The following is a 140,526-nucleotide window of genomic DNA, read 5'->3' on the forward strand; positions in this document are numbered from 1 at the left end:
GCGTTCAGACTTCACCAGACATCACCAAACTGTTCCCCGAGCGCCTGAGGGCTAACGCCTCTGGCAACACAGTGAGAAGGTGGGGGTTTCTTGTCCCCCGTCAGCCCTGGTGTTAGTCAGGATCCAGTGGTCCTCAAAACACCTGCCACACTCCCGGCTTCCTCGGAGTCCCGGCGTTGAGCTGTAATTGAGGAGTGTGGTTCTTCCCCACTCCTGGGCCAGATGGAGACGAGGTCCTGGGCAGCACTTGGCAGCCCCCAGCCTGCCGCCTGCCTCCCAGCACGGGGGGCTCCTGGCTGGGGGGCTCCCCTCCCCCGGCTGCCACCCTTGTGAGGTCTTGGCAGGTGCGGTTCCCCATGAGACGCTGAGAGCTCCTCAGCCAGGACTTCATAAAGCAGAAGTAGGAAACAGTTGGGTTTAAAAGTGAAAAAGTCCTAACTTAAAAACAATCTGCTGGAGTAAACGTTTAAGAAATTGAAGTAGGAAATTATGAGTAAGTTCCTTCTAATCTGTGGCAAATACCAGGCTCTCCGCCACCACTGCTGTTCCTGTTGCAGGAGCCAAGGCAGGCGTCCCCGAGCCCCCGTCTCTTCCTGAGGCTGACGGAGGGCCTGTCCCAGCCGTGGACCCTGAGGGAGGCCTGAGTCTGGGACTCCCTCCTTTTTGTCCTTTGTGTGGCCCTGGACGCGTGGCTGAGACCCGAGAGCAGAGCTGGGCGGCAAGGAAGGACAGGATGCATTCTGTCTGTCTGTCTCTTTCCTATTCTGATTTAGTTCAACGATTAAATTCAGGTTTTCAAAGGACCCAGGCCGACTGCTCTGGAGGTTTGGCTGCTACTGCCCGCTCGCTGCCCTTGCCTGGATTGAAATAGTGCTGGAATCTGTGTGGTGTTTGGCGACCAGAACGGCTGTGATGGGGGTGCTAACCCTCTCCCTAAAAGGCCCCCCGTCTGCTTGCTTTACAGACTTGCTGACTCAAGAGAGACCCCAGTGGTTTTGCTCAAGAACATTGATTTTTTTTCATAGAGTTACAGGTTACATTCCTGATCGTTCTTAAAAACAACGTATAATATGAAGTATTTAATTGAGTCTTTTGAAAGTGCAAGTTGGAAAGTGGTGGAAAGGACCCCGGGGTCAGGTCCTCTGACGACCCCTGGCTCAGACCCCAGCGGCCTGGCCGCGGGCCTGCCCCCGAAGCACTGGGGTCTGTTTCCTTATCTGCCAGGCGGGATCGCTGCATTTCACAGGGTTGGTGGAGATTCAGCTCAGCGACACAGGGCACCCCCAACATGTTCACTGCAACGTGTGGCAAGAGCAGATGGAGGAGAGTGAAATTTGGAATGCTCGGATTTATGCTCCCAAGCAGTCCGCGTGTTAGCTCACCACTACTCAACGTGCTGATCTGAGTCTTGGTGGACAGCTTGTGGTCCTCCCGGAACGCAGGCCCATCTCCCACGACCCCGGAGGCTCTCAGGAGACATCTCGTCATATCCGGGTCCCGAGGAGACGGAGGCTCCTGCATCCCCTCCACCCAGTGGGGCTGCTGTCCCCACCCACACACAGGAGGCCTCCACCCCTTTCACTTTGGTGTCAACCTGTTTGGCGTGTGGGACGAGGACCCAGGAACTGGCACCTTGGCTGCCCCGCCCTTCTCCGTCGATGTAAGTCTGCGTCCAGAGGGGCTCCTGCCTCTTGACCACAGACCAGCCGTGGATGTGGCCTCGCCTTTTCTTGGGTGCTTGACACAGACCTGCTGGGGGCGAACTTGCCTTAGTACAGAGATGCTCAGGACAACCGTCCAGGCTCTCACCGGGCCCCCACGTGCCTGGAGGCCGGTCTCGGGGACTGGCGGACAGCCGGGCCAGTTGTCGGCGTATCGCGGGCGGTCATCGCAGGGCAGTGAGCTCCAAGATGGACAGCGGCCTCCGCGGGTGTTCACTTCTTTCCCCTGAATTTTGTCTCTGTCTTGGGGGCCCTTCCCAGGGAAGACTCTGCAGCGCGAGGGTCTGTCCCAGAAGCAGGTCTGGGAACAGGCATTTGAGGGGATGAGGTTTGCCCGGGAGGTGAACCCGGGGGCATCCTCAGGGGTGCAGGGCAGAGAACCGGGGATGGCAAGAGCCAACGCGGGGCGCTGCTAAGCAGATCTCCACAGGGCCATGGGGCCCCGTCCCGGGGAGCTCGAGGAGGTGGTGGGGACCCTGAGCAGAGTGGCCTGCCCCCCAAGGGCTGACCCCAAGGTGCCAGGAGCAGCCACCAAGTCCGGCCCACCAACGCCCAGGGCGTGTCCTGGGGGCCCTGCCCACCCCCCGGGGGCACTGCCCCCTCCCCAGGGGCCCTGCCTCGCCCCCTGGCAGAGGGGGCCCCGGGGAGGGGGAGGAGCTGTGACTGAGGCCAACAGCATCGGTTCCCACCCTCATCTCCTCCTGGAGCCACTCGGAGCAGACCCGGGGGGACACACTTGCCGGGAAGCACCAACTCGGGGGATGCGGGGAGCATCGCGGGCAGAGCAGACACTGTGCTCAGGATCCGCACGGTTTCTCAGAATTACAGCTTGTCCACGGCAACTCAAGGGTGGCCTCTCATTTCAAAGAGGGCCCAGTTTCCTACGAGCGGTTTATTGAAAAAAAAAACGTGTCGGGGGAAAGCGTCTGGGAGCAGCACAGACGTCAGTTCATACGCAGAGGCACCGGCCCCCGTGTTGCAGAGCTCTTTCCGGACGGTGCCTCCAACTGCCGAGCGTTTGTGCTGCTGCCAACCTGCCTGCAGCTGGGAAGGTCCACCAGGCCGTGCTTAAAATAGAATGGCCTGGACCGATTTGTGGGAAGGACGGCGAGGTTGGCTCGGGGGACGACTCCGACACTGGTGCTGTTACAGACTGGTCTGGGCAGAGAGGGGCCGCACCCAGCACCCCTGACACCCCACCCAGCTCTGTGGCCTCGCAGAGAAGACCTGGAATTCCTTCCACGTGAGCCAGATGGTTCCAAGTGGTCCTGACCCCATCCCCACTCAGTGCTCTTAACAAGCAAGGGTGTAAGTTCCTTTACTTCCATTTCACGGAGGAAGTAAGCAGGTCAAGGAGGGACAGGACCTGCCGCTGTCCCAGAAGCCCAAACCATTCTCGTGATGGTAACTTGTGTCCAGTAAGCGTCTGGACGGCGCTGGGCGGGGCTGTGATTCACTCTGGGCCTTTCCAGCACAGGAAGACCGTGGGTTGGTATCAGCAGAGATCCTGACAGGCGGCAGGGTTCCATCTGGTTCGGATCCACCCTCAGCTCTCCCCCCAGATCTGAAACAGCCCCCACGTGGTCAGTTACACAGGCCCATCCTTACAGCCCGTGAGGTGCAGCTCTTTGGGGGAAGGAGACCGACCTGGGCCAGAGGTTCTCAGACTTGAGTAGCATCCGAGTCCCCAGAGGGGCTGTCGGCACACGGTCCCTGGGCGACCCCTCCCCCAGGGAGGTCGGGGGCCATCCAGGGCTGGCGTTTCCCGGAAGTTCCAGGTGACTCTGATCCATCCGTTGTTCCGGCTCCACATCTGAAGCCCACCGGGGCAGCCCCACCGCCCACGACCCCTCGGAGCCTCACCCTCACCTGCCTGACAACGCCAAGGACGTGGTGGAGAGGGGCCGGGTCTGTAGAGTCTCCCAGCTGTGAGAACTGGGGACCCTGCTCTGGGTGGAAGCCTGGGGTTTGCCGAGCACAGCAGCCAACCCTCCCCCCGAGTTGGCAGGGTCAGCGGCGGAGGGAAATCCCGGCCTTCCCCCTGGTGCCCTTCCCCCGGGTGGCCTTCCCCCGGGTGGCCTTCCCCCAGGTGGCCTTCCCCCGGGCGGGCAGGGGGAAGGGAGGCTGGACCGCAGGAGGCAGTGACGGTCGGTGGTGGGACTTCCCTTTCATTCCCCGTTTTGCATTTCTAGAAACATCTGATCAAATAACATCCTTCATAACCAACATGGAACACGAGGAGCCCTGCGCGGCCGAGCCCGGCCAGCGAGGTCCTCAGGCCAAGCCACAGGAGGCCGACGCTGAGCCTTCCAGCTCCGGGCCGGGCCAGAAGTGCTGTGTGGATGAATTTCTCTTTGGGAGCTGGCTAAAACCGACCACGCTTCCTCATAACTCAGGATAAACAGCATAGCCTTGTCGTATAAATCTAGAGTCCTCAAATTAGGTTAAAATAGGCCTTCTGGGGAGATGATTTCTGTTTTTTTGGCAGGTTATTCCTGAAATACGTTCAGACACAAACAGCTCAACTTCTTTTCCTTCCACACTTAATGGCGATCAAACTAAACTTCTACGTGTTTGGAATTGTATTATATTGCATTGTATTCTTCAGTTACACGTAAAATTCAATTGGCATTTCTTTAAGGAAATTTAAAAACTGTATTTAGGTTAAAGAGAAGAATATTTTAAACGACATTATGAAACGTAAGAAGCAACGGAATTTAGCTTTTCAGGCAAGCACAGCTCTGCCGTGGGGGTGAGCCTTCCACGTTTTCCGCAACAGAACGCGCTCCCAGGCAAACGCACGTGAGCCTTGTTCTGTCTGGCAGATCCGCCCCCAAAATTGTGTGTGTAGAATGTCTGTGAGGTGCGTTACCACACACTGAAGCAAGATCTGGGCGAAAAGATCACCTTGGTCGCTGACCCGGACAGAAGAACGCGGGTCCTCGGGGCTCCGGCCTGGAGTCAGGCAGCCGGGAGCCGCCCCTGAGCTCGCACCGGGTGTGAGAAGCCGCCTCGTCACGCGTGCCCGTGAGGAACGCTTCCTTGGCCTGCCGTGAGGGCGTCCGGGTGACACAAATAAGCTGTGAAGATTAGAGATTTCACCGAAACAGCGTTTCGTCGGTTTCCGTCCCTTCTCACCGCCCGTCTTGGAAACGCGCCCCGGGCCGAGCCAGCGCTGAGCAGGCCCGCTGTGCGAGCGCGGGCGTTGCCCTGGGCTGGCCGGCAGCGGCGTCGGGGCTTCCCGCGCTGGCCCACGGCCCTATCCGCCTCGCTGGCCGTTCCCCGCCACCGTGTGTCTACAGTTTGTCTCACTTTTCTCCCCGTGTTCTTTACAGAGTGAGGAGGAAGAGGCAGTGAAAAATACGTCTTGGTGTTTGCTCCCGCACACCACCAGCTGATTTGTGGGAACCACGGTCTGCCCTGCGACAAGCTTTGCTAAGGCGTGTTTCACTGGCATGCCGCCGCCCTGCCAGAAAAGTCTCTGAACCTCAATCTGGGAACTTGATTGTTCTTGAATTAAGTGCAACGTGTCTCATTTCATTCCTCTGCTCCCTGTGGCCACCCTCTCCCTGCTCACACAGCACATGGAGGGCAGGTTTCCTGCCCCCTAGGTGGGTTCCCGTCCCTCCCTCCTGTCTTATCTGCCCTATTCTGAGTGGGCGCAGTGATAACCCGTGGGGACAGGGACGAGGCGGCCCGAGGGTCTGAGCTTTCTATACTGGCCCCGTTTGCGTGTCTTTGGTCTCGTTGTTAAACCACACACTCCCGATTTTGTTTTGTTTTGTTTTGTTTTAGCTGAAGCCAGTCAGTTACGATGTGCCAGTTCTGGTGCACAGCGCCATGTCTCAGCCCCGCGTATACACACATACATTCGTTTCCAGGTTCTTTTCCACTGCAGGCCACTGCAAGACACGGAATGCAGTTCCTTGTGCTACACAGTAAAACCTCGCTGTGTCTGTTTTATACCTGGTAGTGTGTGTCTGCAAATCTCGAACTCCCAGCTTATCCCTTCCCACCCTCTTTCCCCCTGGTAACCGTAAGTTTGTTTTCTGTGTCTGTGAGTCTGTTTTTGTTTTGCAAATAAACTCATTTGTCTTTTTTTTTTAATTCCACATGCAAGTGATACCATATGTTTAGCTTTGTTTTGCCTAGAGACTACATTCATGGCCGTGTCGGGGAAGGACGCTCACCTCGTCTGACAGCTACGCCCGCCGTGCCAGTGGTGTTTCGTACACACGCAGTGTAGGCTGCCTCTTGGGGTCGGGAGGACGGCATTTCCTAAGGCGCAGGGTTGGGGTGGGTGTGTTCTGAGCACACTCCGTCTCCACTCACACCCTCCCCCGGAGGGTGCAGAGATGCCCCTCCCGCCGAGATTCCTGTCCTCACCACCAAAAAACTGTCGACTGGGGATGACCCTCAGCCGCTCCGAGTGGGCCCTGCCTTTGGTCTCAGCTGGTCGGAGCCAGTGCGGGTAAAGGACCCGCGCTCTTTTCCCAGAGCCCGAGTCAGCACGCCACTGCCCCTCACGGAAGGACGGCCCGAGGGCTGGCACAGCCCCACTTGGAGCCAGTGGACGTGAGCGAAGTTTGCTGGGGCTTCTCTGAAGTTGTCCCCCAGTGAGTGGAGAAGCGAAGGCCCGTCCAGGCCACAGGCCATCCGACTGGAGCCCCGCGTTGGCTGTGGGGGAAGAGGGGGAGGACGGGGGGCAGCAAGGAAGGCAGGGCGTGGGCTGGCTTGGTGGGGGCGGCCAGAGAGACGGTCCCTCCAGGGCCGCCCTGGACCTTATCAGCCCATCATTTCACGTCACACCTTTTTGGAAGCTGCGATCTCAGCTGAGTCTCAAGTAGTTTTGTTTGGGGGAAACGGCGCTAGTCTTGGTTTACGATGGAACCGTAGAGCCTGAATTTTCCATGAAGGCCCCGAACCTTCCTTATTGTTTCTCTAACACGTTCACCATCTTCCTTGTTGTGTGAAAACAGAACCAGCCTAACCCTCCCGGAACCAGCTTGACCAGCTTAGAGGCCGTCTGTGTAAGCGGCAGCCCCTCCGCCGGGAAGCTGGGACCGGCGGGCCCTTCCGTGCTGGTTAAATTTAACGGCAGGCTCAGCGAGGTCGTCCGTCTGTCCTGCCCGCTTCCTTGCTGGACCCTGGCTTCCTTTGTGCTGTGGCTGCAACAGTTCTCAGCTCCAGAGGGAGAGGCCTTGCTGGGGGCCCTGCCCTCGCATCCCGCTGCCCAGGCTGGGCTGCGTGTCCATTCCCGGACCAGCACTTACGGGGTCCCCGAGCAGGGGAGGTGAATGGCTGTCCCCACTGGCCGAGATGGCCAGGCCCCACCCCCACCTCTGCCCAGGAAGTGGGATGGGAGCTGAGGCCGAGGGTACTTCCCCAAGGGCTGCATCCAGACCCAGGTCAGGCAGGCAGCGCCTCGCAGCAGAGTTCAACACAACGCCGATTGTCTTTCCAGTTTTTAAGATCTGTCCTGGGCCCACACCCCTTCCCCAGGCCTCTGCTCCACGCCCTGGCGACTCCCAGGCTCAGAGAGTCCATGGGAAACAGTAAAGGAGTGCGGGCAGGACCACACGGAGCCGGGGAGGGCGGAGGCCATCTCTGAGGGCACGGGACCATGAGGACAGCAGTGGGAGAGCTGAGGTGAGGGGTCCACGTTCTCACACATTCTGGGGGCTGGTCTGACCTCAGGTCCCTCCTGGAACACGCGGACTTGCAGTTTACTGTGGCTCCAAGGCCAGCCACCTGCCCTGCGGGCCAGCCACCTGCCCTGCGGGCCAGCCACTGTTCAGCCGTCCTTGAAGAAAAGGCACGACCCGTTCCCCTCCCTGGGATCTCCCCCTGAACGGGACGAGCCCCCCACCTGCAGGCCCGGGGCCCCGAACCGGGTCGGCCGGGAGCCGGCCCAGCTACACGCGGTCTCGGGGATGCAGTACGCACGGCTTCGTCACGGCCATCGAAGCACCTTTCTGTGTGCGTACTCTGCTTGCAAAGTAAGTTTTATTTCCAGTCTTGAATGTGACACATATTCATCGTGAAAAGCATGGAAAGAACAAACAAAACTTTGAAAAACCCAGCCCAAAAAGAAAATTTCTGCCAACAATCTGGTGCACTTCCTTTTGTGTTTTCCCAGTTTGGTGAAAATCCACGCACCGTTCTCCTTGCCCTACCAGCCCTGCACACACCGCGTGTTTCACACAGAGTGTGCATCGAGACAGCCTTGCATCCGTTCCCCGGTCTCCTGTTTCCCACTTTGCCTCTAGTGTGCTCGACACAGAGCTTCCGTAAGCGTTGCTCTGCTGGTGGCACGGGCTCGTGTGGTGTAAACGGATCTGACGGACTCGGCACCCCAGTGACCCGGAGGTACCTGCAGTTGCTTCCGCTTTGAGAACACCGCGCTGACAGCCGCAGTTCATGCACTTCAGACGACTTCCTTAGGTGTGGAATCGCTGACGTGGAGGCGTGATTTAAAGTGACGTGTGCACTGGGTGAGCGAGGGCTGACTTGTCGGGGACCCGAGGGGCGGGAGACGTCCTCAGAGTTGGTCCCCAAGCAGGAGTCACTAGCCCTGATGTTTGCAGAGGTCGATGGTTTTGATCGCAGTCACAAAAGTTCTTGAAATGTACACTTCCAGTTTGTATGAGGCCTTTTGTAAACTATCGCAATGTGCAATTTAGGATTTCTGGTGGGCGCTGCTTCCTCACGGAGGGCGGGGTGAGGGAGGCAGGTGTCAGGTGTCAGCTTCAGGTGCCGGTGGCACTGTCACCGCGTTCTTACGTAGACCTTCCTCCCCGGCCGGCCCTGCCCGCTCGTGCGTGCACACACGCTCACACGTACACACACACACCACACGTACACGTGCGTGCTCACACGTACACACACAGCACACGTACACACGCACCACACGTACACGTGCACCTGCATGCCCACGTGTACACACGCACCACACGTACACACACAGCACACGTACACACACACCACACGTACACGTGCACCTGCATGCCCACGTGTACACACAGCACACGTACACGTGCTCACACTTGGCCACAACACACCTTCTGACCCAGCTCCACACACCCACATGCACCAGGGTCTCCAGATCAAACACAGACAGCTACAGGGCGCCCAGGTCACTCGGAGCTGCAGACAGGCCGTGAGTGACTTCTCAGTGTGAGTTTGCCCGGTGCCGTTCCTGCAACGTGGCCGTGTGGTATTCGGGACAGACTTACCCTAAGTATGTGTTCATTGTTCATTAGAAATTCAAATGTAACCGGGTACCCAGAGTTTTATTTGCTAAACCCGGCCACTCGGGCATTCACACACTCATTCCTGCACGCGTGCACACGCGCACAAGCCACCTCACACACGCTCACCCCACACCCCTGCTCTCTTTCTTTGCATCGAGCAGTCAGTTTACTTATTACAATGTAAACAGTTCCAGAACCCTTCAGATAACAGGCAAACTGCACGGCAGTGGCTTAATACTTTTTAAATAATTGCTTTATTACCAGTGACTCTCAGGCCCCACAGGGGACCGTCTCAGTGTTAGAATCCCGTCCTGCGGTGTGCAGGGTCCTTGCACCCAGGCCAGCTTCCAGCGGCCACTGTGAGACTCTCGCTGAGGAGGCAGATCCCGCTTCCCCACCCCCTGGAGCCCGGGAGGCAGGCTCAGATCCCCCCTGCCCCCCCTCGGCCCCCCGGAGCCCAGGTGCAGGCCTCCCCCACCCCGGCCCCGGTCTCGGTCCATCTGGCATTTGTTTGGAAAGGACTCCTCTTTCCTTTCTTTACGAAAACAACCCCATGTCTTTATGTAGCTGGGCCAGGGCGGGCGGGCCTCACCTTCCCTGGCGTGTTCCAGAAGGGGCGTGTGGAGCTGGTGGGGTCCCCATCGTGTGCACGCCCGGCTTGGCCTCCATTCACACGTGCCTCCAGGGCGCTGGCGGCCCGTCCTCCGTCCCTGCGGTTTCACAGTCTCACCGGGGAGCCTCCGAGCTCCCGTGGGCGGCGACTAACCCAGCCGGAGCGGTGCCCCTGTAAGGAGAGGAATCTGGCTGTACAGAGACACCAGGCACAGAGGGAAGGCCACGCGAGGACACGCCAGGGCGCCGGCCACCGCCAAGCCCAGGAGACGGGCCTCAGGAGACACCAACCCTGCTGCCACCTTGGTCCTGGACTTGGGACCTCCAGAGCTCTGAAAAACAAATGTTTGTGGTTTAAGCCACACAGCTGTGTTACGGCAGGCCGAGGACTCTCACTCACGGGCATCTGGGTGTCCTCCAGTGAAAGGCCGAGTGCGGTCCCACGAGCACCTGTGCACAGGTCTTGCCCAGGGCGTGCAGCTTCTGTACGGATCCGGGCTTGGCAAGAAAAGCCGCGGGCTCTCCCAGGGGGAGGTGGGGGAGAGTGTGCAGCAGGGCTGTCTGCAGGGCTGTTCACAGGGCTGAGGGGGGAAGGCCTGGGGAGGGGGCAGCTGCCATCAGCCCTGAGTCTGAAGGTCCGGGTGGGAGTGTGTACAAGGAGGGCTGTGACGTCAGGGAGGGGCCCAAGACAGGACGTGCCCATCACCATCGGGAGAGGAACACAGCCACTGCCCAGGCACGGCGCAGCCGGAGGGGCCGGAGACATCGATTCCGGGGCATCCTCTCCTCCTGAGGTCTGACCCCATCCAGTGTCTCCGTGGCCAAATCCCACCAGATTCCGGAGGACAAAGGAGCCCGGGTAACGCAGCCCCCACTGGGCAGCCTCCGGGCACAGCGCAGGGGAGGCGGGCAGAACGCACAGCTCGCCTTCTAACCTGCTTTCAGCTCCTCTCGGTCACGCACAGACAGGCTCCAAGGGTCACAGGACAAGTGAAGCCCCTCGACTTGAGAGCGCCCCAGACAAACACGCAAACCTACCAACAAGCCAAAGAAAACCAGGGGAAGTGGACAATGCAGTGAACAGAATACACTTTTTTAAAAGGAACCCACAGGAAATAATGTAGCAAAGAGAAAACATACATATTTCGAGAATCCAGAGACAAGTCACTCCATTATCAAAAACGTGGAGTTACGAACAACGGGAAAGTCTGACAGTGTGCAGGGTCTTAGGAACTGAAAATGTGAGAGCCTAAAACAGTAAAGAAAGATGAGGAGACTGAAGAACTCTCTCAGAAAGCGGAACGAGTAAGAAGATAAAAATGGGTGAGAAAAGAAACTTCGACAAGCCACCGGAAGACGGAACGTCTGACTCTTCAGAAACTCAGCAACGGTGAGCAGGAGAGACGCCGGCGGCACGGGAGGGTGACAGCGCGTGCAGCACAGCCTCCCCGCGCGGAGGAGCGCCTCGTGCTTCTGCGCCATCCAGACACGTGACTACGCGTGAAGGGCTTCGAAAGTGTCAAGACTCTGCTCGACATTCTAGGAAACTGGAAAAGGTGCCTCCCTTTCCCGTTCCTCCTGCTCAGGACAGCTAAACCCAGGACAGTCCACGTTAACACAACACGAGCAGCCTCTGGAAGGTGGAGGGGAGATGGCTGCTTGGGGAGGGACGTCGGGACCCGAGGGAAAGCATCGTGCTGGGCTCCAGGGTCCTCTTGTCTTAAACAGCCTGGAATCGGAGCTGAAGAGGCAGCAACCCAGAAATGCCAAAGGCACAGCCCTGCGCCCCCCACGAATCCCCGCTCCCTCCAGCCAGGAGACGAGGGCAGGCGCCACCTGGGAAGACAGGCTTCCCCTCCGGAGAGGAACCCTAGATTATTGTGCCATAGCCACGTGCGACTATTTACATTTAAAAATGTGTCACTGAATAGCAGTTAAAAGAAACTGAAGCGCAGTCCGTTACAGCATGTCAGTTCCAGGGGTGCAGCTCAGTGCCCCCGTCACACACATACACGTGTATATTCGTTTTCATGTTCTTTTTCATTAAAGGTTATTACAAGATATTGAACACGGTTCCCTGTGCTCTACAGGAGAAATTTGTTTTTTTAATATATAGTGGTTAACATTTGTAAATCTCAAACTGCCAAATGTATCCCTTCTCACCTCCCCCTGCCCTGCAACCATGAGATTGTTTACTGTGTCTGCGAATCCGTTTCTCTTGTAGATGAGTTCATAGTGTCCTTTTTTTTCTGACTCCACGTATGAGTGGATTACCGTAGCATACGGTATTTGTCTTTCTCTGTGTCTGACTGCACTTAGAATGATGCTCTCCAGGGCCACCCACGTTGCGGCAGACGGCATTGAACCCCAGTTTCCCAGCTGCATCTGTCAGGTGCTTGTCAGCCCTGCAGAGCCAGAGTGAGCGCCGTGTCGGTGTGTCCCTACGGAGGTTTCCCACCATGGCAGACAGTTCTCTGCGCAGCCCTGGGAGCTCAGCCTTGCCAGTGCTTTGCCCTCACAGACTTGGATTTACCTGTCTGTTTTATTAAGCGGAATGTTTCGTGCATCTGTGATTTTTTAACCCATCTTCCTCCCATACGTACGACATTCACCATTGGATTGTTCTTGGGTTTTTGACTCGCCCTTTTCAGCTTTAGGGCAGAATTGCTGAATTTAATCCATTGAATAGAGCACAAAGGAGATGGGCTGCACTCACATTCTTTTTCGGCTGAGAGGACACTGTCCCTGCACCAGGGAAGGGGACGGCAGGTGCTGAGGCTGCCGGATCCCCCCACACCGCCACCCCTCAGGGGGGTCCCACGCGGCCCAGCACGGGCCCTGCCATGTGCTATTTGAAAGCCCTTGTGGGCGTGGCTGAGAGAGGCTTTCTTGAGCGTGTCTACCACACTGAGAGCCTCAGTGCCTTCCTCGTTGCAAAAATTAAACAAAGGAAATCCTGTCTCCTGGGTTCAAGACAGTGCTGACAGGTTAGTTCAGCACCCGTGTTTCTGATGTGAAAGCTTGTCTTCCCCGGATGCCAGACCAGTCCCTACCTCGGGACACCAGACCATCGTCGGAGGTCACATCCTCGGCTCTCCGGCTCTTCGAGGTGACAGGGAAGCGTGACTGCTCTGTAACACAACCACCTGAGGCCCGGCTTGGAGCCGAGCCTGACCTCGCAGGCACCTCGCAGCCTCCCCTGGTCCTTGCTCGGAGACCCCGAGTGAGAGTAGAGGGAAATCACTGGAGCCTCGTTCCAGGTCGGAGCGCGTCACCGGGACCCAGGCCGGCGGCGCTGTCCGTGTTTTAACGGCAAGGCTTGTGTGTCCTCCACCGAAGGAAGGGTACAGGACGCCAGAAACACCCGTCTCGTTGTCAGAGTCGGCGCATTAGCGAAGCGCAGGCTGGGACTGGAAAGACGCCTGCTCTGGAAAACGCTTCCTTTAGCCGCACGCGCGCACGCGCAGGCAGGACCCGCCGAGGCTCGCCCTCGGCTGCTTTTCTAGCGCGGTCTGAATGGAAGCACACTGCTAGGTCTCCGTCCTCTGCTCAAACCCACAAAACACGCCGCCCCCCTCAGAGCGTCCGCGCGGGCGTTCCAGCAAGAGACCCAAGCAGGCGCGGCGTGACCCGCCTTCTCTGCTCGGAGTGGAGGCGGCCAGGGAGCGCCAGCAGCCGCGGAGGGCCGGCCCCTCCCCGACGTGCGGAGTGCTGCGTCTCTTCACACGCTCTACACAGAAGCGGCTCCTTGAAAATCAGTCCGCAGCCCCCTCCGCGCCGCGCGGGCCCCCACAGAGCACGGCCGGGGCGGGGTCCTAATCCGGGGGCCGCGGCCTGGGGCGGGCGGTGAAATCTGCGCCTTCTTTCACTTCCCCTGGAGACTCGGCACGCGCCCTGACGACGGTGCAGACGGCAGCCCACGGCCGTGTCCGCACAGCGCGCTTCCGGTGCTTCCGGTGCCCCGGGAGGCTCACAGGTGCGCTCGTGTCACAGCAGAGGGGTCGCAGGTATCTGGACTCCTCCGCCCCCCCTCGCCCCCACCTGAACGGAGGCACCGGGGGTGGGACCCAGGACCTCCTGCACCCCAAGCGCGCGCCCTACCTCTGAGCTACACCCCCCACCCCCTGGGCCCACCCGTTACCCTCATCAGTGCTTTGAGATCATGGTCGGGGTGAGACCCACGCCTAGATCTTTGCTTTTTCAGTTTGATAAAGAAGAACGTTTTTACTATATAACACCTTTTTGTGGTTTTTGAGAGGTGTGTTTGCTTGTAGTCCGTGTGTCTCACACTCTGAACAGCATCGTTCTGAGGAGGGGTCTGTAGGCTGAGCTACAGACCAAAGGGTCCTTGGCCCAAAGGAGGCCTGGGGTCGAGCCGGAGGTCAGCGCGGGCTCTGGGACGTCCCGGGCGCCGGGCAGGTCCTCCCAGAGGAGAGAAGCGCTTCACGGAGACGGATGTGAGCCCAGAGCGTCCACACTCGGTGCCTGCTGGTGAACGAACAGGGCCACGTCCCCTGCTTTCCTGAACTCACTCCTTGCTCAGCTGCCCCCAGTTTCCCAGAGGCGAGGTCGTGTCCATCAGGCAGGTTTTTCTGAAGAGCAGGGTGGTTGAGAGAGTGCGGTTTGTCCTCAGACAGACCTGGTTTGGGATCTGGACACCACTGCCGACCAGCTGCATAGCGGGGACGAGGCAGCTCCTCTGTCGGTGACCCGCTCTCCTCTCCAGGGGCAGTGCCGTCGCCCCTCGTGGTGGGAGAGGGAGGGTGTGAGGAACAGTCTGGCGCACGGCAGCAGGTACCAACATACTGGCCACGGGTGGGGGCCTCGTGCGGGGGCCTCACGCGGGGCTCTCGGGGCTGGGGGAGCGCGGACCCACCTGGGTGGCCGCCTCCTCCGGGGGCCGCTCTCTTGTCCATGAAACCGTTTTCTTCACCTCATCTTCACTCGTTCCCACCTTTGCGTCTGGTCCCTCCATCCAGTGGGTCGAGCCGAGAGAATTTCTAGGGCTCGAGTGCATAGTAGGCATCATTGCTGGGGGCTTCCCCAGCACCCAGCCTCTTGTCTCCCACCAGCTGGGCCCCTCTGCCAACCTCAGAAATAAACGATTGTTCACCTCGGGATTGGATGGGTTTGGCCAATGACTGGTTTGGGGATGGACATGGGGGCTTGTCTGGACCAATGAGAGTGACTCCATGACTCTTCTGGATCTACTAGAAGAAAGATTTTTATCCCCTCTGGGCAGGGTGGGATGAAGAGATTAAGGCTGGGGTAGCTGCAGCCATTTTATTACCCTGAGGCAAGAGCCTTACTCAAACCAAGAATAGAGCCAAGAGCAAAGAAAACCAGTCTGCTGGTGACAAGCTGCCGCTCAAACTCCTTCTGGAGCTGCAGACACCGGGCGTCCCCGCAGTGGCATCTAACTGTTAGTCAGCCAGCCGCTCCCTCTTTTGTTCAAGCCATCAGCACGACAATTTATTATGAAATGTAACGTAGACACAGCACTTGCCTTAATCAGTTGCTACAAGGAAAACACATGTGACCACCAGGCCAGGAGGCGGAAATCTGCCAGTCACCTCAGAAGCCCCTGGAATCTGCACACACTCTCTTCCCCTAAATGTACCCCCCGACTTTCATAGTGACCATTTCCTTGTGTTTCTTCATAGTTTTAAACCAAAATGGGCACCCCTGGATATCATCGATTCACTGGTTCCCGGTTCTAAGTTTGCCTCGCTGTTTTTGCCTTGTTCCGTGTGCCAGCTGCCACCTCGTCCCTTCCCTTCTCTGACAATTTGCTTTCCAGCACGCAGAGCCTTGCGTCTGACCCAGAGCCTGGACCCTCCGCACTGCTGCCCCGGCCCTCTGACCTGGGCGCTCCTGCAAGCGGGCAGCTGGATGCAGAGCTGGGTGGCGCCTGGGCCCCGTGCCTGGTTACCGTCTACCTGGAGGCCCGGGAGGTCCCTTTTTGTGACGCTGGTGACCCTCGCCGTGAGGCCGGTGCAGGGGCTGCATGGCCTACAGGGAGCGGGGAAACAAGCGTACCAGCGACTAGGAGTCGGCCGGCTCTAAGGTCCCTGCGCACAGCACGCCCGCGCGGGGCCAGCGACCCTCCTGCCGGGGTGGGGGCCTCTCCACAGCGCCCCTGCCGGTGACCCCGGGCTCTGCTCTCAGATCCCCCTTGCTTCCTTTCTCCTTCCCGCCCCCATTCCGTGCTGACAGCATCCAGGACAGGTTCCTCCTGGCCATTTGTCTGCATCTGCTTACGTTTGGGGCTCAGGGGGGTCTTCCTTGCCTGTTTCCACCGGGGGGTGGGGAGAGATTCAAGGACCGTGGGCCACCACAGCCGTTTCCCCAGAACCCCCCGCCCCGGTTCCAGTCCGTCGAGCTGGTCCCCAGTGCGAGGAATGGGAAGGCGCCTGAAGTGGGTTAGAGCGTCCAGTCTGATTGGGAGGCCACGCCGACGAGCAGTGACGCCAAGGACACCGGGGCTGGAGCGGGGGTCCTCGGGGTGCTCTTCCCAAGCTGGGACATCTGAATTCCCATCTCTGTGTCTCCCGCCACAACTCCCGGAACTCAGAGGCGATGAACGACTGAGCTCCGGGGCACCCACCGCATGTCCAGGCTCGGATAAGCCGTCTCCTGCCCTTTACATTTCACAGTTGGCTGACCTCTCCCTGGAGTGGCTGACACATCTTTTTATGGTTTCCGCATGGTTGGAATGTGAGTTTTCTTGTGCGTGTGCGTCTTTTCAAGGAGCTCCTCTTGAACAACGGTTGAGCATCAAAACCAAAGAGCGGTCCAGGGGTCGCAGGGCGGCCGGGAGTCCTGGCTCCCGACAATTCTACCGCCAAAGGAAGAGTGTGGTTAAGGAGCCCGATTTGAGCAACATCAAGGTATGACGTGCATGTGGCCTTAGAAGTTGCAGAGACCAGGAACAGCCCCTTCCCAGAAGCATTTCCATCTGGATTTTCTGGCGGAAAGCTGCTCGCACTGGCCTCCCAGGACCACGGGGAGCCCAGAGGCTCCCTTGAGTAGAAGAGGAGGGGTCTGGTACCTGTGGGGCGTCAGGCCTGGGTAACTTTCTCTGCAGACAAGACGCATAAAATGCCACCTGCAGGCAACGTCCTTCGCCCGCAGCCCGAACGGGGCAGAAAGAGCCCACTGCCTGACGACCGTGGCAAGAAAGAAGAGACCAGAAATTCTGGGGAGACGTATATTAAGTGATGGCTCGCCCCTTCTGGCTCTTTTATTTCTGGGACTTAAATGTGTCTTTAATACGACATCTACTGGCATTTGTCATAAGCTGGGATTAATTAGAGAAATGAAGAGCTCTGGAAATTCCCAAAATTTCTGGAAAGGGTTCTTATGAATAATATTAAAAAAAAGCTTTTACAATTGGAAATAATTTTAGACTTATGGAAATGTGCAGGATGACGCGAAGCCCTCCTGTGCGCGTCTCACCCAGACTCCCCCACAGTCAGCTTTTTCCCACATTTTCATTCTCGTTCTCTCTGTGTGTTTGAGCATCTGCTCTGGTGGTTTGGGAGTGAGTTACAGAAGTGACATCTAATTCTCCTTCTTTCTGCTCTTAAATACCTCAGAACGTGTTTCCCAAAAACAAGTACGTTCTCTTCCTTAACCCAGGACTGTTACAAAAATCAGGAAATTCACACTGGTGTAATGCCATTTCTAATCTAAAGAGCTAGTTTAGATTTTGTCAATGGACCCAATAATGCCCTTTATGGCAAAAGAGAAAGAGAGTGGCTCATGATCTTACCAACGAGTTTCAGTCCTTCAAAGTCAGAAGCAGCTCCCGGGTTGCGGTGCTAACTTTGCCTCTCCTTTCCGAGCACAGGCCAGGTATTCCGCAGAAGGCCTTGAACGTGGGTCTGCCGGACGTTGCCTCGCTGTGGGTGAGGCCCAGCACAGTGCCGGCGCGTCCTCCTCGGTGCTTCAACCACCACAGCACCCGCCGTCCGTCCGTCTCGTTGCCGGTGACGCTGGCGCGGGCCCCTTGGAGAATGTGGTGTCTGCCGGGTTTCCCCTGTTTTTGCAGTTAAGAAACATCCCATCAGAAGATACCTGAGGACTCTGTAATGTCCTGTTTCTCGCCACATTTCACCGCTGGCTTCAGACTCCATGGATGAGCCTCGTCTGAATCAGTGGCCGCTGGGAGAGGAAATATTTTGGCTTTTCCCCTATTGGCTCTGTCTTCAGAATGTGCATGTCGCCCGTCCACTTCCCACCACCTCAGCCAGCACACTGGCCCCCGTCACCCCACGTCTCTTGTGCAACGTCTCCTGAGAGCCCCCCCACTCTCCCCCTGCCCCTGCAGACTCCCGGCTCAGACGGAGTGAGCCTGTGAGCCCCCACGTTGCTCCTTGGTTCAGACCATCGGGGCCCCGTCTTGACACAGCAGCCTTAGAGCGAGAGGTGAGCCTTGTACTTTTTTTGTGTCTCCCGCACGTGCTGGGCGCCCAGGGTGGATGGAAAGACACCAGCTGCCTGTCGAACATGCTCCGCGTTTCTCAACAGAAACGACAGCTTGGCCCTTCCCCCAACAAGCACACAGCACCCCACAGAGAAAGGGAATGAATAAAATGAAAATAATGGAATGAAAATGAAATCCAGCTGAAGTCAGGGAAGGGGAAATGATGAAATAGTTAAAAAAAAATTAGACAGAACAGAAAACGTAAAAAAAAAAAAAAAGACAGAGGTATAAACCCTCCAATATTGATGGTGGAAATCCAATTTGGATGGATTTTAACTCACCCTATTAAAATAGTCTTCAGATTGGATTAAAAAAATTCTAAATTCTAATGCTTCACTGTGTATAAGATGGATGCTTGGCTGTTTATGATATACAATAAAGTGACAGTAATAACAAAGCAGACATGTGTGGGGTTCTTACTGCATGCCAGGCATTTTCAGAGCCTTTAACACGTGCTGTATCTCAGCAGGGGACAGAGAGACAGTCGGACAGGAACCGGCGGGGGCGGAGGCAGGGAACGGAGCGATTGGACTCAGGGGCCACGCTCGTCACCACTGAGCTAACCTTAAAAGAAAAAGATTAGGAATTTAATAAAGGAAAGAAAAGGATGGACAGAGAACACACCAGAACAAGAAAGAAGCAACACCAATACTGAGATCTCACCGCCGGAAGCTGAAGGTGAAACCTGCCAAGGAAGCCGATGCTTGTGAGCATTTCTGTGCCCGCGCGTGCGTGCGTGTCAGCGAGCACCTGCGGCCGTGACCTCGAGAAGTACCAGGAGAGCCGTGACGTGCTGTCAGACTCAGACGAACTCCCTCCGATGGACTCAGGCTGGAGTGAAGCCTCCGGCGCCCCTCACCTGCAGGTCATGGGCTCCCGGTCTCCGGGGAGCCAGCGCCTCCCTGCAAGTCGTCTCTGTCTGCATCACATGCATACGTGTGTCTCTCCACGGAAATCACACCCACGTCTGTCTCCTTTTGGTTACTGGAGACCAGCCAGTGGAGCAGAAAAGCAGAGAAACAAAACCAGTAAACAGAAATAGATGAACAGCAAGTTTCTCCTGTGCAGCACGGGAACTCTATTCAATACCAACCTCTAATGGAAAAGAAGATGAACACAAACAGGCAAAAGGGAAGTCAGAGAGACGGAACCCCCACACAACTAGAAACGGGAAGTAACGCCGCCCCCATCCCCGTTCGCTGGTATCAATCTGACAACTGAAATGAAAAATAGTAACAACTCAGAAACAGCCCTTATGTCGAACTGGAAAACGCCAACTACAATTACGGGGGTTTTAGGGGTTAAAGACAAGGAGAACCCTCTGCCTTGGTCCAAAATTAAAGGGAAAGAAAACCCGTAGACTCACAGTATAAATGTTTTAATTAACAAGTGAAAACGTTTGGACGTGCATTCACCGAGAGTTACTCAAGAAGCAGAGAACGTGCAACCAAAGGAAGTCAGAGGAAAGGCTTTATAAACGCCAAAACGGTCAGTGACTAGCTTAAAATCAAACCAAAAATGCCCAGATAAGCAACCTGTAGGACTGATGAACAGAACCAAGGGCTGCTTCCAGGAGGAGGCCTGTGAGGGGGTCCTGGAGACACACGGAGGGCCCCGCCCTGCAGGGCCGCGGCGGGAGACGTGCGGACGGAGCAGAGGGACGTGCGGACGGAGATCAGGCTGTTTCTTTGAGAGCAGATCTGCACACATTTCATCCAAAACATTTTAAAATCTAGACGCGTGGGACGATTTTTCCATAAATTAACAAAATTTGCCAAGAAGAGGTTAAACAGTGAACAGGCCAACCACCATAACAGAAACCAAAAAGTCTGTCAAGTCTAACTTTTCAAAAGGCCTCGTGCCCAGGTGGTTTTACACAAAAGTTTTGCCTAAATTTTAAGGAATAGGTCCTTCTTTAGATAATAAACTGCCCCAGAACAATACATTTCAACAGAACACAAATGAGTTGGGAGTGAAACTCCAAGAAGCTAATTTAAAAAAAGGAAACCAGAAGGCAATTTCACGCCCGAACCCAAGAAGCTAATTTAAAAAAAGGAAACCAGAAGGCAATTTCACACCCGAACCCAAAGGCCAAGATGCTACGTCGGACACGGGCACGTGTGGAAACCAAAAGAGTCGTTCTCCTACCAGAGTTTCTTTCAGGAAAGAGAGGCCAGGTCAACATTTTTGCGCCCATCCCTGTCTCAGAAACCAGAGAGGGCGTGATCCTGGCAGAAAGCACAGCCGTGGTCACCAGGGAGGTGGGGGGATGGTCCCAGCACAGCCAGGGCGGGGCCGGGTCCTCACGAGCCCATGCGTGTTCAACAGGGCACGCCCTCCTTCACGTGCACGTGGTCCGTATTGCACACACTTACGGACAAGAAACACGCCTTTTCAGGAAATAAATCTGGGGGAAAATGCAACCAGTACCTGTATACTTTAGAGGCTTGAGCTATTGTTTTGTAAATAGTAACTTTCAGACTGCGGTTACATAAGCTTTTATGCTTCCGTTGTTCAGTCCCGGCAGCGGCCTCCGCCGGGGGTGGCCCCCTTAGCGCCCGGAACGCCCCGCCGCACGAAGCCTCTGGGTGTGCGTTGCTGGGCACTTATCTGCAGGTCTCAGACTAGAAGAGTGAGTATGCTCCCTGTTAATGACTGGGAGACCAGTTTTGAAAGAACAGAACATTTGAAAGTTTCGTGACTTCAGGGAGCAAAGCCTCTTCGTGCCCCGGATTCCATCCGAGTTCAGACAAAGTCGACATTTCTTAGTTTGTAAACATGCACGTTCTTTCGCGGTCAGTTTTCCAGCTTGATTTTGACATCAATATGTGTAAAGCAAAACTGTCGTCACTTTGAGCCCCCGGGAGTTCCTTCCGCCCTCGGCCTCTCCTGGAGGCTCCTTGGCGCTGCGTCCGGAGCTGACATCACCCGGAACAGAGGCAGAGGCCCTGGGCGAGGAGGCGGGGAGCGCGTGAGACTCACCATGCGACGCCTCGGAGGGTTGGGGCTGAACAGTGACCACCGAGTTGAAGATCGAAGTGTTCCAGAAATTTGACGAGCCACGTTTCCCTAAATAAACACGGATTCCAGAAACACATCTCGTCCCCACTGCCCTGGTGACTGCCCTTTCCACAGAATCGGTGCAGGAAGCACCAAAAAACCACTGCTGATGGGAACGCCACGTCCTGTCAGACAGGTCCCTGAGCGCCCTGTCTCCGCTCACCACTTCCCTGCGTAACTCCTGCCTGCAAAACACAGCACGAAGGATGACGGCTGTGCGCGAGAGAGGGTCTTGACCGTGGCATCGGCACCTCTGGAGTCGGGGTGGGGCACTCGGCGTCCTGCTTCTTCTGCCTGGATGGTGCCATCCTTCCGTGTGTCACGTGCACAGCCAGCTGGTACCTGCCAGCGGCCGCTCCAAGGCTGCTTCTCCCGAGAAACATCGATGTAACTGAACCCGGGGTCTCATGCTGGCTGTGAGGGGTCTGGCGGGAGGAAATCAGGGTGGAAGTAAGGGGGCGAACACCTCTGACCAGAGTGCCCCGGCTCTTAGAGCAGGACTGCTCAAGTCAGTGGGGACCCGTTTATTTCCACCCACGGGACCCTCCCCTCCCAGTATTTCATTTTTTTCTGAACGAAGCCAAGAAAATCAAGGACCATCTTGGTCTTCTGGGGGGACAATTCCTATGTTTGAATGCTTGCTTTCAGTTTTCTGTTGAAAAGCTTTTGTTTTTAAAAAATGCCCAAGAATTTTTTTGGTTTGTTTTTAATTGAAGTCTAGTCAGTTTACAATGTTGTCTTAATTTCTGATGCACAGCAGAGTGATTCAGTTACACTATATATATTCATTTCCATATTCTTTTTCAATATAGGCTATTACAAGGCACTGTGCTACACAGTAGGACCTTGTTTATCTATTTTATATATAGCAGTGTGTGTCTGTAAATCCCAAACTCCTAATTTATCCCTTCCTACCCCCTTTCTCCTTTGATAACCATAGTTTGTTTTCTGTGTCTGTGAGTCTGTTTCTATTTGGTAAATATGTTCATTTGTATTATTTTTTTAAGATTCCACATATAAGTGATATTATATGATGTTTATTTTTCTCTGTCTGACTTACTTCACTTAGAATGATGATCTCCAGGTCCATCCATGTTGCTGCAAATGGCATTATTTTATTCTTTTTCATGGCTGAGTAGTATTCCATTGTATAAATATACCACATCTTCTTTATCCAGTCATCTGTCGATGGACATTCAGGTTGCTTCCATGTCTTGGCTGTTGTAAATAGTGCTGCTGTGAACACTGGGGTCCATGTATCTTTTTGAATTTGAGTTCCCTCTGGATATATGCCTAGGAGTAGGATTGCTGGATCATGTGGTAAGTCTATTCTAAGTTTTTAAAGAAATCTCCATATTGTTCTCCACAGTGGCTGCACCAATTTCCATCCCCACCAGCAGTGCAGGAGGGTCCCTTTTCCCCACCCGCTCTCCAGCATCTCTCATTTGCTTGCTGAGGGTTTTGATGATACTTTTTTTTTTTGCTCATCGTTCATCGATTCATGGATTCATTCATGGATCTGACTGACATATTGAACATCAAGGTGATAAGTATTATGGAAACCCAGTGTGTGACATGCAGTCTTCCTCCTCAGTGGTACTGTGACAGACAAGTGGTCAGACGTCTGTGGGGAGTGGCAGTGTCATAGGAGCCCAGAAGAGAAATAGTTATATTATTTGGAGTGGGAGTCACGGATGGCCTCACAAAACCTCAGACAAACCCAAACTGTGGGACTTTCTGCAAAACTGCTGCTGAGAACTTATCACAGAGTGGGATCCTGGGTTGGATTCCAGGACGGGGAGAAAGGCACACTTGTGAAAAGACTAGTGAAATTCAAATAAGGTCTTGTTTATTTAATAGTATTGAACTGTTCTGAGTTTCTCAGCTTTGACACTTACACTCTGGCTGTGTAAGGCTGCCGGCAGTAGGGAGGCTGGGGAAATAGCTCAGGGACTCTCTGTACTATTTTTGCATCTTTTCTATAAATCTAAAAAAACTTTTAAACTACACATTAAAAATAAAAAACCTATAAGTTAAACCTGGATAGAGGAGGCATGATTTAAATGGACCTTTAAAGAGTAGAATTTTAAACAGAGCAGTGAGGGAGGAACAGACCCAGAAGAGGAACAAAAGGCCAGGATGGCTGTGGCCAGTCTGTCACTGCGGGGCGGGCAGAGGTGTCCACACAGGAGTGCAAAGTAACTCGGAGTCTGTGAGGCTTGCAGGTGAGAGTGAAGCTGAAAGCAGCTCCTGAACAGAGAAGAGCTATGAGTAACAACATCATTCAGAAACAGGACAGCGGGGAGGGGTAGGTTAGGGAGGCAAAAGTAGACTCAGTGGAGCCAGCTGGTTGGCTGCTCAGATAACCTGAGGAGAAGAATGAGTGTGCCTCACCCAGGACGGCGGGTGGAGGGAAGGCAAGGAAGGTTCGAGAGCCTTCTGTAAGGTGTGGTGCACGGGCAAGGGGCCTTTCTTGACCTAACGCCCATCCCGCTCATGGGCAGGACAGTGTCTCCTGGTCATTACCTCTGCTTTATTGGTAATAAAAAGGGGCAAGAGCCTTGCTGAGGGAAGGTGTTGTGTCAGAGTCTAGCGCTGACCTTCCTCTTTCCCCTTCTTTGCAGGGACAGCCTGGAGTGAGGGGACAAGTCCTTAGGCTACCGAAAGGGGCCTCCTGACCGTCAGCCTGCTCGTCACCCAGCTTTCTGTTAGTTAAGTGTGAACGGATCAGATTCACACAGAGATGGTTCCTCTTAGTTTGACCTGTGGATGTAACATTTTCAGAGGGAAATGAGGTTTTCAACATGTGTTTGGGGTTTTGCTCAACTGAAAGCATGTTGGAAACAGCTGGCAATGAAGGGAGTGCCCTCAGGCTCTCCAGTCCTGTTTGTTTTGTGATCCCATTTTTGGAACATGACCATCTCCTTAAAGTCTAGAGTCTTCCGGACTTCAGGGTGGAATCCAGCATCACATTCCCAGAGGGCAGTGGTGAACAATGAGAAGTCCAGCGAGGGAGGGCTCGTGGAGACCATCTGGCTGGCCAGCTCCAAGGGGGCTGAAATCAGGGTCTGATCGGATTTCTCAGTCTGATACCCTGCCCCGGGCAGTCGCGTCCTGATCCAGACAAAGACGAGAGCAAGGCGTCTCTGACACTGCAGTCATCAAATCAGCACGAGAAGTTCAAAGGCACCTGCGAGGCAACTGACTTCTAAGTTACGGAATCAGGAAGGCCGAGTGAGCCTTGCCTCTGGCCAAGGATGCTGCCATTTTTGGAGACTTTCAAAACTAAGAATTGGGCCCCAGGAGCATGACAGGCCACATGAGGATAGACCGGCCTGTGGGACATCGGGGCTACTGGCAGCAGGCTGTTCTCTGGTGACAGCCCTCACTTTCCGTCCAGACCAAAACGTCAAGAGGAAGGAGCGGGTTCAGCAGAGGGTGCGATGTGACCACAGGAGGCTGCTTTGACTGAGACTTGTGTCAACTTGACTCCTTCCTGGGAAAGAACCAGGAGAAAAAGAAAAAGAAAAAAAAAAAAAGGAAAGAAAGAGACACTAACAGCACCCAGTCCTTCCTCGCCGGGAGAAAAAGGCAAATGGGAAAAAAGGGGGGGGGGTCGGGCCCCTCTGCACGCCCGGTGCCCCGTAGGTGACCTCGCCAGCCTCCGATCCCTGACCCCCAACGTGGGGGTAACAGGAGACGTGCCTCCCAGCACTACCCAGTAAAGGAGTGTGTGTAAAGGACTTGGAACATGGCTGAACTCAGAGAATATTTTTAAATGGGGGCAGAAGTAGAAGGCGGGTTTTGAGGAAAATTTCAACACCTCCGAAGCCGAGGAGAAGTCAGACCAGGACGGACAGACCCAGAGAGGAGGAGGAACACTCCTCTCCCGGGGGTAACGAGAGGTGCCTGTGTTTTGGAAACAGAGACTTGGGGGGCGGTAACCTTCACCCTCGGTCCCCATTTGCAGACTTCAGGGAACTGTGTCTCTTCTCTGAGCCCCTCTGCTCACGGCTGTCATGCTGGGGCTGCCAACGACTCAGGGCTCTGCCGCGATTCCCTCGGGCTCTCTTTCAAGATCCTGGGTTGGTTGGAACCAACACCTTGCTCCTTCCCGGAGATTTCTGCTGCCCGTCCTTGGCTGAGTCCTTCTCATCTCTGTGTTTCCACGCCTTTCAGTCACACCATTCCTGGTTTCCCAAACTTCCACCTGGACGGGCTACAAGAGCCCAGCCAGACCGACTGAGCAGAAGGTCCGGGGTGGAGCCCGAGGACTCGTGTTTGAGCAGACTCACCAGGGTATTCCGAGGCTAACTTGATCCATCATGATATGATCGTACTTCTGGGTTTGTTGATTTATTCTAGAAGCCCCTGGAGTGATGCCTTATGGTTTGTTTCCTTTGCTATTTGGCGCACAAAGTGCGGTTGTGTTCTCGCTGTGCCTGACACCATGCACTGATGTTCATTATCCCTTTGGCAGTAGTTTATCACTTCTTGCTTTAACGTTATTCTTGCCCAGTTTTATCGCTGCGACTTCTAGCTTTCTCTTGGTTAGCGACTGCCTGCTCAGTCTTTGCCCAATCTGATTTTCCCAGTCCCTTTTACATGTGCTTCATTCTACACGTGTTTCTCCCAGCAGGGAAGTTGGTTCTGTCTACATTTATTAGTGTTCTTTCGTCCAAGTGTACTGGTCAGACTGGACATTCTATGTCTGACAGGTTACTAGCTTTGCTTCTGAGATTTTTATTTGTTTTCAATGTGCTCATTGCTTCCCTCCTCTGCTCTAGAAACGGCCTTCCCTTTCTTTGCCCTTCTCTCTCTCTCTCTCTCTCTTCTTTTGGTATTTGTGGTAAACATGTCTTTGCCTTCTGGCAACGTGAGGGTGCACAGCACACTGAGCTGGCCTAGCCGGTGCCGTCACCATTCAGATGGCGCGCGTGCGTGATGAGCGCACCTGCGTCTCAGGTTAGGAAGCGCAGGCACTGGCTGCCGAGTCGGCCTCCCCAGTTTCGCTGCCTGTAGTATTGTTTTATTGTTTGCACATGCGTGGGTCCCGTTACTACAGCAATTACTTCGAACTTTTTCAAAGACAGGGAACACTTTGCGGATTTGTGCGGCATCGCTGTGCAGGGGCCGCGCTGATCTCTGTATCTTTCCAGGACAGACACGGCACAAACGCTAAAACGAACTCACTCATCCCGTTTTCAGTATGTGTGCTTTTGAATGGAGCGCACTTAAAGCTTTCTTTAACTTAGCGCGTGTGAGGGAAGACCCTTGCTTATCTTCCTCCCTCGGCAGTGGACGAGGAGCTGGGAGAGACGCCCCGGTTCACGGCGGGGAGCAGGCTCCCCTTCCCCAGCTCGGTCTCCGTAGCAGAGTATCGACAGACAGCTTCCCTCCCGAGAGAGCAACTTGGTGAAATGGTAAAATATCTCCATCTGACGAGTGAATTGCACTTGTTAATCTTAGACTTTCCTTTATCAGTTTAATCTGTTCTTTGGCATCCACAGTAAGTAAGCAGGTTTTATTTCCAGATGATAAATACCGGGGGAACTTAGAGGCTCTCGCGTTGATGCTAATTAAGTCCTTAGAGAAAGTCGTGGATCGTGATCGCTCCGACTGGAAAGACACTATCACAGCTGGACTCGTTTTACTGGTTTAGGCCAAGAAATGCCGTTGTGCTTTTTTTTCAAGCTTTATTACGAGGTCCTGGAAGAAGAATGCATGTCTAAACAGCCCAGAGCTGAATACTTCCTTATGGAGTCGTCTGCCATTTACAGGTTTTCCCCCTCTTAAAAGTTTGAATTTAATTTGACTTAACTTCTCAAGTTCAAAACCACCATTTCCCCCAGTTTTCTCATCACCCCTCCCCCGCCCCCCGTGGCCCCTACCTGGGCGTTTTAGGGGCCAGCAGCCGCCTGCCTAAGCGGGGCGGCCAGGTGGGCTCCACCCAACAGCTCAGACCCACAGCCGACGGGGAACCCTCCCTGCTCGGCCAGCGCCCGGGGCGCAGGGGCCCTGCAGCCGCTGCCCTCAGGGCCCTGCGCCCCTGACAGTTGCTGCAGTTCCTGAGCGGGAAGAGCAGGCTTTTCTCTCATGTTCTGGGCTCCGTGTCTGCGTTGCCTTTGTCTTCAAGGCAGCGCCTTCAGAGAAAGCGAGGGCCCCTCAGGTGCAGGTAGCTCTCCAGGTCCTGGGGCCACGGGCCGGCGCAGGCGGGCCTTGACCGAGGGGCTCCGTGTCATCCCCGGCTGCCGCCGTCCTCTGTGATCAGACAACTGGGGGACCGGGAGGCTGGGAGGCGGCGGCGGCGTGGACGGAGGCGGTCTTCTCACTCTGGATTGTCTGGCGATCTGCTTGGGTGGCCTTGGCTGGGTGGAGCCGTTCCCAAAGAGCATCCACAGCAAAAGCCGGCTTGGCAACAGCTGGTGGGAAACATCTGCTCCCCACATCCGCGTTTGTGAGTTGCAGAATATTCACTGCCTTTCCCTAAAGGAAATACGTAAAATCCACTTTGTGTGTGTGTGTCTGCTTTTCAGTGCAAGCTCACCTGAACACAGGCTCTTCCCCAATACGTCCCCACCCCACAGCAGGCGCTGCTGGGGTCCTGCTCACACACCCCCGTGCTCACGGCTAAACGCGAAGGCCGTCTACACTGCGCTTGTTCTGGCTTTGGAACACACTCCCTGGGCCTGCATGACTAGCCGCCAGCACCAGAGACTCAACGTGCCCCCCGAGGACGGCCTTTGACCAATGACTCTTCAAAGCCAGCATCCCCCTCCGTTACCCTGTCTCTCTGGGTCTTCACAGTCAGACGTCTAGAGAGACGTGTCTGCACCTGCCTCACTCCCTTTGCACTCACTTCTCAGCCACTTGGCAACCCGCCCGTGTCACCACCGCCCCACGTCACGCGAGGCCTACTGGCTGTGAGACCCGGCACCGAGGCTTCAGTGTTGGTCCAGCGTCATCTCAGTGGACCCGCCTTCACTCGCATAATTGCTTCTTCCCTTGTCCTTTGCTGCTTTCGGCTCTCCTGGTTTTCCTCCCAGCCCTCTGGCCGGTCCCGCTTGCCCTCTGGCCGGTCCCGCTTGCCCTCCATCACTGATTTCCACTCACTCCATGAATGTTGTTACTTGATTTGCTCTTGTGGGTGGAGAGACGGCCTCAGGCTGAGTCATCGGGGCTCACGGTGGAAACCGCCAGCTCGTGGGAGTGAGGAGGGCACGAGCTGGGCACCTCCGGGTCTGCTGTCACAACATCGACACACCCATTAGGGTGGCCTGTGAGCTGTCCACCTCAGGACGCAGGACAGCCTCTGTACAAAAGAAGAGTGAGCAGGGATGTGTGGGGGTCCAGTCTGGAAGCAGAGGGCGGGGCAGGTGGGCCCGGGGGAGGGGGCCGCCAGGAGTGGGGCTGGGTGATGGCTGAAGTGGAGACGCAGAGTGGGTGAGGACAGGGACTGGACGAGACTGGACGGGACAGAATTCATAAAAGACTGACGGCAGGACGTGGCCGGTGTGTTCAGGGCAGGAAAGGGAAGAAACGCCAAAGATGAGCCGAGGTGCTGAGGTCGGATGGACGGACGCCCGTGGGAAACGGGAGAGGGCTGTGGTTCCGCCCGCCAGCCTCCTGCTCCTGGGCGTCCCCGGCGCCGAGGACCTCAGCTGCTCGCCGTGCTCGCGACAAGATGGAGTACATGCCGTCCGGCCTCCGTGCGCCCTTCACCTGCCGTGGTCCTGGGCCTCCAGGGTGCCTGGAAATCACGCGGCTGAGAGGCGCTGACCCCGGCTCGGGCACAGCCTGCCCCTGGCGCGGGGCCTGGGCCGGCTCCACACCTGCGCTTCCCAGTCAGATGGGCCACGTGTCAGAAGCCACTGTGACTAACACAGAAGTGCCAGAGCTTGGACCTACTTCCCTCATTGAAGTCAGAGCTAATTTTAGTCACCGTTACAACAACGTTACTCTTTGCCCAGCTGCCGTGCCGACAAGAGCCGAGAAGAGGCCCCGGGGTGCGATTGGCACCGTACGTCCCTCGGGCAGAAGGGGCCGACTGTCGTGAGGCCCAGCGGGGGTGACCCCCGGTGACAGTGACAGCTGGACGAGGGAGATTGCTGAATCTCAGCTGCCCCCCAGGCCCGGCCTCCCACCCACGAGGCCGAAGCAGCTCGGAGGCCGTCTTGCCGGGGCCCGTGCTGGGCCCCCCGCCCCCGGGCCGGGTGCCGCTCAGCAGCGGCACAGCCGAGGGGAGCGACAAGGCCCCGGGCTCAGACCAGGCGCCCGCAGCGCGAGTCCAGGCACCGCTGAGCGCGGGGCCCGCTGTTCCCCAAGTCCCGAGGACGGGCACTCGGAGACGCCGCGGGGTCTGCCTCAGGCTCGCTTGAGTCGGGGCGGTGAGGGGGGATGCTGAGAATTCCTTTCCCGTGGAGACACGTCTTGAGACGTTCGTGCCCTCTCACCGTGAAGAAAGCAGTGATTGCAGATAATTACAAAGCCTTCTCCATTCACAACACCTGAGAGATTTTAGACAAAGCTGGGCACACCCAGAGGAGGGTGTCACCCGTGGGACCATAGCCCCTGCCCCAGGCGTCTGCAGGAGCAGATGAGACCCACTGCGTCCACCACGATCTCCAAGAGCTCGACGGTTTTCTCCCCTACAAATGGAGACGACGGCGGGCGGCTGACCGCGGGCTGAGAAACCGCGTTCTCCGAGAGCGGGGAGAAGGGAGACGCGGCCTCCGCCCACTGCCCTCGGTGCCCTCACCCCGCTCCTCCTTCATCCGACCCCCGAACACAGACTCTGAAGGTGTCACCCGCCAGTGCGGCGTGCAGACTCCCCGCCTTTACCTGCCCAGCTGAAAACCACCTGGCATTGCGTGAGAAAGGCCAGCCTTTGACCCGCCCCCGGCCTGCTGGGCCAGACCCTCTGAGGCCACGCCCTGCGGGCTGCATGCTGACGTGCCTTCCAGATGCTTCCAGGGCCCTCACCTCCCCAGGCGTGCTTGCTGCTTCCGGCTGCAGGTACCTGGGACTCGCCCGAGGGCTCGTTCAGGTGCACAGACCACCGACCATACGTGGGGCAGGTTGGAAGCGCCGAGGAGCCAGTGCCCTGGGACCAGCTCCCAGCCAGCAGCAGACGGGCCTTGGACAGAGACGCAGCTTCCTCGAGGTCAGAGGGGGCGTCTCTGAGTCACGTGCTCCCTCCTCCCCCACGTCCCCATCGGGACCGCGCCCCCGAAGCCCACAGCCGTGCCAGCTCATCGGTGCACCTGGGCCACCCTGCATCCTTGGGTCCTGTGCGGCTTCCTCAGTCCCCACTCGGCTTCCTGGGCCCTCCCCGTGACAGGCCACTCGCTCTCCCATCCTTGTCCCAGGATACCCGCCTGGGGAGGGCCGTGCAAGACCCGTTACTGTGGACGGAAGATAACACTGTGCTCTAGGGGCCGCTCGGGGGTGTCACCCCTAACCCCACAGCAGCCCTTGAAGGCAGGCACGCCCGGCCAGCAGGGGTGGGCCCCAGCCCGGGGCTCTCAGTGGGGGCCGCACTCTCCACACCTCCTGAGCTGACAGGAAACACGTACAACATGCTTCCACTGTGGAACGTGGGCTGAGGGGACGAGGAGGAGATGGGGGGCTTCAGCCAGGGAACAAGAAGCCGGGGGGGCCTGACTTAGGAGCCCTTGCTGATCTGGACAGGGGGTGGGTCAGTGGGTCCAAGCAGGGTCAAAGAAGCCGACTATTGATGAGAAAAAGGTGAATATGTGCAACTCCCGGAAGGCATGGAGCCGATTCCACGATCCCTCCTTGGGCTGGATGTCCTGTCATTTCCGTGAAAACCATTCGTGACTAAACATAAATGTTTCCAGTTACCCACGGGCAAGTACTCTTTGATTTTTGCAGTGGCTGAGAAATCAGGAATGTTCGTAGCTTATGCTTCTGAAATATCTGAAAGGGAAAAACAGGTTGTTGAGGGGACGTTTACCTCCTTCCAGTGTGAGGACCAGTGAGCCCAGCATCAGACAGAGCAGGTTAGAGGGGGCGGGGCCGCTTTAACCGAGTAACTGCAGACCGTCCCGCTGAAGGGCTGCGCTGTGCCTTTGGCGCTGACCACGGGCGTTCAGGCTTTGGAACTGGGCTTTTTTAAATTGAAGTCCAGTCAGTTTACGGCGTTGTGTCAGTTCTGGGGCGCAGCGTCATGTCTCGGTCATACACGCACATGCGTATGTTCCTGTCCATGTTCTTTTTCACTGGAGGTCACTGCAGGGTATTGAATGTAGCTCCTTGTGTGGGATTTTGTTTTCGAGTGAAGAAATTCAGTGTCGTACGGAATCCTGAACTGTCTTGTTTCCTCACATTTCTTTTAGTTCATCTTCAACTTGTCTAAGACGATCCATCCTCCTCACTCCCGAGGGGGAGAGACCTAGAAACGTCCAGACTCAGATGAAGGCAGAAATGTGCGCAGCGGGCGAACCAGCAGAGCGAGTCTGAGCATGGTTTCTACGTCGTAAACCTCAGCTCGGCCGCTTGTCACGCTGGTGTTTCGAGGGAACACCGGCGGTTCGGTGGTGCCTGGGGCGGGCGCAGGGGTGGGGACGAGGTGAGCACAGGAGGCTCACCCAGATGGAAGTGGGTCCTGAGCTAGTCCATTCTGGGCTTGGGTAGAGGAACGGTCTATTTTTCAGAAGTGATTTTAAAAAAGAAATGGGAATCCTTGCTTATTACTGAAATCTCAGGGAGTTTCCAGATGATGAATTGCAAAGCGTCAGTGACCCCTGTTTCCAGAAATCACCACAGGCGCTGTTTACTGTCCATCCCCCACTAAGTGCGCCTTCCCTTCCCCGTGGCTGAGACGCTGCCATCTGTGCAACTGGCTGTCACTCAGGGTTGGTGTCTGGGTACTACCCCTGCTGGGGAAGATTCCTACAGATGTCATTTGAAACATCTTTGGAGAGGTAGCGCAGGGAAGAGAAAATGGGTGAGCCCAGCCTTCAGGGAGTTTGCAGGGCAGCTGGGGAGGGAGACGTGAACTCCTCCAGGGCAGAGAGGTGGGGGGAATGGCCGTGTGCAGGATGGAGGGGGAGCTCTGGGGAGGAGCCCCTGGAGGCTGGAGAGGAAGTCTGCGGAAGCTGCCTCCATACAAACTGCTGTGTAGAAGGGCAGCAGGGTCCCCCTGTTCTCCTGCGGCGCACAGGGGTACATTCAGGGCTTTGGAATAACCTATAATGAAAAAGAACACGAAAAAGAATATACATATGTACGACTGAATCACTGAGCCAGACACCAGAAACTAACACATTGTTAACCAACCATACCTCACTTATTTTAAATGTCAGAAGAAAAAGCAAGCAAGCTGCCTCACAAGATGGGGCATCCAGGCAGTGGGGTCTCAGGGATGAGGAGGAGGAGGAGACGGGGTGGGTGTTACCAGCCGGGGAGCGGCCCTCAGGGACCACAGCAACATCTCCCACCACCCAGGCCCACCTCCAAGGAGACTCTGACACATCCCATCAGGAGGTGGCGTTATGTCCCACCCCTAGAACTGGGAGGGCTTTGGCAACTAATGTGGCCATAAGGGTGCACACAGGTGACGTGCTGTGACTTCCGAGGTGGGGTCTTGGAAAGGCAATCAGCCTCCTCCTTGCGACTGGAGCCCCGAGATGCCCCACGAGCAGGATGACTGTCCGGGGGCCACCATGTGGAAGGGCCGCCGTGCTGGAAGGGCCCCTGTGCTGGAAGGGCCACGTTACCCCACGTGGAGGGGCCACAAGCAGCAGCCCCCAGAGGCGGGGGTGTCCAGCCAGCCCTCCGCTGCTCCGGGCGCCAGCGTCCCTCAGTCTGTTCCCTGACTGTATGCAGAGGAGGTCCTGGGTCAGAACCACGCACAGAAGCTCTGTGAGAATAAAACCGCCATTGTTTTTGGAGCCGCCATATTTAGGGCTGGTAAGTCAGCAGCAGTCGGACCTGGTGGGACCTTGAGAGATGGGGGGGTCTCCCGGTGCCACCCCCTCCCCATCAGCGCGTCCCCGAGACCAGCCCACTACCTTCTCAGACACGTGGCCTGCACACGGCTGGGCTGCTGACGGGCGGACTGCAGGCGTGTGGCCTTGCTGATGCACCTTCTAGCAACCCCAGCACTGCTCAAACGTGGAAAGAGGTTTGAGCCAAGTGCAGGGTAGGTGTTTGCATGTCTTGGTGTAAGGACCCAGCACGCGGGAACTTCCGCACCCGGGGAAGGCTCGTCGGTGCAACAGTGGGTCTGGGGCATCGCGGGAGGGGTGCTGTGGCCGGTGCTGCCGGGACCGTCCAAGCACGGCTGGACACCGTTTCCTTCTCGAAGACCAAACCTCCCTGTCATGTGAGTCTGGCTCCTCACCCACTTGGGGACGTCTATGAAGATTTGTGCTGCAGAGAAGATTTGAAATGACACACTGAGGTTCGGTAAATCACAGAACGATTCTTGTAGCTTTGGGAGCGTCCTGAAAATACCCAAAATGTGAATAAGAAACAAAACATGGTTAATAACCCTGTGACCCACTGTTAGCATTTCGTGTGTCTTCTTCTGGCTGCTTCCGTGTTTATCCGGCCAGCCACACACATCTCTCCAGAGCAACGAACGCTCTCTAAATATTTACAAAGAAATAAATCCTTGTATCACATCAAACCTGGAGCCTGCAACGCAGCGCTCAACAAATGCATAAATAGTCACGTAAATATGATGCTTATCCTCACTGCGAAGAGCTTCACAGGATGAGGGTCACGTAATTACGACTTTTTCTTTTCCCTTTACGTTGTGTGGGGAGCGTTTGTGATGAGTTCACGGAGGAACAGAGAGTGGAGACCCAGCCCCTCGTCCCTGACCTGCGTCCTTACTTTTTATATGAATCGTGGACGGGGCGTGTTTCTAACGAGCCCCCTCACCCACGGTGTCCCGTGTCTGTCATCTGCCGTGGAGGGAACTGCCCTGATGCCATCAACCGTAGCCTCCAAGTACCTCTCGGGCAGCTCTCCGAGGGGTCGTGGGCAGAATGGATTCTAGAAAGCACAGCGAGAAGCAAGAGGAAGGAGCTGGGGTCAGTGACGCGCTTCAGCCGGGTGCCCGCGGGCTGGGAGGACCCCACTCCCTGAATCCTCCATTGGCACCGTCTTCAGAGACTTCCCTTTCGTGTAGACCAGGTGCTGATGAGGGTGAGAGCCGGGCTCCGAAGATGGGCTCAGTGCCCGGTGACGCCAGCTAGGAGACACCGGGGCCAGTGTGCCCAGCTGGTGGCTGACCTGTGTCTCGGGCGAGGGGCGCCCTGGACTGTCGTCAAATCCCACGCAGGTGATGCTCCTGGTCCTCCCGCCCCCCAACCCAGGTCAACAACAGCAATGCCCTTGTCAGTTCATCGGGGTCTTCCTGACCCATAGACCACCCGCCTCTGCGCTTACCTGCTTCTCGCCTCCTTTCTGGCCGGCTTCTCTTATTCCTGGGCAGAGCCGAGCATTCCTGGGTGACACAGCGGGACGCTGGACGACTCCTGAAGCTCATGCACGAAGTCCGAGCCGAGGGGACGAGGTGGCTGCCCTGCCCCTTCCACCCGCTCGGGACCGCCCCACAGGAAAGCGACCGTGTGGGGGCCTCCCCTGTGAACTTGTGGGGCTGAAGCCAGAAAAGGGGAGGTCATTTGGGGATTATTCGGTTTGTTTTAAAGCTGGGCAATGGTGATGTTTATTATTTTAACAGTATGGTTGACATTTAGTTGTAAAAAGTTCATTAAGCTCCTCTCATGAAGGACAAGCAGGCCAATGGCCCAGCAGACCCCCTTACGGGGGGGGGGTCTGCTCCCAGCTCCCCGAGCCCCCAGACTGGGCTCGTCCGGCCTTTGGGCCGCCTTTGTCCAGCGTGTCTTCAGAGATGAGCCGTTCCCGATGGAACTGCGCTTGGCCTCACCCTCCCACGGCCAGAACGGCTGAGCGCAGGGAGTACCCAGCAGCCCCTCCTCTGTGACTTTCCACCTTCCTCCTCCCTGGGGGGCCCTGGGGTCAGTCAGAACAGAAACCAAAGGGCCAAGGGACCGTAAGTTACCCTCGAGGAGAGGTCCAGATGCAGGTTTAACTCACTGCTCGAGAGGCCAGAGTAACAGCACGTCGCAGCGCAGGCGTCTCCCTCCACGGGAAAAGCAGACCGCTCAAGGGAGGGGCCGGGCTGGGGCCGTAGGACTGCGGGACGTGGAACCTGTGCCTAGAGCCCCGCTCGGAGCTGGCTGGCGGGAGACCCACGGCGATGGGCGTGGGGACCTGGGGGTCGCGGCTCTGCCACGAGGACTTTCGCCGCCAGGGCAGCCTCGGTTCCTGCGGTGGTGGTGGGGACACCGCCGTGTGGGCCGGCCCAGCCCCGGCACGAGCCCTGCAGCCTCGGGGCCCCTGGTCATCAGCAGGAGGCGGCAGGTGCAGCCCTAACGCACATGGTGGAACCTGACGCGGTTTAACGTCGTCTTGGAGGCCCTGGCCTAACACCAGCAGCCAGAACCCCCACGAGCCAGACCCACAAGTGCGTCTTTGGTGTTTTAAAATAGCACTGGCTTGGGTTTATCCTCTGAGGAAGCTGGCCGACTACTTCAAGGGGCCGGCGTTAGTGACATGGGGGGACAACCACCTCTCGCACCCTGGAGACGCGCGGCTGAGGGACAGCTGGCCGCGCACAGGCGGTCCTCGCTCTCGGCTGCCGGTCAGGGAGGGGCCTGGTCACTGACCCATGAGCGGTGACCCTCGGCCTCTGCGGTAAGCTCCGTCCTCAGACTTCCCTCTGTGTGAAACCAGGTGCAGAGGCTTCTCAGATGTGGAAAATAACAGACTGACAAACAGACAAAAGCCAAGGCACATGAACACGTCAGGCCAGAGAGCAGAGTCGCGGTTTCCAGAGGGGAGGGCCTGGGGGGGGGGCGTGGGCAAGGGAGTCGGCCATCTGCCGACGGATGGAAACCAAACGCGGGTGCTGGGTGCCCTGCAGGGCACCCGGGACAGGAGTGCGACGCTGTGCACGTAAAACTTCTACAATGTTATAACTCAGTGTTATCTTGGTAAATAAATATTTTTTCAAGTAGAAGCTTCTCTGCTCTGGACCTGCAGTGCAGTTGTAGATACTAGAATTCAGGAACTGGTCTCTCCGGAGTGTCCAGACATTCAGTGCCGTCGTGCCCTTTACCCTTACGCCCGCCTAGGACGCTAGACCTTAATTTAGAAGATGCTCACCATAGACGAGTTCCCCAGAAGCAGAGCCCGAGACAAGGACATGGCTGCGCGCGGTTTACGCGGGGGCTTCCCGGGAAGGCTGGGGGGCGGGACAGGGAAGGGCCGGCAGCGACCGGAGAGTCACCGCTGTGGGCACGCGGCCCAGCCCCAACAGGGGAGAAGGTGAAGGACACGGCTGTCTGACCAGAGGCGAGGAGGTGGCGGTCCTCCCGTCAGTTCCAGCCTCGACGCCTGGGGCCGCCTCCCTGCCGCCTGCCTAGCACAGGTGTCCCGCGTCCGCCCTGGGCAGGGTTTTCTTCAGTGGAACAAGAGGGGAGGACGCAGTGGCCTTTGCTATTCCCCCGCCTCCGCGTCCCCGGCTGTGTGGGGACACCTAGATGCGGGGCTGCTTTGGGGCTGCGCCACGGCCCTCGGCGTTTCAAGATGCTCTTTTCCCAAAAGCTTCCTCAGTGTGGGAAGGACAGCAGACGCCCCCAAAGACTGATTCAAAGGTTTTAATGATTTCCCTGCAGCAGAAAAAATAAGTTCAGACCAAAAAGATGAGGCCCAGCAGGGGTGAGAACCACGTCCTTGAAGTCTGCAGTCACGGGCCCGAGGGGAGGGTGGGCAGGCGGGTGTCGTGTCACCTTCGGATCCGAGCGACCGTGAGCTGGACGCCGGCTGCTCCGCGGCGCCTGGAGGGGCAGCGCGTCGTCGGAGGGAAGGGCCCTCCCCAGGAAGCGCTTCCTCTTGCTCGGGCGGCGCGGAGAGCCCGGGCGGGTGGCTGCCCGGACGCGCTGGCGGGTAAGCCAAGGAGCAGCTCGCACCAGCGGGACCGAAGAAACAGAAGATGTTTTTCTCAAAAAGATTCAGGGCCGCTAAGAAACTCCAGGAACAGAAGGGCTGCCCGGGGCAGAGGGGCCGAGGGGTCTGTGTCGCGTCAGAAGGCAGAATGGGGACACCCGGGTCACAGCCAGGCGGGCAGGTGTGGATTTCCTGGGAGAGGCGCGCTGACCCCGGCCCTGCCTGACCAGTGGCCTCCTGGAGTGTCTGAAGCCCCTGGTTCCTTCCCTGCTGCAAACCAAGGCGGAAGTTTTAAAGAAAAATCAGTTCTTTGCCGTGTTTTTTGTTGTTGCTTTTGTTGTAGTTCTGTTTCGAGGAGGCAGGAGGGGAACCAGTGACGATCGCGGGACAGAAAGGGCAGTTTTGGCGAGATGGGCCCCCGCCCTCGGCGTCAGCGTTCGCGCCCAGCGTCAGTCTCCCCGGAGGCGGGCGTTCTGCTCCGCGGTCCGTCCGGTGCCCCGTGAACGAGGGAGACCGCAGGGTGCGGGGACCGTCCCTCAGCGCCCCACCTGGGCCGGGCTGGGGAGCCTCGGGGTCCCCTTCCGGATGCTCCTTGTGAAGCACTGCCCCCTCCCTGCGCCCCTCCGCCCCAGGGAGCGCTGGCAAGTGGCCCCGCACGGAAGCAACTGGGAAATCGTGTCTCAGTTCCTCGTCTGGCAAAGGGACAGGCTGTCGCGCCGCCAGTTCTCTGCCTCGGCAGCCCTGGGATCCCACAGCCGCAGCCCGTCCCGGAGTCACTCGGGGTAACAGGCGCGCGAGGCTGGGAGCCCAGGGCGCACAGATGCGTTCACACAAGTAACGGTCAGCGCCTCGGATTCCGCAGGCTCCGGCCAATGGCTCTCTAACCCTCAGGGAGAGGTGAAGCCCAAGGGGAGACAAAGCTGCGGGGCGCTGGGTCGCGGGGCGGAGGAGGGGCGGGTTGAAAGGGCTGGAGGTGGAGCGGAATGTTCTGGGCCCCTCCTTGGGGATCTGTGTCGTGAGGGACTCCAGGACGAGAGGAAACAGGAAGGAAAAGTAAACGGTTCTGCAGAAGCGTGGAGTGGGGCGCGGGGAGGAGCCGGGAGGCAGCCTCCGAGGGCCCCCAACCCTTCAAGGGGCAGAGGGCGTGGACACCTGGACGCGGGGTCCTCCCGCCCTCAGGGTTAAAGAGTCGGCCTGGTCCCCCTCCCGGGCCTAGGGTGAGAGTTTTAACTGGAGTCAAGGATTCTTTGTGTGTTTTGTTTTTTTCTTTCTAGGTGACAAATTTGCATCTATCACAGAGGCGAGACCCTTGAGGTAGAAGTAAAATACACCAGGAGTCAGGAAAGGACGCACACTGTCAGCCCACAGCATTGTTCTCCCTGGTAAATCTCATCTCTCTGCAACCTCAGAGGGCCCCACCGTGCAGATGGGGGGCCCGGCCCCACGGTTCTCCCGAGGACTGCGGGGCCGGAGAAGCAGCAGGCGGAGCGAGCGCCATCCCGGCTCCTGGGCGGCGGGGCCGCTCTCCTCCTCGCTGGGCCTGGGGTGCCCCGAGCTCACGGAGGTGCCCCCGCGAGGGCCTGGAGGGATGGAGGCTGGCTCCGCTGTCCTGTCGCCCAGCCTTCCTTCCGAGCAGGGAGCCTCTCAGAGAAAAGACCCTGGTGGGGGGTCTGCACGGGTGTGAGAGGGAACAGACCTGGCTTTCTGAGTCCTACGCCTCCCACAGGTGCCCTGCGAGGGTCACCTGTCCTCGGACCCCAGGTCGAGTGGCGTTGGAGACAGTGTGACGTCAACCAACAGCACAAGGATTCACCAGGTTCCTGAGCCCTCTGGCCCTTTGTTCCCCTGCCCGCACCCCAGGGTAAGCCTGGACTGGGTCTCTGCAAGGATGTTTTAAACTGTGAAATGGTCGATGCATCCAACGACATTCTGCACGTCTGTGTTGTAAAGCTTGGAAATAAAATAAAAACCACACGCCCACCAGCCGGTTTAAGCAACACATGAACAGCCCGTGGTGCTCCCTGGGCCCGGTCCCCCAGCCCCCCAGAGGGAGCCGCGGCCCCTGGGCTCAGCTGTTCCCTCCCCTGCGGACGGACACGCTGCTGGTCCCAGGTGCTGCTGCTGGGGAGAGGCTGCCGGGAGCGCTCGCGAACACGTGGGCCAGAGCTCTGCCCACGGCGCTGGCCGGGGCTGGACCTGCCCGGGCAGTGCCAGGTTGTCGTAACTTCTGCTCTGACAGCCATTTCCAGCAGTCCCCTGCTGCTCCACGGCCCTGCCAGACGCTGGGTGTGATCAGGAGTCTTAACCATGCCAACTGGAGGGGAGGCAGTAAAACGCATTCCTGTGTTTCTCTGCCGACTGACGAGCTCGAGCCTTTCCAGTTTCTTGGCCATTTGTGTCTCCGCGTCGTGCGATGCCAACCTGCGATCTGCCTCTCATCCCCGGGGGGCCGTTCTCTCATTTTATCATTGGCCTGGGGACCGTGTCTCTCCCTCTCTCCCCCCAGTCCGCTTCCATGGTCTCGGGGACGCTGTGGTCCGTGCTCTTGACTTCCATCGAGGAAATTCTTCCTGGCCCCGAAGTCCCAAGGACATGCTCTGCAGCGCACTTCTAAAAGGGTGGCGCTTGCCCTTGGATTCCGGCCTTCACTCCACGAGGCGCGGAGGCGGCAGCGCCTTGCCGTCCTCCTGCACAGCCCCTGGCCCTGTCCGTGACGCTACAGGCAGGCCCAGGGCTGGCGTCTCCTTTCTGCCCCGATGGCTGCTGCCTCTCCCCCCCACCCCCGGCTGAAACCTCACCCTAGGTACCAGGACTTTATGGCATCTTGGTATCTGGAAAGGCGACTCTCCCCACTTCGGTGCCCGCCTTCCGGGAGTGGTGCCCACACTTGCAGCCGTTGGAACAGAAAGTCCAGGACGCCCGTGAGGCGTGGACTCCCAACAGCCGAGGCCTTCAGTGTTTGTTCACCTCTTGGGACTCCTGATCCCACTTTGTTTCTGGCATCAGAGTATTTCTTACAAGAGCTGTTTTGCATTTAAAAGTGTGTTAAAAATATTTTTCCCAGCACGTTTGCACATTTCCCTGAGGACGGTTTCAGTCCACCGTCGGCAGAAACCTCAGTTGATTCCAGATCCCACCCCCAGCAGGTAACAGACGTCTTTGGAGAAGGACCCCCTGGGAGTGACACAGTGGACGCCGCTGCTCCTGCCCCGGCCCTCGGCACGGACGCGGTACGACGCACGTTTAATGAGGTCTGATTGGCTCTGATTGACCAAGTAGACCAGTTGGAGATCATCCCGGAGCTTTCAGCCTAGAGCCCTTGGCCTTTCCTTTTTGTCGCCTCCCCTAACTCGGGGACAGCCAAAGCTCTCCCAGCACAGGTGAGAGCCTCCTGGGGCGCAGACTTGGGGGAGGAAGGGCTGGGCTCCCCGTGACGCTCGGTCACATCTTCTGCAGAAGCACAGCCGCTCGAGTCCTAGAGCCCGTTTTCGGGTGTAGACCCAACCGCCTGCACACGGATCTGTCCAAAGGCAGGTGACCCACACTGTTGTTCCTGAGAGCTGACCTCCCACGACTGAGCTCAGATCAGCCCCACCAGGGACCCAGGCAGTGCACCAGCCCCAGGGACGTGGAGTGAGGTCAGTCTGCAGCCCGAGAGGCCCCTCCAACACCTGTCCCTCAGGACAAGTCAGCGACACCCGAACTCCCAAGGTTTGCAAATAACACTGAGCTCACGCTCAGACCAGCCTTGCCTGACAACTGCTTCGACCCCATTGTCTCCTTCTCACCCCTCGGAGCCGGTTTCCACACAGGCGATGACACCTCGGCGGGGCGATCCCGCGTCCAGAGACGCCTGCCCCAGACAGTCTGTCGGGGCCCCTAACACCTGCTCATCGGCCTCACCCCAGCCTCCCCGAGGCCCTGGGGACCTGCTGTCTGTGGGCCGCCTCCACCTTGTGGAAAACTTTCGTAAGGAAACTCACTTTAAATAGTAGGTGGTTTACCAACCTGTAAGTTTACTCTGCAAAACTATAAAATTCCCCAAATAGTTTAAAATTCCTGCGAATTGATGGATTGAGGCCCGTCGGTGACAACGCGCGTCCCGCGTCCGTGGTCCTTCTCCCCCTCAGTGGAAGCCCTCAGGCCTCCAAATGAAGCCCTGCTGTGTGGTGTCGGAGGTTAGGGATCTAAGAATGCGCCTCCGACAATCTCTAGAAACCCGATGGTGTTTTTGAATTTCCCACCGTTGGTGGCTTTGGGCCCTTGTTGACAGTGGATGTAATTCAGGGCCAACCCTCTCTCCGGGCTGGGACCCTGGGCGTCCACCGTATGAGCAGGGGCTCAGGAGAACCGACACGGGTCCAAGGACAGCCTTAGACTCTCACCCCGGAGGACCAGACACCCAGGGGGCCGTGCTGCCCCGGCCCTGGGTCCCCTGAAGAACCGTTACCTCCAAGCGAACCTGTGCTGCTGCGCGCGGCACGCCCCATCGCCCTCCTTCTGCCGAAGGCCTCTTTGTAAGTTGCTGAAGCCCAGCAGGGAAGTGAAGGCCGTTAGTGTTTTGTTCTCTCAGCCAAGGGCACCCTTCAGACACTCCTGGCTCATCAGTAACTGTCGGAGGTCCCTGAGTTCAGGCTGGAGTCCAGTAGCCTATGCGGAGCGTTCAGTGGGTTTGCTTGGAGCAGGAGTCTGTGCTGGCCAGACGCCTCCGGGACCGCGGCATGGAGGTCGGCCGTCACTAAGTCCCGTGGGATTCAGACGTTATGGTCTCACTGAGCGCCTGGGTGACAGGTGGGAGGGCTCGGGGAGAGCTCAGCTCCCCTGAAACTCCCCGCTTCCTCCTGGTGAGGCCGCCTTTGCGGTTACCTACATCCTCTTCCTCGTGGCGATGGACCGCGGTACACCCCTGCTTGGAGGTTACGGCGATCCCTTTGGGCCAACTCTTCTTAAAGGGCTTTGTGGCAGGTGGAGTGATGGCCCCTCCGAAGGTGCCCGTGCTCATCTGCACATCCTGTAAACGTGTGCCTGACGCGACAGAGGGGAATTAAGATGACGGGTCTGACGGCCTCAGAACGTGGGGGTTCGCCCAGCTCAGCCAGGTGAGCCCAGCGTGGTCGCGGGTCAGCCCTTCAGGGCAGAAAAGCAAGCTGCCCGCGGCAAGAGATGCAGCTGGAGGGTTCGGTTCTCCTTAAGGAAGAGGCAGCGCTTCAGAGCTGGGCTTGTGGGAGAACGGCGGCGCGGACTTTGTGACGAAAACTCTCGTGCTTTTAAAGCCGGCTTCAGGTACGGAGCGCGCCCTCGGAGCGACAGGCGCAGACCTTCCAGGGAGGACGGGAGGTCTGGCCAGATTCCGTTGTTAATGTGATGCGTGTTGATGCTCACAGGCTCCTCGTGACAAAGGAACCGAAGACCAGAGCCGTGTCAGCCCTCGTTTACCTGTGAATCTGCGTCCCTCCGGCCGGGCCCTCATGCTCGCCCAGACAGGCCAGCCTGCGCCCCCGCCACTTTCCTGCCAAGACTTTTCTGTGGTAAGTTTGCCCCCGTGGGCGGGAAACCTGAGGCAATTTTCTAAAATCTGTCCATGAAGAGCTTCACAGTGAGCCCCTTCCCCCCTGCCTGGCTTGTGCTACGACGAGGTGACACCTGGGGGCCCCTGGGGGGGGGCGGCTGTTGGAGGAGCCAGCCAGGGACGGGCCGGAACTCTCAGCCCCGTGCTGACAGCCGGGGGCGGAGTCGATCACCGTGGCCGGTGGTTCAGTCAGCCGTGTCCGTGTGAAAACCCTACGGGACAGGGCTCCGAGGGCCTCTGGGCTGGCGAAGGCACCAGCGTGCCGGGAGGGGTGCGTCTGAAGTGCACAGGGACAGAGGCGCCTGTGCTTGGGGCCCTCTGGCCCTCGCTCTGTGCCCCTTGTCCGGCTGTCTGTGTGCTTTATGTAGCCTTTACGGTGACCCGGTGATGGTAAGCGCCTGGTCAGCCTGGGCTCCGTGAGCCGTTCCAGCAGATCACCAGCCGAGGAGGGGGTCACGGGGGCCCCTGATTTGTAGCCAAGTTGGACAGGAGCGCTGGTAACCCGGGGACCCAGCACTTGTAACTGGCGCCCAGAGTCGGTGAGCTGTCTCGGGGGACTGAGTCCTTTACCTGGGGACTCTGTGCACGCCAGGCCGTTAGCGTCAGGGCTGAGCTACGCTGCAGGGCACCCAGCTGGTGCCTCCAGGGAGCCGGAAGGCTGTTCGGCGTGGAAAACGCCCCCGTCTGGTGTCAGAAGTGCTGTGAGTGGAGAGACTGTCTCCTTCGCACGTCCGCTCCCGGCGGCAGCGCCTGTGGGGCAGGGGGGTTTGCTGCTCGGCCCCAGGGCCAGCAGCACCTCCGGCAGGTCTCAGCCGCAGGGCTGCCCCTAGGGCCCTCGGGACGGCCTGGCCTCCCGTTACGGGTGTATTCCAGGAGCAGGCCAGGAAGGCAGTTTGCACACGCTGCCAGTCGCACAGGCACTGACAAAAGCCTGAACCCTCGGGGCCAAGCCAGGGTCCTTGGCGTCTGACACTACCAGGTCCACACTCACAGCTCTGACATCATTGCTCAAGATTTTCTTTCTGAAAATTTTCCGTGCGGATCCCAAACAGCCTTGCTGGAGTCTCCTCAGGCCAATGTGTCTTAACCAAAGAGCACTTTGCTTTTTAAAGCAGAGTTACGGGGAGTCTGTTGTACGAAGGACTTGGTCGTTCCTGGAACACAGGGCACCTCCCTGCCTTCTGGGAGGTAATTCAGAAGCATGGACAGTTCCAGGAGGACACACAGCAGACAAGGTGCCCTGAGTTCACAGTACAGATCGCAAAAGTGTTATCAGCTCTCTAGGGGTGAGGACCCAGGACAGATGAGCACTGATGGCCGTGTGCTGGGGGCTGGGGAACCACCCCACGAAAGGGGGCAGTACTTGAACGTTCGGCAAAGCCTTCTGCTGCCATTCCCAGGGTCTCTGTGTGTGCTGTGACCATCCAAGGCCACGTACAATTTCAATTACATCATTTCCCAAAAGCTGTAGGCATCTTGTTTGTAGCTTGCGCAAACGCCAAGCCTTTGTCTAACTTTCATTTAATTGAATCTTTCTGTCCGTTGGACAGTGGTATTCAGCCTTAGGTAATGAGATATAACGAGTTTTGAGTGGTATGTACCGCTGAGGGCGGTCATCCTGTTTAATGAGCATTTGAGAGTAGAGCACATGGCTTCATCATTCAGAGCCGCGAGCCAAGGTTCCCCCGGGAGCACCCCCCCCTCCGGTGGGCGCGGGACAGAGACAGCGCTTTGGAAGCCACAGGCTGTGAAGCCTCGTTAAGATTGCTGAGCAGACTCTGCGGCCGCCCCCACCCCTCCGGGGCCGGGGGCCGGGGGCGGGGGGCTCGGGCCCGGTGGCAGCTGACCCTGGTCCGTGGGGCGGCTTGGAGTCTGTCACTCATCTCAGGAAACCCTCGGCTGTGACGGCTTCAGATGCCGCTTCTAGTCTGTCCCCTCCTCCCCCCGGGCTTCCGACCACACGTGGCACAGTGCAGCGTGGGAACTCCCGGGGACAGAGCTTCAGGTTCCCTGGTCCTGTCCTTAGAGCAGCCCATCGAAAGCGGTCTTCACTCTGGTACAGGGCGTGGGGCTTCCAGCATTCTCACCGGATTCTTTCTTCATGTTTTCATCGCTCTGTTTGCTTCACCCGTCTGTCCCTGTAAGCTGTTCGCTTTTCCTTTAGAGCCCCTAACACATCACTCATGGTTACTCTAAATGCCCTGTTTGGGTCCTTTCAAATTCTGCACCGTATCCAAGTTTGGTCTGATGCTTGCTTTGTCTCTTCACACTGTGTTTTTTCTTGCTTTTAACAAGCCTTGCAATTTTCTGCTGCACAGAAGACACAAGGTACTGGGGTAGGAACTGAGCTGAAGAGGCCTTCAGTGTGAGATCTCGTGTGCACCTGGCTGGGAGCTGGGCTGCGTCTGATCTGTGATGTGGCTGCGGGTGTCTTTGGCCTCAGATCACTCTCACGCCCCTGCTCTTGTCTCTCTGTTGTGTCTGGGGCACCTTTGCCCCTAGAGGCTGCACCGGTGCCGGCCATCGTCCCAGACCCGCCAGCGTGGAGCTCACTGGGGTGGGCCGGGAACCCAGTGGGACCCGCCTGGGCTAGTTTCTACAGTTGCTGTAACAAGAGCCACTCCCGGGTGGCTTAAAACACAGAAGTGTATTCTCTCGCGCTTCTGGGGCCAGAAGTGGAGGTCGAGCTGTGGGCAGGGCCCCAGGGGAGGGTCCTTCTTGGCCTCTTCCACTTCTGTGGTGATGGCCAGCGGGGTGTCCCTGCCTTGTCCGTGCGTCTTCCCCTTCCTGTGCCCTCACCAGCCCGCCCTCTGTGCCTGTCTGTCTGTCCAGACTTCCCCTTTTGATCTGGGCTCCAGTCACAGCCGCTCTGATGACTGCCTTTGAGCCCGAGGATCCCTGTGAAGACTCTATTTCCAAGTACGGCCACGTCGCGGATATGGGGGTTGGGACCCCAACTTATCTTGTTGAGGGGATATAATTCAGCTCATGCCACTGTCCCTTCCAGGCCCACGGGCCCCAGGGATGTCGCTGGGCAGAGCTCCACGGTGTGCATTTCCGGCACCGTGGTGGCCTGAGCCCGAGGAAGGCAGGCCGGGCGGAGTGGACGGTCCCATCCACGCCGGTCTATTTTTTCAAGTTCACACTACTGAGCATCAGAAATGCCAGCGGAAGGTGAGGGAGTGGGTCCTGACTCATGAAGCACAAAGAGGGTGGAGTCTGCAGTCGCCACGGAGTCAGATCGGGCTCCACGTCCCCACGGTGCCACCTGCCAGCTGTGACGGTGGTCCCCGTGTGATCCCACAGTTCACCAAGGATTAGAAGAGAAACTGTGCCGCTCACATGCAGGCTCCTCCTTGGTAAAATTCAGGGAGAGACTGGTTGATTCTGATGAATCGCTGTGAAAATTTTGCCCCAGCTCACTGCCCAGGCTCCTGAGGAGAGCCACCTCCAGACCCTACGTCCACCTCCAGACCCTACGTCCACCTCCAGGCCTTTCCCTACACTCCCCTCCTACTACTTCGCCAAGGGTGTGTGCCCCCCAGGGAGGCCCGAGGAAGTCCCTGGCAGTCACACGAGCAGGACACACGTGCCTCGGTGTGCCCGTGTGCGTGTGAGCCCGTGTACGTGTGAGCCCGTGTGCGTGTGAGCCCGTGTACGTGTGAGCCCGTGTGCGTGTGAGCCCGTGTGTGCACGTGCAGCCCTTTCCGTTTGCATCTGAGAGATACTGAGCCACGAGGTGCAGAGGCCTCAGCTCCACCAGGAGCCATGGTGCAGGTGGACAGCCCCCTCTGCTCACTGTGAACGCCGACGTGGATGGGGAAGAATTTCAGCGAGAGGTACCGTCATAAAAGCAACCACATCTCGTATTAAGAAGGTGATGTTGTCCATTTCTGGGTAACTCCTAGCAAGACGTGGCTCTTCGTCCAGAAGTCCCTCGGAAGGTCTGCTGGTGGCATGGTGAATAGACAACGCTCTGGGGTTTACTTTAGAAAAGCCACTCCCCGTCACGTCACGAAGGTCTGGAAATGGGCAGTCATGCTGCCGTGGAAGCAAGACATCATCATTCCGGGAACCGGGCGACGTGAGGGCTCCCACGCCGGCCCCGGGGACTCTCCACTGAAAGCAGAGGGCTGGCCCTTCTGGGCGCGGCTTCCGAAGTCAGTGAATTGCTTACTTGAGGTTTAAAGGTGATTCCTATCGGGAGACCTGGTACTTTGGTGAGCGTTCTCAGAGAAATTAACGCCCCGTTGGTGGTGTGTCCCCTGCTCACGGGTTAGCGTGCGTGTGGCTTCTCAGAGGCAAGCCCCGCAGAGCCCCAGAGAGGAACTCCCCGTCCTGGACGGAGAGGCAGGAAGAACCGCCCCAGCCTGCATTCTCGGGGGGCGGGGGGGGGGGTAGTGTGGAGTTTAAACGAAGTCCTGCCCCCTCTCAGAGCGCAGCCCCCAGGGCCGGCCAAGTCAACATACACGCCAACTTTCGTCCGCACGGGAAGCAGCTGCGTGGGGACCTCAAGAATCACACCGATGGAGATGCGAGTCGCTCGGTCAGGGAGAGTTTTGAGCTGCTTCCTCTTGGTCTTCAAACTCGTAAAAGGACAGTTTGCATTGCTAGTTCCTTGAACTCTGAGGGTCTGCAGTGATCGAGAAGTGGATTTTTATGTTTTAGGGAAGACAAGTTGGATAGAGGAGAACAAATCTGACCGCACTGCAGATCTGGTCTTTGGCTCTAACCCTGTGCGCTGTTTCCTGGGCTCAGTCACGCTGGCTCTGCACCTTTGGTAAAACAGTGTTGCCGAGAGCCTGAAGTTCACAGGAGAGCCTGTCCCGGGGCTCCCACCTTTCAGGATATGAACACATTTCCACTCATACAAAGACGAGTTGCAGAGTAGAAACGACGTTTGTTTTGTTGGAGGTTGACGGGGACACCCACGTGACCTGACCCACCTGGACCTGACCCACTGACCTGACCCATGTGGGCCCGACCCATGTGACCTGACCCACGTGGACGGCTGCAAGAACAAAGGATTCCAATATCAAGAAGTTTGGAACAACCAACTCCACCTTTTAGTAGAAAAGGAGCCTGAATTCTGACTTGGGGAAGACGGTTCTCCAGGACATTAGCCCCTCATCTTCCCTGTCTGCCGGCTTTCCAAATAAAGTCGTCATTCCTTGTCCCAGCGCCTCGTCTCCCGATTTATTGGCCTATCGTGCCGCGAGGAGAGTTTGGACTCGGTAACAAAGTTGCAGGTCCACGAGCGTTCTTTCTTTTCAAACTGATGATAGCTTTTTGGCACTGGGGGCTGGAGAACAGCCTCAGGCTTATGTGCGCTAAAGCCGGAGATGGTGGGCCGAGGACGCGGGGAGGGCTCGGCACACGGGGGAAGACGGTGTGGCTCTTCTCTGAAGCTGCCCGGGACGGCCGGACTAGGGGGGGCTCTCACCATGACACCCGGCTCCAGGCTGCCTGCAGGATGAGACTGGCGCTGGCTTCCCTGTGCTAACAGATGCCGGCAAACAAGGAGCCCGAGGCGAGTCGTATATGAACGTAGTTTGCGAAGTATTTGTTGGCACTTGTGCTATTTTTGTTTTCAAGGAGATTGCGTCGCCTGCTTGTGGCGATTCTGTGGGATACACACTTGCAAAATGTGAGGCTTGGAAAAGACACGCGGTAGCGCGGCAGGTTTGTCTCAGTTCTCCTTCTGCTGCAGATTGCTTCCAAATCCCCATCGCTGGGACGAGACACAGCACAGGGAGCCTTTCTAAGACACACACGCGTAGTCGTAGGGTTGTGGGAAATTTCCTTGTCAGTTTCCTTTGTCATAGGTTTAAGGAGAGACTTTTTAAAGTTTAAACCATAGGTTTTCTTTGAATTCTTGGATACTATTAAAAAAAAAAAGAGAGAAAGAAAAAAGAAAAATGTCCTTATTAGAAGGAAAAATAACGCTAAGTTCAACAAGAGAGAATCCGCGTGATCGAATGGAGCCCGTGGTTTTAAGATGTAAACTATAAAGTGATGCATTGGGAACATGTGTATATACGTGCGTGGCCGGGACATGGTGCTGTGCCCCAGAAACTGACACATTGTAACTGACTATACTTCAATCAAAAAAAAGTAAAAAAAAAAAAAAAAAAAAAGAATTTCATAAAATCTGCCAAAACAAAACTTTTTAAAAGTTTTTAAAAATTAAAAAAAAAATTATATTTCGATCCTTTAAAATTGCGGACTTCTCGTCTTCACAGCAAACCCGACGCCCCTCCTCTGCCCCTGCTGGCTCCGCCTCCCACCTTGTCACTTGCTCGCTTAAAGTCTCCCCAGCACCCACTGAAACTTCACTCAAACGTCCCTTTTGTTTTCTCACTCTTTCCTTTTAACACCAGTTTATACTTTTGTGGTTTTTTGGTAAAAAAAAAAAATCCTATTCTTTAGCTTTTCTTTATTTTCTTTCTATTTTGTTGAAAATTAACATGACGGTGGCTCCATGTCTCCAGTGGAGAAAAACTGTTGATAAACTGTAATGAAAAAATGAAACAGACAGCACCAGTCTGCTCGCAGTCAAGCACGGCTGTGACCGCAGCAGACAGAGCAGGGACAGCCGGCCAGACATCGTGTCCAAACGCACCAGTCCCTGTAGTCCTGCGTGTTCTCTGGGATCAACTTGATTTTATAAAAGGCATCCCATTTTAACATCTTCCATTAGGGTAAAATTAAGAAGGCCCCTACTGCTTACCAGACAGAGGGTTTTAAGTTCGTGATCTCATTTGTTTCTCATAATGTGACAGGACAGGCATTATCCCCCAGGTCAGGTGTTTAGTGACAGCTCAGAGATCAGTGTGTCTAACGTCCAACCCGAAGTGGCACTTGCTTGTGGTGTGCAGCGTTAAGTTTGAAAGCGGATGCGATTCGCACGTTGCCAGGGTGCTTTGGTTACAGCTGTGGCCCGCTGTCTCCCAGAGGCTGTTGTGAAGCGGAAGTCGTTAATAAGCACGAGCAGCTGTGAGCGTTTATCCCCCTGCGTGGGAGCCCGGCGTCCCCACGGGCAGGGCGGACTCTGGCTGTTTTTTAAAGTCTTAAGGACGAAAGAGGGACTCATCAAGATAGTGAGACACACAGAGGTCGTGAGTGTGAAGGGGGTTCCTGGGCCTGGAAATGAGGTGCGATTCAGAGAGAGAAGAGGAGGAGGCCTTGGATTCTTCACTTAGCGCGTCACGCACGTCCACAACCTTGTAAGTTTCTAATTGAACACACACGTATACACCCTAAAATCCTCTATTTAATAAGTATTTCCCAACACACAGCACCAAGCGTCCATAAAATGCCAAGGTCTACTTTGGGGAAGAGCCTATTAACAAAGGCTAAAACCAGACAGTAAGGGCCGTGTTACTCAGCTCACATCTCTCGGGGGAGCCACCGCAGGCCCCTGGGCCCCCCCTCCAGCACAGCTCCCCACCTCAACAGTCTCTGTGTGAACCTAGTCCCCGTGTCCACCCCGCCTCCGAGATAGGAACAGCTGGCCACCATCTGTCCAGTAAGACCTTCCTGCTGGAAGACGCTGTTCCTTTCTCAAGGCTAGATCACCCCGGCGCCATTGCCCACTGTCTAAGGACCTACATTCAACTCGCAGAGCAGGGAAGTCCTGATGCCACAGCAGATGCCAGGAGCGGACCCTCAACCCTGGTCCTGCTTGCGTGGACAGGGCCGGCAGTGTGACCCACAAAAATGGGGACAGTGAGACCCCGGTCCCTCCTGTCCATCCCAAGCAGAGCCACCGTTCAGACAGCCCCGGAGTTTACAGGGTGCTCTGTGGGGCAGGCCCTGGGACGAAGCTCTGGACTCCACATCGGTTTGTTCTGAACACTTTCCCCTGTGAAGCCCCCAAGTGTGAGCAGCTTACACAGGTGTTCTTGCGAAAAAAAAAATCCCATTTATTTGGGAGTCCGTCAGAAAGCAGGAGACAGGGGTGGGGATGTTACGGAAATGACAGGCCAGCCAAGAAACAAGCACCACTCGGAGGGTTGGAGTACTCAGATGTATTACGCCGGCGGGCTCAGAGGGGCTTCTGCTCCTAAGCCCTGAGCACCTCCCAGATGTGCGCATGAGGCTTTATAGGGTTAAGTACAAGCTCGGGGTATTCGGCCAATAGGCATGGAACAGCTTTAGCAACATCATTATCACAAAGCAGAGGCAGGGAGGCAGCAAACCAACATTTCAAGGCCAGATATGTGTCTTTGAAAATCCAGCTGGCTAGCAAAGCATGAACAGGGAATCAGCAAACCGACACTTACTAATTTAGGTTTACGAGTTAGCCGAGCAGAACTCAGATCAGAAATCCGACACTTGTTACGCTTAGATTTGTGACTTAGCTTGTTAGCCCAGCTGGGCTTTTCCTTCACAGGGACATGAGGCAGGGAAGGCAGTAGAGGGTGGGGGGGCCAGCGAGTTTCCATTCTGGGCGACCCGACCTTAATCCCGCCGGGGGCCTGAGTGGGGAAGCGTTCAAAACGAGCCAGAGTTGTCCCACTCAGGGGGCAGGGAACCTGGGTATTTAACCATGATTCCCACCCAGAATGAATTGAGGACTGTCCCGGGGCCCTCCGGCCTGCCCCTCTCACGGGGGCTCAGCCCACCTGCCGCCAGAGGAAGCCGGCAGGTAGCCAGGTCCTGCAGTAGGAAGCTGTGCACGTGCGTGCAAACACGATGGCCATGGGCAGAAACCGGCCACCCGCGGGGCAGACTCCCGCCCAGACACCTTCACAAACCCCCGCACTTCCTCAGAACTCGCACCTGCTAGCACGCTGAGCCCCAGCCGCGCTGGCGGGCCCCGCCCCTCCGGGAGCCTCTCTGGGCCGTGCTGCGCTGAGGACTAGTTTGCTGGCCTTGTGCTGGGTCCCAGAGCAGGTCCAGGGGAAGAAAAGCTCTCAGCCCAGGAGACAAAGGTAGCGCAAATATGACGGTGTGGGGATGCGCTATTGTCAAGGCGCGTGCCGAGAATGACAGACCCCCGGGGAGTGAACACTGAAGCAAACGTGGAGGGACAGTGGTCTCTATCAGCTCCTTGAAGGGAGCTGTTTCCCGGAAGGGGCCGCCCTCGGTCAGCTGGCCGGCCGGCACCAGGGTGCTCTGTGCCCTGCGTCCTGATGGGCCTCTGCGTCTGCTGACTGTAGCGGTAACCCTGAGTGTTCTGTTTTTCTCGCTTTGCCTCACGGCTCTCCAGGCCGCCCAGCCTGGCATCAAGGATGGGGAAGCGGGGGTGTGTCCGACACACCATGGACTTGAGTTGTGCCGTGTGGATTTGAGGTGAGGGGCGACGGGCAGAGGTCACAGGCGCCCCAGAGCTGGTGGGCGCGCACTCGAGGTCCGGCTGGCCCCAGAGCCGAGGCTTGTGCAAGAACGGCGGTGACTCACACTCATATTTTTCCCACTTCCCTCCTCCCCAGCCCTCGGGGGGCAACGCAAACCAGATCTGCGCGGAGTCCCTGGGCTGCTGCGAAGCCCTGCTGTTTCAGCGGCTGGCTCCAAGGGCTCTGCCCAGCCCCAAGCCCCGCTTCCAGAGCTGGGGTCCGGGGGGCTGCCAGACTGTGGTGCTGGAGGCCTGATTTTTTCCACGTGGAGAAATCCACCCTTAATAATCGTTCAGAATGCTCCCTGTTGCGGGGCCGACGCTGGGCTCTGGGATTGCTGTTGATGGCGACTGAATCAGCCTCACCAAGGGGCAGAGGAGAAGGGCTGAGAAGGGCGGGGGCGGGGAGGCCGCTCTGCTTCAAGGAGGTCAAACTAGCAGGACCGAGGGGCTGCCAAGGGGACTGTTCCTGTGCCTCTGTCAAAACAGAACTAGCGTCTTGAGATTCAGATAAGACGCACGCCAAACAGGACAGCTTCTTCAGGCCGAGGGACCCAGGATTTGCCTATGACACAAGTTTAAAAACAGCCTGCCCGGACCGAGGGCCGTGCTGTGAAACGGATGTCAGTTGTGTGAAATGTCCAGGCTGTGGGGTGTACACAAAGGTGGGGAGGTGTCCGGGGCCACCGGGGCCAAGGCGAGCTCCTGTTGCCCTGGGACACCGTTGGGACGATTGGTGAAATATGAAAAAGGACAGCAGATCAGATAATAGGTTTGTGCCGTCGGCCCTTCTATCAGAGGGGGATACGTGCCAGGACCCCGCGTGGATGCCTGAAGCCGCGGCTAGCTCCGAACGCTGTGTGTACGCTGTCTTCCCTAAACACACACGCCGACGAGAAAGTTTAGTTTATAAATTAAGCACAGTAAGAGATGAACAGTGACTAACAATAAGTAAGACGGCCGCAGCCATGTATTGTGATGGAAGTTACTGAGTGCCGCCCCTCTCTCTCAAAGTATCTCCTTGTACAAATTTAATGCCTTGTCTGTGTGAACCCAAAACTTAGTTTGAGGTGCACCAGCAAAGCGAGCGCGGGTTTCCTTTCCCTCCTCCACGTTTTCACAGAGAGAAGCTTTGCTCTCACCGCAGGGCTCAGCCGCCGCGGCACGTGACTTTTTGCTCTTTCCTTGCTAAGTTGAGAACTTTCGCCTCTTCACTTAGAGGAAGCACTTCGTGGCTTCTCTGTGGCGTATCCGAGTCGCCCGCGTCCCTGCTCCTGCGCTTCGGGACCAGAACTAAGAAAACCAAGGGTCACCTGGACACAAGTGTGGAGGCACCTCTATCCGGTCACTGAGCGGCTACTAAGGGACCAACAGCGAGGACACGCTGGACAAAGGGTGGTTCACACCCCGGGCGGGGCGGCTCGAGAGATCATCACGCCGCTCACAACCGCGAGCAATTTACAACTTCCAATTGTTCACTGCTGGAATTTCCTATGTAATGTTTTCAGACTGCGGTTGACCTCGAGTAAGCGAAACTGTGGATAAAGGGGCACAACTGCTTAGGTCTTAATTTACTGATTTTGATCATTTTTGAAGTTTTGTGAGAGAATGTTCTTGCTTTTAGGGGACACATGGGAGTATTTAGGGGTAAAGGGAGTGAAGGAGAGAGAGACACGGAGTTCCCACCTGGGTCGCTGGGTAAAAGATGTCAGCAATTCTGTGTTCTTACCGTAACTTCTCTGCAGGTCTGAAACAACGTCAACATTTTAAAAAAATGTTTCAGTGTCTAGACTGTCACTTTTTACCCAGCTCCCACTTCTAGTTCCACCTTCACGTCTTTCCGGAAGGACCTGAACGCTCGCATCACCGATAGAGCAGTTTACACGGCGGCGCCTCCTGTGGGACCCACGTCCTGCATCCTTCCTGCCACCTCCGCGCTGGTCTCCTCCTCCTCGCCCTCCCGCTGGCATCTCGCCACCACCACAGGAGCCCCTGGTCCTGGGGGGCCTGCTGGGCCGGGGGCCTGTTCCTCCTGAGAGCCTCCCCCAACAGCGTGGTACGTGGTCCACGGGAGGCCGCGGGTGGTGAGGATGAGATCGGGCAGCCTGCCGGCTGATCAATGAAAGGAAGAGCCTGCGGGGCCATAGCTGGGAGGTGGCCACAAGCAGGAGGGGAAAGAAAGTCTCTGTAGGGCGTCTGGTGGCCCTGCCTTGGTCATGGCTTTGGGGACACACTCGTTGGTCCCTGTGGATTTCGTTTTCTCACTTGCGTCGCCACCATCCCTCCTACCCCGTCACTGCCCTTTCTCTGCAGTGAGCGGCTGGGCCTGTGGTCAGTCTGCCGCCCCCCAGACCACCCGGCAGTCCTCCTGGCCCCAGACTTGCAGGCCCGTCCTCTCAGAACACATGGCCCTAGTGTCAGAAAACTCCCGCCGCACGCTGTGTTCCTCCTCTGGGCCCGCGTGCACCGGGATGCCTGCCCCCCAGTTGGGGTGTCCCACAGGGAGCCTTCGGAGCAGCTGCATGAACAGGACGTGGGTGGGTGGCCACCAGGTGACCTGGCCAGGCTGGGCCAGGAGCACTGAGCTGCCGCGGTGGCCTGTGACTCTGACAGCCTAGTGGAACCTCAGGCCCGGAGATTCGGGCAGCATCTCCGTGTACAGGGTCCAGGGCATCTGTACCCAGCAGGCTGCTGGCTCGGGCTAGCAGGAGGGTGAGCGGAAGGATGCGCCCAGGCCGAGGGGCGAGTCCAGCCTCGAGGGGTCAGTAGGGTCGAGCCCACATCGTCTGTAACACTCGGTCTCCTCTGCTCCTTTCCTCCACACAGACGAGGGTCAGTCTGGGGGGAGAAGTGCCGGCACACATGCCGGGCCTGGAATGTCTGCGAATTCTCCCGTCCCCTTCCCGCCTGCGGGCCTCAGCTGCTGGACACTCACGCGGGCACGTGGGCCTCTCCTGGGGGGGGTTGTCCCGGGGGAGGCTGTGTGGGGTCGGGGGCTGCAGGCCGTGCAGGCCGCGGGTTGTACGTGATCTCCCCGTTAAGCTATTCTGAGTCACCACAAAAAACTCATGTGCATTTAGAGTGTTGTTCAAAGTAAACATTCAAAATACGGCACAGCCTTTACAGCCTTGTTCTGGCTTTCGTTCACTTTTAAATGCACTTGGAGCCTCATAGGAGGGAAATACCCAAACCCTGAGCATTCTTTGACATGTGAGTGTGTGCCCACGTGTCTGTGTCTGAGAGTGTGTGTGTCTGTGAGTGTGTGTGTCTGTGAGCGTGTGAGGGTGTGAACACAGGCACCACACACACGGGCCCCCTCGATTCTTGGCAGGCCCTCCTTCCTCCACACTGAGACGTAAAGCGATGGCAACCGTCCCACTACGGCCTCGTTTATTTAGTTAAGACACTCCTGGGAGGAACGTTCCTGCTAGAACTCCCTGCCGGACACACAGCCAAAGGCCAAGGCCCTTTCTAAGAGGGGGAATGTTGCAGCAGCCTCGGGTGACCGCTCGTTTCCGCGCCACAGGGGACACCCCTGGAGCCCACGTGCAGCAGACACGTGCCTGCCGTCCCCCAGGGAGCGGTTTCTCTGTGGTCAAGCCAAGCTCTCGGGCGAGGGACAGAGACTCACAAGACCAGGCCTGTGTGGCACCTTCTGGAATCGTGTCCTGTCTGTCACTCCGGGGCGGGAGGGCAGGAGACGGTTGGGAGCCCTCCATGGCGTTGAGGGGCTGGCGACGGGGGACTGCAGGTCTCAGCTCAGGCGCTGGGACTGACTTGGGGATCGCCATCCAGGAGCGTGGCCAGCAGGGTCCCCTGGGCAGCGGCAGAGAGCCGCCCGTCCGCGGCAGCCCGCAGAGGGTGATAGCCAGGCAGGGACGCAGGTGTCCCCGGGGCCCGGGGCCGGGCTGCTCACTGAGGGCGGGACAGTGAGGATAAGGAGCCTCTCGCAGCCCTGCTCCCAGTGCTAAAAACTGTTGACCGCGGGCGTATCTCCCTCCAGGCTTCTCATGTCCGTATCTGCACAAATGCTTGAAATGGTCTGCACCCCGTCCCACCCCCAGACTCCAATCTTGCTTTCCCTGTCACATTCTAATGAGCATTTTCCAGTGACAATTTGTGGCTTTCTCATCGGAGGTGAATTCAGCCCCAAACAGCAATGGAGAAAAGGTTTGGCTTTTGCACTGTTTCAAGATGAACCCTTACCCCTTCCTGTCAAGGAAGCCCCCAGACTCCATGGCTGTGCGGGAAGGTGCATGTGGAGGGAAAGCGGGGCACTGAGAGAGTGGAGGGGCCTACCGGGGGGGCCCACCCTTTCCTGCCACCCACCCTTTCCTGCCACCCTCTGGCCAAGTGACCACAGCAGCGGGCATTTCTGATCTCAGCAGTGTCCCCGCGGGGGGCAGTCCTACGCCACGTCCCTGCCAGGGCTGGGTCTGCTCTCGGAATCCTCTCCATTCATCCGCTCACTCACTCGCTCACTCACAGGACATCCATCAGGACGGTGGGAAGACGCAGGGATGGCACGGAGGACAGACGTAGTCCTTGCTTCCAAGACACCAACTTCACGGAAAGCGTGACCCTTCCGGTCGCCTCTGTACCCAGTGATGAGAGCAGAGGAGATATGGTCTGGAATCCCTCTGTTAGACGTAATCCGGCCAAATCCTCTCTCATCCCGGGAGTTGCAGGGTGTGCTCAGTCCCCCAGAGAGACAGCCCCCTCAGGTCCCTCAGAACAGGAAGTGGTGTGGGTACCGTGTCTATGGCTTGCTTTATTTTGTTTTTTAACCATATTTCTTCTTTCTTCTTTTTGCTCATTTCTACCACGCTGGCAGGTGCCTCTCAAAATGTGTTCCATGAAGTGCGGCTGCATGGAGGGGTGAAAGGTCATGGTGAGGAGGGGCTCTGGGTCAGGGACGTTGGAAAGGGGGATAACTCCTCTCCCGCAGGACCTGGGGGACCAGTGACAGCACATCCCATGAAACGGGGGCGGGGGCGGGGAACTCGTACATCTGTTTTCCAAAATCGTTTCACGGGACGTTCGTGAGCTGCAGTTTGGGGAGCCGTCCCGGGGCTGCGGTGCCCTTTCACAGTTAAGCTTCTCTATCCCGACTTGGAACGCCAGGTGGAACGTTCATCACTCGATGAACAAAGACCACTGGTCTGCGAGGATCTGGGAGTAATTTGCTCGGGTCTTAAGGAGACTGAACACGCTCTCAGCCATCACACTTGAAGCCCCTTGGATTTGAGATGCAACTCATCACCGACTATTCATTCTCTCCTCCCTCCTGGCGTCCCCAGGGCGCCTAGGGTCCCTGCACCCCAGACACTCCCCAGACTCTCGTGCCTCCAGATGTAGCCACGAGGCTACGTTCTGGCAGACAAAATCGACCAGGAATAGCACGTGCAGCGTCCACGTCGCATCCTTCAGAGGAAGCTGCTAGCCCCATGCATCCTCCTCCCTACCCCACCAGCTGGGACACAGACGAGGCAGGCGGCGCTGCGCAGCTCTTGTAGGCCATGGAGGCGCCACCTCGGGGCTCAGAGAGCAAGACGTCGGGAGGAGCCTGGGTGCCCAGACGGCTTGTTGTCTTTCTCCATTTACATCTCCGTCCTGGTCCTAGCACATGCTTTCTCAGCTCAAGCCCGCCTCTCCTGGACGCTGGTGCCGCAGGAGGCCACGTGACTGAGCTGTGTCCGGTGGGCTGCGGGCAGCAGCAGTGAGGGCAGCTTCGGTGGCACGTGCACTAGGGAGCCGCACCTCCCACCTCTCCTTTCCCTTCCCGGCCTGGAAGTCGGAGATGGGAGGCGGGGGCGTCTCCAGACAGGCCTCACAGTCTGGGTCCTGAGCCATTCGGGGTCCGACGTCACCCCGCTCCACCGGGCCGCCCCCCAAAAGGACTGACGGGTGAGAGAGAATCAGATTCTGTCTTAGTTAAGCTGCTCACATTGGCTCTCTTTCAAAGCAACCAGTTCTGTATCTTGACTAACACACTGTCCCTCATGCTTCACACATTCGGAATCACTTTTAGGCTGTCCTCCTTGTGTCCTTTGAGTCTGGCTTGTGGCTGTTTCTGCACTTCCTTGAAGCCTTGTGGAAACCCCCCTGTCGCCCCTGAAATCTTGGCAGCAGTGCTGTCTCTCTGCACTTGAGCTCCAAGCTTGTATCAAACACATTTTTAAGCTCCTGCCCAGGCCTCCTCTGTGCGAAGTGTGGGCTTCGATCCCCACAAACCGTCTCCGTGAGGGCGGCCTCCAGTGGATCCTGCATTTCCGCTTCCTGTTTGTTTTCTGCATCTTTCCCTCTAGGTCTCAAAAGAGCCTTAAAAGCCGCAGACTTGGGCCAAGCGCTCACGAGGGTCCGTGCGGAGGCCCCGCCCTCTGCTTCCCGGCCAGCCCTTCATCCTGGCCAACGGCGGCCGAGGCAGCGCTTTCCTCGAGTGACCGCTTCGCGTTCCCCGGGTCTGTCTCCTGGCTTGTGAGAGGGCGCCGCCGCCGCCGCCGCCGGGCTGCCCGCAGGCTGCCTGGCCTCCTCTCCCATCCCTCCTCCGGGCACGAAACTTACCCAGGGCCGGTTTCATCCTAATTGCTCCCTTTGCTTTTGTGTCTCTCAAATTAGAGGCATTTCTAGCCCCCTTCTTTCAAGAGTCCACATGGCAAAGTACGATGTAGATGGAGCATTTGGGGTCAGGTCTGCGTTTCCGCAGTTCTCGGCAGGGCCGGGCGGCGTCCGGAGGCGATGGCGCGGTTCCCAGCCCTGGGCAGCCCTGGCGTACCAGTGGGGAGCCAGGAAGCCTAACTCCAGCCAGAGGCTGTCCCGTCCCTCCTCCTCCTCCTCCTCAGCGACGCGGCCGGGGACCGCCGCGCGGGATACCTGCTCCTCGAGCACCGTCGGCGCCCCCACGAGGACCTGAGCTGTGCCCCCGCGCTCGGCTCAGCCCTTTGGCTCGCTGGTGGCTTTGTGGGCAGAATGCACCCTCTGGAGCGTCCGAGTCCCCCTCCAGACAAATCTATCAGTGTTTCCTCCACGTAGAAGAGAAACAGCCTCTGTTCCGTTTTTTCAGGTGCGCTTGCTGCCGCCACATTGTCAAGCGTGGCGGGCGGGGGCTGTGCCTCCCGGGCCTCCTTCAGGACTGAGAGCTCGTGCACCCCCGGGCTGCTGGCCGGGCTGCCGCCCACCCGCCCCCAGCCGCCTGCACGGGGGAAGGAGGCCGACGTCAGTGTCTGCGGTGAGCGCACTGCTCCGTCCTGGCTGCGCTGCGCAGGCCGCGGATGCCAGGCTCAGTCTGAAGCCCCAGGGTCGTGACAGCCGGTGCAGGGCGGGTTCTCCTCCTTTTCGGCTGACCAGGGCCAGCAGCACTGGGAGGGGTCCTTTCCACCTCCGGCTCCAGCAAAGATGGGCAACCTCAAGTCCCCTCCCTGGGCCCCACCACCTGCCTCCCTGTGGCATCCAGCGCGATTCCCAGAATGTTCTGCAGCCGGACGCGGACAGCCTGGAGCTTGCCTTCTCACGAAGGGCTGCCTTGAGGTTTGCCTTGAGGACGTGCCCCTCCTGGAGGATCGTCTCCCAGGAGGCACTTGGTCTGCCCTGTGTTCACAAGCACAGTCATCTGAGGAGGTACTGTCTGTTACTGCGGAGTCGATGTGTGTTTGCCCCGTGTCTCCAGTCCCTCATTCCATCACGTTCCGGGAAGCTTATGATGCTGCAGCCCCGGCCGTTGGCAGGTACACCGGGGTCTGCCTGCCCCCTCCGCCCGCCTTGGCAGCATCCTTGGCTGATCTCCGCGGCGGGACAAAGTCTGCCCCGAGCACTGGGGGCTCCACCCGCTGGACGCGGAGTGCTCCTTATTCACCAGACCTGGATTTATGTTGAAACCGAAATCCACAGTTCAGACTCTTAACCACAAAGCCACCCTTTCCAGGAACCACTCTCTCTGGGCCTCTCATAGCACGGACTCCTCTTACAAGTAACTGCAAGAAAAAGCAACCAGAATGTATTCCATCTCCTTGCTCTTTGGCTGTCTCTCCCAGCTCTGTTGCCCGGAGCACGTCCCTGGTTTCTCCAGAGCCTGGAGAACCCCTCTGGCCCCCGCTCTGCACTCAGCTCGGGAATGTAGCCCTGGGGCTGGGGCCGCAGAGAGGAAGCCACACCAAAGATGGGTGCTCCAGGCCTGGAGGAGCGCCGGGAGACAGGACTGGTGAGCCTGCTGGCCCAGGAGGGGACGCCAGAGGCCGGGTCCAGCTGCGGACTGTCGCCTCGTGTCTGCCTGAGCGTCCCCACCTGTAAAGCAAGAGGTTTGAACACAGTGACCCGGCGTCACTGCCCGGCTGGCGTGCTTTTGCCTTCCAAGCATCGGCTCTCCCATTGCTGAGAGTCCCTGGGTTGTTTAGGGAGACCAGTCAGGTGCTAAGAAGCAGCAAAAAGGGAAACAGCCTGGGACGTGAGGGGCCTGAAACACATGCCTTGTCTGAGGGTGGGGGTTATTGTGTGGGTAGTGGGGGTCTCAACCCACTTTTTAAAATTTGAAAGGAGTCTTAAATATCCAGAGAAGCTGCAGGCACAGAATTAATGTCTGTTACTCCTGGGCTACTTGAGAGTAGGCTTCAGACCTGAAGCCTTGCTACCTCCGCCCCTCGTCACCACGAACGGCCATCGGGCCCAGGAGACGTGAGTGGACGCGTTCACCCGCTGATCCTCGGCGCCCACCCCAGCGTCTCCAGTCAACTTGCATGACCGGAAGTAAGCCGGCGCGCACACGTCGGGTTCTGGGGCGGGGAGGGGGCTCGGCTGCTTTAACGGGGACGGAACACGCCGTCAGGTTGTCAGCATTGGTTCATTCCTACTCATTCTCATTTGTGGCAAAATGCAGATAGCTGTCAGGCTTTTTTCTTTAAGAAAAATTAATCGTGTCCTAGTTTTAAAATTTAGAGTTTTTTTTTTTCTCCAGGAGTGGAAAAGCTGAATCTGACATAAGTCCTGGACTCTGAGATGGAAGGCAACCAGAGAGAGCCCAAACCCATGAATTAACTTTCAAAGGAAAGCATTTCCAGCAGATCCAATGAAATATTCACTTATTGTCAAATGATAGCCTCTCAGAAAAATCTCACCATCTCGTCTTCTGAAATACGATTTCAAGGGCGCCTCAGTTTCTGGCTTTCAGTGATCAAGCCAGCAGTTGTTTCTTTGTTTTTCTTTTTTGAGTATTTGGCTAAACTCCTGGAAAGTTACACAAGTGTACAATTTGAAATGAGACGAGATGGTTGCTCTAACAGCCAGAGTGAAGCACAGGGAATGATCTCTCTCAAGGGCTGGACCGAAGCACGTCCTCCTGTCACTGGCACCGCACGGAAGCAAGAAGCACCCGGTCACTGGGTGAATGGGAGCAGAGGTTGTCCTCAGCCAGCACGTCAGCTGTGCTGCAAGTGGGTCCATCTGCTAAGCAGGACCCCTCTGAGTTACGCCGCAGGCTGTGGGTCAAGGACAGCGTCCGGCGCTCAGTAGGTGTGCAGTGTTCCTGGGAGTTAATGACCACATTGATGGCCATCAGCGACCAGGGCGCTACGTCGCCGGGGGTAGAGCTACTTTTTGTGCACCTGTAGCAGGTGGTGGGGAGGGGGCACCAAGAACATGTTTACCAAATGCCGCCAACTCAGGAGACACAGATGCAATCTCGTTTGGGTTTTCTTTTTTCGGTTTGTCTTGGGTTTTCTTTCTTTTCCACTCATTCTTTTTTCGCTGTCCCAGTGTTTTCCAAGAGATCCCCTCCCCACAAGTCAGGCGGTGTCTCAGGCTCTGCGGCTGAACAGGGACCAAAATAGCGACCTCCCAGAGCCTGGCGCAGGAGGGGAAGGACAGACAGGTGAAGGGGTGCCAAGTGCAGCGAAGGCTGTAGGAAGACCCTGGGGGTGCAGAAGAGAGGGCAGTGGGGAGCTGGGAGGGACCCGGGCAGGATGGACCGGCCTGTCCACGGGTCCCAGGCCTCCGGGCTCCGTAGACGCAGGAACCCAGGCAGCGTGGCTGGGACCGGCCCTCCTCTCAGGGGCCCTCCCCGCTCTGCTGCTCCACCGTGCTGCCCTTGGCCCGCAGGGGCCCCAGCTTCCACAGTCCATGCCGTCCTGGGCCCTGCGCTGTCCCCTGAGCCACACCCCCCTCCCAGCCCCCGTGGGCTTTTCCCAGCCCACCTCCTGGGCTTCTCCGGGCCGCCCCCATTTTCTGCTGGGCCTCTGGCCTTTAAGCTCGAACTCTGCCTGCTTGTTTCTCCTCATGAGCTTTTGAACTCCATGTCCCGGAGAGTAGAACTTGGCCTCTCCTGTCTTCACCCAGCCCTGCCCTGAGTGCTCCTGGGTCCTGTCCCCATGCCGATGGCACAGCCTGCCCCAAGGCCCTTTCCTGACCAAAGGCCCCCGGGGTTCTCTTGCCCACCATACTGGTCACCCCAGCTCCACCCAGTTGGAGTGACCCCGAGGCCAGACTGTTCTCCTTGCTCTGCGGGCTCTGCTGGCTCGGCCCCGCTCCCCGCAGCCGGCAGGATCCTGGCACGCCGCACAGCTGCAGCACCTGAGGCCCCCCTGGACTCTGCTTCACAGGCGCAGCTGGAGAGGTAAAGGGCTGCTTTGGGCTCAGACAGGAGCTGCGGGCCTGTGTGGCCGGAGCAGCACCAGGTGACGTGCGGAGCTCCGTCTGATCCCAGTTTTCCTGTCGCTTGGCTGCCTGGGGTGACCAAGGAAATTGGCTGGGCTTGATGCCAAGGACTGAGAGTCAAGGTGGGGGCAGGGAAGGGAAGGGGCCCCGGGGGGGCTGAAAGGCTCCTCCTCTGATGGCCGGGAGTAGCGGCAGGGCAGGGGAGGGCAGGGGAGGGCAGGGGAGGGCAGGGGAGGGAGAGTCCATGCTCTGCTCATAAACTCTTTCAGAGGCTGAGAAACCATGGGTGTCTCTGAGCCAAGGAACTCAGCATTCCCCACGGGACGGCCCCGAGCGTGCCCGCGGCACGTTCCAGCCGCACAGAAGGCTCCATGCAAAGTGTGTCAGAGTCAGAAAGACTGTCTGCGGTTCAGCAAAATGTGCAGCCTGCACCCACCGCCTGCGCATCAGCGGGGCTGGCGCCCAGGTAGGCCTTCCACGGGGAAAGGAAGCTTCTCAGGTGGCCCAGGGTCTTAGGGGATGACACTTCTGCAGGGTGATCGGCGGGCTGACTGTACCGCCCACCTGGGGTGGGAGGAGGACACAGGGCTTTCCAGAGCTGTAGTCCCGTATCTACAGCTGAGCTCGGGATTGGATTGGGCGGCATGGTTACTCAGGCCCAGGCAACAGCTTCTAATGGCCATTTCCTAGGAAAAGTGGGGTCAAGGCTTCAGCTGGAAGTCCAGCTGTCAGGACCCACCCTGCCCCGGGCAGCACGCTTGGGAGAGCAGGACTGGGCCTTGGAGGGGGGAGGTTGATGGAAAGAATCACTAGTGAGACAGGCTGGGACCCGGGACCCCTGGCTGTGGCGCCCGCACCTGGACAGACTCCCCTGGAGCAACAGAACACAAAGGAACCACAAGGGACTAAAAATAACTGTGTGCATGTGCAGCTGGGGCCCACTGTGAACCAAGTACCCAGCTGCCACTTCTGGGGTGCTGGGCATGATCCCTGCGCACGGCAGCACCAAGCGGGTGGGCCTCCCGCCTGAGCCCTGGGCCTGTCCCCACCCTCCCCCACTTAAGGACCAGCTGCCCCTCCCCCGGGGAGCGAGCAGGGGCGCCTGCCACTTGTTCTCGCCCCCTCAGCTGCAGCACGAGCCCCAGGAAAGCCTCGCCTGAATCCCTCATCCTCAGCCCCCTCCTTTCCCACCCTCTCCTTCTCTCTGCCCCTTCTGCCCACCATAGTGCTCTCCTCTCCCCCCCTCCCTGTGTCTGATGCTATGAAATGAGATCAGATCCCCTGGAGTCTGGGTTCTGTGACCTCTGGAGCAAATCCTACCAGCAGGCGGCTCTCTTCCCGTAGCCATTACCTTCCAGCCACTGCCCTCGCTCCCACGCCGACCTCCCAGCTGGCCCCCGGCTTCGCTCTGCTCTGCACGTGGCATTTCTCTGCCCACGGGAGATGGCTTGACTTACTGAGCCGCAGAGTGGGTTCCTTCCTTGAACCCGCAGAAGCCAAGGGCGACGGTCTCCCCAAGAACAAGCCCAGGCTCGCGCCTGTGCGTGCAGGCTGCCTCCACCTCCTTCCAATTCCACAGTCGCTGAAACTCAGGACCAAAGGGTCAGTCTTACTTCCAGGTTTAACTTATCAACCGGAAAGCCAATAAACCCTTGGATTATGTGCTGCATCGCGCCGGTGAGGAAGAACGGACATTTAAAAATAATGACTGCTAAGAGGTTCTCATAGCTGATGAAATGTCAGAAGCCCTAGGAAGCAGGTCATAAACACGGTGAACAGAAAGGCAGCCTCCCGGGATGGAAGAGAGACGGCCGGAACATGCTCACGGAGCGTGCGGGCGAAGCTCTCAGAAATAGGTGTCGAGGGGGCGACGCGGCAGAGGCGGGGGAGCGCATCCCTGTTAGTCAGGGGACTAACCCCCGTCACGAGTGACAGGCCACCGTCGCTGTTTGGAGTGTCCCTAAGTGCCTCTCCTCGCTTGCAAGGGCAGCTGCTTTGAGCCTCCCCGCTTTGGAAACCTGGCAGTCAGCGCCGCGGAGCTCGGGGCCCGGTTCCGTCGGTCTGCGGTCTCCCGGAGGCTGGGCAGTGGCGGCCACAGCTGCAAGTCGTTAGGCCGCCGGCGAGCGCTGGCCGCGAGGGTGCGGGCCACCCGGGCTGGGCCAGCGCTGACTCCGCCGGTTGCATGAGAAAGAATATTATTCTTTGTGTGTCTTCTCAGGCTCGAGTCCCTGTTTGGAGGAGACTGAATTCCCAAGTAGGCAGAACATGGGCCCTCGGATGAGGCGGAAGCCAGTCCCGTGCTGTGGGACAGCGACTCAGACCTGAGTCCCAGCACCACGGCTCTGGAATCCAAGGCACCCTCCTCGCGGGACCGAGTGTCTTCTTGACAGTCAGGACCACGGGGTCCTCCTACCTCCTTGGGCCCGGGAAACAAGTCAGTGAGAGCACGCAGGGGTGGAGAGGATGCGGGAGGGGCCGGGAAGGAGGCGGCAGCGGGAATGAGGCTGCTGGGGAGAACTGCTGAGGGGTGCAGTCAACACTCTGCTAGGAGTGAGCCCAGATTTGGCTTTGAGCCCCAGCAGCCCGTGCAGAAACACGCAGCATAGGGTGGCCAGCACCCTGAAGTCACCCCGTGGGCCCTTAACAGCTCCGGGCCAGCTCCCCTTCCCGGGGGCCTGTCCACACCGGGCCCGGTGACGCACTTTAGGTGTAGGTGGACAGTGACCGAGAACCACTTTTCTGCCAGGTCCCCGCCAGGCTTCCTGGGCTGGCGCGTGCGCCCTGGAGGGCTGATGTTTTAACTGAGAGTGCTGTGAAAACGGTAGCACGTTCATGCCCGAGAGCCTGGGGCTCTCCCGCCTGGTGTTCCAGGCTGAGCGCGATGGCACAAACCCATCTCGCCTGAGCTCTGCCCTCGGGAGCCCGCAGCTCTGCGTGTGGAGTCGGGACCGGCTGCGCCGGCTCGTGTCGTGCTGAGGCAGCGGCTCAGGCTGGCTTCCACGCGGAGTGTCAGCGGTTTGCTCGGGTGATCCCAGCAGACACAGGAAGGGTCAGGGAAGTGGGTCGGGGAAGGAGGCCAGTACATCCTGCGTTCCGGGATGAAAAGGGGCTCCCTGCGAGGTGTTGTAGCAGGAAAGACAGGATCGTCCCCCAGACACATTGGTACACGATCAGCCATCTGTCCTCGAGACATCCGCGATGGAGAGAGGCGGGGGCCAAGGGCAGGCTGGTGCCGGGGGCCACTGAGCAGGATGCGGGGAGATGTGTGAGCTGGTGATGAGCGTCAGATACAGTACGGAGGCCAGAGGGCGGGACTTCTGCGAGGGACCGCTGGCCGGGACATGGAGCTGGCTGTGCACGTGCGGTCAGGGCCAGGGCCCCACTCCTCGGACCCAACCTAGAGAACCTGCATTTAAATGAAGCATCTGAGATTATGTTCGCCAGGAGCAGCCCTTGCTGTCGTGGGCCCTTGGGCGGGCTAATTCCTTTTCTGTCATATTACTGGGAAACAGGTTTGTCTTTGTTGGCAAGCGGTGAGCACTTCGCAGGTTCTGTGTCAGCTGCTGCCACACACCTCAAGCCTGCAAGCGCTCTGTGTCTCTGTCCCCTTCTCTGCCCACCAGCATCCTCTTAGACTTTTAGTGTGATCGCGGACGCTCTGACCTTGAGGGCATGGCCCCCTGGGGAAGGAACACTGTGCTGCTGGGAAACGTGGAAACAGCAGGGGGACTGGGGTTGGGAGTTTGGGCAAATTCCAGAACCCGGGCAGTTGCCGGACCCCCCAAACCTGAGCTTCTCCCCCTGTAAAGTGGGAGGAGCCTCCGTTGCCTCGGCCGAGGGTGATTCTGACACGGGCGCCAAGAGAGCGCTTGGTTCGGTGTCTGGTTCCCGACAAGGGCTCGGTGGATGCGAGCGGCGTTCTAGAGTCCACAAGAGGGCTTTGTACGTGTGGGCACAGTAAGGCATCACCTCTGACTGTGGCTTATCTTGCACTTTAGTTGAGAGCTAATAACCAAGCCACAAATCAACCGTCACAGTAGGGACAGCAGAAGAGTCAGGGAAAGCCCGAGCAAGCAAGGACCAAACAGGAGCGCTTTGGGTGGGCTTCTCAGGCACAAGACAGGACGCTGGCAGGGACTGTCCTGCTCCCCCATGTCCGCTCAGCGCCCGCTGCCCCCCGCACCCCCCAGCGCCGCTCGGTGTGAGCTTCTTGGCTTCGTCCCTGGTGGTTTCTTCTAGTCCCCAAGGCGTGCCCGGCGTATGGGCTGGGCGGGCGGAAGCTCAGTGGAGTCACGGCCCCAGGAGCAGGCTTCAGCCCGTGGGGTCTGTGGACACCTGTCACCGCGTCTCCCCCCTCGGGTCCACACCCTCTCCCACGGGTGTCCCTTGGGACGGAGCCCCGTGCCCGGCACGGTCTCCTGATTATTGACATGCCTGTTCTGGCTCCCGTCTCCCCCTCCCTCACACTCCCACACCCCCACCACAGTGGGGGCCGCCGGGACCACCTCCCACATTCAGAACTTGCACCCAAATCCTTGACTGAGGGTCTGCTTCGGGGGAGCCCCACTAAGGCAGGTCATTGGTTCAGTGAAAACATTAGGTGACCTCTACACCTCTGGATTAAGACTAAGAAATATTTCTTTCCCGCTCAAAGAGAAAAAAAAACCCCAGCTTCTTAGGTTGTCTGTGATTTAGGCTGTGTTGTGAAGCGTTAAGGTCGCGAGCTGTCTGTGGCAGAGCGCCGGCCAAGCCCCCACCCTGCAGCGTGCTCGTTCTGGGACACTGGGATCACCAACGGAAGACGCTGAGGAACTAGGGCCTTTGAGCAGTTCTTACGGCTTTTTAAAACCATCTCCACTGAGGTGTGAGTTGCATACAGTACATGCTAACACGTTAGACAGTTTGCTGAGTTTTAACAAACGCACACACCTGTATAAACGCCACCCGACAGAGCTAACGTGTCCATACCTCAAAGTCCTGATGCCGTGTGTGGTCGGCCTTCAGCCCACCCGCCCGGGAGACCGCGGGTCTGTCCTCTCTCTCTGTAGTTCCGTGAAGTTTGATTTGGAGACACGAGCAAAGGCTGACTTCAGTCAAATTGATGATAACAGTGTTTAGGGGGAAAATCGCTCATTAGGTGCGACCATTTTGCCTCAAAACGATCTGTGTTCATCACCTGTATGAGTGATGAGAGGAAGGGAAAGCCAGTCTCAGAGCTGACGGGTGTCCTCCTGACCTCAGATCCAACGAGGTGAAAGGGGAGATGGAAAAGCAAATAAAAGGAGGAATCAGTTTGAAATTTGGAATGACCTCTGCTGAGAAATTTCCAGAAAAACAAATCTGAAACCCACTGATTGAATTAAAGAAAACACCTTCAATTGTAACTTGAACTTCATTCCACTTCTTGGAACTTTGAGTCATGCTGAATCAAGGCCAAACCTTCAACACTGTGTCCGAGTTAAGCCCCAGGAACCAGGGTCCTTGAGGGACGTCCGTGAGCTCTTCTCTGGGTCAGCGTCGGCTCCACACGTATCTACAAGGCTCCCTCTTTGCGCTGAGGGCTGTCCTGCGCCCTGAACAGGCAGACGAGGCACCTCGCAAGCTGGCCCGGGGAGAGACACAAATCAAGGCAAAGCCGAACGAGGGGGAAGTCAGGGCTGGACAGAGACTGGACCAGACGGATGGGGGGAGGCCACCCCTAGGTCATCTGTAAGCTGACTCTGAATGACACAGAAGCTAGAACAGCCTGACAAGCAGAGGGAACCACGACGAGAAGACCTTGAGGCTGAAACAAGCAGGGCGCCTTCCAGTGCTCAGCGTGGCCAGAGGAGACGCAGAGGGCGCGTGGCGTGAGACGAGGTGGGGTTGCAGAGGGGACGCAGCCCCGGGGGAGGGCCTGGGGTTTTCTTTGTGTTCAAGGGAAGCCATCGCCAGGTTTTACATAGATTTCCATTTACTCTGAGTGCTACAGGGGAGACAAGATTGTGTGGGGGGGTAAGAATCAGAAGCTAGAATCCGCTCAGTCACCCAAGGGACACGTGAAGACATCCGCTGGGTCAGTGGCCCAGACGGAGCGGCCGGTGCCACCTGTTCGGACATGAAGTAAACAGGACGTTTTGACATCAAGGTTAGCGGTCACACCTCGGGTCTGGGAAGAGGCAGCGTCAGGGAACATGCTGGGGACTGGTCGGCGTGCACATGGTATTTAAATCAATGGGCTGGATGAGGTCGGCCAGCAAGACTGTCTGGAAGCACAAGGACGGGGACACTGTGCTTTCAGAAGATGGAGAGACATGGAGGACAGCAGAGGAGGCGGAAAGGAGTCGCCCGTGGGGTTGGGACAACAGGAGATCACCAGCCTGGGAAGCCCCAAAAGTGAAGGAGCCCAAGCAATACTCACTTGGGAAGGGAAAGTCCGAGAAGAATGTCTGTGCTGACTGACCCTGTTCACCTGGGGAGAGGGTCTGAGCCACGCTGGTGCAACATCGAGCGGCCTTAAGAGGGGCGTTTATCCCGTGAACCCCACCCCTGGGGCCGTCTTGCCTCCTGAGGCTCTGCGGCCCCCAGCACTGCCGGTTTTCTGCCTGGCACCACGGAACGAGTGGTTCTACTTCAACCTTCGTTTATTTCTCGCCTTTCACTCCGCCCTGTGTCTCGGGAGGAAAGAGGAGATGTGGCACAGCTGTACCGCGCAGCCAGCGTCTGGCTGGCCACGCGATCGCGGGTGGTCGCCCTCGGGTTGAGTTAGACGTCCCAGTGTGTGCGCTCGTGGGGACAAATTTCCCGGGTCAGCCAGTAGTCACCCCTATTTCATTTTACACGTTTGCTCTTAAGAAAACATTCTCTTCTGCAGCCCAGAAACAAAGAGAAGCAGGGCGTCCCAGGGGAGTATGCTCTGACACGCGCCCCAGTTCAGGCGCGAGGTGTCGCTCCACGGCCCCGGCAGTGTTTTGCTCTGACATTTGTGCTTCTTTTCTAGAGAATTAAGGCCTTTCAGCATTTCTCAGAATCCACTCAGCCTGAAAGGTAAATGCCGGGGCAGAACACGGTTTCTCCCCTCCCCTTTGTTTTTGAGACACGTCCTAGGCAGACACTAACTAGGCCGTCAAGTGCACCAGAGTCTCCAGGTTAGAACCGAGCTGTTTCCCACGTCTGAGTAGCTTTCGAGGGGAGCTGTGTTTGTGCAACTGGCAGAGCCGAGCGTTTGCTTTATCGATGAGCCTCTGACTGGTGACTCAGGCCACGCGATGTCATCCTGGAAGAATGCGAACCTCTGGCAAAACAGCCAGCTTCCTGATCTGTATTTGAGCAACTTGGAGACGATCTTGCCAGTGTGATTCAACTACCAAAAAATGAACAAAACATTCCCCGCTGTGGCCTCTGCCCTGAGCTTGGCTTTGCCGCGGCTCCGGGACGTGGGAGCCGCTGCGCTCCTCTGGGAAGCCTGGGACAATCGCATTACCTTGAGCCGGACACGAGGCAGGAGACACACTCCGGCTTCTTCTCCCCAGACGGCGGCTGCCCGAGGCTGGGTTTGGCTACTCCGTTCGCTTGGTTCCTATGCCAGGTGGCTACTTGCTGCCCGCGGTCACAGATCAAAGGGCAGATGTCAGGACAAGCCCTCTCTGCCCTGTTTCACAAAGGCCATCACAGCCTCCGTCTCAGGACACCCAGTGCGGGTCTTACTGTCCCGCAGAGACGCCCCGGGGCATCCTCTGAGTCCTGCTTCTCCCCCGTTGCCTCTGGCCCCTCTCGCTCTCTTTATTGGGCCCCTTCTCCTCCGGCCCCTTCCCTGTCGGTCCCCGAGATCACGCCCATGGTGCCTTGCCTTCGCACAGTAACCCCGTGGTGATGTCCACCCCCGCAGCCCCCAGAGTGGGCCTGCCGGTCTCCATCAATCTGTGCCTCCAAGTCGTGGAAAAATGTCAGCTGACTGTGTTCTCCTGGACCCACCGTCTCCCAGGCCCTGTCACTTGCTCATTCATTTAACTGTGGTTGGGATGCCAGCTGGCTGGGGTGGGTGCGGGCGCCGTGGGGGACGAGGCAGCACAGCCCCGTCTCACCCGCTGAGCAGTGTCACTGTGCAAGCAAAGCCAACTCCAGATGACCATGGCCGAACTCAGCATCTTTGGCCTTGAAACCACCCCCTTCCCGCAAAGGGTTCCCAGCACTCAAGGTGTGAATCGCCCCTGCCATCCCAAGCCCTGGCAATTCTATTTGCTGTCTCTCCCGTCGGCCACTTTTCTCCACCCTCCTGTCTGCCAGGTTCGGTCATCCCCAAGCCTCGCCTGACTGCTGGTGGCCACAGCTGGCTTCATTCCTCTCTGGGGCTTGCTGTTCCTGTCTCCCCAAACTGGCTGTAGCCCCCAGGGACTGTCCCCGCCCACCCCCAGCCTCCATGCTCACCGCCCCCGGTCAGACCCCAAGGTGGCCGCAGGGCCAGCCCGTGCTCGGCTCTCCTAGAGCCTTTGCACCGGGCCCCCCTCCCGCGGTGAGCCGCGCACCCATCCCGCCCCTTCCCGGTCCTCACTCCCCTGCTGACGACCACCCGCCTTCAGGTCCCGAGCTCAGCGTTGCTCTCTCCAGGAAGGCTGCAACTCCCCAAGGCTGAGTCTGGGGCCGCCTCTGTTTGCCCCATCCCAAACTGCCCCAGTGCCACACACGGCCCTACCTGCTGCCCCGACCACGGGTATGGGGTCTTTGTTTCATTCTAACCCGGTGCCCAAAGCGCAGGATGTGCTGGGTGACATTTGTCGAGTTCATAAACGAGGTAACAGCTTTAAGCCAACACCTTGCTGAGTATGAAGCAGCAAACAGGGGAGTGACCTTGAAGGAGAGGGGAGATTTGGGACCAGTAACAATGTCCCCAGTGACCTCTCTGAGAAGTGGGTGAGATGTCGCAGAGTCTGCCCTCCTGGCGGGTCTGCCTGCCCGCCTAGTGTAGGTCCGACCTCCCTCAGGGCCACTGGGATGTCCATGAGTTGTAAGTAAAGCCACCTTAGTAAGCGATCAGAGGAAGCTGCAGAAACGCGTCCTGCTTGTTCTAACGATCACGAAGCGGGCACTTAAAAGCTGTCTGAAATGAGTCAGTTGAGCTCTTAAAACATGCCTGCTGGTGGAAACACTCAGCTCTTCCCGGCGTTTGGTGTCAGAGTAGATTGAACCAAAGCTGGCTGCACTTGAACTGGAATAACACTTGGAACAATCTTCATTTACAAATACTGAGAATTTGGGAAGGATTCGTGTGTTATAAACACGCAGCTGTGAAGCAGAGGTAAGATGCCGTTACAATACGCGTAACTGTTTTTCTTTCAGCTGATTTTTGAGTCTTGGACTTTTGTGCTGTAAGCTCTGCACCAGAACCGGCTCCCGGCGTAATGGCCCGTCGGCCCAGCCCCGGAGAAGCTGCTGGTTCTCTGCCTTCGTGAGTCATCGGCCAGGCGGCCAGGGAGCTGGGCCAGAAGCAGGATGGCATCCTCTCAGGAATGTGTCTCCCTCCTCAACGGCACCTGCGGGAGGTGGCCTGGCAGCCTCCGGGAAGTCCAGGCCAGGTCTGCCAATGGTCGTCCAGCGGGGAGCGGGGGGCGGGGGGCTGGGACGGGCGGCCTTCCCTGGGCAGCCTGGAGCCTGACGCCCGGGGGCGCGCGTGGCCCACCCACGCCGGGAAGGCCAGCGCTCACAGGCGGGCTGGCTCTCCTAGTGGACCGGCCGCCTCTGACCAAGACGGCGCTCTAGGTTCAGCCCCCAGGCAGCGCTTCTACGACATTACTTTTGTCCCCAGATCTCAGCCGTGCTTATGGTTAAACTACATCCCAAAGTCTCTGGTTGGTGTTAATAAAACAGCATCTGGAAAGTCAGTTTTAGTTAAAACTCAGAACTAGCCGTTCTATGGCCCTTACGCTTCCCAAAGCAGCTTTTTCTACAAACCATCAAACACTAATCTTCTCTAAATCCTGCGCAGGCTTCACGCTGTGCCCATTTCAGAGATGAGAGAAGTGAGTCTCCAAGAAGTTACGTGAGCTGGTCAAGACCATGCAGCCAGAAGTAACACAGCGGAACAAGAAGTTCATGAGCAGCAAATGGAACGCCAAGTGACCAAGCAGAAGGTGTAATTGGAACGATCCTTCGTCCAGGAGCGGCAGGGGCCCCCTAGCCCCGCCGGGCCCCTCCCCTCCGTCTTGCCCTGCTGGCTGGATGGCCCGTCCGCCGTGAGTCTCCCCTGGGAAAGCCTGACAACGCCAGGGCCGGAGCCCTTCGACCCCCTCCTTCAGCCCACGGTCTGACTTCCAGTTGACCTCCCCCTGCTCTGAATTCTCTCTGGGGTTCAACAGTTGATGGTTGCCTTTGATACGACGTTGATCCCAGATTTTTGTAAACTTTCTCAGGATGTTGAGTAGGACTCCGCTGCTTCCAAGGGCCTGTCTCCCGGCTGAACCCAGAAGGGCCCTGAACTCTCCCACAGGCCCTGCCCTCCTGGCACAGCTGCGGGCGGGCCCTGGGGCCCTGGCTGGACAGGGACAGCGGGGGGGGCGGGGAGCCTGGAGGGGGGCCTCCGGGTGCCCTTACGGGGTGTGTGAGCTGGGGCCGTGCGCACTCCATCCTGCCTCGTGCCGCTAGAGCTACGAGGGCTCGGGGAGCCTGAGGGGCCCACCGGGCGCGGGGTGCCTGGGGTGGGGCCGGGGGCGGGGCTCAGGAGACCCCACTGCCCGCCAGGCTGCGGGCCGGCCCCCGTCTGCTCGCCCTCCGAGCTGGCCGCCTGATTCCATGCTGCTGAGACGCCCCGGCCCCAGCGGCCTGTCGGGCTGGCTTCTGCCGTGCTTGTCGGTGGGGCGGCTTTAGCTTTCCCTCTGCCGTGTCACGCGCCGCCTCACTGTCGTTTCCCGCGTCTCAGCCCTGCGCTCCCCGCCAGGCACCACCTTACGGCCTAGATTTCCTTTAAAGGAGATTTCTACCTTTCCTCTTGAAACCCATCTCACGTGTTTGAGGGAAATTTAAATCCAGGACACGTCCTCAAGGCAGCGCACGTTCAGCCGGTCCCCGTTGCCCTCGGCACCCTTACTCAACACGACACGCCAAGAACCCACGTGTAACGCAGCCGCACGTGAGCGCAGCCCGGTTGTCACAGGCTCCGTTTTCCTCATGGTGGTTCAGGACAAGGGAATGAGCTCAGCCATTCGGGCACAATCCTGACATCTCAAGCGGGAACAAGTGGGATTTTGCGACGTCCCTCACGAGGGAAGCACAGACTCGGAGGAGTGTCCCGGGCCCCATCTGCTGTTTATTGGGCTTAGAGCCAGGGGGGCGGTCACGTGACCCCTCTGCATTTCAGTTGCCTTTGTCTAAATCACCAAGGAATCAACGTTCCCTTTTACCTCTGAGAGGCCACCAGTGCACCAGAAATCTCCACTTTCCAAATCGCTCCATTCTGCTTCTCATAAAGTTACCCATACCCCAAGCCGGCAGTCCCACGGCCAGGCATTTACCCGAGAAAAGTGAAAGCTCACATCTGCAGGCCGTTTCCTACGGGAATGTTAGTCGGAGCCTCACTCATCATGGCCCCAGAGGACACGCCGCGCGCACGCGCATCGGCAGGATGTGCGCGTGGACTTCACCCAGCAGTGAGAAGAAACAGGAGGTGGGGTGGCGGCGGGGGGTGGACTGGGAGCCCTGGCTTAGCAGACGCGCACTTCTGCACATAAAACAGGCGAGCAGCAAGGCCCCGCTGCACGGCACAGGGAACTGCATGTAAAACTTGTAAAGGCCTGTAATGAAAAAGAACATGAAGAGGAACATATATGCACAACTGAATCACTGTGCTGTGCGCCAGCAATTAACACAATGTAACTGACTGCACTTCAACAAAAGTAAATACATAGTTAAACATTTTTTAAAAAAAGGAATGAGCCGCTGGTGCAGGCAGCCGTGGACACGCTGCGTGACGAAGCCTGACAGGCGTCGTGCGTCTCCGCTTCCATGAGGCTGCTGTCAGACTACAGGGCCCTGGGTTGGGCCTGGGGCGCACGGCTGGGAGGGCGCGCAGGACTCCGAGCCCTGAGAGACATGGGTGTCTCGGGCAAACCATGCAATTCCCACCAAATAACCGTGCCACACTGTATGTAAAGTACACCCCCGCCCCGAAATGCTTTTAAAACCTCATCCCATCTCTAAGCAATGAGTCTGAATTTGGGACTGGAGAGCATGTTGGACATTCCCCAGCAATCTGCCCTCCCCTGGGAGCGCACGTCGGTGTGGGCCCACCAGGGGTGAGTGCAGAGCGGTGTGGCCCCAGGCGCTTGGGCCGGGCTCTGCGTCTGGGCCCAGGCCCGGGCCTTCCGACCTGAGTGCTTGGGGCAAGCCTGAGTTCCAGCCTCAGAGCCGTCCCGAACCACCATGAATGTGTGAGTGCAAAGCGTGCACCACTGAGCAGACGGGCTCCCTGAGGTGACACAGAGCCCCCAGGTGAGCACGTGAAGCCTCTTCAGAGAAGAGAGCAAATGCGACTCCCGCGTGGATGAGCTGCTCGGTCCTTCCGAAGTCGGGTCGTAGCCGGCGGCTCTCGGAAGTCCCAGAGCTGTTTTATCTCAGTTTTACAAGTGCTAAGTCCTGGAACTTAACGCCAAGAACAATCCTGTCCGAGCATCAGAAACACATGTTTCCCAGCGCTGGGGCCTGAGCTCACGGCCTTCGGGGAGAAGTCTGCACAGCGCACGGCCGTCCGGGCGCGCCCCCGCTGGGAAGGAGACGCGGAGCCCGGAGGTGTGAGTCCTAAGCAAACAAAGGCCGAGCTGGGTAGTTCAAGCAGCACTGCAAAGGGCCCCTGGTTTGTTTGAATCCCTCCTCCCAGGAAGCGAGAGGCCCACCTGGACGCAGGCTGCGCTGTTTCCGTCAGCTCTTGGTCAGTGAAAACGAACAGCGGCCCCGATGCAGGGGAGGAGGCCTGCAGTCGCCGCGCAAAGGGCAGACACAGAATTAGGGCTGGGGCGCTCCAAGCCGAGCGTGCTCCCAGGGCCATCAGACCCGCGGCTCCCAGCCGCGTCCGGCCCCCGCCGTCAGGAACGTCAGCAGCCGGGAGTTTTCAAACTCACCTCTCCAGCTTTGTTACGTGACACGTGTTTGTTTTACAATTTTTTTTTTCTAATTTTAAGACTGATTTCTGCTCAAAACGTTAAACTAGAGAAACAGAGCAGCTCAAATTCAAAAAACAAAAAAATCCCTCAAAAATCTCACCGCTCAGAGGTGATGTGGGTTAACGTTTCAATGTCTGTCTTTGACACACACGTAAATGTGTAACATTACAGGAATGTCACCATGCTCTCCTACTGTTTCGTAGCTTACTTTTTCTCCGTAAACAAATCACGAACGCTTCCCCACGCCCGTAAACGCTGTCCTGTGAGACAGTGCTTTCCTGGGTAGCGCAGGATGCCTACACAGCGGATCACAAGTTACCTACCCCATCACCTGCTGCTAACCCGCAGACGCAGGAGGAATGAATAGGAAAAACGTGATCTGATAATTTGAAATGAAGAATTTTGAAAAATCAGTGGCTTAAAAGCAGATTAAAGTGATTAATTCTCACATTTTCCCGATCAAAACCAGGCACATCCGAGTAAAGACGGAGGGTCAGACCAGGTTCCAAAATCTTTCTTTCTCTAAAACATACTGTCATCACCATAATCATCCAATGGGCGTAAAGCATCACTGAGCACCCCCCCCCACGAGAGCCCAGGGAAGGAGCCGGCCCTCCCTGGACCCCGGACACCCACCAGCTCCTTGCTCTTGGGTTTCCCGGCTTCCACAACTGTGAGAAATAAACTTCCATCGCTTGTAAGTCCCCCTCCCCACCCCGCCCGCCAGCCTGGGGCTTTTGTTACAGCAACCGGAAGGGACGAAGACACTTGGGAACAGCTAGCGGCCAAGGTTAACGTACCACCTTACAGAGGTTAAACGTGCAGACAGGGCTGCCTCCTCTGATGGTCTCCTGGCCGCTCTTGTCCTCAGGACCCACTCCCAGTTCTCAAGCTCAGTACTTCTGATTTCATCACTTCTGCCTCGAGCATCTCGCTTACGTCCTCTGAGCCCCAATGCTTTGTTTCTCAGCTGGGGTGAGATCGCAGCTCCATTGAAAGGCTGTGAAAGCACCTGCCCTGTAAGTGACGGGTATTTTTGGACTCCCAGTACCCGTAGCGTTGGTACCGGCTGCACTGTTTTATCGGACACTCGGGAACTGGCCATTCCTCCTGGCAAAGCTCACAGGACTCCTAACCACGTCTCATTTCCCTTTCCTCCCAGCGGCACGGTAGCCAGCACCCCCTGGATGTCCACGAGGAACGCCTCCCCCGCCCACTCACCCTGCGGACTCAGCTCGGGGGACACGGACGTCAGCCACGCTCACCACTCGCCAGCGCCGGGTTCAGCTCCTCGGCTTTCCTTTGGGAACTTCATCCCTCCCTCTCTTCTCCCTCCCTCCTCACTCCTGTGTTGCACTGGACACGTGCCTGCACACGCGTGCCCGCTCACGGCAACACACACAGCACCCTTGCGCAGACGCATGTGCACCGTGTCGGCTGCAGGGCAGGGGCCGCGTTCAGACGCTGTGCAGGCTACTCGCAGCTGTGGATTTCCACAGCTCCCCGCCTGCCTGTGGGAGCCAGCGCCCACCTGCAGGGTGACAGGGGTCCGCCCTCTTCCAGCTGGTATTACAGTGAACACCTGCACACTGCGTCCCCCCTTCTGAAGCGTGGGTGCGAGTCACCGCCTCAGATTCGACGGGCCGGTGAGGGAGGTGTGAGAGCTCTGTATTCGCGGATTTAACCAACCACGGATGGAAATTTCCATCCGTGGTTGGTTGAATTGCAGATACGGAAACCCGGGGATACTGAGGGCCCGCGGTACCGCACCTTTTTGTGTAAGGGACGGGAGCATCTGCGGATTTCGGGTCCAGGGATCCCGGCATCAACCTCCCAGGGATGCTGAGGGCTGATGGTACCTCCATTTTGGGGTGAAGAAAAGCAGTTTCAGGGCACGGAGGTCGAGCATCAGAACGTGGCTAATGGCCCTGCTTGTCTTCTGGGCCCTTCAAGGTCAAGGAGGCTGGACTTCTGCATCCGAGGCTGGAACTGCCGTCAACGCCCCCGACCCAGGCCCCTGTCTCCTGTGTTGCTCACTCACCTGAATTCACCGAGATGCTTCCCAGCCCCCCACCCCAAGCCCAGGGACCCTCAGCCTGCCCACGTCTCCGCACCCGGCGCCTCCACCCGAGGGCAACCCCGGGTCACGTCCTGCCGCTGGAGCTGCTTCTAAGTGGCCTCCTGAGGCCGCCCTCCTCCCTCTTCTGTTGGCAGCAACCAAAGCGATCTCTTCAAATGGGGCACAGATGCGCGACCCTCCCACCGGACAACAGCACGCTGCTCCCAGGTTCCCTCTTTCCTGGAGGAGCCTTGCTTGCTGCCGTGGGAACGTTCTCTGCTGTATCATTTTCCCTCTCCCCTCTTACCTTTCAGATTTCTCCATTTCTCAGTAAACCTTACTGGAACGGTTGCCAGGAAGTCCTGGTCAGAGTGTGGCAGCCCCCTGGCCTCAGAGAAATGCGGTCAAGTTTATTCCTCACCTTCCCAGACCTTCCTGTCTTCTCCCCGTGGGAAGGGAGGTCCAGCTCTTTCCTCTGCACCTGCCTCGGTTTGCTCCAAACCTCATAATGCAGCAGGGAGGTTGCAACAATTCTGCAAATATTTCTCAAATGCTGACTTTGTCTCCTCTTGAAGGAGAGGCCCCAGCTTTCTTGGGGCACACGTCTCTTCTTGGAGGAAGAGTCTAGCCTCAAGAGGGTTATAAGGAAAAAGTTTCTCCTCTCTGTTCATTGTGTAATCTTATCTCAAGGTGAACGTGGTTCAAGCAGAACTTGATATTTTATGCCAGGAAATCTCACAGTCCAGTAAGACCTTACAGCTTTCTTTCTGGTCTGCAATGGGACACGTCGCCCCTGGTTCCCCGAAGGTTGTATGGCTTGATGGTGAAAAGAAGAGATTGGGAATCTCAAGGGTGAGACTCATCTGAGCTTGTGACCTAGTAATTCTGTGACCTTAACTGTGATAGTGTTACAGCCGTTAGACAAGGGGCCACTGGGTGCAGCTGGCTCCCACGTGTGGCAGCCCACGTCATGAACCAGAGTCTAAGCCGGAGTCAACGCACGTGAATGCAACCGACCGCCCGCAGCCCCTGTGACAGCTCCATAGGTGCTACAGCAGTGTGACAGCAGCCTGGGTCCGGGCAAGAGACCAAGCCGCACTCGGAGGGCCAGAGAACTCAGGTTTATTACGCTGGCGGGCCCAGAGGAGCTAACGCTCTAAGCTCTGGACCCTGGCTGTGGGTTTACACAGGCTTATGTAGGGTTTTAGGTTTTGATTAGGTTGGTGCCATATGCAAAATGAGGTGTTAGAAACGGACCAATCAGGAGCGAGCTTTTGGGAACCAATGGAATTTTAGGGGTAAGTTTCGTTTACCTAGAAGCAAGCTGTTTTACAGAAACGCAAAAGCGAGATGATGCCGCCAGGCCAGGGAACCAGATGGCGCCGGAGGGGAAGCAGTGCCCTGCCAGGGGTCCTGCTGTTCTGTCCATGGGGCTTCCCGTCTCACCCCGAGGCTTCCCCAAATAAAGGCAACTAACTGCTTGAGCCACAGTTACCTTCAAATGTCACAATCCTTCGTCTTTGATCTTGTCACGCTATCCTCTTACAAACAGAAACAAACAAATATTCAACTGGCTGAAAAGCGGGACTAAGTCTGGCTGTTTACCCAGGGTTACTAAGCTCAGCCCCAGGCTGGAGAGCGGACCCGGTGGGATCGAGGAACCTAAGAGCACATCACCCCATTTCTTCATCCTTCCTCTTCCTTCCCCGTCCTCCTTGCAGGACAAGAGACGGTGACCCTGCTCACCGTTGAGGGGGACATTCCCACACAGGCGACTCCCCGCTTTCTCTTTCCTCTCTCACTGAGCCCTGGGGACCCGACTTGGTTTTTAAAAAGTTTGGATTCTTGCAAAACTTAGAGCCAAGGGACAAAGTTCTACCAAGGTTGCACCTGCTCCGGGGGCCACCACCGTTTCAGCAGCTGGAGGACAGGCAAGTTGTCCTTCAAGACACTGGGACAAAGTTTGGGGAATTACGAGGTTTGGAGAATTCACATGTGATTTTTCAGAATGCAAGTTGTGCTGGGTTTTAAATCAGACTTATGCGAAACTAATGGGGGCTGAGCCACGGCATACTGGAGCGCGTGCCCCAGTCTGCGGACACACACAGGGGCTGCGCAAAAACTCCGGCTTCCCGGAAGCTCGGTCAATTGTGAGATTATTTTCAGAAGAGAGAGACCCATTTCTTCCCCTCAGGGACAATGAGTACCGTGAACCCTGTCCCTGGGGGAACTCAAATCCTGGAACAAGCTGGCCGGTGAAATGAGAAGTGGCTTCGACAAAAACAGCAAAATGTCACCCAGCCATTCATGCTGGGACGCGCGGTGTTTGCTTTTCGGTCCTCTATTTTCTGCTCCTGCGTCCCCGGGGCTTGTCTGTTCCTGAAATCCATCTGGACAGCTTCTGAGCTCATCTCTGCCCCAGATCCTGCCCACCTTCTTTGTTCTCGCCAAGATGAGCCCCCACCTGCCAATTAAAAGTCTGCTCCCAACTCTCTCCTTGGAAGTCTCCTGGTGTGGGGTGGGTTTGCACGCTGGCCTGCGTTGCCAGGAGAAATCCTTGGTCTTCTGGCCAGGGCAAGCAGCCTGGGCCCCTCCGATGCCCGCCCCCGCCCCGCCGCGGCCTGCAGGCAGCTCACCTGGGCGCAGGTGCCGCTGCTATGCACTCAGTTACCCTCAGACTCAGCCACTTGCTCACCGTCGAGGGCCAGGGGAGGGTGAGTCCCCCCGGGAAGGCCTCACTTGGAATCCCGCAGCTGGTTACGATGAGGCCTGCTGGGGCCTCCGTCTCCTCCCAGACTGGAGGGGCCAGGGTGGCCGGCTTGGCAGCAGGCGGTGCTGACTGCTGGCTGGGAGCCCAGCTGAGGCGGCCCCCCCAAGCGTCACACATGCCTGTGCACGTGGCCAGCTTGTCACGTGGGGACATCCCGAGGGGAACATCCAGAAAGCCTGTGTTCCGTGAGACCAAGGCCCCAGTGGAAGCCACACAGCAAACCCTACCCCCCCCCCGCCACGCTTCACCAGGGCACACGGAGGCCCATTTAGGAACCTGCACCATCTTCGACCTGCCACAGGGCCCGACCTTACCCCACCTGCTTTTTTAGTCCTAGCAGGATGGTGGGTTCCGGACGCCCAGAGACGGTCTCGCGTCTCTTCCTGAACATCCCCACGGTAGGACGAGGCCGGGGGCAGCTGTGCTTTCCTAGAGCCGTGAGCCAGGCTATCCTCGGGCCTAACATCCACAGGGGCCCCACCAGCCCCTAAGCGAAGCCCCAAACAGCGCCATCAGCCGTGAGGATCCTGGGCATCTTCACAGGTGAGTGCCTGGGAGGAACCTAGGTGCCCTGGTCCCCAGGGAGGCCTGGGACCTCGGTGAGAACCAGAAGGAGATAAGCCCTGTCCAGGCGCCCCGGCCTCCTGCCCGTCCTGCGGTGGCGTGTCCCTGGCGCACGGGCAACGTGGGGTTGTCGGGGGAGCTGTGAGCCTCTGGAGCCCAGACGTGGCTTGTCAATGGAAGGGTGGTGGCACACGGCCCCCCGACCTCACTGTACAGCGGAGGAAGGAGCCCCCAGGAACAGTGAGTGGACACGAGGACCACAGACAGGGACCCAGGCTCCACCATCCAGGTCTGCAAACAGATGGGGGGACCGTGACCCTGAGACCAGGGTGGTCACCCTGGACGTGTTAGGAAAGCGAGCCCCCTGGGGCGGCCTCATTTGGGAGCTTCTCCCCTGAGCTCAGGGGTGATGGGTGGGCCCCGACCCCCAACCCACCCAGGGCTGATGGGTGGGGCCGGCATCTTCACTCACCCGAGGAGCTAGGGCCTCCTCCCTGCTGAGTTGTTACTCCGGGAATGAAGGCTCAGCCCAGGCTCAGGGGACGGCGAGCCCTTGGACAGTTGTCAAGGGGGTGTCGTGGTCACAGCCCAGCCCCACGATCCGGGCCGCAGCCCAGAAGGCACAGAAGGGCCCCTCCAGCCACCCGACCTTTCTCTTCTGAGCAACTGTCTTGCTTTTACAGAGTGGTTTCCCTCAACACGGCCCCTAAGATAGCAGCGTGGCTGCTCTGAAAGGCACTTAGGCTGGCGGGCCTGGAATTTCCTGGAACCACCCAGCACGGGCACTCAGCGCGCGGCCCCTCCGGGCCTCCCTGTGGGCGCTGCCCGGCCCTGGTCCTTCCTGCTTCCCGCCGCCCCACCCGCGGCCCCGGGCGGAGGGTTTGGTGCTGAGCGTCTCTCCGGTCAGCACCACCCCTGCCCTGGCTGCGGGCGGGACAGAACGGGAAGGTCCCTCGGGGATGCCCTCGCACGTGCGGGGAGGAGCTGGTCCAAAGTCAGCCTGACGGATTCCTGAAGACGCTGAGCCTCGCACGAGGATGGAACTGGCAGAGCTGCCGTCCAGCGGCCCGGGTCCCACCTCACAGAGCCTCCCTGCCCCTGGGCTCTCCGCACGTCCTGCCTGGAGGCTGGTCGGCTCAGGGGCCAGGCGGACGGCTGGGAGCGAAGCAAGCAAGCCCTCGTCTGAAACCGCTTTCCTTCGCGTTTCGCTGTTCATTTTCGGCGACTGGTCCGCCACGGACTAACGGGACTGCGCTAAGACATCAAGACGCGCCTGCCTGGCGCAGGTTGAACCCCAACAGGAGGAGCTAGAGCCTGCCCCAGCGGCTCCGGGCAGCGCTCCTGGGGCAGAGGAGGCGGGCGGCCGGACGCTGGGTTTTGGACAAACTTCCGTCCTCTCCCCTTGTGGCAGACTCTAATGGAAATGGATGATGGCCTCTCTCTGGGACATTTTCACTGTGAGAAAAGGACCCAAGACTGTAAATCAAAGGAAACAAGGTTTAATCAGGGAGTCAAGTCAGCAAGCGATTGGGTAAAATTGCAGGGACTGTCACCGGAGACCTTGACCCTGAGTGGTTTTCCCACACAAGAAGGTCAGATCCACTAGTGAGCAGAGAAGGTGAGACGTGGGAGTCCACCCAGGCCCCTCAGATGCAGGCTGAACTGTCAAATCCGTGAAGCAAAGCGCATCCTCCCGGAAGTCAGGAATCTGACAGCAGTTTCGCTCCGGCCCCTTCTGTGCCTTTGACCAGGTGGGGGGTCCCGTTCTCACCCCTGGTGTCCTCGTTGGCAAAGTGAAAAACACACGGACGCAGCTTGGAAATCAAAGAGCACGGTGATGTGTTTCAGTCTCACCTCATCATTCCTGAAGTCCTCAAAAGTTCAGGGAATTTCAGGGAAAAACGCGGAAACCATTCTTAACTTCACTACCCAGAGCGACTAAAGTTCCCCCCATTTACCCCGTCTCCCATCTGACAAAGGAAAGCTGCTGAGTGTCAGACCCCACCGAGCCCCTTAGGGCTGCAAGCTTTGCTTAATTATCTCCAGAAAGGCGGGTGCACGTGGACATTAGCGCCGCGGGGGAGGGCGTGGAGAACGTGTTCGCTGGGTTTTTTTCCGGTTGACTCCCACTGTTACCCAGTGAGATAGAACTAGGACAAGTCCACTGGCTGATTGCCGCCTGGTAAGAGCTGCACAGCTTATGGCAGGAAGGAGAACCACAGCAAACGCGCCCGGGCAGCCGAGCCTGCCCCCTTGTCCGCAGCAGGCTTCCGTTCACAGGTTCCGTTCCGGTGGTTGGCGAGGCCGTGAAAGCGATCAGGCCACTTGGATCAGCGCCCGCCGCTGGCAGGACGGCGGCGGTCAGGCACCTGTGAGATGCGAGTGGGGCTCTCAGTCCTAAAGACACTTGCATAAGAGCTCCATCTGTGCTCCGTGCTCAGTGCAGTGCCCAGAGCCGGTCACCGATGGCCTCCAGCCAGGGACCGAGCTCGCCCTCCAGTGAGCAGGTGCGCGGGACGGCCAGTGTGCCGGACGCCTCTGCAGGGGGGAGGCGGTGACAGCCTGCAGCCCGAGTGCTGAGGTGACAAGTGTGGCGGCCCCTCCCCACCGCACACGCGCTGCGGCTGTCACCGTGTCTCCGAGTGGCTTACTCGGCCGTCAGTTACTGAAGAGAACAGCGGACTGGCGTTGGTTCTGTTCCGATGGGCACAGAAGGCCCTGTTAGAGCATAAAAACGAGCTTTCTCCTCTGGATGAACAGGCTTGTAACCAAGACACAGGTGATTTCTAAAGCGCAGAAGTCACCTGAACTCTTGGCCTTCTGTTGGTGATGGGGAACTGCTGTGTGTGTCAAACGGGCCAGCGTCGTCCTTGCAACGTAACCTCGTCTCTACTTGACCTGGACTTGTCACTGCGGTTCAGGCGTGGCGTCAACAGTCTCCTGTTCTAGGGAAGGAGTCACGGGGTCCCGACGTTCACCTTGCTCTGTGGCCCCATCAGTGCGTTCATTTATTCATTCGGAAATATTTACAGAGCTCTCGCTGCTGGGCCAGACTGTATTCTCAGCACTGAAGATGAAGCAGTGAACAGGATGGACCAAAAACAAAGGGGGGAAAGTGTGTGCGTGAGAGAAAGAGAATGAGAAGAACTGCCCAGGAACTCTGACCGGAGCCCAGCGGTGGTGCCTGGGCAGAGGCCTCCGCACATCGCCTCTCTGGTGAGTGGAGCCTGCGCTCAGAGCCCCCTGGAGGCGCTTGCTGTGCACAAGCTGGGGCAAGGGCATCACTATACGCGGCCACGCTGTGCCCGAGGCCCCTGAGGCTGAAACGCGTGGGGGGCCACAGGAGACCAGGTCGGGGGTGGGCAGGGCGAGGGAGCCTCCATAAAGGGGCTTGGACTGTATTCTGGCAGGTGTGGGAGTTGTCGGAAGGCCTGGAGTAGGGAAGTAACAGGACCCACGCTTTTAAAAACTCACCTTGGCTCTCTGAGGGGGATGAGTGGCCAGGGCGAGGGACAGGAGGCAGGGGGCCAGTGAGGGGGCACCAGACTCGCCCAGCAGGACATTCCAGCTGTGCCGGGGCTGGGGGGAGGGGAGGAGAGGGGGTCATCGATGAGTGGACTCAGAATTTCAGTTTTGAGAAATGATGGAAGTTCTAAGATGGACGGTGGTGATGGTGGCAGGACAATGTGGGCACCGAGAAGTGGTCAAGACGGTAAGGTTTACATTATGTGTGTTTTATCACAACGAGAAAAGCTCAGGAGTAACTTATTCTGTTGCGGCGCCCTGATCAAGACCAGGGGAGCGGCTGGCATTGGTTCTGGTTTTTACTAGTGGAATCCACCTGCTATCAACACGATTTAGCAGAAACTCAAAAATCCAAAGTTCCCACCCAAGGTTCAGTTGCTGAGAGGTACCAGCTTTAAGGACACAACGAAGCAGCGACTCAAGACGGTAAGTAGCTGAGGTCCTGCTGCCCAGGGTCTTTGCAGACATCTGCTCCGTCCGCTCCTTGGCCGCGGCTAGGAAGTCACCACCGGTCCCGACGCTTGGCTTGCTCAGACGCGGTCGTGCTGTGCACGCCGACAGCAGGGACGGTGCGTCAGAAAGGACCTAGGCGTTTGTGGTTATTTTTCCTTTTTGTCTTCTTTTTCTTTCTCTTTTTTTAACTGTTCCCCCAATTCCCCGAGCACTGGCCGCCCATCGTCAAGATAGCGCGGTCAATGTAAGGGGCACCTGAGCATCTCCCCAGTGTGGCCGCCGCACTCCAGCTCCACCGCGGTGCCGCCCACTCAGTCTCCTGACGGTCGACTTCTCCCTCGTTAAGTCCCTGCCTTGCCGACCGCGGGAGTCTGCGAGGGTCTGCAGCTCCTCCACCGGAGCTCTGTGGCACAAAACGTGGCAAGTACCTGGCAGACCGTACCTCCACGTGAAGCCCAACGCACCGGACCCATGAGATCTGCCAACGGACCACACGTTATACACACTCGGGTCCATGAGCCACGTTACAGAGCAGGATGGAGACACAGAATCTCCAGCCCTGGCTTGGTGGCTGTGGATAAGTGCCTTCCTGTCTCAGGGTGGGTTGCTGACCTGGGACAAGGAGTTAACACCATTTACCAAAATTTCAGAAAAGGAGACATGACTGCAATTTAGAGGCATTCACTTGGGTTTGTGAGGACTGCAGCCCACAGAGTCAAGGAGCACCGGAATTGTGTTCCATCGGACGACAAAATGGGGAAAGCTTCTAAGGGAAAAAACCCACAAGGCCACAGCCAGTTACGTAAGTTGTTTGTCAAGAATTATAATTGGAGTTGGCAGGAAGTGAGGGTGCTTGTTAATCAAAGATCGGTTGGGGTCCAAAGTGCTTGCATAGTTACAGGGGGGACCTTGAAACCGTAAAACTGCATCTGGTGAATATTGCTCCAAAGCTGGCAGCTGGTGGCTTTGGGTCTGATTCACTTAGAGAAATTCAAGTCCTCGTGGGGCAGGGACGTGTCCCGTCCCATTTTCATAGGCCTGACTGTGATCACTCCACTCTGATTTCAGTTTGTCAGTAGTACAATAGTTTTTTTGAGAAGAGACCCCCAAGGAGCCTGGGTGGGAGGTGGGAAGCGATGCCGGGAAGGGTAGCGAGTTGGCAGGGATGCGCCTCGGAGCGGTTACCACCGTGAGCGTCATCCCACAAGGAAGGCAGGCAGAGGGTGTAAAACGGCCTCAGGGGACCCTCTTCCTGGGGGCGAGGAATCAGGTATCCCCCCTCAGGGCCCCCTGCCATTAGTTGGGGCTGTTTTCCTGGGATATTGGGTTTCCGGCACTCCGGGTTCGCCCTGCAACCAGGCACCGCATCTCCTGCAGCCAAAAAAAAAGCCCTCAGGCAGAAATGCTCTCCCAGCAGACTTGACTCGTAGGGGAGAGTGGAAGGAGCAGGGAGGCGGCTGACAGCGCCTCTGACACTCACCCTCCAGGCTCCCTGTGCACACTGCGCAGGGTGAGCACTCCACTGGGTTTGATGCGTGAATCAAATTGCACGATGTACCAAACGTGACCGCAACATGTCCATCAGGACACTGCGCTGCGGACACTGAGACCCACCCTGGCGAGCCACAGGTGGGGACTCAGTGAAGGGTCCGGCAGGGCTCCAGGAAGCCCTGGACGGATGGAGACACAGAGTTGAATGTCCTGCAGGAACAGTCCCCCAGGGCCACCTTCCCACCCCAGATTTTCTGCGTCTCTGTTCCTTCCCAAGGGTGGCAGCCCTGTCGGGAAACCGTCTCCTAGCACGGGTGTCCCTCAGGGTCCCAGGCACCTGCCTCCCCATCCTCCCCGTGACAGTGGGTCCCAGGCCATGGGGACCTCCCCACCCCCGCCCGCAGCTTCTGAACAACTTTTGCATCAGACCTGCCTGATCCCTCAGTTTCCTGCAGCCTCTGCTTGCAGCCCAGAGCTCGGCTAACTCGGTCCCACCAGGTCACGGTCTGTCACTCTGACCCATGCCGAGGCTGCATCCCTCACAGAGGAGAGGGAACGGCCGGCAGGACCGGCTGGATGTGGGTGACGGGGGCGGTGGGGAGAAGAGCCTGGAGCCCCCTCTGCTCCAGGAACCTGAGAACCAAGGAGGCCCCGGCCTGGTGCAGCACTGAGCTGAGAGGCTCCCAGGGCAGGGGAGATCCTGAGAGTAGTGACTGAGCCCCAGGGTGTCCCCAGTGGCCACGGGTCTGGGCCTCAGCCTTTCCTGACCTATGCTGCGGGGGCATTGGAAACAGGGGAGGCTGGGGAGCCTCAGTGTCCCTCCAGGGTCCCCCGTCACCCTCACTGCCCTTCTGCAGGTGACAGACCCGGAAAGGCTTCCAGGCATCTCCTCTCCTGCAGAGTCACACGTCCTGTAAGTCCAGCGCGAGCCAGGGACTGGAGGGCAGCAGGGGTGTGCCAGCTCCGCTGAGAACTGGGGCACTTGTTGGGCTGGTGACTGCGTGAGAGGGGACCAGCGCCCCTTCCTCGTCTGTGTCTCTGGTGGAAGGTCCGGCCCGGTCCTTGGGGGGTTGCGGCGGCGCGGGGCCCAGCTCCCAGGTGCAGTGGGCGCTGTGGGGAGGTGCTCCTGAGGGCCGAGTGTTGGAGGTTTGCGCTGCAGATGGTGAAGGGACCCTGGGCACACCTTGGCCTGCAGTGAGGACCTGTGTGGCCACGGTCCCCTCACAGGACCTCCCAGGACCTGCGTGTCTCGAGTCCACGTGACAAGCACCTGGCCACCGTGCTCAATGGGGTCTGTGAGCCAAAACAAGGAGGAACATGCTCTGGAAACAACAGAGGTTCCAAACACTGTTTCTTGTTGCAGTTTCCCCAGAGAAGGAAAAGAACGGTGAAATCACTCCCACGAGCACAGCGCTAAGAAACCGCAGTCAGGGGCATGCCAGCTGGACTGTCCCATGAATTAAGCGATGGGAGATTTAAAAATCGATCTAGAAGAAGGCGGAGTGCCTCATCGGTTCCAGCCAGAACCGTTCTCCCGGTTTGTTGACGCGAAGCCCCGGACCGGGTGCGTCTCATCCCAGTGCGTTCGACAGGCCGGCACCTGCCTGGCCCTGCCTGGCGGCTCTGACCTCGTGCCCTGGTGCTTGGGGCTGTCGGGAAGCAGATGTGGGTCACGTGGCCCTGTGGTCGATCTGGGGAGCAAGGGAGGGACCTCCCAGGGAAGGCTCTCCTGCTGCTGAGTGATGCCGAGAGTTTCCACCTCTTTGCAAGGCTCAGGTGGCCCAGCAGGGGGTCCTTCTGATCCGATCATGCAAGTCTGGGCGAGGCGGTCCTGGACCCCACACCCCAGCTCCTACGTCACGGCAAGGCCGCTTCCCCGATGGCCCAGGGCCTGGTGCCATGACATCACCGTGGCTCACTGCCTGTCCCGGGGACTCCCCTTCCTGGGCTAAGACCTTTCTTCTTCCTTAACTCACTTCTCTTCCTTCCATGCCCTGCAAGCCTCTCCCCAGCGCCCACCCAGGCAACGGGGGGCCTGGAGCCCATCTGCCAGGCGGGGGCCCCTCCCCAGGCCAGCCCCCAGCAGCCCTGAGCCAGGCCCCTGACACTGCCTCCCGGGGACCACGCTGAGGCTGGCACTGCCCTGGGCCGGCTGTGATCGTGATGCCCAGAGGGCTGGCCCATCAGAGCCTCGGGGAGACACCCCAGAGGGCCCCGCAGGAACGTTTCTGCGAGTGGGCAATGCCAGTGGCTCCAAGTACCTCTCGCCTCGCCTAGGGCTGGCCTCACTTTCCTGCAGGAAAGGCCAGGCCCCAGGACGGGAAGTTCCCCACCCAGCAGGACGGGTCTCAGCTGCGCGGTCCCACAGAGGCGGCAGGGAGGCTGGGAGCAGCCAGTCAGCCTGATGAGACGGTAAAACCAAAGGAAGTGATCACTTGCAATTTACACACCACAAGGCCATCATTAAAGCGAACCGTGAGGGCATCTCTACATGTTTAAAAAGCCCCAGGTGAGCAAGGGCTGTTTCAGGTACGCGTTGGCGTGAACCCGAACACCGCCTAGGAAGAGCAAACCGTGGCGTTTGTCAAGGAGCGGTTTCACACAAAAGCCATGACGTACCTCCCTGAACAGCAGCTCTGTCTATTTCCTGTCCGTGATTCTCCATTGGTACTTTGGTATTTCCGGCACTCATCAGTTTTTCCATCGTTCATGTAAGTCAGTGAGTCTTTTTTTTTTTTTTTTTTAATGCTCACCTTGTTCCCAAGAAACAGATTCCCTTTGGGAAGAAAGAGACCGACAATTTAATCTCCTTCCTACGTCACTCAGGGAACCAACATTCTTAGTATTTTCGCTGTTTTATCTGGATTCTTCCCCCCAAACTGCCTGCTCCTAACCTGCTCAGGTCTTGTTCACCGGGATGGTCTGTGGTCCTCATGACATTTGGGGGAAATAAACCTGTTAAACATATAAAAATAGTGTAGAAAGAACCCAATTTTCAAAAAATGGACAAAACTACCTCAATAGGTGTTTCACAAAATAAGAGCTCCAAACAGCTGGTGGCGGCGCTCGCCGCCCTTGGTCATCAGGGGAACGTCGATGACAGGCCAGCGGAGACGCTGCTGCGCGTCCAAGTGGGTTACGGTGACGCAGACACCGAGTGCATTCCAGGCCGCCGGGCGACGGGAATTCCTGCACTTTGGAAAATTGTCGGAGAGTCTTTCCAAGAGCAAGAGGATGCCTCGTCTGCCATCCAGACGCTTCACAGAGGGGAGCTCGCGCCGCCCAGACGCAGACAGGACACTCACAGCAGCGCGTTAGTGACAGTCACATCAGCAGAGACAAAGCACATGCCAGCGCTCCCCAGCGGAGCGGAGCCGGCAAACCGGCAGCGAGCGCGCCTCTCCAGCCGCGACCCTGAGCCCGGAGGCCGCGCCGGGAGAGCGCGCCCCGCGTGTGTGAACAGGTGTGAAACCCAAGAGCAAACCAAGGGCCCGGGGGGAGCAGCCGGGCTGGCGGGGGGCACGGGGGGGGAAGTGGGGCTGGGGACGCCCTGCGTGTTCATCCGAGCGGCGATCCCGTGGCTCTGGACGTGCATGTGATGGATGTAAATAAACTCGACCGCGTGAACTTGAAGCTCAAGTTTGAAAAAGAGACCTGAGACTTGGCAGCTGAATGTAACATACAGACCTTGCTTGGCTGCTGTTTTGAGCAAAATAGCTGTAAAAAGTCATTATCTGTAAAAAAAAAAAAAATATTAAAAAACTAGTCTTGAGGAAGGTCCAAGGGGGAAAATACAAGTTTTAAAATAAAATTTGATTTTAAAACAAAGACCTGGCTATGTGAAACCATGTGGCTGTGCCCCGCCCTGGCCGGCCTGGCCCGCACCCCAGCGAGCCCCGTCACCCGGGGGGCCGGGCGCAGGCAGAGCCCCGGCCGCGCCCAGCCCCCCAGGCTGGTGGGAAGCATCCGCCCCCAGGGCGGGGGCTCCACCGTCCCCCGAGGCCTCTGGGGACGGTGGTGTCCTCGGCCCCTGGCCTCCGCCCGGCGTCCCTGTCCTTGACAGGGCGCGGCGGGGCATTGTTAGCTCCCAGCCCTGCACCGCCCTGCTCCCCAAGCACGTCTGCACTGTGCTTTTCCAGACGCAGTCGTGTGCGTGGCTCCTGCTCGGAGGCAGGAAGCTGCAGGCCCTCGCAGGGGGCCGCGTCCGCAGACCGCAATTCCCGGCTGGAGGAAAGAGGCTGGGGAGACGGCGGGTGGATGTTAACGTTCAGGAGGCTCCGAGGAGACGGGGGCGGGGGGAGCAAAACGTAGTAAAGCAAGTGAAGTAGCTTCGCCCCCAAACACAGGGGAGGCCAGACTGGTTAGTGAAGGAGGGTCCCCCTCAGGACCCCGCCTTGGGGACACCATCCAGACGCTCCCCTGGAGCAGACGTCCTGAACTGGGGCCCACACTTGGGCTGGGGGGGTTGGAGAGGGACCTGCACTCACACTCGCAGGTGTGGGTGTTGCCCGGACGGAGCCAGGGCCTGGGGCTTCGCCAGTTCGCCAAGGGGTCCCGGGCCCTGGGAGGAGTGGGAAGCAGGCACGCGGGGTGTCTGACGGCGGGTTTGGTGTGTTCGTTGGTGAGGGCTGGGTCTGAAGGTGCCGTATGTAATCTGGACACAAGTCTCTTCCCGGGCTGTCGATCGCTCTGAGGAGCTCGTCCCACAAATTACGAGACAGGTCAGACTCTGTTTTAAAACCAGGAGCAAAGGATTCTTGAAAAGCAAGAGGCCGAGCCCAGAGCACCAGCCCCGGGGGCGGAGGGCTGGGCCCTGCTCCACGTGTACTGCCGACCGGAACAGCTTGGGTTTGCTGAGAACCGCGTCCGGCCAACTTCCCGCTGGGCTCTCTTACCTACTTAGGGTTCTGCTGAAGGCGGCGCACACTGCCCCTGCCCCGCCGCTGCTCCGGTGCAGGTCTGCTAGCAACTCCAGGCTGTGCCGTGTAACACAAGGGACCATGCGATCGTTGCCGCGAAGAGTTAAGACTGAAAGATCACGGCTCATGCCTGGAAGTACGCAAGGGGTCCCACCCGAGGCCAAAGCGTGTGCTCCGTACCCGGTAAAAAGAAACACGGGCTTTCGTTTTCTCTCTTTCTGAGTTTTCGCTTGGTCTCACATTTTTGTGACAGTTTATTTTTATTATTGATGACTCATTTTGTTGGGATTTTCCTTGCTGTTCGGCATACTTTCTAGTTCACCAAACTACAGCATGCAGTGATAAAATGTGTATTTTGATTATTAAGTAGTTAACAGTCCACGCCATCGTGGTAAGCTGGAAACTTCGGATCACCCATAATTCAAACGTCTCCATGGAAACAGGTTTACATCAAGAGGTTAGAAAATGCAGCCCTTTCTGAAAGCCCCTCTGGAGTTCTCAGCCGTGCGTCTCTTCCTTCTCCTGTTACAGGGAAATGAGCTATATACAGTTCAAGGCTCCTGAGATGCCCGGGAGTTTAATGTATAACCGTGGAACACAAGTGGGCTGCTCCTCAGCCCCGGCAAACGCACTCGGAAACAGTGCTTCACGACACATTACCAGGAAGCGTGGCCGTAAGCAGTGCGGAAGGGGTGTGTGCCCGAGCCATTCTGCACTCCTGCTCTGCACCCACCCAGCGTCTGAGTCACGGACTCCGTTCTTATCAGCCTCCCCACCTTCCCCGGACCCTGCCTCTGACCTTGCCCGCGCCCTCCCCTCCTCCCTCCGGCCTCACCGGGTCCTGGAATTCACCAGGCACTGACCAACCTGCATTTCAGGGCCAGCAGAGAGGACAGAGCTGGTCTGAGTTAAACATGATTTTAAATGTATGCAGTGAGGTCTCAGCTGGACCCATCGATCAAGAGGAGGCAACTCTGATTTCCTATAGGAGGAGGGAGAGAGGAAGCCACGCTGTGGGTCCCACGGACACCCGAGGGGTCCTCCGGCAGCCTTATGGGCCAGCTCTGCTGGTGAACTTCACAGCATGGAGGAGACAGACGAATTCCTTGAAAAGTACAACTCAAAAAATGTATAAAAAAGGAAAACAGTTACTTGGGGTATGAATCTTTCCAGTCAAGGTTACAGAGCTTAGACTTAAGTCCAACAGCTTCAGGGGAAAGTCTGAAGGGACCAAAGAGGGACCCGAGCTAGAAAAGAAATCTGTCTTAGAAGTGTGTCTGGTGTGGTTTCCAGAACCTGCAGAGTGTCGGCCGTAGGCTGCGTTCAGTAGTTCAGATCTGGGGAGATTTGTCTTTGATTAGATCAAATTGGGGAATGTTGTATCCGACCTTCATGCTTTGAAGACTAAAAATGGTCCTTTTGGGTGGACGTCAGTGGGAAGGGGGAGTGAGGGGAGACAAGACCAGCAGAGCCGCGGTCCCGAGACAGAGGGGAGCAGAGCAGGCAGGGCGTCCCACCGGCATCTCCGAAGTCCTGCGAGGCCTTCTGGCCTGGACCCCGGCAGACTCCAGGAGTCACCGCCTTCCCTCCACCCCACAAAGAGACAAGACGTATTTATACCTTTTGTGTTCTCTGTGGCTGCCTTCCCAAACCAGTCCCGTTTGTGTGAGTACTGGGTCGTTTGTACAGTACTTTCAAAAGTCAACTGATTTATTCCTTTATCCTCCTCTCATTTTTTGATCTGTTTCCACATCCCTTGGGTGCGGGGTTTCCTGTCCTAGAGGATCTTTCTTTCCAGGTCTCTGACTCTGTAGGGTTCCTTCTCTTTTGCTTGACCCGGGGCCCCGTGATCCCCGGTGGCTGTGGGACGCCTGCTTTTGTCCCCGTGATCTTGACAAACCATGTCAACAGGAGGTTTTGGCTCTGAGAGTCGGCAGATAGCTTGGTGGTATGAACAAAAGCTCTTCTGATCCATTTTATAGACTGAATGTGGAAATACAAAGATGGTGATTTAGTTTTTTATTTGCATTCTTTTTTATTGAAGCAGAGTCACTTTACAAGGTCGCACTAGATTCTAGTGTCCAGCACACTGCATCAAATACCCATTTTCATACAAAGTACTACATATGAAATAGATAAACAACTAGTTTCTACGATAGTCAGTATCTTGCAGTCACCTCTAATGAAAAGGAAAGTGAAACAGAGTGGTGGTGAGTTAGCGTGCGAAGCCCCACAAAGGTTGGGCTCCCCGCTCAGGGGTTTGCCAGGCACGGCCACCTTCTGCACCTTCTCCTGGATGCACTCTCGGCTCCCAAGCCTGGGACTTACTCTTTGCTCCCCTAACTCGCTCGCTTGGGAGACTTCAGCTCTGACACCCCCAAGCTCTGTCCGAGGGATGTGCCCTCCGTGTCGCTCTGCAGAAGGCTTTTCTCCAGAGGAAGAGACTTAACTGTGAGGACGCACCCGAGTCCGGCGCGGGGACGGGCTTGGAGAAGGAGCTTTAGAGGAACTCACCTCCGTAAGTGGGGAAGGCATATAACTTCCCTTCCAAATTGGGGCGTTTAAACGTTATATTTTGAAAAAGTGTTCAAACTTACAGAAAAGAGGCATGTGTTGTGAAAGAACTCTTTCTTCCCTCCCTGAAGTCACTTCTGAGCTATGCTGATGGGACGCCCACGATTCCTGAGTGCGGTGATGTACCTTTCCTACAAGCGAGGCCGTCTTCCTCCCTAAACACAATAGAACCATCAAAACCAGGAAACGGACACTGAGGCTTTACCGCATCCAGTCCTCAGTCTCCATCCAGGCTTCGCCAATTGTCCCGACAACGTCTTTCACAGAAACAGGATCTCGTTCAGCGTCACGTGGTGCGTTCCGTCATCGTGTATTTTTAGTCGCCTGCAGCCTGGAAGAGCTCCTTCGTCTCTCCTGGACCCCCGTGGCCCCGGCGCTGTGCAGAGAACGGGCCGTGGACTCTTCCTCAGCTCGCGTTAGCCTCACGCTCCCTCCTGCTGAGGTGCAGGTGCGTCTCCGGAGGACCGCCCCCGAGCGGCGCTGTGCCCGCTCACCGCGCCCCTTCGGGTGGCTCGGCTTGTCCTGCAGCTGGCAACGCACACTCCGTCCGCCTGGCCGAGTGGCTGTCAGCCGGGCACCTCCACCGAGAGCTGGCTTTCCTCCTCTTTGTAGTAAACACGTGCCACGAGGGGAGACGTTCTGACCGTGTACATAGCCTGTGTCCTACCCGACTCCCGTGGACTCGCTTGGCTCCACCTGAGGGCTTTGGGTTGAGTTGTACAGACACTGGAGGAAGAGGAAGGGCAGAAGGAGGAGCCGGACCAGGACAGATGCCCGAAGACACGGCCGGGACTGCCTTGGGCAAAGGGACACGCGGTCCTCGTGGTCGGCAGCGTCTAAGGGGGTTCTTGTCAGCGCCGTCACCCCTGTGCCGCAGCCTCCGCGCCCTGAACAACCACCCGAAGCACAGTTAGCGCCCAACCGACCACCGACCAGGGTTAAGGGGAATCACACTCGTGTGGCCAAGGTCAGTCCCTCTGCCCCGGGGCAGCCCCGGGGAGCAGCCCCCGGGAGGGCCTGCCTGCACCCGGTCCCCCAGGCCCCTCTGCGGCCCCCAGGCGGCTCCCTATGCCCTCCCGCTGCCCTCCCGCTGCCTTGGCCGACTTCGCCTCAGGCAGCACTGGCTTCCAGTGCCGCGTGGAAGTTGTGGGTCTGACTTAGCAACAAGCAAAAAGCCGAGCAAATTGAAAAGCCCACAGCTCTTCTTAGATCCTTCAGAGAAGTGAGGTCACCGGGGAGGCTGCTCCCCCCAAAACAAGAGAAACAGCCCGGCAGGTGCACGGAATCACGGTGCCCTGAAGGAGGGACTCGCCAGCGGGGACCAGAGCCAGGACAGGAGAGCCTAACACGCGGTGGCCCGTCGCCGGAGGCTCAGTGCGCACAGGTCTCAGAACTCACGTCTGTGAGTTCTGCCTCCCAGAGCCCCACTGTGTCCCCACAGCGACTGGCTCAGAGGCCCCCAGGGCGACTGGCTCAGAGGCCCCCAGGGCCCCCGGCAGGGGAGAGAGGAAGAACCCATCTGAAACACAGCCCAGCGCCCGTTCTCCGTCATGAGACCTGCCCTCGAGGGACAGTGTCTGACCAGAGCCTGGTCTCCTGGAGTCTAACCAGAGCCCAAGGCCTGGGGAAAGGAAATCACCCAACCGCACCCCGCCAAGCGGGGAAGACGCTGAGATGCGCCTGTGAATTTCGCCGCCCAGAGGCGCAGACGCGGGAAGGACTGAATCTGACCAGAGGATGCGTCCTTGGTTCCATCCGGTCAGTCGTGGCGGCAGCGTGACTAGGGAGGGGGAGGGAGCGGGGCTCCTCCGGGTCCTTCCCTCTGGCAGCGCAGCTGCTCTGGGGCTCCGCGGACCCGCTGCGGTGGGTGGGCCGGCGATGGAGGAGAGAGAACGGAGCCTTCCCGGGAGGTTTGGGGACCGAGCTGCCTCGCTGACACCCACATCCCATCAGCCGCTCGCCCCCAGCACATGGGAGGCGGAAATGCCGTCTCTGAACACCTGGGAGAGAAAGGAAGCATTTTTGGTGAAAACATTGCATCGCATTCTCTCTGCCCCGGGACGGACTGGTGGCAGAGCGCAGGGCTCGGGCCCAGCGGGCGCAGAGGCAGCAGGACAGACAGACGCGCTCTGCTCTCATTCCCTCGTATCTGTGCCCCGGGGGGGAGGGCGCGCGCAGCGAACCTGGGCCCGGGGACTCCACCAGTCCCACCGACTCCCTGCGCGGCGGGTCGCTTCCATTTCCCTTTTATTCTGACGAGCGTGTTAATCAGCGGAGGTGAGCGGGGCTGTTAAAAGCAGCTGCTGGTGCCATTGGCGCCCCCCCTCCCCCCGGCCACACTCGTCTCTAGGGACAGTCTCTCCTGAAAAGCGGGGTGGGGGGCCCCGCCCAGCCCCGCCCAGCCCCGCCCCTTAGGTGTGATTACAAATTCCTGAGCACACACGCAGGCACGCGCTCCCACGTACGCACGCACGCACGCACACACGCAAACACACGCACCCCGCGCATGCGCTCAGGTGCCTGTCAGGTGTCTGCAGGGCCCCGCCCCCTCAGCTGGCGCAGGCGGGGTCCGTCACCTCAGCTGCTCCGTCTCCGCTTGTCTGCTCCTCGCTGGGGCCCAGCCTCCCCCACAGGGAGAAAACGCGCAGATCGCCACTGGCCACCAAGGCCCCGGCGGACGGCCTGTCCGTGGACACGTCACGTGGCTGCTGACGTTCGGAAGGGCTCTGGATCCCCTCCGGCCGTGGGGGGCGGGCTGCCCGACGCCTCCTAGGACGGGCAGAGGTGCGCGAGGAGGACGGGAGAGGCCGGGGGGGGGCGGACAGGGCAGCCCCCGCCGGACACTGAGCTCATCACAGTGCGCGACTTACCCGAAGCCTCGACGGCATCGTAGCTGCTAGCGTGGCCGCCACCAGTCCACCGCGAGCTAGGCCCTCACTCGCGCCGGCCCACGCGGGTGCCGCGGCTGAGCGGCGGAAACTTGCCTCGGAGGGGCTTGTCTGAGTGGGTTTGGCTTAAAGATATGAATGGGGGAGGGGGTTGCCATCTGGATGGTGTTTAAATCATCGCGGAGAGGGTTTCGACAGAGAAAAGGATGGAGGACCGAGTCTGAGGGGCTCCGCCCGCCACGGTCGTGGACAGAAGGAGGAACCCGCGAGGTGGCTGGGAGGGAAGGCGGGCACCGTGAGGCGCCCTGGAAGCCACGCGCAGAAAATACTTGGCTTTGACAACAGGGAAGTGACCTTGACAAGAGCAGTCTCGGGCGTGTGCCGGGGGCCGAAGCCTGATCGGAGTGGAACCCGGGGGACGTGGAGGAGACGCACTATGGGTGGTGAGTGTGGTCGTTCAGAGTTTTGCTTCCCACGGGGAGCACGGACTCTGGGGGAAGAAGCAAGGGCAAGAGTTCTTTTAAGGTGAAGGACAGTAACATGCTTCTCGCGTGATGAGCACGAGCCGCTGAAAACCACGCACCGGACGACGTGAGAAAGAGAGCAGGGGAATCGCTGCAGCGACGTCCGAGGGCGGAGACGCCGAGCCCGGTGGCAGCCGAGCACCCGGGCGCCAGACGGCGTGCGGCGCTCGTCTCCGGGGGAGGGGAGGTGGTGGAGGTTCGAGGGCAGCGACGGCGGGCCAGGAAAGGGGGCAGGACCGTCCTGTGAAGTTCTATGGCTGCTCAAAGCTTTCCAGCAGAGCTGGAAGCTAAGAGAAAGGAGAGGGGTGGTGATGTCAGGGGTTCGAGGAGACAGGGGAAGGGTCACGTGGCCATTTAGGAGAGGATGACCGAGGTCGGACTGGAGACAAACAGCAAGATCGTCAGGCAGCGAGAACGACCACTGGGGTTCACGGCCGTGAACTCAAAGTCAGTCCATTTCCAGGCTGCTGCTCTGCAGACGTGCTCAGCGGCACAGAGGCAGGGCGATGGGCTTGCCAAGCCCGGGGGTGGGGGGGTCCTTACAGTGAGGACCACGAGGCTGGAGCCAGGGACGGAGGGCGTGAGGACTTCTGCTTCCAGCCAAGACGGACCTAGGAGGCCAGATTTACCGTCCCACCTTAAACAACTAAAACTGGACCTCCCTCCCCACACACCCCCAATATAGAACTCAAACAATGGTGTTTAGACGTGGGGAGGCAGGCAGCCCTGGCAGGAACCCCTGAGAGAAAGGAAACAGTCTTCCATTGCCCATCTTACCTCCTGGAGAGGGTCCAGGTCACACAGCAGGAAGGGGACACTGGGCAGAAGCCGGGGGCCTCCCGGAGGTGAGATGGAGCCGGGGTCTGGGGAGGCCACAGCTGCTGGAGTCCTTGGGGCAGAGAGGGTCACTGCAGAGAGCAGAGCGCCGCCTTCTGTCTGCAGGTGGAAGGACTGGCTGAGACGCGTCCTCGGAGGGAGCAGAAGGAAGAACCCACGGGCCCCAGCCGCACGACGCACCGGGCGTCGGTCGGGGGCTCCAAGTGTTGCCTCAACAGCTGGGCAAGACGAGCCTGCTCTGACCTCACCCAGCCAAGCGTAAAAGCAAGACCACAGAGAATCACCTCTCTCCCTAACATAAGCATGTCTCATAAAAAGCTCACTAGGAGTGAGATGACACAGAACATTCAGCATCAGCGAGGTGAAACGCGGTGGGGCCGACGGAGTGGAGACCCCCGTGGGCGTGGAGGTTGTTGGGCTGGACATACAGGACGTGCTGGCCAGGAAGCGGGGTGCTTGAAAGTCAGGTGGGGCAGAGCTGTAGTTACTGCTGGCGGCCCCAGTGTCTGGAGTAAAACCACAAACAAGACCTGTGGGGCGCGGGGCTCAGGGACGGAAAGGCCAGTGCCACCAAAAGACGAGGAGTAACAAGCGTAGTCGAGGACGTGGAGGAAGGGCGCCCTTGCGCACTGCTGGTGGGAACGCAGAGGGCGCAGCCCCTGTGGAAAGCAGTGCGCAGGCTCCTCAGACAACTAGAAATAGAACTGCCGTGTGATCCAGCAATCCCACTCTTGGGCATGTGTCCAGAGGAAATTAAATCAGGGTCTCAAAGAGCTATCTGGACCCCATACTCACAGCAGCATTATTTACAATTACCAAGACGTGGGAACTGACTAAGTGTCCGTCAGTTGATGAATGGATAAAGAGATGTGATTTTTATATATATATATATATATATATATATATATATATATATATATATATATATTTATATGTATATATAGACAACAATTTTTTTATTGACTTACAGTCAGTTACAACGTGTCAAGCTCTGGGGTACAGCACCGCGTCCCAGTCATGTACGTACATGCATATATTCGTCTTCTACACAATGGAGTTTTATTCGGCCGCAAGGAGGAAGGAAATCCCGATGTTTGCCCCAGTGTGAGAGCCCTCGAGGGCATGAAGCTGGGTGGGTTAAGTCAGACCAAGACAAATCCTGCACGATCTCACTGATGCGTGAAACCCGAAAAAAGCCAGACTCACGGAAACAGAAGGTAGAAGGATGATTACCAGGGGTTACGGGATGCGAGCCATGGAGAGTTGCTGGTCCGTGATTAGATTTACGGCTTCTGGGGATCTGATGTACAGACCAGTGTTTTGTATTCTTGAACGCTAAGGGGGTGGATCTTAAATGTTGTCACCCCCAAGAGAGATACTTGATGAGATGGAGGTGTTAGCTGGTGCTGTGGCGGTGAGCATTCTGCAATATGTACGTGTATCGTAAATGTGTCACATTAACACCTCGTGCACCTTAAGCTACACGAATGTTACATGTCAAGTACATCTCAATAAAGCTGGAGGGAAAAATAAAGAACCGAGAGGCCAGGTTGTGGAAAAGAGCAGCAGTGAGCATGCTGAAGCCATCAGGAATGGCAGCAGATGCAGCACTGAGAGCACGACGGCGAGATCGCATCTCTGATCCTCGACCACCGTGCCGTCCAGCATGACAGTCACTGGCCACGCCTGGCTGTTTCCATTTTAATCTTAAAACTTAAATTAATTACTATTAAATAAAGCTAAAAACCCCACTTCCTTAGTCACAGCATTTATGTTTCAGGCGCTCAGCAGCCACCACACTGCAAGACGCTGACAGGGAACATCCCCCCGCGGCAGACAGTTCTGCTGAGCGGCACTGGTCCAGGATGCAGGCAGTGACCCCGAGGAGGACAGGAAGGCAGGGGCAGCGAGGGGACTTGCTTTGGGGATAACATGGGCGGAGGCCCTAGGCTTAAAGGCACAGACCACCCCCCCCAGCCCTGAACACACGGCCTACCTGTTCGCAGCCGGAGGCAAAGCTGGAGGTCAGGTGCGGTCCGTCTGGAAACGGCTGTCCTCTGGGCCACGCTGGGGCATTACCCCAGCCTGCACCTTGCGTTTATTTTGAGCTCGAACCGCCCTAGTACGTGCCATTTTTACAGGACTATTTCTTGGGCCGGTGGGGTTCTGCCTGCCCTCCTGTGGGGCGGGCGGGGACCCACAAAACGGCATCCTCTGCCGCCCCCTGCTGCCCACACTGCTTCATTGCAGTTGGTTCAACCCCATTAAATGTGATTTACCTTCCACCTGCGCCCACACGCCTGGAGTCACTACGGCCATCGGCCTAGGGCACCCAAGTGACAGCGCTGTACTTTGATCCTCAGGGACACTTCCTCGGAACCGGGGACTCACAGACAAACAAGGGGCAAAAGGCAGGCTTGTCTTCACCCTGGGGCATGACTGCCCACCTGGTCAGTCAGGTGCAGCTTGTAGTGGAGGTGTCGGGGTCGCAGTGGTGATGTTGGGGTCACAGTGGTGATATTGGGGTCATAGTGGTGATACTGGGGTCACAGTGGCCACCCTGGCCAACTGCACTCTGTGAAGCTTTGCTGACGGGGCAGTCAGTGTTGGGGTGCAGGCAGATCTAGGCTGGAGGCAGCTCAGAGAGAGCGCATGCTGGCCGGTCTGAATGAGGTCCTCCCCTAGGCCAGCCGCTCTGTGCACAGGTCCCTGGGCCATCGTGTGGGACAGGGAGATGGGCCCCCAGCCGACGCCAGTCTGTGTCCCGGTGAGGAGGGCGGGGGTGGGGAGGTACGGCCACCGCCTTCCACAGAAGCGAGTCCTCCTCACGGCAAGGAGGGACGCTGCTGAGGAAGTGGGCTGGGGTCGCTTGGCTTGGAGACAAGGCTTTGGGTGCAGGGAGGTGATCCTTTGGGGGTGGTCCCAGGAAGCATCAGCGAGGGGTGGGGAAGTGAGACAGAGAGAGGGAGGGGGATAACAAATTGTTAGTGAGCAGGTGACCCCGGCAGACGTCCGGGGCTAATCCTGCAGTAGACAGAGAAATGGTGGCCCATGCCTGGAAATGGCCCTGGGAGGCCTGGAGGCCAGGGCGTGCTGTCCCACCATCACCCTGCACCCCAGCCACAGCGCCCCCCATCCTCTTGACGGAGGGCCTGCACACACTCCCCTCCAGGGTGGGCTTGCCCGAAATGATGCCAGCGCCTAGGGCTGGGGAGCCCTCCGGCAGGGAGAAGGGAGGTGGGAAGTCGTGCACTGACGGGGACTGTCCCTCCTGGTTGAAGATGAGGTCAGAGGGACAGAGGGATGCAGGTCGGGGCACCAGCCATCTCTGTGAAGGTTTGATGGACCAACCAGGTGACAGGAACCATGTCTTTGCTTTGCAGTGAGATGCTTGTAAGCAGTGGCGCTTCGGCAGGAGGGCACCCACCACCATCCAGACAGTGACTCCGGTCCAGAGCAAACCGTACACTCAAAGGCAGGGAGACGCCACCTCCCCACCCCACCCCCACGCCCCTGAAGCACAGGCCTGGCCCAGTGCAGGAGAGCTGTCAGCAGGGCCCTTTCCATCCCAAGTAGACAAACACACAAACTCCTGTGTCCAAAAATGAGAAGTACCTTGTTTTTGAAATTTCTTTAATTTTGACTTTGTTATGGGTTCAAGCAATTTAAAGCACTCATGTACTCTTCATTCTGCCGCTTTTACGCAGTGTGCGGGCCTGGGGCTTCCTGCTCTAGCAGAGAGGTGGCTAATGAATGACCATTAATGAACAACCATACAAACCAGTAAATACAGTCATCACAGATGGCAGCACACGATTTGAAAGAAATAAACAATGAGAGAGAAAATGAGTAAGTTGAGGTGGGAGTTGGGTGGGTGGGCGGCTTTAGAAAGGTGGTCAGTCAAGTTCTCTGTGAAGGTAACATTTTATCTGCAATTTGAGGGACGAGAAGGTACCAGCCAGTAGAGGGCAAGGTGGGGTGAGCAGAGCACGTGTTGCAGAGGGAAAGCTGGTGCAAAGGCCCTGGGGTGAGGCAGAAGCAGGCGTCTCAGAACACAAAGGATGCCGGGGGGTCAGAAGCCTGGTGAGAGAGGGGAAATGTGAAATAAACCTGGCAGAGCAGGCAGGAGCCCCAGGGAAGTGGCAGCCATGCTGGGCACTTCCAGCAGAGGGTTAAATGTGGGGCATTTCTCACACAAAGGACGGGGAGCTGAGGATCTGACCAGGAAACAGTGACAATCCAGGTGTTAGCAACGCCAGGAAGCTGGTGCCCCCCACTGGAGAGCCAGGGGACCCGGGGGTTGTCAGAGCCCTGTCCTCTGCCCAGGCCGGGCTGGGCACAGCAGGGACCTCACAGAGAGGATGTCCTCCACTCCCAGCAGCTGAAGCCCAGCAGGAGACGTCCCTGGTGGAGGTGCCCCGGGAAGCATGAAGATGGGGGACACCCCGCCCCGGCCTCTCTCCTCCCCGCCCAGCCAGCCCTCCGTCAGTGCCCCCCGGACCCCGCCCAGTGCAGAGGAGAGGCGGGTGGGGGGTGGGGCAGACGCCTTGGACCCACGTCATCCCTGCTCCATTCGTACACTCGGCCACATTAGGTGCTTAATAAATGCTTTTTGGATTGTAGATTTTTCACAGAATGAGAAAAATCTGAGCAAACGATGTTCTCGCACCCGGTCAGTACCTCCCTGCCTCTGCACCCAGCCTCCCGGCGCCGGCCTGCCTCCCTCAGTGCTCAGAAGTGTGTCTGCCTCACGGATGCCGAGCAACTGTCAGCCTCCCCACAGCACTTTCTTACCCTCTGGTATACAGACGGTGCTCACAGTTGCCCTCGTGGCTGAGAGCTGGAAGGGGTCCCGGCGGCAGCAGTAGGAGGGCAGGCTTGGGCCCCCCGCCCTGACTCCAGGCACCGGCTTCGGCCCCGCGGGGAGGCCGGGGCCCGTCTCAGGCCCGGCTGGAGTCACGGTCTGGGGCCATTGGGTGTGGATGTTTTCACTCTGCTGACGGATCTTTCCTCCGGGTGTCTCCCTCCATCCCCCCCGGTGGCCTGTGTGCTGCAGCCACTTCGGACAGGATACGGCTTCATTTTCCGACTGCGATCCCCGCTGCGGTTTCAGAAAGGTTAATTTATTACTTGGTAGAAAATGTGAAATTCAACAAAACTATCGCTTGTCTTACTAAGCAAACTCAGCCCGGCCCGGCTGGGGATGTGATGCAGCAATTTCGCAGCGGTCTGCTGTCCAACCTCCGGATTTCTGCAGCCCTAACCATGTGGCCTGGAGAACGAGGAGCTGGACCTGCCCGCACAGAACCACGCACGTCCGGAACTCTCCTGGCGGGGCTGAGCCAGGGCCCCAGTCCTGGTCCCTGGAGCTTCAGGTAAGAGAAGTCAGCCATCAGCTTCCCAGGACCGGGGGGCCGAGCACAGCGGGAATGCCCTTCAGGGAGGCGTGTGCGGACGCCTGCATCTGTCCTGCCTCATCAGTGTGCTGGGGGCAGCAGCCCGGGGTGGCAGGGGACGTGCTCAGGAGCAGCCCCCCACCCGAGAGGGACGCATGCCTCGGCTTTCCCCTCCTGGAGGGGACAGGTCTGAGGCTCAACTAACCTGAGTCCTCGTGGTCCAGGCAGAGGGAACAGCACGAGCAGAGCCTCTGAGCCTCACCCAACCCTCCGTCCTGCCCCCGAGCTGCTCCCATGACAGCCCGGCTTCTCAACAGCTGATGCTGGTGGTTCGTTGTTGGGGGCCGTCCCGTGCACTGCAGGGTGTTACCAGCATCCCTGGCCTCCACCCACTGCATGCAGCAGCGCCTCCCAATCTTGACAACCAAAGACATCTGCAGACTTGTCACATGTCCCCTTGGGGTCACAGTTGCCTCTGGTTGAGCTGAGATGCAGAGGCTTGGGGTGGGGGTGGTGTACATGCCCTGGAGGGTGGTGGGGAGCTGGCCGCTGCAAGCATCCACCTTCCACAGAGCATTCACGGGCGCATCCCCTTCCAGCAAGCCCCAGGCCAGCGTCCGGCCAGCTTGCCTGTCCCTTGGCGGGTGAGAGGGTCAGCGGGACCGGCTGGGGCTCACTGGGAGGTTCTGGCCCCAAGCGCCTCTGACCTGACAGTTGCAATTCCTATCTTTGACCACTAGATGGAGCCATCGCAATGCGTGGCCCAGGAAGGGGGGGCGGGGCGGGAGGAAGGCCCTGGGGCTCATCCCAGCGAAGCCGGATGGAGAGGCATGCTCTGGCTGGAGCTCCAAGCCTCCTCTATTCCCGACCCCACAGGGCGCCTCTCCTCCTCAGACAAACCCTGAGTGGCGGGTGTGGGCGGGGGACCTCTCCCCGAGCAGACGTGTGGGTTCCAGAACCTCCAGCGGTGTCACCTCTGCTTCCGGGTCTGCAGAGTGGGGTGAACAGGGTCCATCTCCCAGGGGGGCTGTGGCCCAGGCCCAGAGCACAGCAAACACTCAAAACTATCAGCGGGCCCCGGTGCCCAACCTGGCCCGGCACAGCCTGAGGGTGTGACTGTGGGATGGCCGCCTCCCTCCTCCGATGGCCGGAATGACGGCCTGGCTCCCGGCTCCCGGCTCCCCCACTCAGGCACCTGCTTGTCTGCTACTCAGGATGTGGCAGGAAGGTTCTCAGCCCTGTGCTCTCACAGCCTCCCTTCCTCTTCACACAGACCCGAGGGGAGCTGCAATCTCCTCACCCTTCTGCACGGAAGAAAAGCAGGGAGGGAGGCAGTGCTTGTCGTGGGGCTCCCCCAGGCAGTGGCGGTGCAGGAGGCCCTCAGCCCGCAGAGCCGGCCACCCCACGACCTCCCTGGAAAGGGGTCGCTGAGCAGCTCTCACTCCGTCTGCACAGGAGGGACGGCAGCTTGGTTCACCGAGGCTGGGGCTACTTGACGGCCCACTGCCCGGGGGCCAGAGCGGAGTCGGGGCCCGGGGCTGCGCGGGCGGGCTCCCAGGTCTCCGGGAAAGGGGCTGTTTCCTTCCCGTAACCAGGCCCCTGTGATCCTCCTCAGAAGAGGACCAGAGACTGAGTGTCTGGGGCTTCCTGGGCCACAGGTCTCTGTCACAGCCACACACCTCTGTCGTGGCGGCAGCCGCGTGGCCACGAGTAAAATGAAGACAGGTGGGTGTGGCTGGGCGCCGGCAAAACCCTCCCACGAAGCAGGAGGAGGGCTGGGTGTGGCCCTTGGGCCGCAGCGGCCTCCCCTGATCTCACGCCCGACTCTCCAGAACCTGGACCCGAGGCTTTGCTCTGACTCACCATGAGAGTCCTCGATTTCTGCTTCCCTGCCTCCCTGGCCCCGCCGCCCACTGAACGAGGACCGTGCCTCCAGCATGGGCTCCTGCGTGGCCGAGGACAAAACGCGCTGGGTTTTCAATTGGGTTTCTAAGGGAGAAAGTCAGGGGCCCCCGGGAAGCAAGGCCAAGGCACATTGCTGGCCTCTGACCTCAGCGTCCACCCTGGACAGATGGCAGGTGGCCGCCCAGGGACAGCACCTCTCTGCCCAACTGCGGACACCTGAGACCCGGGAACTCACTGCCTCACTTCCAGAACCCGACTGCGGGGGCTGCTGCTTGACCTGGAGGCCAGGAGGTCCGCTGGCCCCGCCCCACGGCCTCGCCCGTCCGCTCTGCCCGGGGAGCAGCCCTGCCTTGTCCTCTCCCGGACGCAGGGTACTGACCGCCCCGATCCAGCGTTTGCTCGGTGTTGGGACTCAATGGGCCACCAGGGATGGGTTCTGGGCTGTGATTCCAGAGCAGTGCTCCCCAAACTGAGCAAAGCACCCGCCCTCCAGAAAAGAGAAATCCGCAGGACTGCCGCTGCGTCATGTGCACCTGGATGTGAAGAAGACGGGGGATAGCCAGGTGGCCGCGCTCCGCACAGGCGAAACTGGGACGCCAAAACAGTCACGTGACCAACATGAAGTTCCCGCAATAGATGGTATTTTCCGCGAAACTAAAATGTCCACGATGGATTCAACCGTAGAAAGACGTGTTTGCTGCATCCCTGTCGTGTTTGCTGTGACGAATGCTTTTGTTACAGTGTTGTTATTTTCAACATTTCTTTTTAGATTTTTAAAATTTAAAAGATTTATTTTATAATGAAATAATAATATTTAAAAATAATACTACCATATATTTTATTTAAATACTTTTTATTTAATTTACTTGAACTAAAAAGACCTTGTTCTTTTAGCGATGAACCCTTTCACAGCGCTATTTTGATGGCCCCATCACTTCTAATCACCCACTACAGAGCACAGCGTTCAAAAGCAGAAAATACACAGTGACACACCTTTTCCCTCACCTTCTGCGTGTTCCCGACCACCGGGGGTCTGCTGCAGACGGACACACGATCGGATCGACACAGACTGAGGGAGCTGTTGGCTCAAAGAAGAACGTCTCCTCGGCGCCGCCAGCTCCTGGGGAGTGATGGGTGGGCGTGGCTGAGACCAGACCTCTCCCTCTCCCTCTCTCAGGGGCTCAGTATTAGACAGCTGCCCACACGGCCTGGCTCCTGGCCACGCGTGGTGACAGAGACGTGAAGGCCAGCCGAGTTCCGCAGCCTGGGGCCACGCTGGCTTGTCTGTCCAGGCCTCCAGGAAGATGGAAAGGGAGCTTTGTAACATTCTCATTTGAGCTTGAGGAGCCCAGGGCCACACCCCAGACTTCAGTTCGCCCTCTGGGTGTGTGAGTGAGGAGGTGGCTTCTCCGTGTAATGTGTTTTCCCGATGAAACAGTCTCTCTTCTCCCTCAGACACTGATGTCACCGCTTCCCAAGCTCCACGTCGTGTTCAGAGTTTGCGAAAGGGTGACCTGTTTGCACTCTGATTTCCTCTCAACCTGCTTTTATGTTTGTTTCTTTCTTGACTGTGATTTGACAGCACTTAGAGAACCAGCGTCTCCCTGACTTTGCTGTGCGTGGCGGGAAGTGACCGTCAACGCGCAGAAACGGGATTTGTGGGCTGGAGACAGCATGACTTCCCAGAAGTCGGCTATGACTGCGTTTCTTTCTTTTCTTCTTTTCTTTCCTTGGGTCATGGGAGCAAACAATTCTGTAAAGTTAAACCATGCTCAGTGTCGACTTCTGTAGACCAAAACCAATCAAATTAGGGCAAACGTATAGGATTCAATCTCATACAGAACATTCAGGTCACCGGCTTCATCCACGTGGTGTGCAGACACTCTCACTGGAAGAATTTTGCCAAAACCAGACTCCACACCTAAACCCCAAAGAGGTGTTTCTTATTTAGCAAGCCAGCTGCAAGTCTGGCAACACGCTGGGTGTGGAGAGGGATACAAATGGTGGTCGTTGGTGAGATACAGTTGGAGAGGCCGTCCGCACCCCGTAGCCGCTTCCCCGGGGGCTCTTGTTCACTGTCCTCAGAAGGGGCCGCGCGGCTACACTGTCCCCGTGGGGCTCTCAGTTCCCAGCCGTAGGTGTGAGCGTGACCTGGGGCCTTGGCGATGAGAAAAGGCGAAGGGGCCTCTGGGCAAACAGACTTAAAAGCCTCACCTCCTTTCTGGGTTCCCCCCAGGACGGACCCCTGAGCAGGCTGCCAGTCTGTTATGGAAGACGTTAAGGAGAAAATGACCTAGCAGAAGAAGAATTAAAAGAATGCCACCCTTGTTTGCTCTGGCTCCAGCCACCTTGACACTTCGGAAAGAATTTTCAAGAGCGTAAGTTCGCAAAGTATGCAGCTGGTCCAACTAGGAGTTCAGGGCCGCCAGGCGGGCCCGTGAGCTTCGGCGCTGCTGGTCCAGGCTCCAGAGTCAGGGCTCATTTAAACAAAAGGCAGCAGTACTCTTGCTTGTGAGAAAGTGTTTCCCATTCCAGGGGGCGGGAGTCCAGGCCCTGAGCCAAACGTCAGCCCCGTTTGACGCCTCTTGTCAGGAGCTCAGTGACCTTCGAAAAGCACTTTCGTGCTTGGCAATCCCAGGTCCTCACCTCCGACGTCGGGACAATGGAAAGAGCTGACGTGGTCTAATCTCGCGAGAAGGACGTCTTCATTTCACAAATGACACCAGATGGAAAAGCACTTGGACCCCTCCCGGACCCTCAGCACAGTGTAGAGGCTGGTTTCCTTCGCGCTGGCCTGCTGTGAAATGTTAGACTGAGCTCCGTCTAAGCCCGCAGTGGAGGCAGCGCCCAGCACAGCGGAGAGTGAAGTCCCACTCTCCGTCCACGATGCCATTTAGTCCCGTGTGCAGGCAGGTCCCGATGCTGGATTGGGGTCGGGGGGCAGGGCCAACGTAGAGGGGAGATCTCTGAAAGAGAGGAACGGTGTGGACACACGTTGGGCTTTGGAATCAAACCTCAGTTTCCAAATCTTGGGCTTGAGTCCGGACTCTGTCATTTACTGACTGTGTGACTTTAGGGAGTTTAGGAACCCTAAGGAGTCCAGCGTGGTGGAAGGAGGAAGTCCTCTCTTGCAGGACAGCAGGGAGGATTAATGATGCTCATAAGCCAGCCATTCTAGGGTCTGATGCGCGGTGAGTCCTGAAGGGCACTTGATCCCGCCTCTGCTGCCATCCTTCTGTTGCTGTGATCGTCTCACCGCTGTGGTAGATTGCATTCCCCACCTAAACCTTCACCCCTCCCGTACCCACACCCTGGCCTCCGGGGGGTGGGAGGGGGTGTTTTCCTGCCACTTGACTTCAGGTTTGAGCAGGCAGCTTGATTTGGCCACTAACCGGAAGGGAGACGGGATGTTTTCTTGTCTGGATCCTGGGACCAGGAGGCTTGTCTGATTTCACATTTCCTCTTGTGCTCTGCCTCTGACGTGAGAGATGCTTCCCCGCTGGGATGGCCATGTGGAGCCACTGAGAGGAGGATGTTTTGTTACCCAGCACCAGCTAACTGATAACATCAGTTTTGTTAACTTCATGAGCACAGGAAATTGAATGAACAAGAGCCTGGTGGAAGGGGAGGCAGGATGGAAACTGGAAACTGTGGGATGAGAGGGTGTGTGGAAAAGGACCATGAGGAGGTCCCACCGTGTTCAGAGCCCGGAGCCGGGCTAACAGAGGGGCACCACGTAAATAGTCCACAGACCGTCCTGTTCTGTTGGCAGCTCCCACAAGGAAGGACTGTCCTCTGAACAAGAGCCTTGGGGCTGGAGGAGATGCTCCAGGTGCTGGTGAGGGAGCCAGGATACAGAGGAAACCCAAGGGGCTTGACTTTCTGGGGCCTCGGCAGACACGAGCCGTCCTCTGCCAACCTCCCTCCCTTCCTGCAGGGGTGACAAGTACTTGGAGCAGTCAGGGTCCTTCTGATGGCAGACTACGTGGAGAATACCAGGTACTGTTATTACTGGGGGTCGCTCTGGAGGGAGCTGGCCAGGGCTGCTTAACATGATCACAGACCAGGTGACCAAAACAACAGAGCTGTAACGGCCCACATCCGGAGCCTGGAAGTCCAAGGTCATGGTGTGGGTGGGGCTGGTTCCTCCTGAGGCTGTGGGTTGCCGGGGTTTGCTGGCATCGGTGGCGTCCTTGGCTGGTAGATGCGTCACCCTGTCTCCATCTCCCCCTTCACCTGACATTGCCCACGTCCATGTGTCCTCGTTTCACGTGGACACCAGTCCCGCTGGATCTGGGGCCCGGCCCGCTCCAGTGTGACCTCTCATGACTGGGCAGCTCCACAGGAACCTTGTCGCCAAGTAAGTCACGTGCTGACGTGATGAGTTCAGCGTGTGCATTTGGGGGCACATGATTCAATCTGTAATGATGATCACGAGTCTTGTTAATAGCATACAATGGCTATCAAATGAAAGGTAACTTTGTAAAATTCCACCTGCAGGTTTGCGGGGGCTGAGTGGGGTCCCTGGTGAGGCGTCGGGCACACGGTGGCGCTCAGGAAATGCTGCTTTACTTCTCCATCAGCAGCCGAAGCGTGAGCATCTGTTCATGGTCCCACTGGTCCAACCCCTGTGTTTTTATTTCCCATTTCCACCCTGCTTCAGGTACACACGTGTGTGTTATCTGTGCGTTTTGTGTAATAAAACTTCTGTTCTGCCTCCCTGATGTCATTTGGAAATCACATTTCCTTATGTCAGAGTGTTCTTACTTGCTATTTAAAATAGCCAGATAATCTACAGAAGGAAAATGCCATAATTAACACACCTGGACTGTGTAGGGCCTTCTGCTCTGTTACAGAAAAGTGTGGCCAGGAATGTCTCTGACCGAGGCACCCCACCCCTTCATTCCGGAGGAGGCTCTCCTTCATGATCCCATCTGTGTTTCCCCAGCACTGGGGGGTCACACGCTGTCCCCTGTAAGTGGTGACAACCTGTGTTCCCACCATGTGCGCTGTCTGTTCACATCACTTGGTGGATTCATCCTCACCCGGCCCCAAACCTGTAAGAAGGTCGCTCCTTCTGCAGGGCTGCTCCAGGGCACTTACTTCACATTTGCTCAAATCTGGCATAAAATCCTTTGGGACAGGCTGGACCCAGCCGCCCCCGAGCGTGAGTGCTCACCAGGCAGAAGGTCCAGTCTTCCTAATGAATTCTCGCCCACGATTCACAAACAGACGGCGGGGGTGGGGGAGGTGGCCGTCTGCAGAGTCAGCACAGAGAGGATCTCTCACTGCTTCACGCGTGCAGCGAGACGCCTGTATTCTGTGGGTTTTTTCATGTCTTATGTAGCACTGTTAAGAGTCAGCGTCCCGTGAGCGTGGGCAAGCTCTCGGGGATGTGCTGGGCGGGGCTGCCCCTGCGCTGCCTCACCCTCCCAGGGGAGGCGCCCCGACAGGCACCGGCCGAGCTGGGGGCAGGGGGGCCGAGCCTGTGTGTCCCTGGCACGGAGTTTAGGAAGGTAGCTTTCCTGCAGGGAAGACCACCCATACATGCGTGTGAGGGGGAGAGACAGAGAGGGACCCTGTGAATTAAAGGAGACTTTGCAAACATATTAGCCCACTGCCACATGCAGAAATAATTTGATTCCTAATTTAAAGAAATGCAAAAAACCCCCGCATTTATGAGGCAGTCGGAAATCCGAACACTAGCTGGCTATTCAATGACGTGGAGCACGTGCTGTCCGTGAACCTCACGTGTGGCAACAGTGTGAGGCTGCCGGCTGGGAGGAGGGCTTCAGTGGCGCACAGGAGCCATCTGCAGGGCGGGCGGGTCTGATGGTGAGACACGGGGGAGGGAAATCGCTGCGACTGGTGCTTAACACAGCAGTGACCCCGATTTTCCACTGGGGAGCCCCACCCCAGAAGTGCCAAGATGTGGAGGACTTGCCTCACCATTCGGGACTCAGGAGAAGCAGCCTCCAAACCCTTGCCAGCAGTTGGGGCGGGGGCGGGACCATGGTGGCCACCTGCCCGCTTGGTGTCACTGCGACGCTGGAGCCACGAGGTCTCCCGCCCTGCCTTCCACTCTCGTGTCTAACCAGAGAGCCTCTGGCTTTGGCTTCTGTCTGCCCGGTGCAGGGGCACCCCGATGGGGTGGGGAGGCACTCCTGATGGCTCCTGCACTGCCCCCTCCTTCCTGCCCCCACTCCCGCCAGCCTGCAGCCCTCCCGGATTCGCTGGAGCTGAGGACTGCCCCCCAACCCCGCGCCCCTTCCTGCGATGCCCAGGGTGCAGCCCCACGGCTCTGCCGGCCACCCACGATGTCCCCTCTCAGGGGCGCACCTTGCGGGTTCTAACCCCTAACTCCCGTGTGCCCGGAAGAGCAAGTGAGCATCGGGTCGGCTCTCGGTGGGATGGAGGGGCCTGGCTGCCTGCAGGATGGGATCTCCCTAGAGGCTGTGCTTTCAGGGCTCCCTGCTGCTGCGACACTGGCATTTCCGACTCGCGTGGAGTCCAAACACAGCCACGCTGACCCCTGGTGAAGGGGAGGGAGGGCGGGGCCAGAAAGTGTCTGCTCCGCAGAGCAGCCCAGTCACCTTCAGCGTGGAACTTCCGAGGCCGCCCTGGGCATTGACGTGCAAGCAGCAGACAGAGAAGGAAAGCTCTGTCCCCAGGCCTGAAAAGCACGTCTGCCCCCTCGGCTCACGTGTCATTGGCGGAACTCGGTCTCATGACCACATTTAACTAACGGCAAAGGAGGCTGGGAAGTAGCAATCACACAGATTGCCACCATCGAAAGACCCTTCCCCCAGCAGTAACCGTATATGCATGGCATCACGTCGCATCTGGCTTCGGAGAGTCGGCGACATGCAGAAAAGGTGGCGTTTAGGAAATCTGACTGCATGCCAAAGTCCCTTCTCACATAAAATGGATGCACAAACAGATCAAAAACACGAGTTTATCAGCTCATACAACTCAGTATCGAAAAACAAACAACTCAATCAAAATATGGGCAGAAGACCTAAACAGACGTCTCTCCAAAGAAGACGTACAGGTGGCCAACAGGCACGTGAAAGGCCGCTCAGCATCGCTACTCATCAGGGAAATGCAGATCAAAACCACAGGAAGGCATCACCTCACACCTGTCAGAATGGCCACCGTTAAAAAGTCTACAAACGACAAATGCTGGAGGGGCTGTGGGGAAGGGAGCCCTCCTGCACCGCTGGTGGGGGTGTAAGTTTTTGCAGCCACTGCGGAGGACAGTATGGCGGTTACCAGTGGGGAAGGGGGTGGGGAGGGATAAAATGCGAGCTAGGGATTTGCAGATACTGACTACTATATATAAAATAGACAAACAAAAAGGTCCTAAAAAATAAAAACAAAACAAAAAAATAAGGTCGTACTGTGTAGCACAGGGAACTGTATTCAATACCCTGTAATAACCTATAATTAAAAATATGAAAAAGAAAATACATAGTCTTTTTGATTCTGAACCAGTATGCTGTACACAGGAAATCGGCACAATGTTGTAAACCAACTACGCTTCAATAAAAAAATTTTGTTTTAAGTCTGCAAGGAGAAAGAAAAGACACACAGGGCTCGGCCTCAGAAGTGGCTGTCTGGGAGTGGGAACAGGGGCCAGGGCATTCAGTGCCAAGGAGGACGCTCTGGGTGGGCCAGGCAGCAGGAAGTCTCCTGTTGAGAGTCTTAAAAACGTGTGCACGGGGCAGAGCAGGATTCAAAGCTAAAGGCTGCACATGAGGCACCGGGCCAGCCGGCGAGGCGGGCTGGCTCTGCGCTCGGATGCGCTGTGTGAGTAGGGGCGGGGGTACACCCTGCCCGGGCCGGACGGCAGGGCGCTGCCGTGAGGACGCGATGTTTGGGGGCCCTGTGGGCGGCCCAGAGAATCGGCTTCAATGTGATTCGCAGATCACAGGGAGCCGCGGCAGGGTCTTGCCGGTCCCAGTGGCAAGATGTAGAAGTGGTTTTGTTTTGTTTTGTTTTGTTTTGAAGACGTGTCTGTAGCAAAGAGGGGAAGGAGCGGAGGCTGGAATCTTCAAACACGAACTGGTCACTAAGACAATTAGAGCCACCCCTCGAGTGTCCGGAGGAGCGGCCCCCTGAGGGTGGGGGAATGTGGCTCAAAGGCCCCAGGCCCTCCTCTGAAGATCTTCCCTTGAAGGGACTCAGAGCCAGAGTCCAGCCAACGCCTCTTGAAAGCTCAGCGCAAGGCTCTCTTTCTGGCAGCAGTGGTCCAGGTGCGATGCTCTGAAAAGCCTCCAACCAGGCCTGGCTGTGACACCGGAAGCGGAGAGGAAATCTGCATCTCCATGCCACGCGGAGCCTGCCCGCCCGGGGAATACACATCCCGCCCGGCTCTCCCTTCTGAAGCGGTGTTTGCCCACCTGAGCCCCGCCGGGCGCTCCGTCCAGCTGCTTTGCAGGAGGGGCCTCGGACAGCTGTGCTCAAAGTGGGGCCAGGAAGCTCCTCGCTGTCTCCCCAGGGGGCTTTGCATCACAAGGAGCGCATTATTTCCTTGGCTAGGAAGGCAGTGTTTGTCTGAGACCCCAGGGAGCTGATGAGGTGACAACGTGGAGACCCCGGCCTCTGGGCTCCCCTGAGACTGGCCTGGCTGAGAGCAGCGCTGGCCGGAGCTGGGCAAGACCCCAGAGAAAGGAGCTGCCTTTGGCCTGGGATCGCTCACTTGTCCTGCTGGTTACAGCAAGCGGCACAAGTCCGGGGTCTGCCCTGCGCAGGAGAGCCGGGGGAGCTCACACGCCAGGGACTGTTTCTCCCCCAAGGAGCCCCAGGAGCTGCCGCTGGTGTCTTGGTGGGTCTGTCCCCGCAGATCTTTGCTGGGGGCCCAGTTTCTCTGTAGCTGCGGGTGACAGGACAGGAGAGCGTGGCCTTCTCAGAACCAGGCTGGGAACGATCGACAACAGAGAAGGAACAGGATGCTTGGCCCAGATTACGTCAAACAAAACAAAGTCACAGACACCAAAGGCAGGCACTTTGTGCACCAAAACGGGACAGCGACAGAAGCCAGACAGGACGTGGGGGTGTGGCCCCCAGCGCACGTGGGTGTTTTACCCCGAGTGCCGGTCCCGGGGCAGAGGGAGGCAGGCGGGCTGCGGGCGGGGTCTGCGCGGGCAGCCCCCACGTGGAGCTGAGGGCCCAGCACTCTGCCCGCCTCCCCTTGCACAACCTGGGCGGTGCAGGAGGGGCCCCGGGGTCCCTCCCGGCGGCTCCGGGTCCTCAGGCTGCAGGGCTGGGAGCGGCCCTGGGAGACTGACCAGGGTCGCGGAGTCAAGCGGGCGCCGGGTCACGCTGCGTCCTTCTCACTCAGCGTCTCCGACACCCCAGCCGCGTTTCTGGAAACAGGACTCGAGCCCAGAGCCCAATAACCCCTTCCTAACGCGGGAAGCGAGCGCTTCTCTCTCACCGGGAGCTGGTTCGGCTTCCGCACCCGCAGGACGAGAGACGGGCAGTAGCATCCTCGGGGAGCGCCCTCGCTGAGCGCTGGTCACGGCTCCCTGGGGTCTCGGTCTCCTTCCCCCCTGAATCCTAGGCGGCCGTGGGCCCTCTGCCCCAGGCTCTGAGTGGACAGGGGGTCGTCTGGGACCCCCGTCGGAGGAGCTGGGACTGGCGGTCCGGGCTGGGTGACCAGCTCTGGCTGTGTTTGCAGCCGGGACTCAGCAGACTCCGGGCGCTGGACGCTAGCGCGCAGCCCTGGCCTCGGGCAGAGTCTGCTCCGCCTGACTGCCCGGGACAGACGGGCCCGCTCCGAGCCCCAGCGCCCGGCAGACGGACCGCCGTTTTGCCGGCCCAGCCACTTCCCGCCAAAGGGGTCGAAGGGTGCGTTTGTGTCTGGCATCAGCAATGCTTTGCCTTCAAGAATTTCAGTTCAGAGAAACCACAAGTTGTTTTCAAATCACTTGTCTTTCTGGCAAACTTCCCCAAAATTGGGTAAAATCATATTTTGGCAAATGCAGGAAAAATCTGATATGTTTGGACGTCAAGAGACTTGAGTCTAACTTTTAATTATTCTGGGTTTTAGGATGAGAAGGGAACCAGGCAGTTAGAACTGAAAAGAAAGGCAGAGTCAGAAGGGCCTGCTCGGCGGCCCCCAGGCCAGGCCGCAGGAGCCCACCGCAGGTGCCCACCTGCACGCACGTGCTGAGCTGTGAACCGAAGGAGAAAGCCAGCACCTGCCCGGCCCCATGTCCTGTCCAGCCCCGAGCAGACCCAAGGAGACCACTCTCGTCTCGCACACCACACAGCTGACCTTTGGGTCCGAGACCCCCTCGAGCAGAAAAGGTCAGGGAGACATTCTGAAGGCGCGATGCCTCCTGGCTTCACGTCCCGCGGGGCCGTCCGGCTGAGAGAGGCGGGGTCCCTCTGCAGGGCAGGGCTGGAGTGTAGAGGGGATGCCGGGAGTCGGAAGCCCACCTCGGCAGGCTCGGGAGCCGCCCTCTTAAGCATCACTCATCTCTGATGCCCAGACCTCGACAAAATCCCATGAAACGCTCTGAGGCGGGTGTTGTCAAATGCCCACGTCACTGCTGATGGGCCACCTCGCAGCTACTAATGCTCTGATTTTTCGACGTGGGTTGCTATTTTAATATTTGAGACTCAGTCCTTCAGACCTCAAAGACTAGGTTGTAAAAACACAAGTCACCGTCATTAAGAATTCCGCGTGTCTTCCAGAAGGTGCCCCCGTGGCTCTGGACTTGTGGGTGGGCTCCACATCCAGACTGTGTTTGCAAAGTCCTTTCTGGGGGCCCATCACCGACCAATAGTCCAGAAGCACGAGTCTCTCAAAGGGATTTTCTGGTCGGACTTGTGAGATTAAAATGTGATCGTAGATGGGAGGATGTGCTTTGGAAAAATCCATGTTTAAGGAAATGCTTTAGTATCTGGGAACAAACGTCCCGGGCTCTCACTCCCCTCGGGGTCGCATGTCTCAGAGCACCGTGTTGTGTCCTGTGATTGTGGAAGAGCGACAGCACATTCACCCCGCAGCGCAACGAGCTCACAGCCGACGTGGCCTCGTTTCCTGAGAGAACCGCCCTGTCCCCACTGCCTCTAATCAGCGGCTCCTCGGGCCTCCGCACGCCTTCACCTGCCCCCCCCCCCCCAACCAGAGGGAATGGCTCTTCACAGGCAGCCCCAGAGGGCTTCGGCGTCGTTGAGAATGAAGGCCTGTTTTGAGGTCAAGACGCTTAAAAGTGGTATTCTTTGCAACCATCTTCTGGAAGATGGAGAGTGTCGCCATGAGCTCTGATTTGAACTTGACTAACCTGCTTTGACAAGGTGTCCACTTTAAGTTGAAAAATAGCGAGTAAACGATTCCATCGACGTTAGCGCGTGTGCTCTGCTTTAGACTTCAGTCTTAGCAGTACTGTCGTACTCTTGACGGTTGATGAAGTCCTGTCTTAGCCACGGTCCTGATCACTTAATGTCAGTGTCTATTTTCCAGCGTACATAAATACTGCTGGGTTCACAGCCCGTGGGCTCCTAGCGCTCAGCGAAGCCCCCCCACCGCCCGCGGGGAGGCAGCGTCACTCAGGAACACAGCGGCGCTCGCCCTGCCTGCAGGCCCTCGGGAATAACCCTGCCTTTCCCCGGGGACCTTCTGCCCCACGGAAGGAAAATGCTGCTTTGATGATTCTTTCAACTGCATCAATCAAGCTGCTCCCGGGTATGCGTGCAGCCGGGGCACCAGTCCCGCACCCAGGCCAGGCGTGCGGCGGGCGCACCTGGTGGGCGCCCACTCTGGGTGTAGGAGGCACTGCAGGCCCAGCCGGGCAGCGTTAGCTCCGGGCGTCTGAGCTTCTCCTAAGCACTGCCCAGCATCACCTTCTGGAGCTTTGTTTCAAAGAGGCCAGTGGCCAGCATGGTCCCATTACCCCACTGTGCTCCTAGCACAATGTCCAAAACACGTAAAACCCACCAGCCAACTGTCTTCAAGAACTGACAGTCGATCTGCTGCACAGCTGAAGCGCGTGGAGGAGGAGGGCCCGCTACACTGTGCGGCCCCAGCTGGGAGGTGCCAGGAGTTCCAGAGCAGGGCGTGGGGCTGGGTGGCAGAGGGGCGCACGGGGAGAAACTTAAGTTCAGACAAGCGAAGAGAGCTTGACCTAGTGCGGAAGGACGGAGCCCAGGCCAGCACAGAACCTGTCTGGCCCAGACCCACTCCTTGGCTGCGGCTCGAGTTTAACAGCCTGCTGTGCTGAACACCAAGCCTGCTCTGGCCCTTTCTGTTCTCTATCCCGCATTCGCGACCTCGTAGCCCTGTTTTGCAGGGACCGTGGCTCCCCCGCTGCAGAGCTGATGAATGGCCCAGGGTCTGCTGGGCTCCGTGACTGTCACGACCCTCCACGGTCCCCCTGGAGGGCAGGTAGGGCTCAGCAAGTAACCAGGAGGGAAGGAAGGGGAGAAAGGCCCGGGTCAGGAGGGCGTACCTGCCCAGGCTGTTTCCCTGGAGAGTCTTGGAGCGGGCCTGAGGGTGACAAGCCCAGGACTTGACCCCGAGATGCAAAGAAGGGTGTTGAGTAGCCGACAGTAGGCACAGCTGGCAAGCGCCGGGGGAGGGCGGCAGTGAGGCCGCCGCCGGGGAAAGATTTTAATGAAGAAGTGACTGCTGACCGCTGTCGCTGGAGGTCACACAGCCTCAAATCCTCCAGTCTCGGCTTGGAACCCAGCGCTGGCCTTGAGGGGCTGTGTTACCCTGGGCAAACGAGTCAGCCTCTATGAGAGCAGCCGGCTCAGCTGTAAAGTGGGGACAATATTGCTGGAGTCATCGAACTCTGAAACCAGCCAGTGAAGACAAAACCCAGTCCCTGGCAGGGGGAGGCCTGAGCAAAGCATAACCATGTACTGCTGTTTTGGTTCTGCTTGCTCTCATTAGCCCTCGAGTGGGTTTCCAAGAAGCTAGCAGGAAAGTTCTGGAAGTTACTGCCTGATCCCTTTTGCAGGGCATCCTTGATCTCGACAAATCCCTGCTGTTCTTTGCAGTCACTTTCAGACGTGGTCCTGGGGGAGTCAGCACTGAGAAGGCCCCACCAGGACCCAGCATCCCTCCAGCCCCGCCCCCGTCTGGCTGAACGTCCCTCCAGCCCCGCCCCCCGTCTGACCGAACGTCCCTCCAGCCCCTCCCCCCCCATCTGAGCTGATTGTCACTCATTTTCTCATTGTCTCCAGCTGCCAGGTCCTGGTATGAAGCCTGACCCTTCAGAGTGAGGGAGGGGAGGGAAGGAGTTCTGTAGTGAGAGCCCCCAGCCCCCTCCTTTCTCCTCCCAGGAGATGGGGATGGCCCACTGAGCTGGCACCCAGGCTCAACGGCCTACAGCACTTGTGCGCAGAGGATCGAGGGGGGACCGGTAGCCGGGGGGGCACAGAGCTGCAAAATCCCACCACACGCTCGGCCGGCAGCGCGAGGGCCCGGTGTGAGATGCTGGATGCGGGGCCCTGGAGCAGCCCGGGGCGGGGGTGGCGATGCAGTTACAGGAGGTGGGAGCATGTGCTCTTCACTGGGGTCTGTTTCTTTAAAAAAAAAATACTGGGAACACGTAGGATTATCTGTTGGTCGCCGGCAGGTGTAGGTTTTGCTTCCACTGGAGACAGGCTTGTTTCCTTTCCTGAGGTCTCCAGAGCAATCCAGCTCCAAGTCCTGGCTCCTCGGTGAGTCAGGGAGAGCTGAGCCTACAGGGCGCAGACAGGGGCCCTCGCCACCCGCCCGGCAGGTGTGGGGACCCCTCCCCACGGCGAGGCCTGGGCCTCCCCTCTCCTCGTACGTGGGTCTCAGCACTGGCTGCACATTCACATCGCAGGGAGCCCTTCTTAAAGACTGGTATGTCCAGCCCCGCCCTGCCCACCCGCCCCCCCGAGACAATTTTATCAGAATTGCTGGGAAGGGAGCCAGACAGCCGTGACTGTAATCAACCCCTGACGGACTTACAGGGCGGAGACGGAAGGCACCCCCCCCCCCGGAAGGCCTGCTGTTCACACACTCGCCCAGGTGGTTCTGCCTCCCCGCTGACTCCATGCGGGGTGGGGGGCGCCCAAAGCGGGGCGAGCAGCACCGGTTGTGTCAGTTGTGGGGACCCGACATTCTGCCGCCGGGCTCTGAGGAGAGGGCAGAGTTCGCTCTGTCTCTCTCCTCCAGGCGTCTTTCAAGAAAGACTTAAGAAAGGAGCGGGGGTCAGACCAGCCCACACGGGTGGGAGGGCCTGTGAGTTCGGCTGTCTGCATTTCCCCCAAAGTGCGTTCATTTCCTTCACGCTGCCCTGTGGGGGAAAGAACAAAGTGAGCGCTCACTTTTTGCACGTATGTTGACATTTTCTCATCGCATTTCTTCCCTGTTTTAATGTTTTAAGAAATAAACAGTGCTTCTCCCTCCAAATACAGTGTCCGTGTGTAAAGTTAGAATCATCAACACGGCAGAAAAGGAAATAAATGTCCCTGTTATGATGGGCTTGACTTCAGAAGCTCCTCATTCGTTCTGAAGCCCCCTGGGCAATGCGTCCCGCTCCTGAGTTTTGCGGAGATGGGACATTGTCTTCCTCTGGTGCTGCAAATTCTCTTCAGGCAGCCTTGTTTCCCCCACGGGGATGGACTGGTTTCTCAGGCATTGACAGGTGTGTGTGTGTGTGTGTGTGTGTGTGTATCTGCTGAGGGACTCCAGCTGGAGAAATTCCACTTTCAAAGCACCTGGTCCTGATGGCCCACGGAGAGCTAAGGGATGCTCCTGAAATCAGCCCCCATGTACCTTTGGGTCCTGCTGGGGCTGCTCTGAGCTGCTCTTCTGAGCCTCCGATGGACTTGGTATCAGTTCTGGTTCCCAGCACCCCCTTCACGAGCTGTGTGGCCTGGGTGAGTCACTTTTCAGATAAGAAAATGAAGACTCTGAACAGCCCAGTGAGGGGCAATTCAACAAGAAACCTGTAGTTATTAGTTCTTTACAAAAACACTGTGAACACCGGTGTTCACAGCAGACAAAAGGTGAAGACGTTCTGATGCTTGTCACCACATAGGTGAGGCTGGAGGACGCGCTGCCGGGCGAAGAAAGCCGGTCACAGAGGCCCGCGTGCAGAGGGCTGCAGGCTCGCCCGGTGCGAGGAGACAAGGTGGAATCGCGGTGCCGGGAGCTGGGGGAGGGACGGACGGGGGCTTAGCGCTCAATGCAGACAGAGTTTTAGGTTTTTCAACCTGAAAAGCTTCCAGAAATGGATGGTGGTGACGGCTGCACAATAATGTGAATCCACCTAATGCCACTACACTGCGCACCGAACGACGACCAAGACGACGTGAGGGCATTTATCACATGTGAACGCAAGGCTGATTCTTGTATGAGCCTCTTTCCAGTCACCTGGGTTTTCCCACCTGGCCCAGGGCATCGGTGTCCACACGGAAGGACGCTGGCGACCCCAGAGAATAAGGCCGGGACCCAGGGACTCGGAGAAGAACTTCAACGCAGACTGTTTGTGAAACTCCATCTACTTTGTTACATGTTCATATAAATAAGGCTGAAAGGAACCACGAGAACACCAAGATGACGGGACTGGTTGAAAAAGAGGTGTTGACACTTTCTAATTTAAACAAAAATTACTGCAATATTCTGTGCGGGACCAATAATCGAAATGTCCAAAAAAGCATTTGTTTTCCAGATAATGTGGGGAAAGGGCCCCGACTCTCTATCTGTGTCCAAAGCGCCCTGCAGCCGGGCTCCTGTGCATCTGGGAGACTTGCCCTCTTCAAGCTGCCTCGAGGTGAAGGAACGGGTGCCCGGACCGCACGGGGACTTCAGCCTCCGTCCTTTGCAGGCGCCGCGTGGGAGCACCTGGGAAGGGGGGGAGGCCGGAGCGAGGTGGCCGGTTTGCATAGGACAGACTTCAGCTGACAAAATACAGGTAGTCAAACAGGAAAAGGCAAATCGCTCGTGAACTTCTGGAGCCGATGAACCTGGCCATGGAGGTTCAACCGACCAGGGAAAGTCCGCCCGCAGCCCCCAGCCTCAAAGACACCGCACAAGCCGTGGTCGCCCACACAGAGCGGGGAGCGGGGAGCAAGCAGAAATCCGTTTCCATCCAAGCCCCCCTCAGCGTCCGCGGGCACACGGGCCCCCGGCCACCTGGGCGCCGGGGCTGCGTCTGCAGCAGGGACGCCAAACGTCCCCGCACCTCCCGGAAAGGCTCAGAGACCCCAAGACCCTGCACTGGAGTGTCCGAGTGTGAGGGGTAGTGTGTGTGTGTGCACGCGTGCATGAGTGTGCATGAGTGTGCTCGGGGTGTGTCACGGGTGTGTGGGCTGTGTGACCGTGTTAGTGTCTGTGTGAGTGTGTGTATTTGCGTGTGTGTGTCCCTGTTTACCCGTGTTCACATTTGTGTGTGCGTGTGTGAGGGTGGGTGTAAGATGCACGTGGCTGCGAGTGCGGGGATGTGAGCACGTGCACGCACGTTCATCCGTGTGCACGTGTGCTCATGGGTGTGCCCCGCGCAGGCCGTCAGGCTCTCTCTGCAGCCCCTGCCCGCCCCCAGGACGGTGTGCGCCCCCCCCATGGGCCCCCGGGGGACCCTCTCTTCCTCTTTCCGGTCTGAAAGCAGCGCCTGACGTGTGGCGGGCTTGTTTGGAGAGTGTCCCCTCCCAGAGAGAGGCCGCTGTCCCCGTGAATGGCAGGCCTCGGACACGCTGTTCCGCCCCCGGTTTTAAAATAGCTGCAGGCATTTTCCTCCGCCCTCGAGGCCAGCCGGGCCCTGCGGCCTCTGGGATCCATCCCCAGGTAAACACCCTGCGACAGCCGCGGGTGAGGCCGCAGCCGTGCCGCCCCCCCGTCGCCGCACCAGGCCCGGCGGGATGTTTGCTGTCCCCCGGGGCGTGGGCAGCAGCAAATATTTTCCAGAGCTCGCCAGGGAGAAGGTTTCAGAGGGAGTGTCGCGCAGGTCAGTGCTGCTGGAATCTGTGGCTGCCTTGTTCCAGAACGTACGCGCCTCGTGGAGGGAGCGTCTTGAAAACATGGCATTGAATTCCTCACGCCGGAGCTTACTTAATCTAAAACTGTGCACTCTGGAGTCTCGTAAAACTCTGTTGGTCTTAAAATAGCAGCAGTTGGTGGCAGGGCCAGAGGAAGCCTTCCGCTGAAGCACACTGAGGGCGTCCACATGTCCAACAGCTGCTCCCAGGCCGAGCCCCACCCGCCCTGAAGGAGTGGCCTTTCCCCACACCCTGGGGGCACTGGGACACCTGGGCATTGCAGGTGGCCTCCGCTCCGGGGGAACGAACCTGCGGTCTGAGCCGAGCATTAGGATGAAGCCCGGTTCCTGAGCTTGAGCTGAGTGGTTTGGACCCCGCGCTGCGTGGCCTTGGGGGCCAGGCGGGTGTCGGTCCCACAGGATGGGCGTTTTCATCCCCACGTGGAGGGGCGTCGGGAGGGATGAGCCAGCGTCACCATCTCTGGACCACTCGTTGGAGATCAGAGGGCCAGGCTCTTAAGTAAAGCTCCATGGGGGCAGGAGGGTGTAGCTCAGAGAAAGCACATGCTTAGCTTGCACGAGGTCCTGGGTTCAATCTCTCATTAAAAAATAATACATAAATTAACATAATTACTCCCAAAAAATAAAAATTAATTAAAAAAAATCTCCGTGGGGCTCTACCTCCCCAGACTCCTGAGAAGGGGGGATCATCATGGGAAAGCTGGGACCCTCTGCAAGAAACTGGCCCGCTGGTCCTCTCGCCACCTGTGCGTTGGCCGTGGCATTTGGACCCTCTGGCCATCAAAGAGGGGTCAGGGCAGCAGCTGACCGTGGGTGTCAGGGTGATGGACGACCAGGGAAAGCTGACGGCGTCCATGAAGCCAACATTTCTACTGCTTCTTGCCCCCTCCCTCCTAACACGATATTAAAGCGTGAGGCACGGTCCTCACTTATTTCAAACACATCACCGACCACCCCCCGGAGGCAGTGTCAGAGCAGGTGTGGCAGAGAAAGTAGGGGAGGGGCACCTCTGGGCTCCAGCAGAAGGGAAGGAGCCTTCCCGTCGTGTCGTGCATAGAATCCAGCGCGGCAGGAAGATGGGGACACGGGAACCTTCCCCGAAGCACCAGAGAAAGGGGTGTCTTGCCACCCACTGAGACTTACTCCCAGGCTGAGTGGGAGGTGGCGGCACCCTGGCCTCTGTCACCCCCACGCGGCTCTTCTGTTGCACCGACGCCTCTTCTCTGTGAGCGGCGGGGCTGGCTCCTCCCTCCACACCGAGTGCACCTGTGAGCCCACCCATCTGCAGCAAGGTCACAGCAGGTGACACGCTTCCACTGGCTTTTTTTCTGGGGACCTGCACCTTGGGAGCCCTGAGCCTCCAGGTAAGAGCCCTGCCCACCTTGAGGCCGCCGAGGTGGTGGGGCCCCAGGAGACGGGCAGGCAGAGAAGCCCCTGCCGTGTGCAGGCCGGTGTCCGAGCACCACGTGTGAACGAGGCTCCCACCTGCCGTCCAGGACCCTGATGTCACAGAGCAGATGAGCCACCTCCACGGCGCCATCTGAACCCCAGGCCCGCAGGCTCCATGGGCTTCGTCTGTTTCACCGTTTGAGCCGCTAAGCGTTGGGGTAGCTTGTCACACGAGCACAGCAATGGGGCCGGCAGGGCCTGAGACCTTTTCTAGGGAGAGCCCTTCCCCCTGGGTTCAGGGCAGGGCGACAGCTACCAGAATTTAGACGTTTATTCTTGCCCATCAGACGTTCTTCTCTGAAAGCAAGTCTCACGGATGCCCCCTCTCCTGGCTGCGATAGAGATCTGGAGAGATTAAAAAGAGGACAAAGGATAAGCCAATGCTAAGAATTCCCGAGCATCTACAAAACGTGGGTTCAGTGTGAGGTTAGGAACTGTTACAGGAAAAAAAAGGAAACTATGCCCGGGGAGTGAGAGGGAACGGGCACTGCACAGTCCAGCTGGAGAGATCCCGAGGGTGCCGGAGTCAGTGCCCGCCCCCAGCCCGCATCCCCGCAGCACCTGCTTGCTCGGCGCACCCTCTGTAGGGTCTGCAGCCCAGCGCTGGGCGGTCCCTCTGCTCGCGCAGCTCAGGCGGGAGGAGCCGGGGAGTCGCGCCCCGGGGGCGTCGCAGTCGGTGTCGGATTGGAGGGAGGACGACCAGCACGCCTTCCTCCACCACTGAGGTCGCCCCCGCCGTCCCCCGGGGTCCCAGCCAGACCTCCCCTCTGTCCATCACGCCTGGCCTGTGGGCCCTCCCTCCTGCCTCACAGCCCCGCCAACAGTGCTTTCCGGCACTCCGTCCCCGCGGCCACTTGAAACCTTATCTCTTGGTCTGCTTCTCGAGGAACCCAGGCCCAGACACTATTTTTCTAGATTTTCTGCCCGATTCTTCAGAGAGACAGAGAGAGAGAGAGATTTCCAAGGGCCCCCGAGAGCGTGGCGCTTTGCAAACGGACCCGGCCAGGAAAGCCGTCCTTCACTGACCAGGCCACGCTGCCCCGGGTCTTTGGCGCTGGCTTGGAGAAATGCTGCCTGGTTGGTATTTGTTACACGGGATTTCACTGGCCAGACATTCTGTGTAAAATGAATTACTGATTCAGTGACAGCATCCCATCTATTTTACAGTCTGTGAAACAGGAGAAATGTTCAAATCAGGCTTGATAATGTGCCTTTGCCCCTGGACACCGGGGCCAGACTGCCGCGTGTGAACGCAGGCGCGCTGGCTTCGCACCGGCTCACGTCTCCCGCCTGCGCCGGCGGCGAGCCTCACTGGGGAGATCGCTGGCGCCGTCTCTGCAAAGGCGAAGAGTGTGTGTCTCTGAAGCACCCAATAGTCCGAACCAAAAGTGAAGAATTTTGATCCAGCAAGAACATCCAGGTTCTTGCTTCTCAAACCTGAGTGCACTCTGGCCCTCCAGGGTCACACAGTTAGCAAAGACAAGCCCAGCAGAGGGAAACAGGACTCCAGGGTCCGTACGATTCAGCACCTCGTGTGTGAAGCCTCAGACAGTGCTGAGCTCCAAGGAGAGCTGCCTTGCTCGGCCATAAGAACGTGTAAAGCAAGGCCGTGCAGCGAGGTCAGCCAGACAGAGAGACAAACATGCCATATGAGATCGCTCATGTGTGGAATCTAAATAAGAGAAAAAGGAAAAGAAAAGGGCACTGCGAACTCATCTACAACACAGAAACAGACCCGCAGACAAGAAACAATCTCATGGTTACCGGGGAAAGGGGGTGGGAAGGGGCAAGTCTGACAATTTGAGATTTACAAATGTTGCCCACTACATACAAAAATAGATTTAAAAAAGTTTCTGCTGTAGAGCACAAGGAACTATGTTCAGTATCTTGTAATAACCTTTAATGGAAAAGAATATGAAAATGAATATATGTATGCATGTGCATGCCTGGGACAGTGTGCTGCACACCAGAAACTGACACATTGTAACTGACGGTATTTCGATTAAAAAAAAAAAAGATCTGCTTCAGATTTCCATCTCCTCCCACAAAACCTCCTTGTGAAAGGAACTCAGAAAAGACTTGGGAAACATTGACCTAAATCTGCAGCATCAAAGGAAGGCCCAGGGGACCAGGAAAAGTTCATAACGCAGCCAGGCGTGGGGCTAACTGAACCCCATCTTCCTGACGTGTGCCGTACGTCCGAGACGCACCTGCTCGCTGCTGCCTCCACTCCAGGCAGACAGGATGGATGTGGGCGGCTTTGCCTGAGCTGTGACTTTCTGCTCCTGGTTCTTCTCTTAAAACGTGTTTCCCTGCCTGCTTGCTGTGGTCTAGTAAAGTCAGGCAACAGGATGCCTGTGTGAAGGAAGGCACCGAGGAACTGAGGATTCTTACACTGTTTAATAAATTACAGTGAATTACAATAAAATTTTATTGGAACAAATGAAGTCTATCACATTTACAGAGATCTACACCCAGACACATCATTTTACAGCCAAAATCCAAAGAGAGACCCTTGAAGCAGAAAGAGAAGTAATCCGCCGTGTAAAAGGGATCCTCGCGAGATTTACAGCTTATTTGTCTTCAGAAACTGTGTGTGATGAGTTATTCAACGCGGTGAGAGGGAAAAGAACTGTCAACTGAGAATTCTATATCCAGCATAAATATCTTTTGAAAAAAAGTGATAAATTAGTACATCCCTAGATAAACAAAAACTCAATTTGTTTCTAGCTCTACAAGAAATGCTAGAATCCTTATGGCTGGTATAAAAATACACAAATCAAATCCCCATGAATAAACAACGAGTGGACAAAGCACCAGAGAGGTAAGCACGAAGGTGAGCATCGAGGGCAGCACACATATTTTTTGCAGTAACACTTTTCCTTCTGTCTCATTTCTATAAAGGCAATCGCACCCGGCAGTGTTGATAGACCAGTGCTGTGGGGCACACGCGACATGTGGAGATGTGACCTGGGTGACGGTGACTGTGCTCCTGACCCTCAGCGGTAATCGCACACCAAGAGCTGGGGGTTCTGTGAGCCGTGCTCCTTCTCTCCTCTTAAAGGCCCCCCCCAGTGTGCAGCGTGCGGGGCCCCAGCGACTCACTCCTCCCGTGGGTTCACTCCTCTCACACTCTCGGAAGATCGATAATCAGTTTCTTCCATTCTTTTCACTAGACCCTTCATCCTGGGCGTGGTGCCCCACGTGCCCTCTGCCTTTGCTTACCTTCCTGCTACCCCAGAGCCTTGAAACCAAACCATCGCCTGGGAGCCTGAACGCAGGAGGGAAGCTGCCTGGGGCCTGAGAGCGGCCCCCGGACACCCGGCCCCCCGGGGCCCTGCCCTCCTAAAAACTGTCCCCTCCATCTACAATGTCATGGGTCTTCTTGTTGGGTGGGGAGGGGCTCCACAGGGCCTAGTAATTTTTCTTCCGACTTCACAGCAGCCAGTCCTCATCAGACAGGTGAGGAGATGAGGTGGGAAAGGCCAGGAGCATCATTTTAGAGTCCCAGGATTCTCGGGCTCAGGGGGCCATCTGGTCCTCTACCTTTTTTTTTTAATTGAAGTGCAATCAGTTACAATGTGTCAACTTCTGGTTACAGCACCACGTCCCAGTCCTGCATATACACACACATGTTCATTTTCATATTCTTTTTCATGAAAGGTGATTACAAGATACTGAGTATGGTTCCCTGTGCTGCACAGGAGAAGTTTGATCTTTATCTGTTTTCATATGTGCTAGTCAATATTTGCAAATCTCGAACTCCCAGGTTTCTCCCTTCCCACCCCCTTTCCCCAGGAACCATGAGATTGCTTACTGTGTCTGCGAGTCTGGTTCTGTTTTGTAGATGAGCTCATTAGTGTCCTCTTTTTTCCTTCTTTTTTCTTTGTTTTTTTGAGTCCACATAAGAGAGAATTATATGGTATTTGTCTTTCTCTGTCTGGCCCACTTCATTTAGAGGGACGATCTCCTGGTCCATCCATGTTGCTGCAAATGGCATTATTTTATTCTTATTTTACAGATGACAAGACTGGGACTTGGAGAAGTCAAGAGCCACACCAGTGATGGTGTGCCCTCCAGGACACGGGATGGGGCCTCAGTCCTACCACGGCCCACCAGACCCTGCTCTCTGTCTCGTCTCCCCTCACTCTTCTCGGTTCCCTCTCTTCCAGCCCCACAGGTCTCCTTGCTGCTCCCTGGATACGCCAACCATGCACTCACCTCAGGGCCTTTGCATCAGCTGCCCCCTCTGTCTGGAATGCTCTCTGCCCAGATATTCCTGTCATCTGGTTCCTGCTGGTACATCACCTCCTCGGGGAGGTCCTAACCCCAGTGTTCTCCATCTCTTAGGTTGCTTTATTCTTCGTCTTAGACCTTGCCTGAGAGCACACCTTTGCCTGCCCCTTCCCTTCCTTAGTCAGTATCCCTCCCTCCTCCCGAGAGCCCTCCCCCTGTGAACCCCGGACACCCCACCGTCTCTTGGGCTCTGCTCCTGGGACTGACTTAAGACGCTGTGCATGAGGGAGGCAGAGTGCGTATTTAACAGTTTTGCCTGAAAATGATCTGGGGACCGGAACCTACCCGTTGAGATGAAATGTCTGTGAGCTGTTTCAGAAACTGTTCAGAAACAATCAGCCAGCGCTTAAAGATGAAATCAGAGCCTGCGGCGGTCACCTCGCGAGTCACAGTGCCGGCCATCTGCCGGAGCCGTCTTCGGGCCCCTGCGCGTCTTGTTTATCTAACTAAATGTGCGAGGCCGTGGTGCCCGGCCCGGGAGGTGACGGCCGTCACAGCAAACAGCCAGCAGATGCACGCTATTTACTTTGTTTTTCAGTCTTTCCATATTTTTTCATAGATCACACAGTCATTTTGCTTACAGGTTATTCCCAGTTAATCTTCACTGAGGCGTGCTTCCCGGGCTCGTGACTGCGATGTCTGCAGGCACGGTGCACTGATTGCAGGCAAGCGTCTCAACTCTGCCGGCACCTCGACAGCCATGCACGCTGCGCCGCTCCAAGTCCGGCCATCTGGTCCCCCCTGTGCCCGCATGCTGCTCCCTCTGGTCCTCCCCGCAACCTCAAAGATGCTGCCACCGGCTTCTTCTGTGCTCTCTCTGGGGCGGTGGCTGTTACTTTAAAAAGTCACACGTGGTTATATATTTTCTTTAATTTTTTTTTACTTATTTAAAAATATTTTGGGGGTAATTAGGTTTTTAAAATTTATTTATTTATTTGCCAATTTTTTATTTATTTTAATGGCGTACCGGGGATTGAACCCAGGACCTGGTGCGTGCTAAGCACGCGCTCTGCCACCGAGCTCTACCCTCCCCACAGCACGGTCGTATTTTAAAGAGACTGCTTTGTTTCCATCTCTGTTCAAAGCCTAAGTAAGAGCAATCTCTGACGAGTGAAAGTGCATTCAGACACTCAGAATGACAGGCAAGTGATTTGATGACAACTTCCAAGGGGAAGTTTCTTCCGTAAAAGAGCTGAATGCAGTTAAGTTGAGACTCTCCCCCGGTCAGAATCCCAGGCCCAGGCACCGGCCGTTGGAGGTTCCTGACTGTAGCCGCAGTGATCGCAGGGGCAGGCGTGGGGCTGACCCGGCTGCGGCCTGCCAGGACTTCTGGGCAAGTTTATTTTCAGATGTGAGGAGGACCATGCAAGCATTCAAATGGGAAAATAAAAGCAAAATAGGAATTATGCCCCTAGAGGTAAAATTGCACTGTTGTTTGGAAACACATGCAAGTTCATTTCCCCCCAAGCACGCATGTTCTCTGAAGTGGTTCCACGCGTGCTGGGGACGGTAAAATGACTTGGCCATGTGTGTGTGTGGGGGGACACCGGGGCCCCTGCTGGTGGTCACAGGCACGCGGTGGTCACAGGCACGCCCTGGCCCTGGGAAATCGCAGTGCAGCCAGGAAGCCCTTAATCCTGTTTGACACCGAGACCCCTGGTGACTGAAACATGGAGCCCTTTTTTAAGTAACAGGCACTTACATCTCGGGGATGAGTCCTGCAAAAATCATACTTTGGGATTCACAGCCGAAGACGCCTTCAGGATCCCGCCTTAATCCATTTACACGGAAATTAAACACGTCGGAAGCAGCAACTTACAGACGTCTGTTTGCATCTATTTTCAGAGCAGGATGCCATCCGGCTGCTGTTTCTTTTCCAGGAATAAAGGATCACATTCAATAAAAATGAAGAATGTTTAAATTTTCTAGCTGAAACTCCGTACCTTCAAGCAAAGCTGGAGTCATTCCCGCTTGTCGGGCGGAGGAAACTTTTATGTGGCCGTCCTCACCTGAAGTAAAACTCCTGGAGAAAGAGGAGGAAACGTTTTGTTTAAGAATTTTTTATTTTTCAATGACTGCAGAGAAAGAACAGCGGGAAGCTCACCCAAACCGCACATTTTAGCCGTTTCAGCGCCAAGAGGGCTGGTGATGTTTCTCTCTGGTGATCTTTCTAAACTGATGTCAAAAGAGCACATCGTTGTGTTGCTGAGAAGCACTCTATATAAAGAAGAAAGGCGGGGGCGCGTGACGTGTGGTGTCTGGTTCTCAGGAGCTGGGGCTCCCGCTTACACGTGTTCTCCGACGTCAAGGTGGGGACACTCGGTGGGGCCCTGAGCCTCCCTTCGGCGTTTCCGTGTTTGAGTCGAGTCAGCCGGGAACACAGACTGTGTCAGGTGAGCCTCCAGCGCCCACGGCGCCAGCACGGAAATCGCATTTCCCAGCTCATGGTTTGAATCCTCTCTGACAAAGGCCTTTCCAGACCAACTAAAGAAAATGAGGAGGTTCACAGCACGCGCTGCGACTGAAAACCAAGCGAGCGTCGCGGACGGGGGGCCGCGCTTCACACACCCCGCAGCCAGCGTTTTCTGTCTCTCCCTCGGCTGAGCTGATGGTTCCTTCATGTGAACGAGCAAAACCTCCTCCCAGGCTTTCACGGGAAGCTGGACAGTAAGATAAGAAACGTGTGCAGAATCACAGTGCTCGTGGGCAGCTGAAAACGGATGTTTGGGAGCAGGAAAATGTTCACGTGTCAAAGGTCACGACAGAAACACAGCAACCAGGTGAACTGCCAAACGCGTCATGATGTCGAAGCACTTCCCCAGGCTTCCGCTTTCTCTCCAGTCACGTCCGGTCCCCCCAGAGCTGGGGGGGAGATCCAAGCAAACACCACCACCAGGAGGGACAGGTGGCAGGGCCCGGCTGGCCCTCCACCGCGTGTGCTCCCGTCCCAGCCCCTGCCGAACACGCCCGCGTTTATTTGATCATCCCATGCCAGGCCTGACTCCAGCAGGCGGAGCGGTGGGACAACAAATGATTATAATGAGGATCTGTGCACACGCGGGTGTCCCCACCAGGATGCTCCCTTAAAGAGAACCAGAATTGACACACAAAACGCAGCTCCAGAAACTCATTTCCTCTTCTTCCTCCGCGTCTTCATGCGCGTGCACACAAATGCACAGAAGGGAAGGCCTTGGCCTCCCAGAAGAATACATCCGAGTCAGCACCTCCTCCGGCCCGGGGTCTGATCAGGTCATCAGACGATGCTTCCTTATTTCCTTTCACCTGGGAATCAGGTTGGAGGAGACGGTTAACTTACCCCAGTCACCCCGGCTGTGTGTTTAATTCAGCAAGTGTGCCGCCTGCAGCTGCACGGTAGGAGCTGGAAGAAATCATTTCTCAAGGCCGCGAAAAAATCCTGAATTAACCGTCATTTTTAGTCCAGCTGACTCGTGAATGGCAGCCTAGTCACCATAAACTCATCAACCCTGGAGCTCAGAAGATAGGTGGGCAGATGTTAGATGTAAAAGATGTGCACTGTGCACACACACATGTCATGTGAAATAAACACGAAGGTACGGGGTGTGTGCGCGCGTCTCCTTGGCAGCTTTTTACCTCGGAGGCAGCTCCAAACTGTCTGCGAAGGGGCAGGAAAGCACCCTTAACGCTGCGTCAGCATAAAAATGCCCGAGGGTCACGTTTCATAAGCACATAAGACGCCGATGAGATGGTCAAGAGAGAAAAGGGTCTCCTGCTCTGAAGAGGAGATGAGCCTGGAGCTCACGCCCCCACTCTCAGGCACTTCAGGAGATGGACTGGCCTGGAGGGACCGGGAGGGCAAGCCTGCGGCCACGCCCCCCTACAGGACAGCCGCCGCGTCTCTCCCGGACAGAGGACGAGACACCCCGGGCCACCCTGCTGGCAGCGACCATAACTCAGCCCCCTACCCACTCCAGCATCCACCCTCCGACACACAGGAGGCCCGAGCCCCATCGCAAGCTCTTTGCTCTAATTAAACCCCATTTCTCTGGGCACATTTTCCTTTGGAAACACACTCGAAGTCTGTCTCCGCGGCACAGCATCCAGGTGGCATCAGACTCAGCGCAGCAGCGATGGGCGGGCTCCTCCTTGGCTCTGTCCGTCCAGACACTGGGGAGACAGTGCCACGCAGGACCCAGCTGCTGACCTCAGGGAGTCACCGTCCACGGGGAGGCGGCAGGTCGCACCTTTGTCTGAAATTCCCTGGTTTCTTTATTCTTCCCCGTTAAGAACAAAGAGACGCAGGCTTGTAGATGTTTGAGGGAAAACCTGCCGTAATGAAACAAAAATATCATTTTTGAAAATTCATCTCTTCTCTCTTCCCTTTGTTTCTCTACAGCAAACCCAACTAAGGGAGAATTATTAGGACTGGAATAATGGTATTTAACTATAAAATAGTACATAGAGAGGCTTTTTCCCAAATTACTTTTTTTTTTTTTTAAGTGGAGTCCTTGTCACTTGGTGGGGCAGAAATACAGCAGGTGAGGGCACAGCTCTGATTTTGGCAGGCCAGGTGGGTTTGGGGTGACACGAATGTCCCAGGCCCATCCCCCTCAATTTCTGAGGAGCCGTTTAAATGTGTGAAACATGCACGGCTCTTCTGCTGTATCCAGATCATTAAATCCTCGGAAACTATTTTGCATGAATCAAGGACAGCCATTAATCTACCAGGTATGAAGTCAGCCATGGGTACATGCGCACAGCACGGGGAGTAGAGCCAGCATCTTACAGGAGCTGTAAACAGTGTCGCCTTCAAAACCCTGTGAATCACCATATTGTGCACCTGTAACGTGTAACATTGTACATCAACTGTACTTCAACTTAAAAAACATGATATTGTAAAATGAATGAATGAATGAATGAATTACAAAATAAAGAACAGCCGTTAAGCTGTGGATCTGATTAGCAAAGACTCAGCTCTGGAGATCCCCGCGTGGCTGGGTCAGCGTCACCCCGCGGGGCTCTGGCGCTGCCCTGTCGTGCCTTCTCATACGCGGTGACTGCCATGGACAGAGCTTCCAGACCAGAGGACACGCTGCTCAAAACACAGAGCGTCCTTTCTTTAAATGCCGTTTCTGGATGCCAGGCTGTTAGCAGGTGCGTCCGCCTCTTCCAACACAAATTCCACCTGGACGGTTCCTGCTATTACACACGCTTGCTGAAAATCCGAGACTCTCCTAAATTGCTGTGCTCTTCCTTCCTCCCTCCCTCCCTCCCTCCCTCCCTTTCTTTCTTTCTTTCTCTTTCTTTTCTTTCTTTCTTTCTTTCACTTTATGTCCTTCCAAAAACGATCGGCGGTCACACGTCCCTCACTTTGCTCCTTGAGTTCCATCAGAGGCATTAGGAAGAGGCCTGGCCGTCCTCCGGGTCTGCGCTGCCGCGGCCTGACAGCAGGTAAACCTGAGGTCACTTCTCACGTGGAAACGAGCAGACTCTGAGAGGAACCCCCCTTCTGTTTGTTTGGGGGGACCCTGTGACAACTCTCCTTTTGGGGGTTTAAAGGTCATTGTAATTTTAGAGCACAATCTTCGCTCTTGGAAAGCCGCCGCCTCCTTTTCTTGTGTTAAAGCGTCAGATGAACGTGTTTTGCAGTTTGCCCTCTTGCGTCCCCGGGCAGCCTGCGCTCCCCGCTTTGACCTCGGTGGGCAACTTAGGCAGCAGGAGCCCCGAAGGGGTCTTGCGGCTGGTCAGGTCCAGTGTGTCTGCAGAAGGGGAAGCTCCACAAGTGTCGGGGAGAGGCGTTCGCTGCAACCCCGAGGACACGTGAGCCGACCGAAGCCCCCGAGAGAGGACTAGGCGGCCCCGGGTGCGCTGGGCGTGCGGCGAGGACGGGGCTCCTGGGCTTGACGGTGATTTAACACCCCGCCCGACTCACAAGGAGACTTCAGTAAGTGTTGCTGACTGACCGCCCAGCTGGCTCTGACCTTGCCTGAAAGGGCGCAGGGCTCTGAGTAAACTCCGGGCATTGCAGTGATAATTCCCGCCGGCCCAGAGTGCTGGTGGGGTGACGAGCGCCTTCCGCAGGGTGCAATGCTCCTCTCTGATGAGTGACCCTGGGTGGAGGCTAAACCCAGCGTCCTTCAATAGGACTTAATGTGGCTTCAGCTCTACCCAGATTTCAGCGGCAGCTGCAGGCCTCCTGGAAGGGCAGACACTGTCTTGTCGTGACCTCGCTGGGCACGAGAGGCCGGCTGTGCCTTTGAGGCTGGAACCCGAGGAGGGGGCGGGTCTTGAAGATGGAAATCTTTGCCGTCCACCCAAGGCCAAGACTGCACCAAAACCATCATCCGGAGGTGAGTCCCCCTCTCCCACCCCGACCCCCGGGCCGGCCCCCGGAAGAGACATTCCCCAGCTCTCCTGGGCAACCGCTCCCAGCGTTTGCACCCCCTCCACTGTCAGGGTGACCCCTTGCCATGAACCCTAATCCTCTGAGAAACAACTTGTCAGTCCCTTATTGTCTTGTCTTCAGTGGAAATAAAGAAAACCTGGTATTCTGCTTCTGTGAGATCCAGGCAGACACACGCGTGCGCACACACGCACACACACACACTCACCCTCCTTAATTCACCTCTTCGGGCTTTAAAAGCCTGATTTTGTCAGACTGCAGGACGAACTCCAGCTCCTCCGTGTGCCTCTGTCTTCCTACGCCCCGCCCTGTCTCCCTGCTACCGGCTCACACAGGTTTCAACTCAAGCCAGAACCTGGCATTTACTGCAAAAATCTAATGCGTAAACAGTTCCCTAGCCCCGAGGGCGGCTGCAGCACTCGGGTCTCATTTTCGCTTCGCTCTGGGAGGTGGGGCCGCCCTGGGGGGAGCAGACGTGAGGGGTCACCCTCCTGCCCTGCGATAGGGTCACGTCCCCAGTGACTCATGGTGCCATGTGTCCCCTTTGCTGAAAAGTCCGTGACTTTGTGGCTGTCCACGGAGGCCCAGGGCAGCAACTGAGGAGCGAAACTGACTGTCAGCTGCTTCACAGAGCCGGGGAGCCGAACGCTTGTCACTGAATAAAACACTTGTTTTGTACCAGAATCGTTCGGCGCGGAGCGAAGTCCACCCAAACACCAGTGATTTTCCGTTGGTGTGAGTGAGGCTCTGCGTGCCCGACCTGTCCTGCGAGTCACGGGTGTATTATGCACGTGACAGGATCGACCAGCAGACACGGTCTCCCGCAGACCCTTAAATTCTAAGCTAGAAAGGGCGACTGAACACCCGGCCAATAGACAAGCACTGTCATGATTTAAAGAGATTTAGACAAAACTGAGCTTGGCCCCTCTATTTTTAAAAAACAATTTTTTTTGAACCGTATCCTGGGAGAAGCTTGTTTGAGGTGTGTGAACAAGACGGTGCTAAATTACAGGGAGGTGATTCTATTTGGGTGGTGGATACATTGGGGATTATGTCAGGGAAAGAGCGACGTTTTGAACACCCCAATTTATAGCTCCTGAACGTTGACGTGGGTGGTGATGGACGGACCGGAGGACCGCGTGCCGCTGGGCTGAGGTTCCCGGGGAAATTTTAATGACTAGGTTACAGGAGTAAAAACAAAAACATTCGAACAACTCAATGGCTTCCCTTACTTGCAAGAGACTCCGCAGAGTCAGAAGTAGCCATTTATGTGAGATCGCCTAGGCTGTCCTGGGAAGCCTTTCTGGAACTTTTCTATTAGTGCCCGCTGCGTCCTGTGCTCTTCGTAGCCTTCACAGAGGAAGCAGCTGACGCGGCTTGTCCACCTGGGCTCTGCTGAAGTGCACCTTCCCAAGTGGGGATTGACACCTAAGGAACTGTACCACAATAAAGTTATTTAAACATTGTTTAGAGGAAAGGATTGAGACGGCTGTGAGTCTCAGTCCTGCAACGGCGCTCTGCAGATCAGGAGTTGAGACTGCGTGTGCTTCCCCAGTTGCATTCAGAGCTAAAAAAGAAAATAGGAGGGGATGAAGAAAAAAGCTACACGGACAGTGACACTGTCTTATTCCTACATCACCGTAATGTGGGCTTTTTGGAGACCACGCAGGCACCCCGGGCACAAGTGCACTTTCAGAGAAGAAGCTGCCCGGATTCAAATCCTGGCTGACCAGCCCTGGGCTGTGTGGCCTCGGACAAGTGAACCACCCTCTCTGAGCCCCATCTGTCCAATGAGAATGAAATGAGCTAATGATGGCAGTACCCTGAGATCAATGCCTGGACTAGGGGTGAACCATCAGGGGCTCGGGGTCTGCAGAGAATTTGAGAAGCCACAACACCTAAAATGACTGTGTGTGTCGGCAATTCTGTACGCTGTTTGGGATAAAATGCTCCTCCCTGAAAAAAATATTGCTGGTCTAAAAAAAGTTCTCAACAATTGCTGTGGTTAATGTTGAGTTGTAACAGTATCACACGTGTGTAAGCTTCAATGTACAACATACTGCCCATTCTTTATTAAACATTTTTTTATGTGGCAATTACACAGTCGACCCCGGATACACATGGACTCAGCCACACACACTGGTTTCTAGAGAAGGATCGCTGGGGCTCAGAATTGTTTGGGCTTTAAGAAAAAAGAATTTGGGGGGCTTACTTTAAGCACAGCTGGAATCGCGGGCCCTTGCACTTAAACCATAGGTTGGAGGGGACAGGATGATAATAAACTGAATGTAAAGATGAAAAAGCTGAACTAGACTTAACTTTCACTTGTGCACAAACCATTCTCTGAAATTTGCAGAATTTGTTTGAATTTTTCCTAAAAACACATTCATGTATATACATATATCTGCATGACTGGGACACACTGCTGTACACCAGAGATGGACACGTTGTAACTGACTCTACTTCAATTCAAAAACACATTCACATAATTACAAGTGTTAATCCAGTTCTCATTTCCCTTTTTTGCACTGAATTGTTATTTTTGCTGGCCTGATTATACATACAAAATTCAATAAAAAGTTTTCAATGAGATAATCTGAAAAAGGAAAAAAAATATAAACGTACAGAACTGAGTCACTTTGCCACACACCTGAAAGGAGCACAATGTTGTAAGTCAATTCTGCTTCAGTTAAAAAAAAAAGTTTTCAATGCCTGTGTTTATTTTCCGACCACTAATATTGCTTGTTTTATTTCAAGATTATGCTGGAAAGAAGTGTGTCAGATGTGAGCTGTTTAAAAAAAGGACCTGCTTGTGGTGCCAAACCCACCAGGCGCTCCCTATCTGGAGCAGAACGAGCTGTCAGTAAATGCGGGTTGCTACTGGGACTAATTTTATGGGGACCTGGCACTGCGTGATGAAATCCAGGAAGGACTGTGTCTGTAAGGGCCCACGGTGGGGGTCAGAAATACGTCGCCGTCCTCCTCCTTATCAACGCCTCACCTCTGGTTCGAACTCCCCACCAGATACCATTCAGCACCCCGTGTTTGCCTAGCGTGTTATTGCCGGCTAGGAGCCCCACCAAGAAGCAGCCCTGAGAAGGAAGGCCGGCTCCTTGGTGCTTGGAGAGATAAGGACACAGAGCCCGCAGGGAGGAGGGTCAGCCCCGCGGCCCGGGAGCCGGTCTCAGCTTCCTGGTACGAGCCGTTCGTGTACACAGGCGTCCGATACCTGCAGACCATGTCGTGCTCCCAAGCTCACCTCTGAGGAAGCAGAGGTGCACAAGGGTTCATGCCTTTAACCTAAAGCGAAGGAAACGGTGGGGCAACAAAGAGCCGGCCGATGACATGAATTACTGGGCTGGGATTTTCCTTACGCAGCTGTCACTTCGTGCAGACCTAGAGTCGTTGCCTCTCAGCTGTTATCTCAGTTTTGTCCTCACCGCAAGCCTAGAAGGCGAGTCTTGCCAGGGTGTCTCCCTTGTACGGGGGAGGACAGCCTGCCAAGAAGTGAGGGGACTGGGGTGGAGCCCGTCTCGCTGCAGCCTCTGCCCCGCGAGCACTGCTCGTGAACACCAGACAGGTCGAGGCGTGAGTGTCGGTCTGTCTAGCAGGGGTTCCCATGTTTCTCACGGACTAGCACGCCGTACCTCCACGCAAGGCTTTTCCACAGACGTGGGAAGATAAACCAATATTTGATGCACGCCTGCTGTGCTGGGACCTGTGTGCACCCCCTTTCGGGCCTGGGGGCATCTGTGGACTTCTTCTGTCTAACCGCCTCCGGGTGAACGCCCGTCACCAGCCTCCTAGCAGCTCCAAGTGTCTGTATAGATCAGCGTGTCAGTTCAGACTCGTTTGGCGCGATCTTTTCTCCTTGGTGACATTCCCCTGCCTTCTGATCCCCTGTTCAAATCCGGGACTGTCAGTTCTGGAGCTTACAGGGCGCACAAAGCTCTGTGACCAGCGTGGAGATCGCAAGCACTAGCCCGGCTCCTGCCCGAACGGGTCTCAGATGGGAAGACAGGTTACGAACCCTGGTTCCACTCCGACCACTTACGATGGTTAATAACGTGAAATGTCACAGAAGGTGAGAGGGAGACGCAGGAACAGATCCTTGTTTGAACTGGGTCTAGAAGGAGGGAAGCTCAGCAGAGGAAAGAATGAGGCAGGACAAGAGGGAAGTGAAAAGAAGGCGTTCCAGGCAGAGGAATGTGGAACCACCGCTGTACAAAGTCTGCTGTTCTGTTCTTGGAGGAACGTGCGACACCCAGGAGTGGCGTTTATCACATCTCAGACTATGTAACTTGTTCTGTTTTTTAAAATCATCTGTCCTTTTGAGCTTTTTTTAAGGAACAAAACCCATGATCACTTTAAAATTTCTGCATTTTTACAATTCAGAGCAGCACAAAGAAAGTAAGAGAAATTCCCATCTCAAACCAGCAGGGCTACGGTTGGTAAACACCATCCCAAGCATCCATCTCTGCAGACAGACAGACAGACAGGAGGACTGGCAGCAAGATGGATGGATGGGCAAACAGACAGATAGACAAACAGGCCTGCAGACAGAAAGAAAGATAGATTGCCATCCAGAGAGAAACGGATGACTCTGGAAAAATTGCTTTATAGTATTTATGACATTTTAATTGGATTAAAGTACTTTCACCTGAAACAAAGGAAAGGGGATACGAAGCAAAATGTGGGAAATTGCTAAAATTCACATAATGTTTTCCCACTGCAAGAAGTGCCCATTTCTAAACACGTCTTCTAAAGTTAAAATAAAATGAATGAAAAAACCTTTATGAGATCATAGAAATTATTTTTGTAATCACATTTCAACTCTGGGCAATATCTGACTCCTGCTTTGAAAGATGAGGAAATTAGCAAACAAAGTTTTTATATGTAAGTTTTTGTCTTCAATGTCTAAAACATCTCCACTAATTATCTCATTTTAGCTCAGTGTGAGCAAAGCACTTTTTTAAAAAAAATTTATTTTATTGAGTTATAGTCAGTTTACAATGTTGTGTCAATTTTCAGTGCAGAGCACACTTTTTCAGTTATACATGAACATACATATGTTCATTGTCACATTCTTTTTCACTGTGAGCCACAAGATCTTGTATATATTTCCCTGTGCTACACAGTATAATTCTGTTTATCTATTCTACATATGCCTGTCAGTATCCAAGAATTTTGAATTCCCAGTCTGTCCCTTCCCACCCCCCCTTCCCCCTTGGCAACCACAATTTTGTACTCTATGTCTATGAGTCTGTTTCTGTTTTGTATTTTATGTTCTTTTTTTTTTTTTTAGAGTCCACATATGAGTGATCTCATATGGTATTTTTCTTTCTCTTTCTGGCTTACTTCACTTAGAATGACATTCTCCAGGTCCACCCATGTTGCTGCAAGTAACATTTTGTTCTTTTTTATGGCTGAATAGTATTCCATTCCACAACTTCTTTATCCAGCCATCTGTTGATGGACATTTAAGCTGTTTCCATGTCTTGGCTATTGTAAATAGTGCTGCTATGAACATTGGGGTGCAGGTGTCTTTTTGAAGTAGGATTCCTTCTGGATATATGCCCAGGAGCAGGATTCCTGGGTCACATGGGAAGTCTACTCCTAGTCTTTTGAGGAATCTCTGTGCTGTTTTCCACGGCGGCTGCACCAGCCTGCATCCCCCCAGCAGGGCA

At 57.1% G+C, this 140,526-nt stretch overlaps 2 long non-coding RNA genes across 4 annotated transcripts; one reads left to right on the top strand and one right to left on the bottom strand.

The window, feature by feature from the left end:
• Window positions 1-9,209: 9,209 nt before the first annotated feature.
• On the bottom strand, window positions 9,210-29,286 carry LOC141574087 (uncharacterized). Of its 3 annotated transcripts, none has more exons than XR_012500750.1 (3): window positions 18,738-29,286; window positions 17,361-18,638; window positions 9,210-9,758 (listed from the first exon to the last, which is right to left on the bottom strand). It is a non-coding gene; the product is annotated as an uncharacterized LOC141574087 (long non-coding RNA). The 3 variants fall into 3 exon arrangements; XR_012500751.1 differs by having other exon boundaries at window positions 17,361-17,627; window positions 18,495-29,286; XR_012500749.1 differs by having other exon boundaries at window positions 17,361-29,286.
• Window positions 29,287-34,001: 4,715 nt separating this feature from the next.
• On the top strand, window positions 34,002-81,905 carry LOC141574088 (uncharacterized). The gene is made up of 6 exons (XR_012500752.1): window positions 34,002-42,425; window positions 42,527-42,670; window positions 53,271-62,651; window positions 62,962-63,158; window positions 72,008-72,243; window positions 72,654-81,905. It is a non-coding gene; the product is annotated as an uncharacterized LOC141574088 (long non-coding RNA).
• The last annotated feature ends 58,621 nt before the right edge of the window (window positions 81,906-140,526 follow it).

The sequence above is a fragment of the Camelus bactrianus genome, chromosome 19, assembly GCF_048773025.1.
Source record: "Camelus bactrianus isolate YW-2024 breed Bactrian camel chromosome 19, ASM4877302v1, whole genome shotgun sequence".
NCBI classification, from domain to species: Eukaryota; Metazoa; Chordata; class Mammalia; order Artiodactyla; family Camelidae; genus Camelus; species Camelus bactrianus.